We start from the raw sequence: 143,184 nt of genomic DNA, 5'->3' as shown, positions 1-143,184 counted from the left end.
ATTTATCGCAGGTCCGGTAACAATGGGCTAGCCCAACAATTACAAATGGCCATTCTTGAGGGAAATAAACCCTTTTTTTAAATGACAGTGAAAAATGCTTTCCCTGTGGAACACTTTCAAAATTCAAAAATCATTTTCTCATACTTCTCATTTGATTGGCTCATTCCCTATTCAAAGGCAGCTTACAAAGCCTATTTGTTGTCAAAAACAAAAGAAAGAAAACAGGGAGACAGGCACAGAGAAATGCTCCTTCATACAAGTAAGATTTAAATCCCTTTAATAAAAGACATGAAAGGTAGTGTAAACAAAGGAAAAATGAAATAAACCAACAAAATGCAAGTCGACACCATTTACAATCACAAAAAGAAAACTGTACATCACTTATCGCCTAAAGCCGCTGCTTTTCTCACATCCTGGCATTTCAGTTTCACAGCATACAGGCAGAGGGGCCTGGAAACCTCCGTTCTTTCTCCCCCTCCCAATTTTAAATTCCAAACTGCCGCTTTTTCGTACAGGGAGCGAGTACCTCGTAACCCGTGAGCGACGTTAGCATTGCGGCGTGGGGCGAGGCGGGGGGCTATTTGTACAAGATGTCGTAGTGGCCCGGTCTGTAGAGCAGGAAGAGGCGGGGCTCGCCCCCCTCTGGAAAGACGTGATGGTTGACCGTACCCCCTTCGCCCCGGTCCATATACTCCACCAGTATGGAGGTGTTCAAGACCTGGGCCAGGGCGATGATGTGAATGTGGTCGCTTTCCTTGGACATGGGCTCCACCTCCTAAGGGGGAATGGGGAAGAGCAGCTTTGGGTGGCACTGGAATGGCTCAGACACGTGATCTCAGTCTCCTCCAACCGCTCGCAGTCAACAGCCGCAGCCATTCAAACTACTGCCCAACATGTGTCCACAGCCAAACGATGGCCAAAACAAGAATACCTAAACCGCAATTCACTTTTTAAAAAATCAATAAATAAAATGATATCTTGAAAAAAATCAAGCTGTTATCTCAGGAAAACAACATTTGTTATTTCCTGCAAATGACATAAATAACTTGAGATCTAGTGACAACAAAGAAAATTAACTTTTAATTTAACAAATAAACTGTATGAATCCATGGGCTTTTAGGGCTCAGTACAAACCTATACACTACACTTTTCATGCACTAACTGTAACAGTGGACCCCATCGTTTTAGGCGCTGATTAATTACATATGTCATTACAGAAAGTCTACAGTACACATCAGTTGAGTTAAATTACATAGCACTCACTGTGCTGTGAACCTGTGACGAGCCCCATAAATCCAAACCTGTTCTTTGCTGAAATAAGCTGAGTAAAAGTGCATGTCTGTGTTATCGTGGACAAACCGCGGCACACGGCCACAGATAGGCGGGGGAACGGAGAGCGGCCCGCTAAAGCTCACCTGCTGGCAGAACTCCTTGACAGAGCGGCCTGCTAAAGCTCACCTGCTGGCAGAACTCCTTGACAGAGCGGCCTGCTAAAGCTCACCTGCTGGCAGAACTCCTTGACGGAGCGCCCTGCTAAAGCTCACCTGCTGGCAGAACTCCTTGACGGAGCGCCCTGCTAAAGCTCACCTGCTGGCAGAACTCCTTGACGGAGCGCCCTGCTAAAGCTCACCTGCTGCAGAACTCCTTGACGGAGCGCCCTGCTAAAGCTCACCTGCTGGCAGAACTCCTTGACGGAGCGCCCTGCTAAAGCTCACCTGCTGGCAGAGCTCCTTGACGGAGCGCCCTGCTAAAGCTCACCTGCTGCAGAACTCCTTGACGGAGCGCCCTGCTAAAGCTCACCTGCTGGCAGAACTCCTTGACGGAGCGCCCTGCTAAAGCTCACCTGCTGGCAGAACTCCTTGACGGAGCGCCCTGCTAAAGCTCACCTGCTGGCAGAACTCCTTGACGGAGCGGCCTGCTAAAGCTCACCTGCTGCAGAACTCCTTGACGGAGCGCCCTGCTAAAACTCACCTGCTGCAGAGCTCCTTGACGGAGCAGCCTGCTAAAGCTCACCTGCTGCAGAACTCCTTGACGGAGCGCCCTGCTAAAGCTCACCTGCTGGCAGAACTCCTTGACGGAGCGCCCTGCTAAAGCTCACCTGCTGGCAGAACTCCTTGACGGAGCGCCCTGCTAAAGCTGACCTGCTAGCAGAACTCCTTGACGGAGCGCCCTGCTAAAGCTCACCTGCTGGCAGAACTCCTTGACGGAGCGGCCTGCTAAAGCTCACCTGCTGCAGAACTCCTTGACGGAGCGCCCTGCTAAAGCTCACCTGCTGGCAGAACTCCTTGACGGAGCGCCCTGCTAAAGCTCACCTGCTGGCAGAACTCCTTGACGGAGCGCCCTGCTAAAGCTCACCTGCTGCAGAACTCCTTGACAGAGCGGCCTGCTAAAGCTCACCTGCTGCAGAACTCCTTGACAGAGCGCCCTGCTAAAGCTCACCTGCTGGCAGAACTCCTTGACAGAGCGCCCTGCTAAAGCTCACCTGCTGCAGAACTCCTTGACGAAGCGGCCTGCTAAAGCTCACCTGCTGCAGAGCTCCTTGACGGAGCGCCCTGCTAAAGCTCACCTGCTGCAGAACTCCTTGACGGAGCGCCCTGCTAAAGCTCACCTGCTGGCAGAACTCCTTGACAGAGCGGCCTGCTAAAGCTCACCTGCTGGCAGAACTCCTTGACGGAGCGCCCTGCTAAAGCTCACCTGCTGGCAGAACTCCTTGACGGAGCGCCCTGCTAAAGCTCACCTGCTGGCAGAACTCCTTGACGGAGCGCCCTGCTAAAGCTCACCTGCTGCAGAACTTGACGGAGCGCCCTGCTAAAGCTCACCTGCTGGCAGAACTCCTTGACGGAGCGCCCTGCTAAAGCTCACCTGCTGGCAGAACTCCTTGACGGAGCGCCCTGCTAAAGCTCACCTGCTGGCAGAACTCCTTGACGGAGCGCCCTGCTAAAGCTCACCTGCTGGCAGAACTCTTTGACGGAGCGCCCTGCTAAAGCTCACCTGCTGGCAGAACTCCTTGACGGAGCGCCCTGCTAAAGCTCACCTGCTGGCAGAACTCCTTGACGGAGCGGCCGCCCTCGATGAAGTGCTGGAAGAAGGCGTGCTGGCGCTGCAGGTAGCCGGACGTCAGCAGCCGCAGGTACACCACCACGTAGTCCGACATGCTCTGCTCGTTAAAGCAGCCCAGCAGCTCGGCCAGAGTCGGCTGCTTCTCACACAGCTCTATCAGGTCCATGAACTGCAGGAGGGGCCAAGGGAGAGAGGGGGAGGTGGGGGGACCCCGGGCAAAAAGGGAGGGGGGATGATTAATCTTTCATTTTTACTCGAGCAAAAACAAACAAAAAAAAGTCTAAACTTATATTTGGGAGGGCTTAATATGTACACTAAACCCATTTATTTTATGTCTCGGGCAATTCCCTTTGTTCATAAACAATTTATTCATTGTTTCAATTGAGTAATTAAGAAACAACATGTCTAGACTTGCCATTTAAACTGTACAATTAGCTCCACAAACTTTTGAGCTGGAAACTTCTATTTCTTCTATTATTTTTCCACATTTTAAGTTAGCTTATTTTAGTTATGTTTTCATGTCCTAAATTCCCAAATAAAAATGTGGCTAGTAACATGCATATTTAACTGTGTTGTGCCTGGGTCTTTCATTTCTTACAAGCTGCATTTTTATTTCATGGACTTCGGCACTTAAGGAAGGAAACTAAACCCATATATGCAGACACTGCAGAGCAGGCTAGTTTATTATTAAACTCATATATGCTCAAGTCCCTAAAAAAGCAGTGAGTTTTCCTGTCAGAATCAGAACAATTATGTGAAAATGGTGTTATTTACGTGCAAAGGTCCGCGTGACTCACTGTGTTGTGGAAGTCTTCGATGGTGAACTCGGTAAAGCCCTGGTTCACCAGATCAAGTTTGCTTTTAGCAGCCACTGCTTTGAACCTGCGGAGCCACCGTACAAAGACAGAGACAGGTGCAATGAGCAATATCCCTCTGTCTGCACTGCAACGCCAATTACTCAATAAGTATTTAAACATTGTATTGTACACAGTGCATTAAAGAGGGCCCCATATGAAAAAAAAATCATGTATATGTAATAGAAAATAATAATACAACAGTGTGGAGTCTGTACACTCAAGTACACTCCAAGGACATGACAGAAGCACCTCACAAGGTCTTTATCCACCATTTATCTACAAATAAGTACTCAAGTCAGAAGCAGAAAGTGCCATTTTTAAAGGAACACCAACATTTGATAAGTGGCGCAATGTGGTAAAATGTTTCAGAGCAAGTGCACATATATTTGACGATGACTGAATGCTTGAATGCGTGGTACGACACACTAAAAACAATGCAGAGCTGTGCTGGTTATGTAAGGCAGGAAACATACTTGATAGAAATTACATGAACGCGCACGCAAGATTGCTGTCACGTGTATCCTGTGGTTGTTCAGAGCATTCTTTGTGCAAGTCCTCAAAAATTAACACCAAGTGTCAGCATGGTGCAATACCCGCGTACACCACAGGGGCAGTATATGTTTTATGCCTAGTGGCAGATCGTAAGAAGCCAGGAAGGATGGCGGAATCATCTGAACAGAAGCCCTGATCTGCCCCCAAGTGGACATACCTTTTAAACCTCCAGTCATACAAAAGGTAAGCAGACGAGTATGTGAATAATGTCACTCAGGACACAACCACTTCATGCACATGTAGTGCAATAAAATTCAAGTATGCTTCCAGCCTAACAGGGGGTAGGGCTTTTGTGTAATTTGAGCTGCAGCTTTTCTTCTCCACAGGACAAAACAGGAGGTATGTCTTGCTTGCAAGATCAAGGCCCCTTGCTGAGGTTCCTAATCAAACTCCATGTCTTCATTTTTTAAATCAAGGTCATTCTTTATTTCTTGCAGTGTAATGATCTTGTGATCCAGATAAGAGCCGTTTCTCCCAAAGCAAACACAGATACACAGATGTTTGCTGAGGCTAAATAAATATCTGTTATTAGCAGATTTATCTGAATGGCCGCAGGACATTTTGCCCATACAATGACATATTAAGCAGGGAAATATATAAGTTCATATTATTTTATGTCGTGTTATATTTTCTGTTTTATCCAGGTTTTCTTGCTTTATTATACCGTTTTTGCCGCCTCCGTTTTACCTAACATAATCTCTTTGATACGAAAATTATTCCTGGTCTGTTCTGCGCTTTATTTTCTCATCATGCTGTGGTTAGTTTTCAACATATATAATACAGGAGTATACGAATGTTGGGAGATTTTGAAAGAATACCTCCAAATGTTCCTTTCGAATACCTACAATGGCTCTACGTTTACCAAGAGTGCTACTTCTAAATAACTTTAAAACAAAAATAAGTTGACCCTCTGCAGAACACATGAAGGAGACTGACTGAACTGCCAGATTTGGGGATGCAGTTATGTCAGTGCATTAAGAGACTTTCACCTCTGCAGCTCCTTGCTGTCATCCAGCAATGACTCCAGATGTGAGAAGCCGAAGGCCCTATAGAAACAGTTCCCATCTGGCCTTGTCTTACGGATATACGAGTATTTTTTCTGCAGGTCCTAGGAGAGAAGTAGATAAGTAGGTGTACACATGTTAAATGTGAACCATTTCCTTACACTTTATGTCACCATACATTTCTCACACAAACAAATAAATAAATAAATAAATAAATAAATAAATAGTACACTGAAGCACTATGCAGGGCACAGTTTACCAGGAAAAGGTCCAATAATAAATGTTGAGTCAGGTAAAGTTATTGCTACTTTATGTATGTGTGTGCGTGAGTGGGGGGGGGGTTCTTACCTTTATTTTTTGCTGATATACAGTATCATCTTGTGCATACTCTCTCTTCAGTATAGAAATGTCCTGCCTGACTGACACTAAGGGAATGGAGGTGGCTATCTGAACACAGGCACAAAGGCAAACAAGCATGGATACATTCAGCATCTTAATACTGAACAACAATGGTAGAACAAACAGAAAAACCGACATCAATTCAGATTAATAATCGGAAGCATCAAACTGATGTTACAGAACACACAGATATAAGCATATTGGGGTAACACGTATGCCACTTTAGGCAATTGTGGGACACTGCAGCACGAACTGAGTACATCTCAATCAAGCCTCTAAGGTAGATGATACCTGAACATGCCAGAGTGAGGATCACACTTAGTTAAACAATCAAACTCTGGAAAGATGAAACTGTACTGTGTCCATGCTGATGTGACTGGTGTTCAGGGCACTCAGGAACTGGGAGCACTAGCCGTTACCTCCTGCTGGATCCTGTCCTGCTGTGCCAAGATAGCTTCATCGTATGCGAGGCAGTTCACCCCTAAAAAAGCAGGAAGGGTTTTACCACAGCAAGAGGTCATATTTATACAACATGGCAATGAAAGTAGAAACAGGTATTACACTAAAAAGGGGTAACTGCCTACCTACGTCGATGGAGAAACAGAGCTGCCCTGGCCGAGAGAAACCTAACAATCAAGTTGACCATGTAAGCCTAGCCAGTCCAGTTATGCATAGTGGTCAGTGGAAAAGTTAACATTACATCAGCTAGACTATTCTATGCGGGGCGAGGCAATCATTCACAAAACGAGTGTATTCTGTACTTCACATTTGTACATTTAAATGGGTTCCCGTTCATTTCTTGAACGTAGCGATATAACTAGTGTACGTTTCAATATAGCTGTGTAATAATACTAGATTTAGCTACATTGTCATCTTGCAAACTTGCTATCCTCATAACCTCGGATGCTTTTTAATGTAGCAGCCTCGCATTTTCTATCTGGGGTTGCAGAAGGCACTTGACGTTAGCCAAGTTACCTACAGTTAATGATCCTACCTCAATGTAAAAACCTACTTAATAACTCGAATGGAATCTTAAGATGAAACTAATGGCAAAATTAGCTAAAATTGACTGGACACATTGGCAAAATAAGTGTGGGAGGCTTTGTTTTCTGATTTCGTAAGAATCCCCTAGAGCTATTCGAACTATGGTCGCTAACTAGGCAGTGCTAGACGTTTTAGCAAAATTACAAACATGGGAACGTTGGCAAAATTGAATGTTGCTAGCGAACTTGGCTAGCTAGCGAGTCAGTTATCCATAGATAACATTAGCTAGATCCATTTCATTTTAGCTAACGTTAGCTGGCCAGTAACATTACAGGAGCTTGTTGTATGGGTGCTGTGTTGTCCATGATCAGCTACCTAGAGATGCTTTGCCAGTATCTGAGCATCAAACATGATGACATTAAACAAGGTAGGTGCCTGGCTATATGACCTATTACTCTTGGCCCCCCAGTTGTAGTTCAAAGGAACCATTTAGCCGCTTCACTCACCCTCCATATCTCGCTGTGTTATTTCCTGCTGTTTCTCCTCCGCCATCTTACTCTCTTCCCCGTTCCCCAACCCAACTGTACTACTACATTTATGAAAGCTTCCGGGTCAAGCACAGATTTGACTAATTTTTCAAAAATTTTGAATGATTCTGGACAGAATCTTTCGGCTAGGTCCGCGTACTAACGTTAAGTATTACGTATTAAAATACGTTAAATACGTTGAGACTGTCCTCCGAACCTTAGAACACCCGACGTCATGACAGCGTAAATACTGCTATCTGCACAGAACCTGAATATTTCTGTGCATGGATGGAATAGGAGAGCACTTTTCCCTGACGACATGGTGTCTTTCGGCATCTTTTAACCTCATTGGTTTCGGCTTTCCATTTAACTGTAGCAGGCTCAGCAATTCGTATTATATACGGTATATTTGCTGGTATTTGTTTTGTTGAGTTATCAGCTAGTAGCTTAGCTAGTATTCCAAGTTATCAAATGCGCTAATTTCACTAATAATTATTCAACAATATTTACACACTATCTAGTAAAACTAAAAGGCATTCAAAGCATCATACAAGAGGGTTGGCGATTTAGATCTATTAAGATTATGATTAATCAGTGTACTAAGCTGCTTGAGCTACAGCCCTACATAGGGAATAAAGTCAATAAATGCTCATTGTTAGCTGATGACAGGCTACTCTGTTATTCAATGAACGAAAATTCAAAATCTTCCTACAAAGTTAGCTTCTAACACATGCAGTGTAATCGAAATACAACAGAAAAATAACCATGGCCTATGCCTGAGCATTACCAAACAGGTCACATTTGAACCACCTAGTATTTCTGGAGCAAGGCTGGATTCAGATAAAGCTTACAGGAAGACAAACAAAATGTAAAGTTTTAAAAACGTTTTTATTGTAACAGAGGGAACAGAATGCTCACCACACAGCTAAGAACTTAGTGATCATCTGTATATCCACAGTTGAGGTTTCATAGAATGGACCAGGGATAAGTAAACAGTTGATGGAGAGGTAGCTAGATGGCTAAAGGGGGAAATTAAGATTTGTTCCACTGGGAGTCCGGAAGCTGAATGGGGTGATGGTCCCAAATAGGGAATGACAGTTAAGACGTCAAGTCTGTGTGCGGCTGCAGGTCGGGTAAAACGTAAGTTCTCATTCTTTCTTCTTGTAGGATTCTATGTGGGCCAGGATCCAACCTGAAGGCCCCAGGATGGCCAGGGAAAACATCGCCAGGCCCATCACCGTCTCCTGAGTATGAAATGTGTAGGAAAATGTACCATCAGCAACAAATTAGCGCGGCACTATGCATCATAACATAAATTCAGCACACAAACTGGCGTCTACACTGTACGTGGTCCAGGTTACTTTTCCATATGTTTTTCACGTTAGGTAATCACTGTCAGTCATCTTTAAAGCAGAAAAGCGGTGTATCCTCAAGGATCAGTTTACGCCACTTCTATATAATAGCAGCCTACCTACAATGGAAAAACAAAGTAAAAAATGAAAATGATGTCTTGTTGGACTGCAATACTGAACGAGGGGTTGTGCGATAAATGAGTACATAGACAGACATAGACTAACGTATTATCCACTGCTATCGAGTCTGCCGACGACAAAAAACCGAACAGTGTAAATATTTCACAAAATGTGTCAAGCTAGCAACACAATCCATCGATAAGGTAACTTACGCAAATACTCATAATCGGTTGTTAGCCATATATATAACCCATCACAAAGGCACATGCATGTAGCCAAGACTGTAAAATTAAAGTTCTCAAGACTGATAACACTGTCAGGGTTATTCTTGCTCAGCTAAGGCCTCCCACCAAGTTCTTTTTCCAATACTAAGTAGCTAACCCGTGTGTCAGCAACATAAATTGCGTTAGACTATAGCTAGAATACAGTTATCATAACTAAATGACCATTACATTGTTCAATGTTAGCTGAAGTATTCATTTACAATCAATGTTAATTTTAGTGAAGGATGCTAGACTAAGGTTACCAAAATTTCCCCGAACTTAGCTAGTTATTTTATAATTTGCAAGTTAGCCAGCAAACTAATGTTCAATTTTATTGACTGGCTAACATTATTCACAGTTATAAAGACTGATAAGATTGTTAGCTAACCAATATTCATAATGTGCCTAGCGAATAACAATATTATCACTGTACACAGTAAACAACTAGTCTAGTTAGCTGGCTTCAATGCATGTAGAGCTAACGACCTCCATTACGAAACAGTGACCTTCCTGAAATGAGCATATCGTTTTTTAACTAGCTAGCTACAAACTGAGAACCATATTCGGTTTTTTATCAGTATGGTGACATTAACGAACCCGATAACTAAACTAGTTTCTTAGCGAAAACTTTAATTGAGGATTTTGTCTAGCTGCCAGCTAGACGCGTTGGCTAGCTATCTAGGCCTAGCTGAACATGCCCGAGCCAGGATTTCCAGAACACAAAGCAACTAACGAAGCACTCCTTTTTCTCACGAATGACTTACGAATGAGCCGAGGGGCTGCTTGGCCGGTCTCGTGGACAGGGTGGCGCGCTGAGTAATGGTAGGTCCACGCAAGGCCAGAGCCGAGCGTGCTGTAGCGATTCCACGCAGGACACCGGACATGTCTGGTTTTCAGTCTTAAATGAATGTATCCCAATGTCCGCGATTGGTAAAAGGCAATGAGCGCTTGGGTCATCACATGTGGCGTTGTTGTTCGACTCATTTACAGAATCCATTCTTCTCATTGGTTCTCATTTCTAATCCCATGAATCACAACCAATCGTAAAAGACCGCGCTTTCCGTGAATATGAACCTCACCGCCTGGAGATGTCGTTTACGAATACGGGATCATGGGATATACGGATTGTGGGAATTGTGGTTCAAGGTAAGAACATCGACGAGACAAAAAAAAAAAAACATTTAACCACATTGTTTCTTTACATATTTGGTGTGTACAAAACACAAGCACTCTATAGCTCATTATTAAGACAAGCTATACAGTCAGATCCAGAATAATTGGAGAAAACGAGGCTGTATAAAATCCTGAATAACTGAGGAGCTGCGCAAAAGGGTCTATGATAAATGCAAGCAAATAAGCTCGCAAGCTTTACTTGCATTTATATTTCTCTGCAAATCCAGATTGAAAAACTAACATTGCTGTGTCAGAAAAATCATCACGTTTTGTTAAAACTCATAAATTATCTAAAATTGCAAAGGTGGTTTATCTAATTAGAAAATGCAGAAAATAATAATTAACTGAAAAGTATATATATGGATATATGCAGAAACAAGCAAGTCATTTTCAGTTCATTATTATTTTGAGCATGTACTAATTAGAGGAAACTAAATAATACATAAAATTGGTCAGTCTAACATGTCACTTGAATGTCAAGTGTCTTTAATGAGAAAATCATGTTGTAGTGATAATATTTTCAAATATATACATTTTATTTTTATTGAAAGTAGACCTGGCGTCAGCTGGAGTTGAAGAAGGGGACACTTGAAAATGGAAAAGTGGCACAACTTTTTGTGTTCACCATAGCAAAACACATCCCGTTCAATCATAGCCTACTCATCTGCACAAGCCAGTGGTCACGTTAACACAGGATTCAGTATTTTTGCAAAGAAAAAGAGCCAAAATGCAGGGGGATAGTCCTAGCTAATTTTTTTTAAAAATTACAACGGACAATGACAGACTTGTGTCATTTTTTCACTTGAAATAGGGGTGAGGAATCTAGGTATTCTGCAGAAATCTATCATAGCTTATTTACTTCCATAAATGTCATTTTTATCTGGATTTGATAACACACGTCCATTAAAAAAAACAACAGACATACTGCAAGAAAAAATAATTAGCACTTTGTCATATTAAAATCAAAAACACTTTATTTTACTCCACTCACACCTATTACAGACACATAGTCATAATAATAACAAATAATTCTCCAAAAGGTCATAGTGAAAATGCAATTAAATACATATCCCAAGTGGATCCAGCTTAAAATATGTTACAAAAGGTGCATTCTACAAACTCAACCATTGACAAAATTACTAATACAACATCTCATTTGTATCACAGACTTTTATAAGTAATTAATTGTTGTGTGCAAATATTCTCCTAATCAAACTATACATAGACATAATCTTGTGTGATTGTAGATGCATTCATATCTCCTGTACATTGCAGATAGAAACAGTAACTTTTATGGTGACTTCAGACGGTTTCCTTCAGTAAAGAATTGTTAGCTTCCTTCAGTACAATATCCCCCTTTTTTAGAGATTTCGAGGATTTCTCGCTGAGCGATCTGTGAAAGGCAAGGCACATTCATGTTTAAAAAACCGTTCAATTCCAGCACATTCACAGCAAGCAAGATCAAAATCTTACTAAAGTGCATGTCCTCACTGTGTAGGCGTTTTAAAAAAGTGACTACATAACAGGCAGGTGTGTTTATGGACCCCGTTCCCACCCTGTAAACAGAACAGAGAGTGCCAAGCCATCTCACCGTTCTTCTGCATCCTGAATGGTGTCAGGGAGGGGCATTGCCAGGGTTTCAGGCAGGAAGAGGGCAACCCCCCCAGCCAAGATGGGCACCCCCCCGTAGATGAGCCCCGGAAGCCAGGCCAGCGCCTCTCCAGGGATTAGTATGAGGGGGGCCACCATTGCCCCCAGACGAGCCATCATGGACACCCAGCCCATGCCGTTTTGCCTGGTGGAGGAGAGAGGCAGGGGAGTAACATTAATCTCTTCGTATTATTAGTTTATTATGAAAATGTAACTTTTTTCTATTATTCCTATTGGGAATTGCCATTGCTATTCATGGGCTCTGCAAATTATGCCTTGTGCTGCTCTGGCAGGGTAGTAATGTGATACCAGTCTGTGGGGCTCATCACTAGTTTCAGCCCTAGTTCTTATACAGAGCAACTAAAAATCATGACATCACAAAGCACAATTTAAACAAGCAATGAAAACACAGAACACTTATAGAAAACAGCAAGCAACACAACAGAGAACACTACCTCAACAGCATATTACCACAGCTTAATAATGATCCTGGGGAGCAACGTAACCTCATGTCACACCAATGCACACAAAGGGCCTCGTACACGTATAATTTTCCGGAAACTCAGTTCACCATGCGCAAGCCGTAGCGTAGGGATGTTGTTTAGAATTAGAATTTAAAGGAGAGAGTTGGGTGACAGGGGAAGCATGTTGTCCATCCATCCATCTATTATCTATTACCGCTTATTCCTGGTCAGGGTCGTGGGGGGGTGCATTGGGCGAGAGGCAGGATTACACCCTGGACAGGTCGCCAATCTATCGCAAGGCACACACACCATTCGCTCACCATCCACACACATACCTATGGACAATTTAGAGTTGGAATATTTGAAAATGGATGATTTGAAGGTGGGAGGAAGAGGTAGAAAGAAGCTGCAGATGAAGATGGAGAGGCTTACCGGATAATGGTGGGAAAAAGCTCTCCGGAGTACAGATAGCAGCAGCTGAAAGATGCGGCCAAGCAGCCCTTTCCCAGCACTGCAAGAGTGGTGCGCACCACCTGCATGTCTGTAAACACACAGGAAACAGATTGCCCTCAATGCAACGCAGTAACTCCACTGCTTACAGTATTCTCTCATGCACACGCTCTCTCTCTCACACACACACACATGTGCACATGCTCTTTCTCTCTCTCTCTCATACACACACACACACACATTCTCACATGCACACGCTCTCTCTCTCACACACATACATGTGCACATGCTCTTTCTCTCTCTCTCACACACACACACACACATTCTCACATGCACATGCTCTCTCTCTCACACACACACATGCAAAGCTCACCGTATGGCACTAATAAGTTGGCCAGTATCATGAAGCCAGCCAGTATGATGGCAGCACTTTGGGAAGGTCGTCTGCCAATCATGCTCATGGACACGGTGATGACCACTTTGGCAGGGATGTCCACAGCTCCGAAGATCACCTGAATCAGGTAGATATCCACACCAAACTTCTGCAGGTCCATGGACAGCCCATAATAGGCAAAGCTGGTGGCGAACCTGTTTATAAAACAAGTGTCCTTTTTGTCATTAATGAACTTGAGCCACCATGCCCCCTGGTGGTTCAGGAGAGGATTGTTGCAAGTTCAAGTCCTGAGAGGGGCAAGGCTGTTTTATCTGTACATAGTGTGTTTTCACATGTAATCATTACATCTGCAATGCAAAAAAGAAGATTTAGGTCAATGCAGATTTTATAACCAAGGCCTGCAGCTAAGGCCTAAAAGTCTGATGTTCCATTTTTGTACCCTTCCTGTTAGCCGGTAGTATTTCGCAAATATGTACTGATTTACCGTATAATAAATAACCTTGGTACACTTGCATGTCCCATGGAACGCACAGAGCATGTGTGGCCAAAGGCAGCGATGGGATGGATGAAAATTTGAACAGATGAACGAAGGGGGAAGCGTGGGAGCACTGACCAGACAAAGCAGAGGGAGATGGTGATGGTTCTCATGGCGGGGGTACGCAGCAGGTCAAGGGCAGAGTGTGTGCCCTGTGAACAGGACATCTCCTTCTTCATTGACTCCTGTAGCAGCTGTAGACCGACCGCACACCACTGAGCACGCACGGTACAGAGAACCCGCACAGTAGGCACATTGAGCACATGCAGGACAGACGCCACGTGCTGGGCATGTGCGCTGCGCAGACCATACACTGAGAATGTGCAGTGCATATTTGCACACAGATGACACACTGAACATACACTACCGGTCAAAAGTTTTAGAACACCTCCATTTTTCCAGTTTTTATTGAAATTTATGCAGTTATCTCAATGTACTCTGAAATTAAAGCATAGAACAAATAAACAATTGGAGATAATTTAAAAAATCATGGAATCATTCTGTTTAACACAATTTATTCAAATTTTTTGACTCATCAAAGTAGCAGATATAGAGGGTACGCACATGACGTCACAGTAGGTGGAAGTCACTGCGGTTACACCCACTGAGTGGCAGAAAGACTACTGAGTGATAGCGTTAGCGTTCAGCTTGAATGCCATGAAAACACAAAAAACATATCTAAAATGGGAAAGAGCTGTTGTGCGATTGACTGTACAAATAGATTCAACAAGAAATCAGAGCTATCTTTTTTACAGACTGCCGAAAGCTAAAGAAAAGAGAAGCAAATGGATCGCTGCAATTCGCAGAAACAACTGGAATCCAGGCACCGAAACGTGGATTTGCGGTTGTCATTTTGTGTCAGGTATGTTGGATTTTTGGGTAAAATCATACCTTAAGTTATGTAAGCTACTGTATCGACTACTCATCAATTAAATATTTAGCATCTTTCATTTATATTCTGTGTAACTGTAAAGTTTTTGTCAGCATTTATTAAAAAACATCCATGATGATGAGCCTTGTGTTCTACAAAAAAATAGTATTAGCTAGCCAAGCATATAAATTATTAAGGTATGATTTTATCCAAAAATCCAACATACCTGACACAAAATGACAACCGCAAATCCACGTTTCGGTGCCTGGATTCCAGTTGTTTCTGCGAATTGCAGCGATGAATTTGCTTCTCTTTTCTTTAGCTTCCGGCAGTCTGTAGAAAGATAGCTCCGATTTCTTGTTGAATGTCCATGGACCACTGGTTCTTTGGTAAGTTGTAAGTATCACTGTCGAGTCCAACTGCTTTTAATTTAAGCAGATAATCGTTTGTTTTACTCCCGGTTTTGCAGTTTCCTATACTAAAGGCAGCCATGTGGCAGCATGTTTTGCCACTCAGTCCCGACTGAGGGGGCGTATTCCGGTGGGAAGTGACGTCAATGCATACCCTCTATAATAGCTGAACACACTCGTGGCATTCGTTCTACAATAGAAATCAAATATTGCTTGGAAAGATCTTCCCAACACTGTCTCAGAAGTTCCCACAAATGTGTTGTACTTGTATGTTGCTTTGCTTTCACCCTTCTGTCTAGTTCAACCCAAGTCAGCTCGATGGGGTTTAAGTCCAGAGACTGTGCTGGCTATTCCATGATTTGTTCTTTTCTTCTAAGATAGTTCTGATATAGCCTGGAGGTATGTTCTGGGTCATTATCTTGCTGTAGGATGAACTCCTGACCAACTAGATGTTGACCAGAGGGTATTGCATGGCGCCGCAAAATGCTGTGGTAGCCCTTTGGTTCATGGTGCCAGTCACTCTGTGCAAGTCGCCAACTCTGGATCCAGCAAAAGAGCCCCAGACCATCACGCTTCCTCCTCCATGTTTGACAGTTGGTGTCACACACTGAGGAACTATCCTTTCACCTACTTGACAGCATACAAAAACCCTGCGTGATGAACCGAACATTTCAAATTTTGATTCATCGGTCCATAAGACCTTCTTACAGTCTTCAGTAGCCCACTGCCGGTGCTTCATGGCCCAGGCAAGCCTCTTTTTCTTATTTCACCATTTTAGCAATGGCTTTCGTACTGCCACTCAACCTGTCAAATCTGCAGCTTGAAGTCTTCTCTTCTTGTTGAAACTGAGTCTTGCTTACTTCGACCACTGTTAAGATGTACTTGAAGCTGTTGTCCTGTGAGTCGCCTATCACGCAAGCTGTTGACTCTCAGAAACTTGTCTTCTGATTCTGTTGTGGATTTGGATCTTCCTGTCAGAGTTTTCTCCAGTTTCCAAGTGCCTTTCGATGGTGTAGGAAACTGTACTCACTGTACCTTGGCTTTCTTTGCAAGTTCTCAAAAGGCTTTTGGTATGTGAGTAAGCCGCACCTGCAATGGTATTGTCCCTCCCTCACTTCTAAACCATTCTACTAGGGCAGTACCAATATTCATACAGACGATTGAAAAAGGCAATGCACTAAAACCACACTCTCTTCTGATGAGGTGCTATTCTTGGTTTGGTGTGAATATCTCCACACACACCAAGTGACATAGACGCAGATAAGCATACAAACACAATATTCCAACCCAGGCACCAAACCCAAGCCCGCCTAGTAGGTTTCCATGGGGATACCGACCTCAGTGTTGATTTTTTCCCCTTCTGCCCTCCTCCCATTGATGCGAGCCACAGTCCGCAGGTTCTTGACCGCTTCTTCTGACTTCCCGTTCAGAATCAGCCACCGCGAGCTCTCCAAGAACCACCTGCATGGGGTCACCACAATTAAGGCCTTCTTCACCGCTGTCAAATTCAATGTCTGTACATCTGATATACATGCATTCGCTTGTTCACATACAACTGATCGTATGTGGTTGACAGGAGACAACTCATGACGGAATGCTGACACTCCATGACCCCTGACCCCCCACAAACATTTCGCGAGTCTCACCAGGAGTAGAGGAAAGCGATGTAGTAGGGTAAGGAGACCGCGAGCGTCAGCCAGCGCCAGTCTCTGATGAAGTACGCCATCCCCGCCAAAATCAGCTGACCCATGGTGTAGCAGTACCCAGACCCAGTGCCAACCACCGTCCTCACGTGCGTGGGAATCCACTCCACAACTGGGGGAGGGGAGAGACGACATTTAAATTTAGCCTGCCCTTATCCTTCCAAAACTCTCTCGTATCACCCTGGAATACCCCTAAAATGCAACTTCAGTTCTTTCATTTGAGACCACCATGTAGAAAGCAAAGCTTTTAATGTGAAAAGCTTCTGATTTAGCAGCAATAATTGCATACAACAATCAAATCTCATGGTCGAAAATCAGCAGCCACATATCTGAACAAAGTATATAGTTGTAGAAATGAATAACGCACATGACACAAATACTGCGAGTCACCTCTGCCCAGCAAATATGATAAGAAATGACTGCTTTATGGCTAAAGAACTGCACTTGTTACTCAGAAGCTATAAGGTCAGATGTATTGTGGGGCACTGCTGTTGTAAACTTGAGCAAGAAAGCTAACCTGATCTGCTTCAGTAAAGTATCCAGCCCTATAAATGGATAGCTATTAAAGTATCTGTGGATGCCTGCTAAAGGTGCCTGCTAAGTGGACATATGATGCAAGGCAATCCACGCTGGAGCGGGGCTCACTTAAGGAGAAGCTGTTGAGGACCAGTCCCGAAAGCGCCATGCCGCACAGGAAACGGAAGAAGCAGAAGAGGTGGAAGGTGGGGGAGAACGCAGCACACGTGCCCCCCACCGCCATCAGCAGGTAGGAGATGAGCAGCAGGATCCGGCGCCCAAACCTGGGGGGGCGGGAAAGGGGGGGGGGGGGGAAGAGGAGAGGAGAGAGGGATGAGCAAGGTAACGATGACCATGCCCTGGGAGGTCAATGCCCTCGCATGCATCCTCGAACCAAAGCTCGTTAGCCTGTGTCGATAAAACAGCTTATCATTTAGGTCAGAGTTTGCTGATAAAGATATTCACAAGGCACACCTTTCTCTTGCTGAAAAGAGCAAAGACTGGTGTTGCACAACCGACTCTGAATCTCAAGTGCGAAAAGTGTAACACAGTCCAGCTATGCTCGTAGTAGCTCAATAGCACTGGCACAAACTTCAGACTAATCATTGCTTTCAACTACCAATTACCTAAAATGTTTGTGGGAAGGGATCTAGGGAAGGAGGCCTACGTCTCGTGTCAGGGGCTGTGCTGTGGGTTGTGAGGTATGCAGATTCCTGCACCAAAGTAGTAACTGCTCTTTGTGTGACCAGTCAGTGGACATACACAGTGCAGTGCGTAAGTATTTTGACTGTGAAATTTTTTGTTGTTTTGGCTCTGTACTCCAGCACACTGGATTTGAAATAAAAAAGATTTTTCCTTATCTTCTGCAAGCGTCCACAGACTCATCTTAAGGGCTTTTAGCACCCACACTCATCACAATTAATAAAGATCTGTGACATTTTATCGATGACATATTGTGACATGAAAATAGCAAATTTAACAGAGCAAACTGATAATCACTTGACTGGAGAATAAAATCTGCCCGTCCAATCAGCAGACAGCAAAGGAGTGGGTGGTAAACAAAGCAGAAGTGTGTGAGTGGGTTTCAAGTGAAGTGAGGTCTCACCTGTCCGAGAGCCCCCCAAAGACCACTGCTCCCACTAGCACCCCTCCCATGTAAATGCTCTGTCCCATCTGTTTAAGCGACCGAGAACTGCATACCAAATTCCACTAAGAAAGTGAGTGTGTGAGAGAGAGAGAGAGAGAGAGAGAGGATTTTTTAGTAAAAGGCATAAACGGCAACCACAACCAGACAAGATTTTCAGAGACTGTAAGACGCACATAGATACTACTTTATGTATATATTTTACATGCTGAAGCAAATGCGTGTCATTTGTGTCATGTGCCATGCTTTTGTCAAGCTATTCAAGGCAAAATATATGAAATATGAATATTTTGCTAATAATTGCTAATATTTACTTGCCTGGAAGACACCTTTATGATAGCAAATTTCATATTCCACCTTTCATGGCAATAATGTCAAAGTGCTGAACAGAATCATTACAATTACAACAATGCCTAGCAACAAAAATAAAATCGACAAGCAGACTAACAACAGCACAGAGGGGAGAAACACAATTGGGGGAGGTAGTTTAAGGGGAGGTTAAAGAGTGTTTGAAGTTTTCAACGCAGGATGCAGAGAAGGCATGAATGGCTTTGTAGGTAAGCAGACTAAATTTACACCCTGTGCAACCACTGCTTCTTGCTTTGAAAGTGTCCATTCTGGTTCTTTAAAAGGGAACCAGTGCATTCTCTTTATGATTATTCATATATACTGTATATACTGCATAATTCAAACCTGCAACATTACTATGCAGTCCGTTCCTTAACCACTGAGCCATACTGGCACCACTAATGAACACACTAATCCTGCAGTATATCCCCTGGGTGCCCTTACCTCAGATATGATAGTGGAGCTCATTTCAGTCCTGTCGTACTCCCATCCCTCCTCGCAGCCTTGCAGATCTGCACTGAGCGGGTCCAGGGTGCTGGAGACAGTGCCCCCTGCCTCCACGGAGGTGCCATTGCCGGCCAGCAGGTGCCACTGAGGCACGGAGTAACGCTGGCACTTCGACGGCTTTCCCGCCGAGTCGAGCGGCACGGTGAGCAGCAGCGCCACCTGGGGGTCCAGGTGGGCAACGGAGGAGTTCTTTGGGGCGCGGCAGAAATGGGGGGGCACAGCGGCCACAAAGTTCTGGAGCAGGTTGTGGCTGGCCATCATGAGGATGGGGGCGCACAGCAGGGTTACATGCACCACCTGGAACCTCCCCGTGCTGCCTACCTGCTCCAGGATATCGCCGAAGGCCATGACCAAGTGCACTGGCAACCCCGCTCTACAGCAACTTCCAACTCCACTCCGTATGGGATACAATGGGAAAAAAAGCTAACAGCTCCAGCTGTTGAAGAATATCCGGGGGGGGGGGTGGTGGAAGAAACAAATTATTCAACAGTTTTTTTTTTTTTTACCTCAAATATGTACCCTCAAATTTGGAATTGCCCATTGTACCTCTCCATTCACCTCTGATCTTACACACTCCACATCAGGTCCCCTACAGCTGAAGTGTGTGCACTTCTGCAACTCACTCGCCCCAAAGTCAGGGTCTATTTTCCACATTATGGCCCACATAGTGCTGAAAGACAGCTTGTGCTGATCAGTCAAGTAGGAGAAGCTTTTTTCACAAATAAATCATTAAGATGTCTGACAGAAAGGTCCTGCAGGTTCCTGTCGGTGGTATTTTCAGATGTAAGATAACATGGCATAATGCATAACTGAGTGCATAAACAAGTGCATGCGTAAACATGCAAACCACATGCTTTTACTCAATATTTTGTACAACTTATGATTTTTATTAATAAAATACAACCAGAGAATACACTGGCAATGGTAATTTCATTTTATATGTCACTCATGCAAAATGCTCATGCAATGCTAAAATTTTTGGACATATTTTATTTTATATAAAATATCAATTATAATATATAAAATATAACAAGATAATATTTGCACTGCATGAGTGACATATAAAATAAAATACTGAGACCTGATCTACTGTGATTTTGGCTTTTTAAGAGCTAGACCCTGGATTATAAATACGACACAGAAAATACTTACACTCTGTATCTCCGTGGAAGAAATATATGTTATCTTAGTGATGGAAAAATAACTACTTTATCAATAAAATTTACAATGTCTTGAGTTTAACAATTAATAGAGGGGATTAATTTCCAACAAAAGAACTCCCCACAAAGATGTCCTTTAGTAGCTTTCAGGTGCAAAAAAGTCACCCTAAAGAGCCAATGGAAAAAAAGGCTTTAAGAACTTATGATATAACTCCCCTTCAGCTGCAGTTTGTGCCCTGCTCAGGAGCTGTGGAATTCCGTCTCTACCAGCTCTGGATTAGAATTAGCAAAGTGAAATTAATCCTCTTGGAGTTCTTGTTTTCTTTTTTCTTTTTCTTTTTTGTAATAAATTTTTTGTCCTTGCGAGATACAGTCCTTCTTCTGATTGCCAAGGTTACTGCTGGACAGCAAATTAGTCCCTGGGCATGAGTGTTGGGATTAAGCCTCTGTGCTTTTTGTGCAGCTGGTTGTAAAATTTGGGGTTGTTATAGTTTCACTGTGAAGGGGAGGTGTGTGTATGCGTGTGTGGGGGGGGGGGGGGGGGGAGGAGCCTGGGAGGGTGGAGCAGGCCATTCAAGGGATTATCACGGTTAAATGAAGGAAATTAAAAAGTGAATAAGAAGAAACTCATGCTGAGGAGGGGCAGGAAATGGATCAAATTGGTTTTGGTGGCAGCCAGTGCACATAACAACAGAGTGAGAGAGAGAGTAGTAGAGAGAGAGAATAACACAGTTTTGATGGAGAACAGTAACTGCTGTAGCCCTATGAGCCTTCACTCTCCTACCTCTAGACACATTGCAAAGTCCACTTAGCCGGTTGGCCGATACGGACACATGCGCTCTCACATTGCAGGTGGCCCGTTACACAAGTTTTAACACCGGCAGTAAATCAAATAAAATATTGCATCAATGTTCCGTCTATGTTTTGGTTCAAGGAATTATTCACGTCAAACAAAAACAATTTAGGTGCGACATAAAACGTTAATTAAATACATCATCATCTGCATTAAAGATCTGTCGTTTTCTTTCAGTCACTGTTGTTAGAATTTTTAAGTTTTCACCAAGGTTTCAACTGTGTCATTTAGCCACATTATGGACTTCTCTTATCCAGGCTACCCAAACAGACAGGACTGATAGACTACAACGCTCTCTCCTCCAAACATCTGGCAATCAATTTTGCCCCCTATAGAGGACATGAGTGTCTGGTCTTAATATCAAGAACCGTATAGGCCTGTTATACTATGCCAAAACCTCTTGCTCTGTGCAAATAATAAATGAATAATAATAAAGATGTTTTCACTGCAACATGTTTTTATCACCCAATACACGTGTGTTATGTGAAAAACAATGGTTTTTTGCCGGGTCTCCGGAGGATGAACACCACTGATTCCATGAAAGCAGAAATTAATTAAAGATTACTGGACCCATTTTCATAATCGAGGAGAAAGCGCCGAGCTCTATCGGTAACGCAAAGTGCTGGTTAATGAAGGCATGTCCGTATTAATTTCTATAAATTTGTGACCAGAGGTGGTATAGCGCAACTGTTACAAACGGGCTTGTGTTAAAAGGAACAAATAACCTATTGGTGTGGTGGAGGTTTGGTTTTATTACTTCTTTCCCTTTATCTCACACACTTTTCAGTAAGCTGCAGCGTCACGTGCAATTAAAGTACTTAAAAAAAAAAAAAAAAAAACATCCCTTCAAAAGTTTTCTGGATGAGGAAATGTGTAAGTAATCACATTCCTGGCAGTTGTGAGTACCTTTTCCCCTTGTCTTATGTAGCTGGGCTAATGCTCGTAGGGCTTCTTTCCTTCTTTGTAAGCGTCAGGGGCGCCTGCTGATTTTTATCTCACGGTAAGCACGGGGGGTGGGGGGCATTGCTGCCGAGCCGAAACCAGTCGCGAGACATGTGGCGTGGGGGGGTCCAGTCCGGGCCACTACTAGCTACTGTTGTTTAAATGAGATCAGTGATTCTAGTCTAACGGGTGCTTTCTAAATCCATAAATGACCTCCCTACGCTTCCTAGCTATTCCTAGCCAGCACGACCCTTATCTCAAGCAAAATGTACCGCTGTGAAAAGCGATTGCGGACAGGAACAGCTCGGTAATATAATTCACTTGATTTTTCTGCTTGCTTTGTCTTGAATGCCTGTGCAGTGCATGAGAGAAAGCACAAGATTTTAGCAATATTATGTGTTATTTATTATTCAAATCGAAACATGCAACGCTTTATATTTTTGGCTATGTATATAATTGGCTATGTATATAATTTTATTTTTATTGTGTAGCAATAAAAATAAAATAAGAGCTTGTCACCTACTGCAATATTGGTTCATCTGCATTGTTTACAGGAAAAAGTACAATATGGGAAAAGAACCTTTAGATACAATTTGCTGTACTGTTGCTAGTCCTGCTGTCCTGAATTCTGGCACTGACATAATCTAAGCAGTATGATGGGTTTCAGGCAACATTAAGGGCATAGGTTGTTTGTGTACAACACAAATGTCATTAGGGAACAAAGAGACAGGCCCTCGCAGATAGGGTGGACATGCATTCCCAGTGAAGGCCCCAGAGAGTATTTAAACCAGGCTAGAAGACCAGTGTGGGGTGGGTTGCTGTACCCCAAACTTGTGTTGTGTTTCAGTGATCTTCCCGCTGTCCAGTGTGATTACAATAAACTTTTACTTTCTTCAGTATAGTGTTTGTTGTCTTGGTGAGTTCCTGCATCATCCTGACTTTGACTCCTCGGGAAGAAGCTGGGTCCTAACATGGTGGAAATGATTCAAGATGTCATTGCCTAGTGCTGATAAAACTATCCCATCACATAAAAACCGTCCAGGTCAATTGTGCTTTATGTCTGTGTTTTTTAAAATCATGACATCCACTAATAGATGACGAAACCACTTAAAAATGAACATTCGTATCCTTAATCAGCACCATAGCATCATTTGAAACGTAATTTAAGAGCATATTAAATATCATTCCCCTCCTTCCCTATTCTTCACCACTTTTCAGCTCTCCCTCTCTCTCCCTCCCCCTTACAAAATACCCAAGGTGGCGTAGTCTATGGTAACAGTTATATTCCCTGCAAGTCATCCTCTTGGCAAGCCCTCTCTCCGAGCCTGGATGCAATAGGATAGATGCCTCATAACACTTTAGCTGAAAGCCTTGGGGTAACCCAAGATGGCCAACTTCTCTCCTCCAACTTTGCAGACATGCAGATTCTTTCGAAACAACATCTGGGGAATCAGCCTTTCCTCATCACCCTTTATTCTCAGATCCTAGTTCAGGCTGTCATTTACTTTCTTCAATGCATCCCACTTAAATTGTATCTAAATTAAATTGGATCAATACAGTAAATATACATTTTTTTTCTCTACAAATTTTTTTAAAAATGAACATTTTTGTAGTCCTTTTTCACAACACAATAGGAATTCTAACTATATCTGCTCTGTCTAATCCCCTCCTCTAACAGTTTAATCTTGTTTCCATGTGACTGACTCAGCACACATAATGACAGCTTTGACGCTAACACATGGGTACAAGCTAATGATTGAATTATATGACTGGGGAGACATCGCTCCCATCAGCAAGAGAGAGAGAGAAGGGGGGGAGAGAGACTGAGCGAGAGAAAAAGAGAGAGAGTGAGAGAGAGAGAGTGAGAGAGATTTCCTCATATTTCCGCACAGCACAACAGATGAGAGCGAGGTGAGCTGGCGGACACAGCTGGAGATTGACTGTTAAATTAATGAGCCAAAATGGCTGGTACACACTTCCTCACGCGGAGAGCAAGGTGTTTCATTATACAAGACAAACAAGGCCTGTTCTGGCCGTGCTGGTATCTGTGTTTTTATTCTTTTTTAGAAGAGAACAGAAGATGATGAGCATGTAGTCCTTAATGAGTAACCAAAGTTTAAACCAATGTTTTCAGCTCATTACTTTTCAGTTGTTACCATGACTTGTGCTTTTTGCAAGCAGTTAAAATGCCAGGGCGCTGAATGGGTCCCTGCCATAACCCCGTTTTTTATTCTCTCTTCCAAAGTACCCCATAAAATTGTCCCAAAAATATAGATGCATAATTGTGAAAGTAGAAAGAAATTGTCAATAGATTACTATGACTATTGCACCTACTATGAACAAAATTGCCACACTGATGGTCGTAAGATGTACTTAGTTTTCCAGGACCTATCCTGGACCTATTTTCTAGAAAATAAGCAGGAAACCCTGGATGATTTCACTTAAGGAATTTATTTATTTTATTTTAATCACATGCGCGCACACAAGCACACACAAGTCCACATGCACGTGCACATGCGCACACACACACACACACACAAACACCTTATTTTATCCCGTCCCAGTAACACAGAGTTAAAAGCCATGGGTTAGCTAGTCATATAGTGCATCTCTCAATAAGATAATATTCACCAGGAACAGGTAACTTATCCCTTGCGTTTGTCCTCAATGGCTTACAAAGCAGATTGTGTGGATCACAGAGTAAAACCCAGAAATTCAGTTATTGACTAGTTACTTTCCTGTCTGAAAATGTCATAAAACACGCTATCCAATTATTACTGATTACCTCCACAGATCCAGGTGAAAGGGAGGCAGAAAAAAGTGATGCCATACTGGCTGGTTATTGTTCCAGATTAAAAGGTATCTTGAGGCTGCACCAGTGATTTGTTATATCTGATGTGTAGATTGTAGTGGTGTGCCACCTTTCATATCTAACAAATATATACAAATATAAAAAGAAGAGGAAGCAAGGACTGCATATCATTATACGCAAAGCTCTCCTCACAAAACTCTTTTAATTTCTTTTCGAAAAACTATTGCACAAACTAAGATCTTAAGTTTGGGTTATGCTAAAAGCACTACGATTCACAACGGATGTAGGAAGAACTGCTTCTAACGTGTATGCAGCACACATGTGGAATGAATGTCCGGAGTCACTTCAACTAGATGCCTCGGTGTCCCTAGGTAGTTTAAGGTCTTGGTGGCTAATTTTAGCTTTGAAGAAAGTGCAACTGCTTGGTATACTCCATTTGTGTTAGTTGTATTGTGTGTTTATGTGTATATATGTGTGTTCATGTGCACAAACTTTTCTATATTTTAAATGTATGCTATTCTTCCTATGTGTATTTCTCCTATATATATATATGTATATATATATATATATATATATATATATATATATATATATATATATATATATATTCTATTCTGACACTTAATATGCATAAAGTGTTTGTACAAGGCTTGTCTGAAATTGTATGGTTTGCAGGGCTCCTCTGCAATAGAGACCCCTGGTTTAATTAGGACACCCTGTAAAGAGTAAGTTGATTAATAAAAAGTTACCCAAGGCTATGCAATAACTGTTCAGTGATAGTGTTTACCCATAGGGGTTAATGCAAAATCTTCAATGTAATATTGTGAACCAGGTGGCTCCGACTAACACCCTTCCTTTATGTACTCTTGCTGAATCAATAAAATTGATACTTTTTTGTATATGGTGTTTATGTTCTTGATTAGAACCCAGTTCCTTAAGTCTCTATTATAAATTAATCTGAACTACTTGTCTTGTCGTTATAGAGCATTTAGCAAATATTGTGCTTCGTGCATTTACACCTAAAAAAAAAAAGCCCTGTCACTGTCCTTGGTAGGCTGAGGCTCCACCCCATTTAGCACAGCCATTGTTTGCATATGCAAATTAGAGCGCTACCCACAGCTGGTTCCCCCTCCATCCCCTTCTCCTGATAACAGAGCACAAGTAAGGCCAGATGTACAGTAAGGCAACAGTGAGTATTTAGATTCTAAGTGAATTTTGTGATAAGGTACCATTATGAACAGATTTTGTGCATAGTAGCTCTCCAAAAGCTCTCTTTTTGATGGAAATACAGGGCTTAGCAAAAAAGACAGAATTAGTAAATAATATGGAATTTGGGTCCAAACAATGCAGGTTCTGAAAAACTACTGTTCTTGCAAATATTTTCCTTTGAGGTGAAATGTGGTACAAATGTTCCTTTGCTCCCACTGAAAGAGAAGGTGGTGGTTCAAGAGTTAAAATGTGGTATTTGTGTACATGTTAGTGTGTGTGTGTGTGTGTGTGTGTATGTGCTCGCGCATTCTCTTTGAAGTCTTACAGTGGTGTTATGAGGGATCCAGTTATGTGACCGTTTGAATCAGGTTTGAGAGGATAGAATTCCAAAGAACATATTATTCTTCATTTTGGCAGTTTTCAGATATATAAATGCCTTGATGCATGAACATGTGCATGTATATGAACATATTCTGGGTTTAGATGCCATAATTTGCATTGCAGCTGTATTCATATATTATTTCAGGAAGATTATCAATTTTGTCAGACACCTATTTTGCGATTATGATTAAAATATGTTTAGATACTGATTATTTGTTCAGGGTCTGTACAATGCTACAATTTCACAAAGTGGTCTGTTCTGTTTGCCCTAATGATCAGACCTTCTCTCTCCACTGCCCAAACATTATTTCGGAGTCCACTGTTGGATATTCTCTCGGGTTATCTTTCAGAACCCTGTTAAAACTGAAAAGTTAAGATTATTAATAGTAAACAGATTACCACTCTGTAAAAATACTTGTCTGACAGTTTTATGGCTGTTTACCATTGGCTGTTCCATTTTTGTTGCGTTTATATGTTAAGTTAACATAGCATGCCATATTAGCCTGCATCTAGATAGAATAACTGTCAAATAAGTAAACAATTGAAACCAAAAATAAATGAAAGAGCGAAATCATTCACACACCGAGTGAACATAAGACAAAAGACTCATTCTCTCAGCTGTTTTATCTTTATTTTTTTTTGTTTGTTTTTTTAAATTTTTTGGACTGACGAGCTCTGTCACTGAGGCACCAGGATTTGTGGGCAAAGCTGAGGGCTCTTCATCCCTCTCTCTGTCTGTTTCTAGGACAGTAGGACAGTCAACCCAACATCTGCCCCCCACCCAGCCACCCAATCACAGAGGAATGGCAAGAGGCAGACACAGACACACAGTGCGAGTAAAAACATGCGCACAATCAGACACACACACACACACGCACACACACAGAATGTCCCCGGACCCATTCCTGGACAATGTTGGACAATTTGCTTTTTGGAGATAAAGTTGTCATGTTTGCCATTTAGAACAGCCAACAGTGTACGGAAAAAGTGATGATATTCACCTACTCTGAGGAAAACATACTTGGGCATAAGACATAACTAATTAACATGGGTATGGGGGTAAAAAACAAGACCCTGGAGGTTTCACACTTCGTGCTTTTATGTCAAAGAAGCTAAAATTTGAAAACACCCGCAGCGTATCATCATGGTAAAAGCCACCGGTCCTGACTACAATTCCCAGCAGCCCACTCTCCGCACTGGCCAACCAAAACTCAAGATTCCTTCAGACGGAAGAGTATGAATTCAGGAGGCACCAGCTTTGTGTGATAACTAGAAGGCAGGCTAGCCTGAGCAATGATAGTAACTGCTTCCCTGACCAAACGCATCACGTGTGCTCTGAGCTCATTGCACATGCTCTCACACTGCAGCCCTATTTCAGTGAAGGGCTAGCAACACAACGGGCATTCGGCAGAACTGAGAGTGAACCTGGTGACCAGCATGAAACTCAGAACCGAGGGTCTGGCCTCTGACAGACACGATCACAAAAGAGCAGTCAGGCATCTCACCCAGATTCACGCCCCGCGTGCTCTTAAACAGGACGTTGCCGTAAGTGTCCCAGGTTGGGTTTTCTTTCCACAGTCACGGATTGGCGGACTGCTTCCAGAGGTACCCATAAGGGAGCCAGGTGGAAGAGGCAGAGGGCCAAGGGAAATTAGGCTGTCACCTCAGGCTTCTGGTGACGTACATTTAGAGAGAAATCTGAGGGAGGCGTGACATCAGAAGTTGATTATTGGTGAAAGGACACAGACTCCAGACGGTGAATGCGCCAGACTGTCCGTTGGGCAACTATGGGAGCTTATACATTGACAGGGCACATGGGTCGGAAAGATTAATTGAGGCACACCTCCATGGAAGACTAATCTAAGTCAGGGGTCACTATTTTCACATACAGGCCTAGGGAAATGTGGTCAGGTTTCTCGCAAGCAAAATCTACATCAACATCAGGGGTGTGCTTTTATATCTTTTTTTATTTGTTTTTGAAAATTTTTTTTTTTATTTTACTTTAGTTGCTTTATTTAAAGTTGAATTTCCAGGACTCTGTTAAGCAGATCGGGTGGTGTTAAGGCGGAGCCAGGGCAGGCTAATGCACTTCATCGGGGGCGGCGAGCTTCTCCAGACTGGGCTCCACGCCCCAGATTTCTCGGGCATACTCGGCGATGGTGCGGTCGCTGGAGAACTTGCCACAGCCGGCAATGTTATGGATCACCATCTTGGTCCATTCCTTGGGGTTCTATAGGGCAGGGAGAGGATGAAAGATGGAGGACATCAGGAATTTAGAAAATTCTTTTGATCCAGTAAAACGTAAATATCTGAGTATTCATGTTATGTTGCATTCCAGTTTTTGACCTCACATTTTTAAATATGCCCTTGATGTTATAAGCTGTTGAGATCTGTTTTATTCACTTAAAACAACAGAAAAAGCGAAACCATATCAGCATAACTGATTACATCACGATTAATTCGTACGACCTCTCAATGACATTTCAACCTTTGACCTCACACTGACCTTGTACAGCGCATTGACTTTCTCCTGGCATTTGATGTAGTCTTCGTAATCAGCAAACACCTTGAACCTGCACAGGACATAGAGTGGCATTTAATCACCTACACACACTCAGGCAGGCAGCCAGCCACGTGCAGTACAGCACAACGCGGACCGAAAGAGCCAATCCGGCACTTACTGAGATGATGTGAGTCTTTATAGCTGTGTAGGTATACCACATATGTAAGTAAACAGTGCATGCAGGTATGTGCGTATGCATTTAGGTGTAGTTGTATGCCAGTAGGCACAGTTGTCTGTGCATGGACGTAGGTCTCAGATATGGGTGTAGGTACTGGATGTGTGTATGGGTTTGGGAACTAGTATGCAAGTATATGTCCTGTATGTTACGGGTGTAGCCGTGTAGATGTGTATGTGAGTAAGCAGAAAGCTTTCAGCGCTCATACCTGTCATGGTGCATCAGCAGGCTGACGATGTCCTTGAAGAGGTCGGGCTGTTTGGGGCTGAAGAAGCCCCCCGCGATCTGGTCGATGGCCTGCTTCAGCTCAGGGATGCTGTTGTAATACTCGTTAGCATTGTACCTGTGAAAGAGGAAGAGAGAGAGAGAGACAGAGAGACAGAGAGAGAGAGAGAGAGAGAACACCCATATCATTCGCCAGTCTCTTTCAGTTCGTGAAATGTCCATTCCCCTTGCCCCAAACGCCACTGTCCAGTCACCCCATGTCCTAGAACTCCTTGTGCCGCCCCCTCAGTACCCCTACCCTTTCGCGTCCATAGCGTCCACGTCCTCCACCCTCATGCCGAAGATGAAGAGGTTCTCCTCGCCGGCCTCCTCCGCCATTTCCACGTTGGCGCCGTCCATGGTGCCGATGGTGAGGGCGCCGTTCAGCATGAACTTCATGTTGCCGGTGCCAGAGGCCTCCGTGCCGGCGGTGGAGATCTGCTCCGACAGGTCAGCCGCGGGGATGGCTGCCGGGGGGAAGGGGGGGCGGGGGGGGCAGAGAGAGAGAGTGGGACAGGTGAGGGTTTGGCGAACCAGGCTATTGACCGGAGGTCCCATACGCTGTCAGACTCACACGACCCAACCAAAAACCAGTGTTCTCCGTATCAATGCACCATGACTACAGAGTTGACGATGATCTGGGACATGAGACACATTTGAGGTTCATGTTTCAGAAATCATGGCTAGCTGAAGACAGACACTTGAGCCCCCCTCATCTTGCAGTAGTTTTAAGGAACCCTTCTCAACGTGTTGAGACACAGATGGGACACGATTGGCTGGTAGCTATTCTCTTCTTCATCTAAGCTCAGAGTGCGAGAAAGTAGAGGTAAAGTTCCTGGTTCAGATCAGTGCATCGCTGATAGCACATGGTCTCTCTGCCTGTTTTGGTGTTCATTATACCCCCTCTCATTAAGAATGGGAAAAGTCATTGAGATGGCGAAAGCACATGCCCATCTGCATGCAATGTAAAGTGTAACACTGATGCATCATGGGATGAACAACCAAATTTTCCAGCTCTCAGGCCCATAGTACCGTACTTGAAAAAGGAAATATTTCAGCTTCATAACATTTAAAATTACACATCTGGAAAACACAGTACAGCGCTACTGAGCTAATAATCTTAGTTGCTGTGGGTTTTGAATTCAAGCTGGGGCTTTTCCCCAGCAATGAGCTTTACTTGAATGGCTAGAGGCATATATTAAGCCGAGTGAACGGAGGACATCTGCTTTGTGATTCCGGAGAAGCACGTCTGTAACGATAAAAAAAAGACAAAGACAACCGCACCTTTCTCTGCCAGCGTCACCCTGTAGTTCTCCAGGAAGATGACTTTGAGGCGGTCGCCCACCACGGGGTCGTTATTGACGATTTCGCCGATGGCGGTGATCAACCTGATGATCATCTTGGCGGTGTGGTAGCCTGGGGCGGCCTGGGGGTGGGGGCATGGGGGGTGGGGTGGGGGGAAAGTGAGGTCAGGGCAAACATCAGGGCCACTCGATTCTTTCAGATCGAAACATCCCCTTCGAACGACTCACAAAGAAGATGTAGGTTTACTCAACAGACAGAAATGAGAGACACATTTACTATAGAACAAATAGCAGCAGCGATGTTGACATTCATGCTCAACGTGAGGCTTGAACCGGTAACCTTAGGGGCACGGGGTTTATCACTAAACTGCAGCAAACATAAAATAGCAGTGTCCTTAAATACCCCAACGCAGTGTGGGGGGAGTTAAATGGTAATGAAAAGACTTGCTTTCAAGATTTTGAGGACATTTATGATTGCAAGCTCATATTGCATGCTGAGAGTGTATGTAACTTTACTAATAAAGCTTGAACATGATTGACCATCCACAATTAAATGTTCACTGCAATGACAAAACAATTTATATTAAAATATTAACCACTGTAAATCTATTAGAATATAAAATGTTAACATGAAACATGTCTTTTTTCCAAGTTGGCAGCGCGTCTATTGGGGCAAAAGTGCAAAGACAACTCGGCTGATCTATCGTCGTTGTGTAATGTGTGATCAGTGATGGGCTAGCTAAACAAATACTGCTGTGTCTAACAAACAAAGAGTCACAAAGTGAGACTGTTTGTGTCCATCTGTATGGGCTCTGTTCTATGCATGTGTGTGAGTTGTGTGAGTGTGCATGTGTATATGTGTGTGCACGTGTGTGTGTGTGCGCATGTACGTGTGTGTGTGCGCAGGGACCTTACCTTTCCACCGATCATGATGGTTCTGGGGGTCCACTGCTTGTTGGGCTCCTTCTTGATTCCTGAGGAGAAAACAAACAAACACAATCCGTCTCTGTCTTCATCAGCTCTTTCATTCTTTACTCGTTTTTACATTCGGTCTTTATTTGGCCAAGTTTCTGTCTTTTCAAAAGACAGCATGACAGTTTGCTGCTTCCAAAGACATTTGGGCAGTAGGAACCCTCGTACAATGAGTGCTTATGGCTAAAGGGAAGCTGAACTATGAGCTTGCTGTTTTTAAATGGCCTTGAGAAGACATTCCTGGGGTTCAATATTGTGATAAGGCATATTGTGTAAGTAAGTGTAATCACTAAATAGTTAATTAAGGAGAACACTTAGGTACTTACAGTTTAGAGAGAGTAAAGACAGTACTGGGGATTTACAGAGTAAAGACTGTGACTCAAATTTAGAGAGAGTAAGGACAGGATGAAGGCTTTAGAGAGTAAAGATTGTGCTTAAAATTGAAATACAGTAAGGACATAACAGTAAAGTTTGGGTTTTGGAGTAAAGACGAAACTCACTGTTGTAGTAGGTGATTATGTGAAGGCAGTTGAGCAGCTGTCTCTTGTATTCATGAATTCTCTTGACTTGGAAGTCAAACATGGAGTTGGGGTTGATCGCCACCTTGTAGTGCTCTTGTAGGTGCACAGCGAATTTCAGCTTGTTCTCCTAAAGACGGGGAGGAGGGTGCAACATAAACTGGTGTGAACCATTATTACTGTACCATATTAGGATGGAGGGGAGGCAACACAAGCCTGTGTTAATCAACAGGACCCAACACAAGACTCAGGTCTGTACCATATTCAAGTGTGGGGGAGCCAAACCCAAGCTGGTAATTGCCATCACTACTCAGGTCTGCACCATATTAGAAGGTCTGGGGAGCCAAATGCAAGCTGATGATAACCACTGTTACTGAGGTCTATATCATATAAAAGGCTGACAGGTCTGGGGCTGCTTTCAGTTTAATTATTTTTTCTTTATATTGGTTTCACTTAGGCCTAGCAGCCAAGAAGAGCTGTGTGGTCCAAGTGACCGTTAGCTACCCTGGAGTTTCCAATGTTAACTCTGTCAAGCAGTATGCGCTCATCTCTCTGCATATCCCAACATGGCAGGGCTAAATCTCACAGTGAAACACAGGGAAATTACACAGGGAAACATTTAGTGCCAGTTCAGTTCAGTGCTAGCACTTGTGCTAGTATCAAGTGGTCTGAAATGTATGTTCTCAGAGCTGATTTTACACTGAGCATTTTGCTGTGTTTGCATAATGTTCTGGGAGCCAATGACCTCACTTGGCTCAGGCATGAAGTCACGGAGATAAGCTGTGATGAACGGCTAGAGGTGTCAGTACGCCCCCCCGTGGAGATTCCTCACCTGTTTGACATTGGCGACGTCCCGGATGAAAGCGTCATCATTGATGAACTTCAGCAGTTTCTTCAGCTGGTCCAGGTCACGGACAAATTCTTCTCCGATTCTCTACACACACACACACACAAACACACACACAGTTACATTTAGACACAAATGAACATGCACACACAAAAGTAATGGCAAAAATGGCAACGTGTGTACGCTACTAAAACTCCTAATGCTTCAACATCATTAAAACATCCGACAAAATCAAAATTGAAATGACAATGGAAAATTTACGGCTCGGTTCCATGTACAGTCATAGCTTTGCTAATATTCGTACCTCTGCGATGACTTCGGCCAGTCCAGGATTGCACATCACCAGCCAGCGGCGTGGGGTGATGCCATTGGTCTTGTTCTGGAACTTGTCGGGGTCCATCTCGTAGAAGTCCTTAAATCTAAAAACAAAGCCCCAGGTAAGCGGCAAACTCCCAAAACCCATGTTAGAGGGGCACTTGCACCTGTTGTAATTGTGCCAGAAATGAAGAGTGTGTCACGGCTGAGGGGTGGTGACTCAAAACCAGGTGGTTGCTGGTTCAAGTAAGGATGGGACCAGGGGCTGGGGGGGGCAGGTAAGGATGGGACTACGGGCTGGGGGGTCCAGGTAAGGATGGGACTACGGGCTGGGGGGTCCAGGTAAGGATGGGACCAGGGGCTGGGGGGTCCAGGTAAGGGTGGGACCAGGGGGTGGGGGGGGGCAGGTAAGGATGGGACTACGGGCTGGGGGGTCCAGGTAAGGATGGGACCAGGGGCTGGGGGGTCCAGGTAAGGATGGGACCAGGGGCTGGGGGGTCCAGGTAAGGGTGGGACCAGGGCTGGGGGGTCCAGGTAAGGATGGGACCAGGGGCTGGGGGGTCCAGGTAAGGGTGGGACCAGGGGTGGGGGGGCAGGTAAGGATGGGACTACGGGCTGGGGGGTCCAGGTAAGGATGGGACTACGGGCTGGGGGTCCAGGTAAGAATGGGACCAGGGCTGGGGATCAGGTAGGGTGGACCAGGGTGGGCGGGCAGGTAAGGATGGGACCAGGGGCTGGGATCAGGTAAGGTGGACCAGGGGGGTGGGGGCAGGTAGGATGGGACTACGGGCTGGGGGTCCAGGTAAGGATGGGACCAGGGGCTGGGGTCCAGGTAGGATGGGACCAGGGCTGGGGGTCAGGTAAGGGTGGGACCAGGGGGTGGGGGGGGCAGGTAAGGATGGGACTACGGGCTGGGGGGTCCAGGTAAGGATGGGATTACGGGCTGGGGGGTCCAGGTAAGAATGGGACCAGGAGCTGGGTGGGGCCAGGTGGGCCCAGGTAGGGGTGGGCCCAGGGGTTGGGCGGGGCCAGGTGGGGCTAGGAAGGGCCACGTAGGGGTGGGACCAGGGGTTGGGTGGAGCCAGGTGGAGCGAGGTACGGGCACTCACACAGTAGCCTTGAGGATCTCAGAGTGGATGCGAGCGACACCGTTGACGGCGTGGGAGCCCACGATGCACAGATGCGCCATGTTGACCGTCTTGTGAGGGCCCTCCTCGATCAGGGACATGCGACGCATACGGTCAAAATCGCCGGGGTACAGAGCAGCGACACGCTGGACACAACAGACAAGGCAGTTTAGGGTGGGGGAGGGGTTGGTGTAGGGAGTAATCAGAGACAGCAATGGTAGAGAGAGATTCAGCTTGGGAACAAATCGTTTAAGGTGTAAGATCACAAATATGTGATTAGAACTTTATTAACTTAACATTCTAATGCTGATGTCACAATCACTGCAGGTAATTGGAAGCAACAGAGTTACAGAAAACTGACTTCTAATTTTGAAAAAGAATTTTTAAAAGCAGAACAGGAAGCAGCCACATTTTTACAGCAAACAAAGGTTAAAACATGATATTAACAAATGTGAAATTATTACACAGTCTTCAATTAGACATTTGGGATAAATTATTGTAATTGATTCATTTTTTTTTTAATTGAATGAATTGTGAATTTACCATCTGCTCACAATCTGTTTATGAAATTGCTTTTTAAAAAATTAAAAAGAAAAAAAGAAAAAACAGAACCATGTTTGATTAACAGGTTAAAATATTCTTCATGTAGTGTTTTCAGGCGCTATAACTGTAGGACTAAAGTAAAGCTGAGGCATCCTAGGGTTGGCCCGAAGTGCTGGCAGCTTTGCGTTCAGCGGTCCTCCTCACCTCCATGTGGCGTCTGTTGATCTCGTAGATGATCTCCAGGTGCCGGGGCAGCAGGTGCTGGAAGAGGTCGATGGGCCAGCGCTCCAGCGCCTCGGGCAGGACAGTGTGGTTGGTGTAGGCGCAGGTGCGATTGCAGATGTCCCAGGCCTGACCACAAAGAGAACGAGGGGTCACGGGGTCACGGCTTGGCCAGTTACTCAAGGGAACGGAAGGTTCTAGTTTTAATAGGCCAGGGTCCTGGCGCACAATAATGAAAATGTTGTTGTGACAAGTGGTTACAGGTTCAAGCTCTATTTTGACACTGTTGCTGTGTACTAGGAACAAAGTGTCCTGGCTGAACTATCATGTCATAACAATGCCTATCGTGCCAGCTATGAAACACTTGGACCTGCTTGGGAAGAACTGCTATGAGACTAGAGAGAACATAAGTATTCCAATCAGCTGATGATCGCTTAGAGAAAGCCTTGCAATAAAATCATTGCAGCATCGCAAACCTCACACAGATGCACTTCTTAGGATGAATGTTTCTCTCATAACCCTTCGTTTTTATGTGATCACAGAGCAGAGATCAGAATAGAACATTATTCTGAGATGATATCTGTTCACTCCAAGCGATCAGTTGATACCATGAAATGTAGGAGTGTTTCTAAGGCTTAAAGGAATATCAGACCAGGTGCAGATCACTCTACAGCACAGGTATCAGATGGCATATTAAACTAGTATGCAAACCCTGTATTTAAACTATTCATATACATAACATGTAATATAGAACAGGCAAACACGTCAGTTGGTAAACACATATCAGTTACTGTATATACAGTGCGAACAAGTTAAATATGGATCAACAATTCTGATTAGCTAAGCAGTGAACCACAGGGCGGGGGGGGGAGGGGGTATTGATATTGACAACCAATGTCTTGCTGTGGCAATCTGGCGCCCTCTAGTGTTGCAGAGAAAATACAACATTCCAAAACTGGGAGTCCAGGTGACCCCTGTACAGGCTGGCTTTGGCCCAGCTGAAATAGATATTTCCAGTATCAATTGACCTGTTAATTGATTTGTAGTCTGTAAATGGAGCTGTATTATGTGTGAAGGATTGACTGACATATTAATTAAATGATGGCGCGGGGCCACTGGTCCCCAGAGCTCACCTTATCCCAGGGCAGCTTCTCCTCGTCGACCAGGATCCTCATCAGCTCGGGGATCGCCATGGCGGGGTGGGTGTCGTTCAGCTGGATGGCAACCTGCACACAAGAGCGTCACCACAGGGTCGTGAGAGAAAGCCTGACTGCACCAAAGGCATGCTCTTATGTACAGTATGCATTTACCCATTAAGGGATTATTTATCAGGTGAAAGCAATAACATTTGTGGTGATTGAACAGAGAAGTGGTGGTATTATTATTAATTTTGATAGTAATAATAGTAATAATAATAATAATAATAATACTATTATTATTATTATAAGATTAATATTAATTGTCACATAGTACACATTACATTACATTACATTACAGGCATTTAGCAGACGCTCTTATCCAGAGCGACTTACACAACTTTTTACATAGCACTTTATGTATCCATTTATACAGCTGGATATATACTGAGCATGCAGGTTAAGTACCTTGCTCAAGGGTAAACGGCAGTGTCTACGATCGAACTGCACCTTCGTTACAAGCGCAGTTCTTTACCCACTGTGCCACACTCCGTCCCACACATGCTCTTGTAATGAGTGAGACAGAAGCAGTAACAATAAAAAGGTGTAAATGAAGGCTAATTTTGATCAGCGTCAGCATTACAGACTCAGCCTCCAGCTCTCCTCTGTAGCACTGCAGTTCTGCGGGGGAGGGGGGGCACCGCTCACCTTGTCGGGCAGGGCAGTGAAGTCCGTACGCACGACTTCCTTGGAGCCAAACTTGGAGGCCTTGAAGCGGCGGATGATGTCCTGAAGGGTGGCGGCCACCACAAAGTACTCCTGCTTCAGACGCAGCTCCTTACCCTCGAAGAACTGTGGTCAAATGCAGAGGCGGCCATGTTGACTCACATGCCACCACAGCCTCAGTACTCACACATGAATCAGGCTTGGCATAATCACCTCTTAATAAAAAGGTTTTTTTTTTTATTTATTATTTTTATTCACAAAGTGATGTAATCATTATGAGGCAAGCAAACAAATTCACAACTGTACCATTGCTCCTACATGCAACATATGATCACGTGTACCAACTAAAAATGTTCTTCTAAGACGTAAAAGTTCTACATTTTTAATTTATTTATTTTTGCTATGGAAAGAACCCCCTAAGGATATTGATATCTCCTGCCCCGATGGTGGTGTCTATATGGGGGTCACTCACGTTGTCATTGGGGTACAGCACACGGGAGATGTTCTCAGCCAGGTTTCTGTCCAGCACAGCCTGGATATAGCCGCCGATGTTAACTGCCCAACAGAATGCATCGACAGTAAGCGTGAAGCCCTTAGGTCTCTTCACACGCAGCACTTTTACCACAAAATGCAGCAGAAACGGAAAGCTGTGTGGTAAACTCCCTGATAAGGACAATGGGAAGACCGAATCCGTAAAGAAAGGTCTAAATATCAGCACCTCAGAAAAGAAAATTGCACAAAAGACTTTCTTCTTAATTTTTAAGTATTAAAATCACAGATGTGTATGGTCGGACAGGAATCTGCCATCACTTACCAGATGTTAAAATCATTAAAATAAATGAATACTTTTTTCAGATGTACTCAGAACTTAACCCCACGTACACCATGGCACCGACCTGTTTCCAAATTCAGAAGAAGGTGGTGCACTTCCTCCATGCCTACCCCTCTAAATCCATTCCTAACCCCCTCCACCCATCTCCAACCCTCATATACCCATTCCTGCTCATCCCTTTTGGGGACTGGACTCACAGTCTTTCAGGTTGAACTCGCAGGGTGCCTTGGCAGACCACAGCCTCATGGTGTTGACCACGTTGTTCCTGTACCCGGGGACGGGGGTGTCGTAAGGCAGGGCCAAGACTACCTGTGAGCGGGAGGCGAGTCATTTAAGAACAGCTGGTTCAGCCACAGCATCCGCACCCGATTCTCTCTCTCTCTCTATGTAGTTTAGTGCAGATTTGCTTGCAAGATCTTTTAGATTACGTTTTATTGAAGAATGTTAGAAGACTCTCTCTCTCATTCTCTCTCCGCCCCTCTTTTTGTCTCTCTCTCCCTTCCCCCTCTCTGTCTGTCCACCCCTCTCTCGCCCTCTCTCTGCAGAAACAGCTGCAGCTATCAATTATCCCACAGTAACAGTGAGAGCGGTGTGGAAAACATCGTTGACTACGTTGACTGTGAGCTGTTGGGTTTTTATTTTTTAAAATATTTAAACAGCATGCCAAATAATGCCAAATCCACATTAAGGTTTTTCCTCACCTGAGTGTCAACCCATTTGACCCCATCTGGGTGGTGCTCCACTCTGCCATAGAAGTGGACGGGGCGCATGTACTCGGGGCGCGCCTTCTCCCAGGGGTTGCCGTAGCGCAGCCAATCGTCTGCCTCCTCCACCTGTCAATCACCCATTGAGCGTCAAACCTTAAACATCACGCAATCCCCTCACTGCAGTCTAAAAATGAGCAGCTCAAGAATTGATCATTCAAAAATAAATAAATAAAATAAAAATAAATAATCAAAATAAATCTAAATAAAGGAAGTTCAGCAGACCTGCCAGCCGTTGCAGATTTTCTGGTTGAAGATGCCAAACTCATAGCGGATGCCATAGCCGTAGGCTGCCAGCCCCAGTGATGCCATGGAGTCCAGAAAACAGGCTGAGAAAGAGAGAGATGACGTGATGAACCACAGGAACCATCACCACTCATTCACACCACTTACCACTCTGCCGTCCTGATTATACACCACTGGGGCAGACAGAGCGAGCGCGTCCCATCTCTCCACAATTTCAGCTGTATTTGATGAAGCAAAAACGACTGCCTGAAATTGACCTGGCTGGTCCAAACACACTGCTCGGTGCTGATCTGAGCGTGAGCGTTCGTTCCTGCTTCACCAAGTTTTCTGCAACGTTTCTTTATGGTTCCTGCCTTTGTGAAGGTTGTCAAGTGGCCTGCAGCTACCCTACTTTGATTGTACTTTCCACTAAAAATCCCTTCTAAAACATTCCCACTGTAAAAGGCTCTGTAGATATGAAGGACATAATGCACAAAATAAGATTGCGTGATTGGCTTACTGATGGATCACTGTAACCTTCAGCCAGAAAGATTGTGATGAGCATGGCTGTGATAAAAACATTTTTTTTCCTTTATAATCACTGTGCATGTCCTTCGTCCTTCTTCTCCTAGGCATTGAGCTCAAGGAAAATTTCCATTTTCTCAATTTAAGGTATGATGAATTATTCTATTCTATTCCCATTCTGTCTGATCTAGAGAGCTCCACCTTCAATCCAAAACTTTCTGTAGGCACTTTCTTAGTGTAGAATATCTGTATGTAGCTTGAAAGCACTGAGAAAAGATTCCAGGCACTACACCACCCTCATCCACCTGGGTACACCGCAAGAATACAAACAGCTACCATATAGCACCCGTCATGCATATATTCCAGAGTGTTTTACAAGAAAATTTAAAGTCAACTAAATGTCCAAACCAAGAGGAATAAGCACACAAAACAAACAGGTAAGTCAGAAGACCTGATTAAAAGGAGTAAATAGAAGCTACACCTCTGATATGGCTTGGATTACTGAATTCCAGGGACAGAGTGCTGAACAGCTAAAAACTGAACCCCAAACTGTTATCAAGTCAACTGTGAGAAACCACAGAGAAATTCGCAGTTGTGGCTCGGAATATACGTTTCAGACAGATCATCCAGTTATGGAGGCCCAAGGCCATTAAGTGCTCTACATTTTGTAAGCAACACTTTAAATTCAATCCTGGATTTAACAGGGAGGTAATGCAATAGCCAAAGGATATGAGCGATACGCTCTAAGCAGTGTGTGTGGGTATGCTGTACTCTGTACTAACTGAAGCCACTGCGATGCAGTCTGGTAAACATTATAAGCATTATAATAATCTAGTCTAGTCTTCATGAAGGCACGTACCAGCATTTCAGCATCTTCCTTAGGAAAAACTGGTATCAATTTCACACCATATCACCTGCAAAAACAGGATGTCCTAGCCACAAAGTCAATGTGCACCAATGCACAGATCAGGATCCATTATCCACAAAACCTCAACAAAAATGTTTTCCTTACAGGCTTTGACTGTTTCAGAAAATGGATATCAAATGGAATCACCGTGCAGCCACGCTGCACCTCGAGCCGACAAATTACATTTTGGTTGAGGCAGGTCGCTGTCATCCATGCTTATATTTCACTGAGATAGAACAGCCGGTGCCATATCCATTAATGGAAAAGGGCAGTACAAACAGTGAAATTCAAGCTTGAACTGTGCAGTGATGGCAGATGGCAGGGGGAGCATGTACAGACTGAACAACTGTGGGCTCAAGCACGGAACCTTGCGGAACACCAAACTCGACCTGGGCGATATCCCGCAATGATTATTATCAATATTAAAATAATATATTATAATACATCCCAGTTTGCCAAATCTGGCTAAAGAATTACCCTTCCCACTTCAGTGTCAACGTAGTGAAATAAGGTAGAAAGCAAGGAAAGCCACCAAAAACAAAAAATAAAAGTTTTTACAGCTCCAAACTGTAAGTCAGAACTACAAAGCTAAACTGACTAACCAGCTACTCAGCAGAAATAAACATTTCTGAGGACTGAGGATGTTGACTCTTGAGTTGAAATGCTGAACAAGAGGCAGAGTTCATTTTTGGGAAGGACCAGCCTATCCAAGAATTTACAAAATGACTATTGGTAACAGTAACCCTAAGTTGTAAAAAGCAGAATTAGTCACCATAATATTATAATAAAAATGTTGCTTTAGCCTCTTTTATAGAGACCAAACACAAATCAGTTCAGGGGTAATTCAGCTTAGCAACAAGATATCTTAAATGGCAAATTCACTCCTGCTCTTGACAATAAAGGTGATGGCTGTAAATAAAAGTTGTTAAGTCCACCAAGATATGAAATCCCCTCTCACAGGCTAATAGCAACAACCATTATCTTCTACTGGCCACTGAAACTTTAAATTAAATAACCATTCCGGGTCCTTGTGTGACCACATAGGACCATGAACAATCAACCTGTATCAAATCAAGCTGTCCCTTAATTTAATTTGATGCTGTATTTTAAAGAATCTGCGTCCGGCAGCCTGTCAGAGTATATGTGTGTGCGCACACTACAGAGACATGCGTAATACCCAGGGAAAGAGTGTTTGATAACAAACAGGAGATGGAAAGGCAGGCTCACCCGCCAGACGTCCCAAGCCTCCATTTCCCAAGCCAGCATCCTCCTCCATGTCCTCCAGCTCCTCCATGTCAAGGCCGAGCTGGGGAGAGACAGGGCTGCATGACTGAGACGGACAGGCAAAGGGACAACGGGACAGACAGGTGGACGCATGTGGTCCCTTGGCAGCATGGTAACCCTCCCGCCCCCCCCACCTGGTACGTGGCCTCGTCGCAGGCATTCTCCAGCGCCAGGTTTACCATGGTGTTCTGCAGGGTTCGGCCCATGTAGAACTCCAAGGAAATGTAGTAAACACGCTGGGGAGAGAGAGGGGGAGAGAGAGAGAGAGAGAGAGGGAGACAGAGAGAGAGAGATTCATATTTCAGCACTATTAATGCAAACTGCATTTCTCCTTTAAAAATTCCTCTCGCATGGCACTCTGGACTTCATGACCAGCCTCCCTGCAGCCTCTGGGCCTGGGGAAAAACAGAGCAAGACGTGTGGTTGACTCTGGAGCCATGTATGACCACCTGCACCCCGCACCCCCCCAACCCCCAGGTGGGGGTTTCACCCTAATTAATAAATAAATGCAAAAAGAGAGAATGCTGTCCACTCTCTTTAAAAATATTTTTAAAAGACGTAAAAATCTAGGACAACATTGAGATTCACATTCAGGACAACCTGAGGGCAACCAGAGAGACACCAGAGGCCTCCTGAGACCCAGGACAAGCTTCTGCGTCAGCTTGAGTCACGTGAGAGAGTGACTGACCACGCTGCCTCCAGACCAACCTGGATTTACAGGAATTCAATTCATTAAATACTCCCAGAACGCTACGGCCATTTCTGGAATTGATGGAATTGAAATGGCCTTAATCCTAGCCCTGATTCACACAGAGCTCAGTGACACTCTAACACACAACCAGCAGATGGAACTGCCAGAATGCCATTCTTCACCAGTGAACTCAGACATTTCAAGTTCATGCACTCAGATACATTAAGCCTGAGATATTTCAGGCAGGGAGTGCCATGCTGTACACTTACTGAATTAAAATAAGCTTATTAATTCTGGCAGTGGTGAATAGGAAGCTGGGATTGTAATCACAAGTTTGCAGCTTTGAACCCCATTGGGGGACACCGCTGATGGACCCATGAGCAAAGTACTCGCTCCATTTGACATGCCTGTTCTGACCCTGATGTTTGCACAGTGGTTGAAGTGTATGGATAAAACTTTGTAGAGCACTTTTGAAACATGGAAGGAAATGTTTACATTTTCAGAAAAAAGTGTACAAAATAAAAACCAAGTGAGATGAAAATCACTGAACAAATTGGAACAAACTATAAGCACCTTCAAACCTGGCCTAAGATTGTGGTTCTGAGGTGTTCTGGCGGAGGAAAGCTAAACCAGCTGTTGAATAGAATGAACCCCCGGTAAAGCCCACCTAGCCCAATGCGCCTCTTCCACCTTCCCAACCAGGGTCTAATCTGACTGTCTATTCTTAGAGCTACCAATTACCAGTGACTTCTTCCAAAACTTTATAATGAACTCACAATTTGCTCCAAGCAATACTGACAATTTATTCTGACACAGTATATAGTTCTGACACCGTTCCAAAATGGACGACTCCTTCTCCAGTGCTGCATACCACGCAGGCATCTTGTTCTAAAAACCATACACTATCGACTCCTCATTCCATTCCTGCACACTGCTGACAAACCAATCCAATGAGACACAGCTATGAAAACTCATTCCAACATCATCCAGCATTTTGCTGCATGGAGTGCAGTCATTAAAACAATGAAAAAACTCAAAAACTGGTGATACACGATATTGAAAAAATGGTTAATACTGTAAAGGAATGCATTTCAGTCTGTTTTTTTTTATTTTATTTCAGTCAATTTGGGGGGGCGGCGGTAGCAACACGACACTTGAGCCTTGGTTTAGCCTTTGACATTTCTGGTTTTCTTCCCTCGAAGTTGAAGGCAGGCACAAGGGGTCGGGGGTGAGGGGAGTGCAAGGGATTGCATAACACTGGCATTTCGGCTTGGGTATTAATAGCCGCCATAGGGGTTGCTTGCAAAGGTTAGGCCGTCTGCACGGACAGGCACAGTCAAGGCGTCTCCTGCCTTCAAGACAGGCACAAGAATATAGCCAAGCAGCAGCCAGTTAAAGAGAAGTGTTAGGAGGCCCACAATTTTACATACGTGAGCTTGGGGTCTGCTCCTTTTCAAGGGACACGGTGTCTTTACACTGACATTAACTGGCAGGGTGCAAGGCGTCAGCTTTACATTTTAGAAAACGGTGAACTGCATCAATAAAAATAAAATAAAATAATAATTTGAAAAAAATAAAATTTGTGTTGTTAATGTGCAGCCTATTGGATCAACAAACATTATACGGCAAGAACTACTATAATGTACAAGATCTCATCTGTTCTTCCTCACAGGGCATTTCAAATATTTTTTGCAAACATACATTTGCTAGCATCTGTCTACACTGTATTTCCAAGTACAGCACTCATTACAGTACATGAAGGACATTTAATTGACTAAAAGGGGATTCACAAATGCATAAAGTGCCTGACACAGATAAGGAAGCACCAATTAGAACCGAGCTGACCAGGCACTTTTTTGGAACACATTCCTAGTAAAAGATAGAGGCCTGTCCTTACATGATCTCTATATACAAGAGCTTAGCATGAAGTCTCGCTCCTCACTTACAGTAACAGACTGTTAAATAACCATAAATAACCAACTGAACTATGAAAAACTTTAAGCCTCAGAACAGCGCCAGAGAACAGCAGTCGACGCAGTGGTTGATGTGGGGAAGGGGGCCAGGGGTAAGTGTGAAGATCTTACTATCCTCATCCTCAGCTTATTTCATATCAGATTGAATAACCTGGCTCCCTCGTAGCCCGTATCGATTTCCGACTTGACCTTTAACAGAGGATAACTTCTAACCTTTCCTGTTACCCTCAGCAACTGATGCCAACTGATCCCAGCCCCTCCCCTCCCCTCCCTTTAGGCACTTCACCTCTTTGCACCAGCTGCAATGAATGGTGAATATAGTGGTCACATCTGGCTGTTTCCCAAAAAGGTTAGAATAAACCCTCTTTGCTGTACATTCAAACTTTTAATCACAGAAACTGTCTGACCTTTTACCCTGTACCAGAAACCCCAAGAAACCCCGTGCCCCCTCCACCCAATTAACCCACAGAATGCATAATTTCGCACTCTTAAAATAATACAAATCTACATTCACAATATTAACCTTGGTAGAAATTATGGAATATAACGACCTAAATAATGAGAGCCTGTATTTTAACAAATTATTGAAAGAAGTATAGTTTTACATCCTTGTATTGATATGTTAAAAATAATTCAAATATAAATACAATACATACATATTCCCAAGGAGTATATGGACGTTAATACAATTATCAGATCACATTTTGAAACATGAAACCGCACTTGAAACCAACCTGGGTATTTAAAGGGTTAAAAGGATTGTGGCTAAATGGATATGCATCGGTGTTCTTAACTGGATTTATATATCTGCCATAGATAAATCCGTTTATTTTTGTACTTTACGACCGCCCACTCAATTCGTTAGTGGCGCCTGATTTATTGACTCATTGGTGTCCCTCACTCCCGTTTGAAAGCACATCAAATACTGCCCATGCTGCACACATTTTATACACGTAATTCAGCGACCACATATAACAGCCGTTATTTTTGCGATAAAATTTAAAATAATATAAAAAACTTAATTTCGCCTGTCATATGCTTACTTCCTCCGACCCAACGTCCCCAGGTGAAATCGCTGGAGGTGAGATCGGATTCTTAACCGCCTGGTAGAAATTCACCCCGGACCAAGAGAAGGTCAGATATTTTTAAGATTCTCTCACCTCGACGGATTAACAAATTGACCCAGTCGGCCAGTGCACGACATTAACAATCAAATTCAAAACATTAGGCCTAAACCTAATTAAGTGCGAGGAATGTTGCCCCCTCTTTTCAATATGGTATACCAAGAAATAAAAGTTTTTTGGTCCTCAGCAACTGTAAAATGGCATAAACTGCTGTTTGTGAACCGATTTTTTGTACATTATCTGCAGGTTTTTTTTTTTTTTTTTGCCATCCAACTCATACGAATTAACAACTTCGGGCCCATTAATGCCTCTGCTTGTTTGACATTTACATGAGCGCGGGCGCGCAAGTGCATGTGAAATTATTTAATCCAGATTAACTCGACTCTGATTTGAAAATGCAATACATTAGCCGTGTATAACCAATCCCATCTCACCGAAATGTTGCTATAATTTATTGATATCAGTTTGTCGTCAAAGTTCTTCTCGTCTCGCGCAATTCCGGAACATTATTTCATCGACTGCGTTTATATACACCTTGCTGAAAATTGAAGACTTTATGTGCTGCATAATATGTGTGTATAGCACCTGTCGGCGCGATGATGTCAGGGATTCAGAGCGCCACTGCTTACTTTGGGATCTTTTTCGTAGTAGTGCTGCTGTGTTCGGATCCACCTTCCAATTAGGTGATCACGGACGGTGTGGGCAAGAGCGAAGTAATAATCCCGTTTCATCGCCACATTTCGGTCCTTCACCATTGTGAAGTGCAGATGCCGGTTAAAATTTGTCTTGAGGTCCGCCACATTTTCCACGCCCGCGAGCCCTCGCACCGAAATCTGCTTCCTCCTGTCGTGGTCTGACAGTGGTTTAGACATCTTCCCGATCGGTTTGCAAATAATCTGATTACACAAAAACAAACAAAAAAGTAACCAGTTAACCGGCAGCCGCGCGTCACTCTTACCCACACAAGGACTATGCCGGCCCACAGGGTTTTAAAGGAAGCATCATTTATATTTATCAAAAGGCGGAGTCTCACCAAAGCTCCGGACCAATCGACAGTCTGTCAGTCATCTGTAAAAGTTTTACAGCCCCACCTTAATCCATAACCAGTTGTGGGAATTGAAAAAACACTCGAAACAATTTTGGCAGATCACTCCTACATATACGCTGGAAAAATGTTGGTTTTCACGTGGTCATAAAACGGTGAAAAGTGCATAATCATGCAAATTTTCTTGACATTTATACTAATGGGAGGTGTCCGATTCATTGACTTTTTAACTGGGACAACAAATTATCAAACACACGCGGGTTAAAAAGTCAATTTTATTTGAGGAAGGATAATTAACTTAAAATGACGCAGCACTACAAGTCCCAGCATGCCACTCTCGAATTGGTTTTGATCGACGCAACGTTAATGGGAAACATGGGTTGATGGTACAGGATACCAAGGACTATTAATAGTGGCTTACCACCTCCCAAAGGTCATGATATTTGAAAGGCATGTCAAAGTGAATGTCAAGTGAAGAAACTTGCCACAGCTAGCCACAGACGACACATACTGGCCACTCGCTGTCAGAAGTGCAGCTAAGTACAGCCATAACTGCTGAAAGATATTTAAAAATGCAAGTGGCACCCAAATCATACTGCACATATGGGATGAAAATAAATGAACAGTAGGCAATAAATATATTCTGTAATTATATTCCCCTTTATTACAGCTGAAAAAAATAAGGGATAACAGAACCAATGTGTACGTGACATATTCATGTGTACTATATACATACAAAAGTTATCCATGGGGCAACAACTTAATGATAGGTATACTGAAAACACGGCAGGCAAGATTTCTGGTGCAGAGATCACAAAGAAATATGACCAACAAGCCGTGCTGGTGGTGAAGTCAGATTGGGGTGAGGGTCACATGACCAGTTACCAGAAAACTTGTAGAATAGCTTATTTCCATGTTGAAATGATTACCTTTTTTCATCTCCTAAATAAAAAAAACTGGGCAGACAGAAATTCTGTATGGCAACTGGTCAGTGGACCTAAGATCTGACCAGGACAGAAGGGCTGGCTTGATTTGTAGAAAACTAGTTTTATATTACCACAAAGAAATGAGAGAGAACTGGGAAAAGCACTCAGCTGACAGCCCAATTCAGAAACACACACATTAAATTCATACATCTCATCTTTACTTTGTTTCGACACCAGCTGACAAAGGACAGAAGCAAGGTGGGAAACAAATGTGAAACGGGGGAAATCGCTCGGTACGAAGTGAGAAACGTGCCTGTGCCACATGGGTGAGCCACGTTGCACAGCAGATATCCAGTTTGGGGTGGGGTGGGGGAGAGAAGACAAAAAAAAAAAAAACACCTGCATTCCCAGGCCGACTCCATTGCTACAGAGGGAAACGGAGATCAAAATAAATGCTTAACTTACATAAAATGCTAATGATTACACAATAAAAAAGGCCAATGGTTCAGGTTTTACAGAGGCAGAAACATCTCATCCAATTGTAAAAATAAAACTTTTCTTGACTGTCAAAAAAAATAAAAATAAAGACATTTACAAACTCAAGCCCTGCATATTTATATAAGCAAAAAGCACTTGACTAGGGCAGACAAAAATCTAGCTCTAGTTCTTCTGAGCTACGAAACCAAATCTTAAATGTTATCCAACAACCAAGAGATAAATGTACAGCCATTAAAAATATCAACACGGTAGGGTGTTTGTTTATAAAACCAAAGATGCAGTTATTTGTGCCAAAGCATGGCAGGACTACTCTTCTTCAGTCAGCACCCAGACTCATATGGAGAGAGCAGCAGAGGCCTCCATTCAAGGCATGCAGCAGAATTACTCACTGTGCACAGAATCATCATTATTTCACATCTATTCACTCAAGCCAAATAAATAAAGGCTTAAGAGACCCCATTCACAAAGCTCCCTACATTGGGGGATTCTTAAATTAATTTGCCTCAACTCTAAACGGCCTGGCTAATGGCACGCATTAAAAATAACCTCGTTTTCTTTTCTGGTTCTCCGTTCTTTATTTCTCCACGACGCAGGAAAAACATGAACCCGATCCGCTTTAAGAAAGAATGACAAAGAAAAGCCTTCAATGTGCTGAAAAACAGCAAGTCCGATTCCAATGATGGCCCGCTGCAGACACTGCCTGGATGCTTCGTGCACCAAGAGCAAACTCATGAGGTTCTCACCTGGCCCTTTCCCCAAATCCAACACCAATGATCAAACTCCTGGATGAAGGCTTTTCTTCCCCCTCCCCTAATTTGAGCGCAAGGCCAGCATTCACGAGTCACAGCAAAGATCGTCTATTGCAATCAAGATGGTCAGCTCCCGCATTCCTCGCATGCTCTGCGTCCACGTGTAGGACGGGGATCTCAAACTGAAATGTTAGAGGGCCGCAGTGCCCGCTGGTTTTCCATGCATTTCAGCACTTAGGCGCTTAAATTTACATCATTGAATGACTAAGGTATACAAATCTTGTTTTCTAGGCCTGTTAGCAAACGAATGAATGGAAAAAGCCAAAAAGGTGGGGTTTCCATTTTAAGGAGGATGTGTTCGGTAACGTCAGTTCCAATGCTGCACTGGTTTAAGAATATACATTAAGCTTGCCCAGTGGAAAAAGAGAACCCACCACATCGACACCGGTGTTTTTCATGGTTCGAAACCATTCATAGGAAGCATAAAATGGCAACGTTTCAGATTCAAATGCAGAGTCAGAACCTGCAACGTTAATACAGACCTCACCATTAAATCGGCACAAAGTATCTGTGGTTATAGCTCAACCTTTTTCTTTTTTTGTTTGTTTGTTTACCCCTCAAGGGCCTCACTAATTATTCTAAATTGGAAACGTCCAAACAGACCAACCACAGCTTGAACTCCTGTTCTCCCCACACCCGTTTCAACAAAGTCATAAACATTTCTACATAAACTGATTAAAAACGGCTTGGTTTAATCACAGAAATGACAAGAAAAGCAAATAAGCAATTTGCTCAGGGAACAAACCACTGTACTGCAAGGCTTGAAGCTCTACACTCACTCATTTCAAAAGTGAACACACGCACGCAGAGTCTCTGATTTAAGAAAACCAGGTTATTTATTAAATTGCAGGGAGACCAGAGGAAATGGAGAGAAACAAAAAAAGATATCCACACTAACTGAAATCGACAGACCCCATCATCCTGTATTTGATCTGGGCGATCTGTGAAAATATAAAGTTTTAAACTCAAATTTGTTCAAATGAAACCCTGCACTACAGAGAACACTCCTCATTCTCAGGATATTCACTCAACAGCACTGTATGATGGGGGAAAAAAAGTTTTATCCCAGCAATAATGCCTAACCTTTTAAAACAGTCAATAAGTTAAGCAAAATGTATTCATTCAGTCACATTTATTTATTTTCTTGTTGTCAGAGCAGTTTTCTAAACTACCTACCTCTATAACAAAAGGGCTTATAGATTATGACAATCTAGACACAACAAGGGGGTATGTGTGTGGTGGTGGGGGGGTTGGTAAAGGATTTGTGGGCAGTAGGGTTACTAGGAAACTGTGTAAAAGTAGAAGGTCGTTGGTTCAGACCTCATTCAAGGATTTACCCGATATGAACAGCATTAGATAAACACCCAGGCCGCACAACTGGATAGCAGATTTTAGTTTTTTCTCGTTTTAAAAGCACGTCATAGATGTCCCCCTGAATAACGACGTCTGCTAAGCAAATACAGAACACTATTTAAAAAAAAAAAAAAAAAAAAAACGGAAACAAAACGGAGCTAAAGAGCTTACAGGTACTTTTTTTCTTTCCTTCTCTTTTAAAAATGAAGACCTTGGCATTGTGTAGATCAACAGCTGAACCCAAACAGCTTGTTCCGTTTCAAAGGTGGTCTCCTGTAAGGCAGTCCCAAGGGGTGTGTGTGTGTGTGTGTGTGCGAGCGCCTGCGTGTGTGTGTGTGTGTGTGTGGGTTCAGGGGTATGGGTGCTGCCGTGGCTGTAAGCCTAATATGACCGGGTGGTTGGATGGGTCAAAAGGGGTTTAATTCTGTGGGGGTGGTGGGGGCGGGGCCGGGGGCATCCCGAAGGGGGGCATGCCCGGAACCCCCATGCCCATCATGGTGACAAAGTTAGTGGGGTCCATGGGCGGAGGCGGGGGCGGGGGGGCGTACATCATGCCCGCTGACCCGGGCGGCGGGGGCGGAGGCGGGGGCGGTGCGCCGGGGGGCAGGGGCGGCTGGACCCCCGGGGGAGGGGGCACCATGGATGGGGTGCCCATGGGAGGCGGGGGCTGGGCGGAGCCTCCGGCGGCAGACTGCTGCTGCTGCCAGGGGGGCAGGTTCCCCGAGCCGGGGCTGGAGGTGGTGATGGTATCTGCAGGAGGGAGAGGAACCATGGTTACCCGCGTCATCTACGCATTCTGCTGCTGCAAAACACAAGCTCTGCAAGGCAGTCTAAGCCAGTCATACCAGCCCTGTTCCTGGAGATCTACCAGCCTGTAGGTTTTCACTCCGACCCTAACAAAGCACACCCAAGCGGCCAAAACCAGACTTCGTTTTTGAAGCTCATTTCCTGGTGTTGTAGTTCCTGGTTGCTCACTAGCGCCACTACGGATGGCTCCAGTATAGGTGTTTTCATATCCGGTTTCCATGTAAGTCTACGGTACAAATGCGATCAAAATACAAAGTCAATAATTTTTTCTCACAAGAACAAATAGTCATAATATGTGTATTTTATTTGTCTTATGACTGTCCATGGGTCGATTTCATGATTTATTGCGTCATTTGGGCACAGTGCCAATATTTGTTCTGGACCAATGAGGTACAGCTTGCGTCACTTCCGGATTACTTCGGAGGACTATGCTACAGTAGGGGCTACAGTCTATGGTCACTGGGGTGGGCGGTGGCGCTTCTTGGCCTTGCCATTGCGGCTCCGGCTACGGTCCGCCTGTGCTAAGTCTGAAAATGCAGGCATCCCATTTCGTGGTGATTTCATTATGGCGTGTGCTATTTACAGCTGCACTAGACGACCATAAAATAATCCTCCTCTTAAGTTTTTCGGTAGCCGAGTCATTTTTACTATTTCCTTTAGCCTACTTAACCAAATAATTACTTGGCAGAAAGCGTAATCAGCTTGCTATATTTGGTAGTCCAGTAGTAGCCTGTGCTAAAACAGTTCGCAACTTCGGCTACCAAGCCGTTTGACTAGCTAGCTAACCTTAACCGGCAAACATTCAATCTGTCAAACGTGTTTGGCGGCTTGTCAGTCGTGTACATTCCGTAAATGTCTACCTGGGCCATGCTTCACGCATGTGACAAAGCTATTATAATCCCGATTTTGGGATAAACACTTTTTCAGTTTCACGAAGCGAATTAAGAGTATAAGAATAATAATAAGAATATACAACACACGATGAAATCACACACACAGAATTTAACGAAATTAACCATCTTGGCATTTAGAAAGGAACATGTTTTTAGCATTTAAGAGACCGACAAGCTAGGCATTTAAGACAGTGGTTCTCAGAATCGGTTCTGGGGGCTCCTTGCGTATATTGGCTTTTCTCCATTGGTTTTGATGATTTACAAGAAAAAAATAATAGCCTAATAATAATTAGAAATTCAACGTAGGCTACATTATTTTTGTCTTCATGCACCAGGTGGAAAACTTGCCGTACAAAGTGCGTTGTCATATTTACACGCCTGCAGATCAGTTATTAAAATACTTGGTAGATTTGTTAATCACAGCTGAGTGTTAATTTTTATTCGGTAGAAAGTGATTTGCGAACGATCGGTCAGCTAGCGTCACTCAGCAAGTGAACACCACAAACGGCGATGGAGTAGCTAGTAGTAGCAGGCTCATTAACTGACTGGCGAAAACCTACGACGATAACTTGCTCGGTTAACAGCAGATCTACCAGACAGTTATACGAAAATTTGCCTAGTCAAATCACCAGTAGCCTACACATCTCCGATTGATTGACCATCAGTGTAGTCAATGTTCTTCCCCTGTGGTTCATATTGCTAACGCGTGAGCTAACCACGGATAGCCTACCTAGCTCACTGGCAAGCTGATATGCTAGCTAAGCATATTCGTTTTGCTGAGAAACATAAATTGAAGATAACTGAACATAGCCTAATTGTATTTTTAATGTCATACATATAACGTGATTACATGACACAGTACAGTCACGGATGGAAATTAAACTCCGTAAACATCTCATAATATATTTTAAACCATAACGGCAGACAGTCAGCTAGCCTCGTTCAGGTTGAGGGGCTTTTCCGCACCGGAATGTCAATCAAATTGTAAAAATCACAAGACCGCTTAACTCTATGGTTTTGGCTCCAAATCGAGAAAATGGCCGCGCCCGCCATTGAGCTTCAAAACGTGTTTTAGAGACCCACGGAGAGTCAGTGGGTGACGTCACAGTAGCTTTGTCCATATTTTTTACAGTCTCTGAGCACACCTCATTCAACAGCTAGAGACCTTGTAGAGACCCGCTCTGCAGCAGCAGGGCGTCTTGTAACCCCTCCCAAAGGGATCACAGAGCTTCTCCACCCTAGCTCCCCAGTGGTGGAACGAACTCCCCGTCCCTCTCCGAACCTCCCCCTCACTATCCATCTTCCGCCGTGGCCTGAAGACTCATCTCTTCAGACTATACCTAGAATAACCACCACCATGCTGTGTATATATATATATATACACATATTAAAAAAAAAAAAAAAAAAAAAAACCCCTTTTTTCCTTGTCACTTGTTACATGTTGCCCCATCCCTGCACTTCTTGGTAAATTGTATTTGTCCTAATACTCTAGCTTAATCTTCTGCCTAGTTTGGCTTTGCAGATGTTAGACCAGGATAGTGTTCATTGTTCTCAGCTAGAAATAGCTGTACAAAATAAGTAATTGTACCTTACTGAACCCGTGTCCAGCAGTTGTCTACGATCATGAAAATGCACTTCTTGTACGTCGCTTTGGATAAAAGCGTCTGCCAAATGAATGTAATGTAATATAATATGCCAATTAGTAGAGTAGCTGCACCAAATTAGGGTTGAACTGAAAACCAACAGGATGGTTGCACTCCAGGAACAGGATTGGTTCCCACTGATCTAAGCTTGAAATCTCACAACAACAAATTGAGAAACAAGGATAAAGAGACACAGTGAGGTAGAGAGAGAGACCGATAGCATTAGCATGCAAGTGGCACGCTCAATTTAAGCGTCTAATGTACACATCATCGGCTAAAGCAGGGAGACAAATACAATAGACACAGGTGTGTGCTTAAAATTGCTTTTTTAAACCAGATACAACCCCCAAAAAATTGAAGAAAATGTGGAGTATACTACTCACTCTGTTGCCAGGGCAACGGGGCACTCGTTCCCATGCTGCTGGCAGGGGGAGGTGGGGGTGCCTGCTGTTGCCATGGAGGCAGGGGAGCAGATGGAGGAGGGGGCGGCTGGCCGTTGGGGGGCGGCGGCGGTGGCGGCATCAGGCCCATAGGGGGCAGCAGACCTGGAGGAAGGGAGGGGAGGGGAGGAGAGGGAGAGGATTACCCAAAGAACACAGCTTCAGGAGCCAATCAGGGAACGTGTGACCGCTTCATATGAAAAAACAAACGTTAGTGCTCACACAGCCGAACCTCAGCCCCTCCTTAACTAAAGACCTGTCCGTTTCACCCGCTTGCCACACAGCACTGACGCCACTGCACAGCCACAGTCCCACAGCCCGCAGTTCCGCTCACCCATGGGCGGGGGTCCGTGGGGCCCGGGGCCCTGGTTCATCGGGGGAGGGGGCGGCTGCATCCACGGGGGAGGGGGCCCGTTGTGGCTGGGGGGCATGGGGTGCCCCCCCATGCTGGGCACGGGCGGCGGGAAGCTGTGATGGCCGCCGTGACTGCCGTGGCCGCCGTGGCCTCCGTGGCCTCCGTGGCCGCCGTGGCCGCCATGGCCGCCGTGGCCGCCATGGCCACTGTGCATGCTGGGATAATGCCTGCTCTCAGAGGGGCCGGACGACATCCAGGGCGGGCGGTTCTGTGGAGGGGGGAGGAGAGAGATTCGTCAGGACCCCGTTACAGCCCCGCCCCGTTTGTCCCCAACGTTGGGGGCTCCCAAAACGGGGGCCTGGTTCCCCCCCCCCCCAACAAAATCATAAAAACCATCCTGTTATGGATGTTTTTCTTATATTTCCATATTTCCAAAACATGTCTGGGTTATGCTACCTTCGGCAACACGGAGTAGCTATTAAACATATGTGCTGTTCCAAACGGCTACGTCCTGCAAGTTCAACCAGAACAGAATGAAGTGATAATTCAGTCTGCAGTTCAGCCTATAGTGTGCTGAATAAAGACAAACAGGTCCTTTCTTCCTTCAGTGAGGCAGCCATTTTAGAGGGCTGTGAGATGAGAGTTTGGTCAGAGGGCGGGGGAGGGGGGCGGAGCCACTCACCGGTGGGCCGCTGCTGTTGGGCCCCGATCCGCGGCCGCTGGAGGGGTTGTGGGAGTGGCCCCCAGAGGAGGAGGGGACGGGGGCCTCGCCCAGCTCGGCCATGAGGGAGAGGTACTCCTTATCCATACGCGCACGGTCCTGAGCAGACTGAGGCTCCCCTGTCCGCGGGGTAAAGGTACTGGACACACACACACACACACACACGTTAGCCAGGGATCCCCACACTGACACACCGCACATTCACGGTCCTTTCAGTTCTCCACTCTCCCTAAAAATCTAGGGTCCACAAAAAACCATACACGTGTGTGGTGCTGCTGACCGTCAACAAGGCAGTATAAAAATGGCACAGAATCAGCATTTGCGTCCCTATTCAAACCACAGCAAGAGATAAAGAAAATATGTTCGCCAAAACACATTAAAAAAAGCATTAAGAAACACATGCTTTAAAAGAACTAAGTATTTTTATCAGAATAAAATTAAACTTTTTTATAAACACGTGCTTGGGTTTGTTTCTAAATCTGAAGACCGTACAATAATCACTTACCTGGTGAACTTGCAGTCAGAAGAAATGTGGCCAGCGCCCCCACACTTGGTGCAGACGGTGGTGTTGGTGATGCTGCGGGGTTCTGAACTCTGCCAGGGCCTCAGGATCCTAAAGCAGACAAACAACATCCGTTACCCATTCAAAGAGCTACAAACAGTAACATCCATTACCCATTCAAAGAGCTACAAACAGTAACATCCATTACCCATTCAAAGGGCCACAAACAGTAACATCCGTTACCCATTCAAAGAGCTACAAACAGTAACATCCGTTACCCATTCAAAGAGCTACAAACAGTAACATCCGTTACCCATTCAAAGAGCTACAAACGGTAACATCCGTTACCCATTCAAAGAGCTACAAACGGTAACATCCATTACCCATTCCAATGGCCACAAACAGTAACATCCGTTACCCATTCAAAGAGCTACAAACAGTAACATCCATTACCCATTCCAATGGCCACAAACAGTAACATCCGTTACCCATTCAAAGAGCTACAAACAGTAACATCCATTACCCATTCCAATGGCCACAAACAGTAACATCCGTTACCCATTCAAAGGGCTACAAACGGTAACATCCATTACCCATTCAAAGAGCTACAAACAGTAACATCCATTACCCATTAAGAGGGCCACAAACAGTAACATCCGTTACTCATTCAAAGGGCTACAAACGGTAACATCCATTACCCATTAAGAGGGCCACAAACAGTAACATCCGTTACCCATTCAAATGGCCACAAACAGTAACATCCGTTACCCATTCAAAGGGCTACAAACAGTAACATCCGTTACCCATTCAAAGAGCTACAAACAGTAACATCCATTACCCATTCAAAGGGCTACAAACAGTAACATCCATTACCCATTCAAAGGGCTACAAACAGTAACATCCATTACCCATTCAAAGGGCTACAAACAGTAACATCCATTACCCATTCAAAGGGCTACAAACAGTAACATCCATTACCCATTCAAAGGGCTACAAACAGTAACATCCATTACCCATTCAAATGGCTATAAACAGTAACATCCGTTACCCATTCAAAGGGCTACAAACAGTAACATCCGTTACCCATCCAAATGGCCACAAACAGTAACATCCATTACCCATCCAAATGGCCACAAACAGTAACATCCATTACCCATTCAAATGGCCACAAACAGTAACATCCATTACCCATTCAAATGGCCACAAACGGTAACATCCGTTACCCATTCAAAGGGCTACAAACGGTAACATCCGTTACCCATTCAAAGGGCTACAAACGGTAACATCCGTTACCCATTCAAAGGGCTACAAACGGTAACATCCGTTACCCATTCAAATGGCCACAAACAATAACATCCATTACCCATTCAAATGGCCACAAACGGTAACATCCGTTACCCATTCAAATGGCCACAAACAGTAACATCCGTTACCCATTCAAAGGGCTACAAACGGTAACATCCGTTACCCATTCAAAGGGCTACAAACGGTAACATCCGTTACCCATTCAAAGGGCTACAAACGGTAACATCCGTTACCCATTCAAATGGCCACAAACAATAACATCCATTACCCATTCAAATGGCCACAAACGGTAACATCCGTTACCCATTCAAATGGCCACAAACAGTAACATCCGTTACCCATTCCAATGGCCACAAATGGTAACATCCATTACCCATTCCAATGGCTACAAATGGTAACATCCATTACCCATTCAAAGGGCCACAAACAGCACCATCCATTACCCATTCAAATGGCCACAAACGGTAACATCCACTACCCATTCAAATGGCCACAAACGGTAACATCCATTACCCATTCAAATGGCCACAAACAGTAACATCCATTATCCATTCCAATGGCTACAAACGGTAACATCCATTACCCATTAAAATGGCCACAAACACCCATTACACTCTGAACCTAGTAACTTCAATTACCTCACCAACTTAATAGATTGTAATTTTGATTTGCCAATCAACTGGACACACACAGTAACTTATATTAGCCTTGAGCCTAACACATATGGAGCTGCACAGCTGAGTGTGGTTTAGTCAGGCAACCCTGGGAGGGGCACTGCAATCTCAGGCATGTGAATAATATGCAAAAGTGCAAGTTAATACTCAAAGAGCCTCTATGGAGCAGAAACAGAATGCAGTATAATTTAATGACGTTTACCATACACACAGACTGCTACACAACGAGACTGGTGGGGACAGGGACAGAGAAACGGGGCGGGTCTCCGGGAAGGGGCGAGGCTAAGGGGCGGTACCTGTTGTCGTCCTCACGCAGGGTGCCATTCAGCCTGGCCAGCTCCCTCAACTGCATCTTGCGCAGGTCGTTCTGGTCCTCCGGTGTCTCGATGCCCTGCTTCAGAATGTTCCGGATCTGCAAGAGAAAGGCATAGGGTCATCTACACATCCATCACATAGCCATACATCACAACATTTCCCGCAGGTGCACGTGCCGATTTAGTTAAGATTCTTGTTCTTCATTAGCAAGCAACTTAACGACAGTAATCCCACTGGCAATTAAATCAGTCATAGGCCAGGACTGTATACATCTCTGGCACTCCCTCGACTCGTCCCGTTAGCTCTTAATGACCGTCTGACAGCCGCTTGTTCAAACAGCTACTGGCACCGTTAAAAGAACAGCCATTCATTTTGTGAACAAGAGAGGCCGCTAGCGCTGGAGAAGCTCGTACGCCGATGCGACGTGCTTGCGAGTGAAAGCAGGCGATGGCGTGCGGACTCTGCACGGACGCGTTAAGCGGGCCGAGAGGGGGATGCAGCGGGGTTCAGGGAGGCTGACCTGCTCCACAGCCTTCTTGACGTTCTCCATGGTGTTGGCGGTGACCAGGGCGTGCAGGGGCTCGTCCTCGCCCGACAGCATCTGCCCGTCCTTCCGGCCCACCTTGCCCTCCTTCACCGAGCCCTTCCCGCGGATCATGATCTTCGCGCAGCACTCCTTCTCGATGTTCTTCAGGGTGTTGCCGCTGTGAGACACGAGGCTGGGCGTTAGGCTAACCCACACTACACACTGCTTTATCAGGTCCTTTCTACGCATTCCCTCTAGGTCATTGGCCTCATTCATATTTAGCGTTTATACATTTACTTCCCGTTTATTTCAAGAAAGATGCAGCACTGCACTAGTCCACTGCACTAGTCCACAGCGGTCTTCCTGTGCCCCGACCCGTCCCCGTCTCACTCACCGTGGTCCAATCAGCAAGCCCACAAAGTTGATCTCCGGGTACTCATCTTGAGGGATCATCACCTTGTCATTGACTCTGGTGGCTGGAGGCCTAGGGCAGACAGACTCAATTCAGATGCCAGGATCAATTAACCTGCAGTATGGAGCTCCAATCCTATACTGGCCCCCTAGAGAAATGATGGCAAACTGCAGAGTTCTCATCCATTAATAAAAAAATGGTTCAATCAAGACCTGAGGTAGCATGACTTGAAGACACCTACTTAAATTTACCTCCATCAACATCCCAAATTCATGGTGAAGTTATAAATGTTTCTATTAGACGCATTTGCATTGCGCACAAGTGGAAAGTGCACGTGAAGCGACAGAGCAGAATGGATGATCATTTTTGAATTATTTTTTCAGCTCAAATTACAAAACTAGCAGTATTACGGTAAACAACATTCTGCTGAAGTTGCCACCAAAAATAGAGTACTATGGAGGTGAAAAAAAAATAACCCTTACAGTACAAGTGGGGACAACCTGTGCCATGTCCATGCCCAATGTGACAGGACACCTCAATCTTAAAGATTTTTTTGGGGGAATCGATCAATTCCTAAAATTGATTAGCAGAGCTGGGGGCCAAACACAAAAACCCCACTAACACCCACTGCCAAAATGCAGCCGTATCCGAGCGAAAGCAGAGTGCGGGGCGGAAAGAGGGGGGGGCATACTTGTAATCGGCGGGGGGCTTGAACTCGGGGTTCAGCCGGACCATCTCGGTGATGAGGGCGTGCCGCTCCTCCTCCAGCTTCTTGCGGGTGCGGTACTCACGGGTGTTGAGCCGCTTCCCCTCGCTGTTGTAGATGGGTTCTGGGGAGGGGGACCTGGAGGGTGCGGGGAGGGGCGGGGGAGAGAAAGGCGACAGAGACTTTGACATCGACACTAAAAACAGCCCCAAACACTGAAAAACAACCGCACCTTACCTAACTAACTCTGCAACGTGACACGCATGTAAACACAAGCAGATGGATTACTCTCACTCCAAGGGTCAGACTGAATTCCTAGGGACTATTTCTTTTTCTTGTCAACAGGGAGGTGGAAGGAGGGGAAAAAAAAAAGAGGTACAACACAGCTAAGGGGGCAGGGGGTTATTGGATGGCCCTGTGGAAGGTGTCAAAAAATTTGTGGCAACAAATTGGCAAGGAAACTTTAAAATTCCCCCCTTTTCATAACTGGGGGAATAGTGCCACCTACTGGACGCTGCAGAACACAACTGTAGGGCCAACAGACTGCACCATAGGGGGGGTATCTTAAGTTAATGAGGTCAAAACGATCCCCGCTGCCAGGGCAAACTCTAAATGCTGGTGTCCGTGTCACGCCGTCCTTCCCACAGTCCTCCGTGACTCAGAAAAACGGGTCTGCGGCGGCTTCTCTTCGCACTACGCTTGACGAGCTGGGAGGGGCGGTGCTGAAACGCGTTATCGGCGGTTGGGGGGGGGGGGGGGTAAAGTTTGAGTTTACAGAGAAGACCCAAGTCAACATTTCACACTCCACTCCCCCTCCCCGCTCCCCTTCCCCATCACATCAACTCACATCCTGTCTACAGGATCTCATCAAACAAAGTGAGGTCACTCAGAAACCGTTAAAACTGAGGGCTGTGGAGCTCGGGGAAGTACTGCGGTGTCGGCAGGTTGTGGGGTTAAGTCCTTGAGATGCTGTCGGAACCTGAACACACCTGTAACCGTGCGTGAAAACGCCTTGAGCTTGAAAAAGGTTAGAGTTTGTATGGGGGAGGGGAGGGAGGGTTAGCGTTAAAGTCCTTTTGTTATGGTTACATCTCCCAAGCCTGTCATGCTCAAAAAGGGCTTTTTTCTCCATTGAAAGCCCTTGAAAACCATATGGCAGTAAGCACAAAGAAGGAAAACGACCACCTCCAACGATCACTGAAAAACCCACCAGTGAGCAGCTGATCTGTGCCAATCGTTTAGTTTGGTCTGTGGTTATGTGTTCAGGAACAGGAGAAAAATCAGTGCTCCTGAAAGAAGCCCTGGAGAGCACATTTTCAGCACAGCTGTAAAATCCCATTACAGCACTGTTAAGACTATATTGGGAGGAGGGAAAAAATATTGTGAATTCAGAGGACCTATAGCAGTAATGACCCTTGAATGACCCTTAACTGCTCTCCTGCCCAGGATTACAACTGTAGGCCTGCAATGGTGCACAGCTTGCTAAAGTGCGTGCAGTTTCGAGAGCAGTCTTCCGTGAAGCAAGACGTCTCTTCTCCAGTCCAAAACCTGCTTTAATTTCTTCCAACATGGAAACCTGGAATTCCATCATCTTTAGAGGGCTATACCTTTGACCCTTATGTTATGGAGACGCTGAAGGAAACATACTAACCAACAAACAAACAAACTCAGGAGTTTATAAGCAGTCAAGTTTCAAAGATAAAGTCCAGAATTTTAAATCGAGGGGGTGGGGGAAGGGGGTGTTGGAGGAAGAACAACTGCTGGCAAACTGACGCTTCTCTTAGCATTTAGATAAAACAAGTCAGGAAACTGTAACACTCAAAGGCATGCATTCTAAAGTTTCTCAAACATACATCACAATTTAGCTTTTTTTACTCCTAAAAATGAATAATGTCATTTCCTTGTTATCAGAAAGAATAACAAGTATAAGGAACAAACCATCAGGTAAGATTCAAGAGCTATGGTTATACAGTGGATTGCTTCATCACAACTAGGCTGACTCTAAAAATGTTATTATTTTTTTAATTAAAAAAATTAAAATAACCAAACTGTTTTCGTTTCATTATTAAATCTCGAAGGTGCTCTGCATGACTCCTGAAAAGACTTATAATTGATTATAATTTATTAAAATATGAACTTGAAAATGAATGCCTATCGGATACGTTTGGCTATGAGAAAACAGCACGACAGCTGAATTATATGCAAAAAATTTTGGTTATTTAAATTCAAAATTCCAACTGCAAAACACCTTCAAGCTTATTTACTCAAAATTAAATTAAAATGAAAATCTAAGAGTCTAAACACGTAATGTCCTCATGCTCAAACTGACAGCAAATGAGACCTATCAACATTTGTCTTAAAAGTCAAGGGGCGGGTAAATTGAAGGACACAAGAAAATTAAAATGAATCTGCATAATGTCTGATGGCGAGTTGTCCGACAAAATGAATCTGACAGCACCACACCATTATTCAAACTCCGGGGTAGGGACGCTCAAATCTGGGGCTCGGGGCCCGTAGTGCTGCTGGTTCTCATTCCTCCCCTCTGATCAGGACTGATTTAAACCAGGGACACCAGCTGAGTGCAACCTCTAGCCAATCATTGACATCATCATACTATGGACTATCAGGAAGAAGAGAAAACCAGAAGTACTACTGACCTTGAGGGCCAGATTAAAATATCTCGACAACATTTTCCCCACTCCCCTTATCTGGTGCTAAACACAGTGGTGCCTGGAACCTGAAAATCTCTCGTGTGCGTAAGCTTTTTTGGGTTTTTTTTTTTTCTTTTTACAAGGAGAAAGTAAAGAAAGTGTTACGGTTGTTGGGGTTAAGAGCTTTTTTCCAGACCTTTCCTCGGGGTTAACGGGGATTTCCAGGTCTCCTGTACGCAGCTTACGGCTCAGGTCTTCGATCTGCAGTTGGACTGGGAGAAACCAGGTTAGGAAAGAAAAACAAGGACGGGAAAAAGATAAGGTTACCGGCAAACAGAAAAAACAAAAAAATTAAAACAAAAGAAGCACTCACAACACTGAATGAAAGCACTTTTCAGATAACAACTGCAAAAAGTGTTATATGAATGCATCAGACAAAAAAAATGAAAGGCAGGTAAATTTTTTTAAAACATTCTGAATTTCTGCAATTGTATATTTTCCAAGGACGTAAAAGTCCTCCCCCTGAACCAGGAAGCATGGAATGAGCACACAGTCATGAAAAATTAATGCATTTACAGAGGCATTCAGTCCAACCTGCAAGGCTTCCTTAATCTTGCAGTACAGGCCAAAACAAGAGCAATAATTCTGCAAGGAACTACAATGCAATAATGCATTTATATATATATAGATATATATATATATTATTTATTTTTTTACCTTCCACAATAAAATTGATGGTGTGTAACACTGAAACTTACTTGCACTTGAGACTGAATGCTCTGCACTTGACTTTGAATATTTAAAGACAGGTAAAAAAAAGTCACAGATTAGAGTTCCACTATCGATGGAACAGTTTTGCTTAAAATGACTTCTCTAAACACACAGGGTTGCTTAATAGCAAGACATTTCAGTTTAGCGAGACAACAAGAATCTTTTTTTAGAAATGCATCCCTGCTAGAAGGTACCTTAGAACATCATATCGTTCACATAACCCACACACCTGCTGTACTTGCTGCACAAACATAATTCTAGTCGACTAACTTGTAAATCAAAGCTCTTCCCGTACGTCACTCCCCCAATCACACTGAGAACTGTAACCATAACTACAACCATAAAACAGGCTGAAATTTAACAGCAGCCCCCACGTGCGTCAGTCAAACCCCTGCCAGTGCTCTTGCTCTGATAACCTTTAGATTATTATTATTATTATTTTTTTTTTTTTTAATAACACTGGTTGATTGGACAGTTCAAGTCATCCCTTTATACAAAACCCACAGCGTTCTGCCCCATCAAGGCGATCACAATGGGACTGTCAGCCTGAACTTGAGTGACATGCACATTTATACTGGCCTGAAGTTATGGTTAGCCCTTCCCAGTGCGACAGGGGGATTTAATGGGGGGAAAAACCACCGTTACATCACATGCAGGCCTCTCACTATTCACACAAGCCGTTAGCACACAGAGCTTCCCGAATGGCGTGTGCCGGACGTGGGAATCGGAAGGACGCAGGGGGACAGGGGGGAGGTTCCCCGCTGCAGCCCCTGCACTGCGTTATCAAACTGACTTAAACAGCCAGTTTGGGCAGCTCCCGCGACTGAGGAGAGGGTGCCTGCGGTGCCCTTGCAGTACGTGAGTGCGCTGCAAAGGCTTGTGGGAAATGGTTTGTGGCAGGTTATCTCAGCAGCAAAACTCTGGACAGTTGGCTTCTGACTGTACCTGCTCGGACCGGCTTATTCCCGGTGCTTTTAAAACTGACCAATGAAAACAGGCAATGAATAGCAACACTCACCCCCCAACGTGAATAAAGGACAAAAGGGTCATAAAATTAGACATGTTAATGTCAAAGTATGACTGGCTCTTAACTGACCTGACTGAGCAATAACAAAAATGTCATTTAATCAATTTTCTTTTTTTAAATTTATTTTTTTTAAACTGGCCCGACGACCTCTGATTAGTAAATTTAAGTGAGGTTTTAAGTAGCCATTCCCTACTGTTAATTGCACTTCAAGCTGCTAAGGTGAAGCATTCACAGAACAGAGCTCTGCCCATAAATGACGCACCATGACTGGAGCTCGTGTTCCGCATGCTAAAATCTGCAGAAAATTCTGCCTGGTTCCTCTGCTCTATTCTCTCCTCAGTCTCTCCTCTCTAAAGTTTTCTAGTGGACAACAGGCTTTCGTTGACCTTGAAGCCCTGGCCCATGAAGTTCCCATTATTTCCCAAAGCCACTTACCCCTGGCGTTTTGCTAAGCTGATCGTATATTGGCTGTTGTTAAGGCAACCAATGACATGCCAGGACATATGGACAGACACTTTGCATGCAAATTGACAGGATGGAACACAAAAATAACACAACCCACGGTGTAATAACCAGCGACTGTATCTAAAACACGTCAGTCAACACATTCTTAAGAGTCCCCACTTTCCTTCAGTGGATTAGGCCAGAGGTCTGCTAGCCTTTGATGCCTCAACAGCCTATCCTAGTGTACACAGTGCAAAATATTCCTGATCTCCTTGCGGGGGGAAAACAATTTCACTCTCTTCATTGACAAATGAGTGTTACTTCAGGAGCAGAGACCTGAATTTCATCAGTAAGCATTTTATAATATTCAGTTATGCAGCATTTGCATCCAGGCGAATGGAATGCAGCAAAGACTGAATCTCCCCCTTTCCAACAAACAATTCAAACTGATTGTAACTGACTACACTAAAAACTTGGGTGGGGGCAAGGCTGGATATGTTAATAAGCTAACAAGCAAGTTTGGTGGGTTTTTTCTTTTTTCTTTTTGACGGGAAAGGGGATCCCACGGCCCACCACCCACACCTCTGCTCTCACCGATGAAATTCAGACCAAACGAGAGGTACCAGACCGCTCTTAAAACGAGCACCGTGTAACAAAATCAAGGTTAAGAGAGCACTTCCCAGACAGACACGCACACAAAGTAACTGAGGCGGGGCAGAAAGGGGGATAAGGGAAATAAAGATGAAAGAGATGGATGGGTTATCCTGGCGCTGTCTGTGAGGCGTGGAGGGCGGGGCCGGTTACCTATGTAGGCCCGCTCCTGTTCGCGGGTGAGGCCCGGCGGGATGATGGTGGGCATGCCGGGGATCACCGTCTTCTGGTCCGGCGTCTCGCTGCTCCAGCGGCTCCTCTTCCGAGCCTTCTTCTGCGCAGAATCTACCGGCGGGAGATCATTCCTTGTTTAATATTTTAATAATATCCTTATTTGCAACCTAGATCTTGGCCAATTCATTAGTTAGCGACCAGGTTAATGCAGCACACTGCCCAGTACACACGAAATCCAGGCTTTCATATTGAAGCAGTGAGGACTAAAATTCTTTGAATCAGTGTGGATAGCAACAGTGGGCCCTAGATAGCCTAGCTAGCCGACTACTGAAGTTGCTGTAACACTGCCACGTTGCCTAGTAAGGACGTATGACAAATTTGGATCATTCAGCCTGGTTACCTGCTAGCTGGATACAATAAGATGTAAGCTGCAAGTGTATATAGAGAGGGTCGGGAACTGTGCAACCCATGTCTCTGGCACAACAGCACCCTCTACAGTTCAGGCTGTGTAATAAGTCTACTATTTGCATGTTCAAAATCATCTTCTGCTGCTTATAGCGACGCATATCAATGCACACACTAAAAATGGCACACCACAGGATTGGACAGTACTGAAAATAATAGCATGGGAAATGTAATATACCTCCACGGAGGTCTATAGCATATTGGCGCAATCCTGTCTGTGACAACACAGGTTCTCGATTTTACATCTGCTGCAAACCACGGGGCATTTTTTCCTCCCTTTCTTGTTCCAAGTGGTCAGAGCAAGCTGTGTATTGACACACTTCACCATAACCGCAATCCAAACAGAAATGCACCTTTTAAAAAATACAGAGCCATTGCGGTAAACACGCACTTCTCCTGTTCAATATGCACTTGCAAAAAGAATTTCTTCCTGGAGCTGAATGAGACAGACAGGACACAAGCTGGCTGGGCTCAAAGACAATATAACCAATAAAATCAATTCATTCATTTAGCAGAAAAGTCCACTGTCATCTGCCAAGGTTGCGCAAGGGGCAAAGCTGGTTAACAGCTCGATTCTCACACCCCTACTTCAACTTGTTTTCATCCATATACAATTCAGTATGGGTAAAAAATAATCTCCAAAGGGGGTAAAAATGTGAAAATTGTTTTTTTGGGTGTCGAAATGAGGCTGAAGGGAGTAGGGACTTATGGGATAACTCTTTGGTCAATGTGTGAGTATATACACACAGCAGTTAAATGGACCGTGGGAACTGTTTACATTGCAATGACAGGCTGTTGATAAAAAACCAAGTTCCCGTGCCACAGTTGTTGCTCATGTGGTGGGTTCTCAAATCAAACTTCGCCTTACCTGCTTTGGCAGTAAGATATTTATAATGTCAGCTCAGACAATAATCCACACGCATACAGTAGACAGACATCAACGTCTTTCTTTTTTGTGGAGGGCCTGTGGAAGAGCACCCATATCTGTATTGGCCACAATAGCTTCAAATGAAGTTACAGGCGTTGACCAGGTACCAAGATGATGGCCAATATGACAACAAAACAGACGTGGCCCAGATATGCAACACTGAAGCACTGTGGATGCTGTAAATTAAACGAAAGGGTCGTGTTCAAAACGTAGCCTAATCAGTCACTTTGCCTTTTTTAAGCTTTTTTCACCAGCCAAACTTATTAGGGTGGCAGTGTAGCATAATGGGTAAGGATATGGTCTTGTAACCTAAAGGTCATGGGTTTGATTCCTGAGCAAAACCCTGCAGTTGTACCCTTGAGTAAGGTACTAAACCTGCATTACTTCAGTATATATCCAACTGTATAAATGGATGCAATGTAAATGCTGTGTGTAAAAAACAAAAACAAAAGTTGTGTAAGTCGCTCTGGATAAGAGCGTCTGCTAAATGCCTGTAATGTAATAAGCAAAGCACAGACGCTGTAGCTCTCTAGACTCCTGCGTTTTTCAATAAACTAAGCCAGTTGAAATATTTTGTTAGGCTAAACAAAATGAGCTCTATTTTTAGACAATTGCTTGAAAAAGCATGCATAAATTATGCTACGAGAGGATAGAATATTGTAATATAGATTTTATGTTTGTACCCATCTATCCATACCTCGTACTTAATACTAAGATGTTCGAAAAATTATCCAAGTTAAAATTATCCTAAATAATTTTTATTTACGCGCATGCGCACATAAAACATTTAGCTGGACAGCCACATGTATTCACACGAATGGTTAACACTGGTCACTACTCCCTACGCAAATAAATATGCAACTTAGCCTCGATTACTCGCTGTTAAAAGTTAAGCTAGTGATAGAAAACTATCTGGCGTTAGTGTAAGCTAAAGGAAAATGGTTAGATCGCTCAAAACTTGAGCCCCCATCGCAGAGCTAAACATGCACGCCAGAAACGAGAACAGCAATTAACTGCAACTACCTTAACGCTCAACTCACGGACGCCGATGGAAGAAACCTAACTTGCTATTAGCTAACTGACAAGATTCACGCAAAAGATTAATTTACACATTGAACGTAGACGACCTGCATTTCAAGTATAGCTAAAGCGTAATCGTTTCATGAAGAGCGAATGGACAGCTTGCTAACATAGATTTAGCTAGCAAGGATTCAACCAACAAATTCTCGCAATAGGCCCATCTGGTCAGCTAGCTAGCCCACCTATATTGCGTAGCTAGCACGCGATTTAGCCTACCTCCACCTGACGGTGATTGCATCCCGCCCTGTTGCGGCTGCTGTGGCTGAACAAAAGCAGCCGTCGAAGCGAACTGGTGTGATGGTGCGGCGAAAGAAGTCGGCGGTGGCGGCTGGAAGTTGGGCGGTGGAAAAGGTACCGGAAGGCCGGGGGAAGCCATTAACCCAGCACCAGGCCCGGCTTCGAAACCTCGTTTGGCGCCGATACTCGGGTGCAGCTTCCCCAGAGGGGTCGCATTAGCTCCCGTTGCCATTTCAAAAGGAAATGTTTTATTTCGTAACCAAGTTATAAGTTTTAAAATTTGTCTAGTTGCAGTTATTAAACTCTATCGCTTCTAACGAAAAGATGATGAACGACAGCACTTCTTCCCACAGTTAGCGAAGTTAGTGTGGCGTCTACGAGTCACACAAAGAAGGACCGCCTACTACACTGCGTCGTTCTATTGGTCGAATCACACGTCGATCAAACATTTAAACGTTTTTATAGGATGCATCGAAACGCCCTCGACCTACGTATGTTCCTTTTTACTTGAAGACGATTGGACTCGAAGATTGTTTATCAGCGGCAAAAAGATGTCGGCCTCAATGAAGCCATTTTTTTTTACAATCGCTGAGCCAAGGCCAGAAAATATAACCGGAACTTCTTCGCCGAATCAGGAAGCAGTGCCTCGTTTCAAACAAAACTGCCATTTATCTGCTTTTGCCAAAAACTTTCTTGGCGCATGTATGTCAGACAAATGCAGTTGTTTGATTTTAAGAAGTGCACCGCATTTGTGACGGTACCGTTCCACTAAATCGCCAACAAAAGTCACCTTCAGAGCACATCTTTTGTGGATTGACGGCGGCCATTACAGTTCAACAGGAAGTGGTATTTCAGTGACTTCAACTATTTGTTAATCCCAATGAACTGTATCCTATTTCAGAGCACGACCATACAATCTGCCTTGGTAGCATAGCGACTGTTGGTTAAAAACACAGATGGTCAGAATTCCAGGATATACTAGAATCTTATATCACAACGAAGAAACCATTTTAATTGTTGTTTGTCCATTTTTAGTCTTGCCTCCCAGTGAAACGCACCTATTATCAATATCATTGACCTCAAATGATCTATTATGGTTAAAGAACAGACCTTGTGCCTTTGTAGATGTGATTGCCATTGCTGTTGTTTATCAAGGAGCTTCAACTGAACTGCTTCTGCAAAATACCCACCTGTACACAATTACAAAAACTGTTTAATATTGGGAATAGGGAGTATACCACCATAATGTTTGGGACAAAGATGTATTTTTTTTTTCTTCTTCTTGATTTGGTTCTGTACTGTACAAAATTTTAGATTAGTAACAGTTAAATCAAAAATCATCGTTTTACCAAACTGAAACATTTTTGTACTTAGTTCCCCCCACCCATTTCAGGCCACTGTCGCAAATCTGGGGCTATATGTATTAGCCCCTTTTCCACCGTAGGGCCGAACGGTTCTGAGCACGGAGAGGAACGGTTCCAATGGTGTTTCCACCTGGAAACAGTTTGGCGCGGAACACTTACAAACCATGTCCAGCACGACATTTTCGGCACGGTTAGACAACCGTGCTCAGTGCAGCAGAACCGTTCTGGTGGGTGGGCTTAATGACGTAGGTATTCACTTGGTTTCACATTACGTCAGTTTTGTGACGCCACATACGGTCTCTTCACGTCCTCTTCCGTAAGCTAGGTCGGTAGAGAAGCTAATATAAATAAAAATGCCACTCAAAAATTGTATTCCGTCATAGCAACAAGATAAACCCGACAACAGTAGCCCTAAGATATGCCAATACAGCAGTGAAAACGCTGCTCACTGAGTAACGAAATAAACGAGACGTTTAAAAAAATGATACCATGTCATTCTACAGTCAGTATCTGGGACTAAATATTGAATAAATAGCTACATAACCTTACCATTGGTTTTATGCGTAAATATGTCCCTTTTGAGACTGTGTGGTCATATATTGTCTTGGACAATCCGTTTGTGAAATATACGCGCGTTTGTGATGCCTGGGTACCTTCGTTTACGGCGTTGTCCCCCTTTTTTAGTACAGTCTGGCTTGATTGACAATTCATTTATTCAGTAGGTGAGTAAGCTTTCTAACAATGTATAACATGTCTAATTTTTCTTTTGGAATAGCGTTTTATAGGTCAGCGTAACCTAAATTTTTTTTTATCGTCGCATTCACTTACATATTCACTCTGTGGTATCGTAGCAGTAAAAGACGCTGCACTTAACGAAACGTTAACGATTTTTCGTAATTTCTTGGAAAATACTATTATTATTGAGGACTTCTGGGCATAGCCAAGCTATATATTTGCTGATAGACATATCTGACATTGTTTTCTGGAGCAAAACAGAAGCGGGTTGAACTATATTGTTGATTTACTACTGAACACAGATAAAATTTCATCATTGCTATGTAAGTATTACTACTCAGAATATTTTGGTTATACACGTTATAGGTTAGTGGTATTATATAGCCTAATGTGGATATTTTACACTGTAATGTAAGCATTAGTTAGTAGGCTAGTGTAATAGTTTTTGTGATACATGCAACAGTGATGGTCAGTGGAAGATACGCTAAAAAGAAAAACCAAAAACAGACCAAAATACACAGAATCCTCGTCCGTATAGTCAGCCAACGAAACATAACATAACAAAAATGAAACAGAATGGGAAGCGACGACAACTGGCGTATATTTACATATATGTACACAACGGGACGCCGTCACTGATCCACTGTGTCACTTGCTGTGGTCACTAGTTTTTCTCAGATGCTTCCTAGTCCTGGTTTTAGCAGCCCGACAGATGGAAACAGAAACGGTAACCGTTCCCACGAGTCATGGGCAGCGCGGAACGGTATGGAGCGGCCCTGGTAACGGTTCAGCCCTATGGTGGAAAAGCGCCTGTTTTCTCTTCAGCATATGAAACACAAGTTAAATTGGATTCAGATCAGTCAGTGACTTGGCCGGTAAAGAATTTTCCTGTTTTTGGCTTTGAAAAACTATTATGTTCCTTCAGTAGTATGTTTGGGATCAGAGCGTTGCTGTAGGATGAAGTTCCATCCAATGAGTTTGGAGGCATTTACTTGAACTTGAGCAGATATGCTTCTGTACACTCCGGAATTCATTCTGCTATTGCTATCAGCAGTTACATCATCAGCGAAGTAGTATACAACTTGTATACTCAATAGTAGGCAAGTAAGCCAGTTCACTTCAGACACAGCCCAAGTGTTGTTCTTTTATATATATTTGTGGTCCTGGCCTTGGCAGTCCAAGGGTACTATTCTCTAAAGCAGGGGTGCACAACTCTAGTCCCGGAGGGCTGGTGTTTGTGCTGGTTTTTGTTCCAACCAATTACCTTAGGTTTAGTTTTCTGACACCTCTATAAAGTACGCTAGTTCACTTCTGTACTTCAGCACAGTAAAATCTTAAGGATACATTTCCAGTCTGTGGCTGCAACTGGTGCTTATACGAATGTCGGATCAAGATATGATTGAGCTAATTAAATAATTAAGAGCGGAAGTTGGCATGATATCATGAAACGGAGCGGCCCTTGTTGTGCACCCCAGCTATAAAGGATCAGGCACAGCACAATTCTGTTCACCTCCAGTTTGAATGTGGGAAAGTAGCAGGCCTAGTTAAGTATGATGGTAATTAATGAATCCACCTAGCAGTTACTAAATTAAAAATGGTAAAGTAGTAGTCAGCAGTTTACCAACAACGTTACACACACATAACCTAAGTTAAAAATACAACACTGTGGTTGATTTCAATGTTATAACATGACAAGGTAGCCTTAAATCATAACTCACAGGAATCAGTTTTTCTTCTGTGACTGCAGCGAGGCACCCCTGAAAATTTTAATATTCCTCATTTACTTAATTACCAAATGAGCAGCTGCTGCAGTAACAGATGCACAAAGAGAAAACTAATAAAGATATCCAATTATTATTTTTCACTTAAAATGTAATTAACATAGTAACATGCACTTATCATAAAAACAACTTTATCAAAGCATCATGTTATGCTGATTTGCACTTATATACATGGAATAGTAATTGTGTACCAATAAATTAAATTGAGCAGCGTATTCAGGATTTGCTGACTAGCCAAGTGGCACGTATGGTGTGCAATTCTGCATGTCATATGACCAAAGTTTTCAGAACAAGCCCACTGACTGACCCATCCATTTTCAATTATGGATTGAAAAAATTAAGGGAAATAATTTATTAGAAGTAAAACATTATGACCATGTAGGAATCACACACAAACAATTTTACTCCAGTCAAGATTCTGGATACATAAAACGCAAGTCATTATTTTATTCAAATCCACTGTAGTGTTACAAGACAGATTTATACAAAGACTTTCAAAGCATACTACTGCATTTGCCTGTCACAGTCTCAATGCAAGGGGAAAAATATGTATTTTGGCTTACTATAAAATGGGGAAATAACATGATTTTGGGTAAAATATTTTTAAAAATCACAGTTTCATAAATTTGAAACTCTAAACAAAAAAAAATCATTTAAAACATGATATTTGGGGCATTTCCAAAGTTTTCACAACCTAATATGATTGTTAATTGTCGTAATGCAATGTATTTTTGGACAGAACAATCTTGGGGGGAAAAAACTAAACTCAATAGCTGTATCCATGATTAACTGACAGAAACTGAATGTGTGCTTTTTTCAGCCAAACTGGAATAAACAAGACCAGGTTAAAACCTAGTATAATGCTGGACCTAACACGTGATCCGGCCGACCAATGGTGCCACTTCATAACTCGGCCGACCAACGGTGTAACTTCATCACTCACTCGGTCACAGACATTCGCGTTTGTAGGGCTGGCCCCGCTGTTGCGGTCCAGCCAAAAATTAAGAACAAACTACAGAGCACCTCAAAGCCTGCACAAGGTCCGTCTTGGGTGGGTTAAGCTAAGGCACGCGTGTCAGAATCCAGTCCTGAAGAGCAGTAGTGTCTGCTGATTTTCAGCATTTCAGCACCAGTGATTAATCCAAGTCACTGATTGGCTAATGAGTCCACACATGACTCTCAAGTCACTGATTGGCTAATGAGTCCACACATGGCTCTCAAGTCACTGATTGGCTAATGAGTCCAGACACGGCTCTCAAGGCGTTGACTGGCTGATGATGGAAACCGCAAAAACCTGCAGGCACTGTGGCCCCCCCAGGGCTAGAGATTGACACCCCCGTGTTCAATGACACCTGGTGGTCAGTGGAGGAAATGTCCCAATGCTGTAGTGCAGGAGCGAAGTCCTGCATGCTCCACCAAGGAGCAAGTATTCAAGTGCTGATACAGCAGATAGATTCTTTTAGTTTCTATTTTAGAACATTAATCTGATTCAACAGGCATCTCCTTTATGATGACTTCTGCTTTTCGCTTCCTTGTGCAACCCAGCTAGAAAAAAAATAAATGTTTAAAATGTTTGTAAAACACATTTATTAAAATACAATTTATCATGTGAACGCACGCACGCACACACACACACACACACACAATGTTAGTGTAGTGTATTTAGATTGATTGTTCAGAACATACACACCTTGTGGTAGTTGGTGCCTCCGGGGTGGTTGGGTGCATTGCGCAGGACTCCAGCGATCTCATACATGATGTCACTATCTCTGCAGTCTCCATTCGACGACTTGCGGACGGCCTCTAAAACACAAAGGATTCAGTCATAATGCCGCAGTCATTTCAATTAACCTTAGCAGTGTGACGTCCTATTATGCAAAAACACTCAAGAATCCTTATGCGCAGGTATACCATTTATACAGTGTACACACCATTTTGTAGCATAGTATTCAATTAGTGCAGCAGTGTAGTATAAATATAAGGGAACTGGGCCTGTAGCTTTTGAAGGTTAGATTCCCAGGCTGGGGAAATAGCCTGAACAAGGTGCTTAGCCTTATCTGCTTGAATTTTAGAAAAATTCAACTGTAAAATAAGGACCGGTTTCACAGCTGCAGAAATGTAGGCTGTGCAGTGTCACTCAGCTCAGTTAAATGTAAAATGCAAGCTGATATGATGTAAGCCGTATTACTATTATAATGAGAGTATACCAGCCTAATCCTCTTTGCTATCATATTGAAATGTAGGCTTATGGAAATGCGTAATAATCCAAGCTTCAACAAAGTAATCCCACGAGACGACAATACCATCAGAGCGAGTTTAAAATGAAAGATGAATTGAATATGCGTAATCCAGCGTTCGCAGGGTTTATTCAGACAAGCTGAAAGTGCTCGCTTAAGAAGAGTGGACCAATCAGAGTGTTGGAGTACTCACTCAAGATGACGTCGCATAAGAGGCGGTCTTTGAAGGCGAGCTTCCCCTTCTGGCCCCGCGCGCTGAACTGGCTCATAAGGCCGTTGGTCATCAGGGCTCTCATGAGGGCTCGGCAGATCTTTCCCACGTTCTCTCCTCCCTCCATGGTCGACAGCACCTGCACCTGCGTTCCAGGATATGGAGAGACAGATCCTGAGCTCCTGATCCCAACAAAAAAAATGTTCTTATCAGTTTTACAATGAAACCCACGTACATTAAAATGTGATTTTTTTGTAAAAATACATCGGGCATTGTAACTCTGAGAAAAACGCAGGCTGGTTTCTTTAGTCTGGTCTGCATGGAGTCAAAGGCTACAGGAGTTTTAATGTCTGCTACATCAAGGCTGCACCAGTGCAATCTGCTGTCAAAGCAGAAAAGCGTTTTCATTACAGATCTGTCAATGGTAATTCAATAGAAACGAAAGGTGTTGAGCATCAACCACAGGGTAGCTGGTCACATGCAATGGGTATCCAGTATAACACTGAGATGATTTTTATCATCTAAGAGGAATTCTGTGGTAGTATGGTGAGATCCAGGGTAAAAAATGTGGTGTCAATTAACTGCTTTTCAATCAACAAGAGGCTTCACGTCATTCTGAGACAATATTCAGAAACCGCAGGCTCTGCGCTCAATTCCAGTATCCGATTCTTGATACTGGAAAGCCTTACATATCGTGAGATATTGAAATGAACAATTTGCACTCAACGGGATCAAAACAAATACGCGAAAACACAAAAGTACAGAACCTACCATTCGTTCCCAAGTGGTATTCAAAGGCAGACCAAATACCAGGATACTTCTTATTTAATTATGCAGTCTGTTTGGGGGAAAATATATTTAAGTCAACTTGAGAAGAAACTAAGATGGCCTTACCCAGTGAAATGGTACCATCTCGTTATCTCAGTGCCTTTGGCCTCATATGGCTGCTCTCACCTATCGTAACGGCTGTTGCTTGGCTTACATGTCTTTTGCCCAAGGTGGAGTTTTCAGAGAGCCTTTTCCCCACTGGGAAAATTTTCACCGGCTCTTGGTTTTACTTTTCGAAAATTCAAATAGAGATTAAATATGCGGCATGACAATGGTGAGCGCTGAACAGCAATGCCAAAGGATCCCATCCCTGTTCCAGTTGGCCTAGAGTCAAACTGCCTCGCTTACTACCACTGTCATCACCCATGGCTTTCCCTCTCATAATCATTTAAACGTCTCAGCGAAGACACACCGTGTAACCATGGAGACTGGTGAAGAGCACTGCCAGGTTCCAATTCCCATATCTTTAAGCCTGGAGTCAAACTGCCTGATGATGTCACCTGAACTTAGACAGCATAGAAACATTATTCTCAGTCCTAGGTAATGTTTTACATATATTTTGAAATGGCTCATATTGAGTGACGTTAATGTATTTCTTTTATTGTGCACATTTTCCTGTAATGCCTTATAGAAGGGGGTTGCCAAACCTGTTCTTGCTGCTTTAAACCAGAAGACTGTGGGTTTTCTAGAAACTCTGAGTCACAGCATCTGTGTTAAAAATGGGGACCCCTACATTACTGTATCAGTGTCACTGTTATCAACTTTCACCCACACTGTAATCCACATATAACACAAGCACCAAATGCCTCCTCTCTAAACAAACCCTCCATTTTGTTTCCTCACCAGTCTCCTTTTGTGCTCCTCGACCTGCAGCATTTTCTCCAGCTCGATCAGCTCCTCCATGGACTCCAGCTTCCCGCCGTGGGGCAGGAACAGCTCCAGGCCGTCCAGGGCGTCGTCCTGCTGCGGCCGCTTCTGAGCCAGAAGCAGGGCTTTGATCTCCCTCACCGACTTCTCCAGGCTGCTCAGCTTCGACAAGACTGGAGGATAGGGGAGAAGCAAACAGCTCAGACGAGTGAAATTAAAAATGCATTTTGCGTAAACGTATCAGAACACGGTCAAATAAAGAGTAAAGAATCTGGCGCACATTTATCCTTGATGCCACACTTTCAGAGCTCAGTTGTGATAAAAAGCTGGAAAAGCTTCCAACTGTCGGTCAGACAGCAGGAAGAGACATGATTTTTCTGTTGGGATATCATTTCAGATCACTTTGCGCTGGAATCTTTAATTTGTCAGCTTCATCTTTTATGGAAGAATGTGGAGCACAAATCTATTGTGAAGCTAAAGACTAAACCCTCACTGCAGCTCTGTTTTTACGTGAGAGGCTGAAATTAAAGAATGGCCTATGCTTGCACAGGACCATTGAGGCGTATGTCATTACTAATCCTATCACCTGTGTGGCAGTATAACCAAGGCCAGTGAGCATTCGGCCAGGCTTCTGTGGAGGTTTCATTTCAGGCGAGCGTTTAAGCACAGCATCTTCAAACCGCAAAGCCTGTCGCAGAGAGCTGATCATCTCGGCTTCCACTGCAGGAAAGGTAGCAGTTGTATAACCCACCGATCGATCCGGAAATACTGGCGCGAATGTTCTCACACACCCTACACATGCAAAACACACTGCGGGATTATGCATACTGCAGAACCACAGGACTAAAACGCAAGGAACTGTGCCGCTGCAGAGAGACACCATGGATCAATAAAGCGAAGGCCTGCACATACTGGCCTTCTTAGATGGAAAATAAAGTGAAGGACAGAATTCCGGGTAACTATACCTTGAAGGTACACTGAACAAGTAGAGCTGGCCGTTTGTGAATGAACGGCGCTGTCTTTAGAGTCCAGAGAGCAGGAGCACTTGCAATTACAGCCTACGGAAGAAAACGCATGTTATGCAATGATAACATTTTTAAAAGGAGTCTGGTTTTTCCACACATAATTGAAATGAAGTCATTTGAACAGAGGCCCCTAACCTGTGTATTGTGAATCTGGAAGCCCATTTCGCAGCGGGGAATGATCCTGTGTCCCTAAATAAGAAAGCATATGCTTAATGCAGGTAACAACAGGAGTCTGTTCTTTTCAGGGACAATTTCAATTCAAGATGGGAATGGATCACTCAGATATACAAAAGTGCAGGGATTTTTTTCATAAAAGAAAAGTTAATTAGCCTGTCTGATATAAACAATCCCTCAAACAGTATTTGGGGAATCCTATTTTGGCAACAGTCCCAGGTATATGACACCAACTTACAGAGCTTAGTGTGTCCTTCACATCATTGGATTCCAGAGGTCTGCAAATTGCTACAGCCTATCCAGAACATTCATTTGGTCTTCTCATAAACGTCCAGTGCTTTCTCCAGCCCGTTATCTTGCAGGAAACTGGTCTTCTCAGAACGCTGGTTTTTAAGTCAGCAACATTCTGGTGCACACCCAACACCACCTCTCCCTCAGCTCTGGCCAGAGCACGAGGCCCAAATGGCGAACGGCAAAACGGACCCGCCTCCACGGTTTACTGAGAGGACAGCCCCTCACCTCTTCAGCCCAAACGTGCTGCTGAAAAAGCCCAATTCTGGTTCCACTGCGCAGGATACACGCCATGACACGATAAATACGAGCCTGTCTGTCTCTCTCCCCCACCCACCCCTTTTCCAATCGCGATACTGCCAAAGTCACCAAATTGACACCGTATCTGAAAGGCGCTGACCGTTCCCAAGGACTGGGGCTCTCCCGGCTCTATTTCCGTTTGGGAGAGGGGGCGTAAATAATATTCTGCTGTGACGTTGCATGAAAAAATGAAAAGAATGCAAGAATGCAAGAACTTTGGGCAGTACGGAAAAGAAATTAAAGTTTAAAAAATGTCCATTAAATCTTATGAAGTCAACATTTCATTACATTACATTACAGGCATTTAGCAGACGCTCTTATCCAGAGCGACGTACACAACTTTTTACATTGTATTCATTTATACAGCTGGATATATACTGAAGCAATTTCGGTTAAGTACCTTGCTCAAGGGTACAACGGCAGTGCCCTACCCAGGAATCGAACCTGCGACCTTTCGGTTACAAGCCCAGTTCCTTACCCACTGTGCTACACTCTGTCCGTATTTCCCCCCCTCTAACCATCCACCTGGGCAACATTAAGCCACACGCGCCTGACAATTAAGCAGTTTGGAACTGATTCCTGGGAATTCAGTCCTTGCATGTTGAGGACAATGGCAAAGTGACAATCTTTCATGTGTCACTGTCTGAATGTGCTTGTGGTAGACAAGAAAAAAGTGCCCCCATCTCTGGTTAGTAGCATGCTCTCCAGGACCCTCCAGTTTACCTTAAGATGAATTCTGAACGGCTAAATATGCTTAAAAAACCTTCAACTGAAGATGAGGAATATGACTAATGTACATAATTAAGCAAGTGCTCCTGGACCATCACCATTAATAAATGTGTTGGTCATATGATATAGTACAAGACTTTGATCTCCGCACCATCCAGCTCATTTTCCCAAAAGAACCTGCTATATGTGTCACCAGCAGTTCATCTGAGATTTAATCCAGGCACTTGCCAATAAATACAGGTTTAACAGGCAATGGACTAAAAGGCACCGTGTACTAGCAAAAACCAGGGTTCCCACTCCACTTAGCTACATTAAGGCCAGTTCCTACACTTTATGGATAAATCTGAGGATTTGTATTGCAGCAATAGTCTAATTACTGGGCAGCTTATTAGTTGCAGGGATATGGTTTACTATCATTTGAGCTAGCCAGTGTGTTATACTTAATGTTGTCAATATCAGCAAAATGATATTGGCAGGAAAAGACAGATGATTAACTGATAAAGGTATTTTTTCCTCACTGTTAAAAGTAAACATATTTTTTGTTTTGCGCTACTTTGTAAAGCAAGCAGGATGTGATCTCCTTTCAAGGATAAAAATATTTTCAAGCACCTTATGAACCCTGGGGGGAGAGAAAGCACTTGCAGCGAGACAGAGCACACGGATTCAGCTTCATTTTTAGTGAGTTTTATTGAGAAAGGGTAATGTTCACAGAAACACTGCTCAAAGTTTAGCCTCCATGTCCTTGCGACTAAAGAAAAAGATCTTTAAAAAAAAAAAAACACGACAACCCGTCCCACTGTGGAGGCAGTTTAACCTGAATGCACACTCCTGCGAGGTGACAAAGCACACAGACAGCTCCGCCCCTCCCGCCCCACCACCAGCCCCTGCCCACTCCACCTCCAACTTCTGCTGCGAAACAAGGTTGCATCAGGTTCCTGACTGAATGTAAAAGACCACATTCAAACTGCCCACAGTCGCCGCGGTTACCCACTCTAAACAAACTAAGGGAGAAGTTCTTAAGCACATATTCATTTCGCCCGAGCTGCGAAACAGCCGAGGTCAGGTGTTCAAAACACAAACATTTAGTGATAAAAGGCGGCCGATCTTCGAAACCAACGAGCTTCTAATAGCGATACTTTAAGATTGGGTAAACTACCATGCCAGACAGCTCAACTACCGTGTGTCTGTACGTTTGAAACTTGGCCTAATCAGAAGGGGGGGGAGGGACAGACAAAGCAATAGTGAGCATGCACACGTACAGCTATTTAAAATACAGAAGAGGCACACCACTGAGATTTTGGTAATATGGTGCAGACCGGTACACAGCGGGCATCAGGGGCCAATTTCCGCTCCGAGGGGTTTCAATCCGAACGCGATGACACCGTGTCCCGGTTCCCACGCTGCCTGCGTACCGGAATCACTGCTCAGCTGATAAACATCCCCCATATGTCCCCGTTCAACTTTGCCGAGGGCTCGTGCAGTTTATTACAATGCCAACCGTGGCGGTGCCCGCAGAACGTCCAGATGTGAATGCAGAAACTGGTGTTGCCGCCATTTTGTTACGGGCATAAACAGTATGGCTGTGGTCGCCATTTTGTTATGGGCATAAACAGTATGGCTGTGGCCGCCATTTTGTTATGGGCATAAACAGTATGGTGGTCTTCTATAAGCAGTGGTAATGTCCACTCGGCTGAAATTGGGGGGAAGTGTCTTACCAGCAAGTTCTTTGCCACTTGTTTGCTGTTCATTTGCCACCAATTAGGTGGATACACGCCTGTCAGATCCCCTCACTAACTGAAAGAAGCAGCACGCTATTAAAATGGAATTTATGGCAAAGGATTTTTTCCTACAACTGTGTGACCAAAGGCTCGAGAGCCCTTGCCCTGTCGACACCTATTTTACTCCACGACCCGTTTTTCTTCATGCAGAGAACCATACCTTGTATGCAAGAAACACAAACATTTTCATCACAATTTGGCTCAACGCTTAAAGAGTAAAGAGCTGGAATTACAGAAAACGTGCTGCTTCCAAAGTGTATCGGCTTTTCACCGCAATGGGTGGATTCTACAGCCATCCAACTTCTTATTTTGGAAGCGGAAGCTTCCAGAATCTTGCTCAGTCTCACACACACGCGCACACACACACAGGTTGAGCATTCCCACCACAAAATGAATCGGTAGATAGCACTAAAATGCAGTGAAATAATTCCCTCAGTGTATGCAATTCTTCTGAAAGGAGATACAGAATACACACGTTAGTGATAGAATGAGCAGACTACAGAAACTGCAAAGCTCACACCGACGTCTACTTCTGCAGCGATACTTAAAATAACAGCTGTGCATTTCTGTGTAAAAGGTTTCAAGACAGCAAGAATCGCTACACTCGTTTAAAAAGAAAAAAAAATTATATCTATGCAATAGTTCTGCATCACAGGAGGAAAAATTTGGTACAAGAAAGAGACAAAAACTGAAAATAAAATTGGTAGAAGGAACGAGAGTCCACCGCAATACCACCGTCCCCACGATCGCGGCACAGGCGGAAACGCGGTGCGAGCCGAACCGAGCGACCGTGACCGAACGCGCGTCTGTCGAAGGTGCGTCACGGCGCGGACACCTGCAGGGAGAGAGACCAGACCACCGTTAAAACCGCTGGCAGTTTCCATGGCGACCATCTCGGGGCGGGGGGAGAGCCTCGCGCACGGCTTTCCGCCGATGTCGGCAGGCCTGCGGACGCTCGCTACAGCTGCTCAACACACACCACACTTCTGATGCAGAATCTATTACCCCATACTTACACCGAGACGGTTTCACAGCAACGTAACTCTGAAACATCGGGAAAGGACAGCCAAGAACTCCCGATTTACCCGAGTCTCTGTTCACCCCAAAACACCACTACTTATGCTTCCAATTACCCGTCACAATCTACCTGCTTTCTGCACCACTCCTGTATTTTACAAATATCTTAAATAGTCTGCTATGCGCTACATACTAACCCTTTAAGATAAAAAATACAGGATTAGTATGTTCTTAACTGAACAGTCCAATGCTGATGTAACAATCACTACTGGTCACTGTAACTGAAAGCATTCCGAAAAGCCTAATCTTAAAAAGGTTAATTAGTCAGGCTCATCATCATGACAATATTCAACCATCAATACAATTACTGTCAATTAAGAAGTACTTTGGATGAGGATCTGAGAGGTAAATGTGTCACCAACTAGATTTGGCAAGCAAGTGAATATGGCCTTCGCCCTGTCCATAGCCAAGCCAGCTCTCACCTGGTGGTGCCGGGGTTAAAACGCGTACCGCGCCCGATCGGCGTAGGGGTCCCTGGCCCGCATCCCGTCGAACGCCGCGCCCCGGGACATGGAGGTGGGCGAGAGGCGCGAGCGGTCAAACGCGTAGCCCTGTGCCGCGGACGGCCCGCGCCGGACGGGGCTCCGGTCTCGGGTGTAGTACGAGGAGACGGCCGGGGCCGGCGTGGGGAGGGCCCGCCGATCGTAGGGGTCGAGGGCGGCCCCGGCGGGCGCGAGCGTAGGGGGAGGGGCTAGGGCGGCCGCGCGCTGCTGCTCCTCGTAGAAGCCGGCGCCGTACGGGCGCGCCCGGTACTTCTCGTAGAAGTCCACCACGCTGTACGGGTCCCGCTCCTCGAAGCCGGCGCGCCGCGGCGGGTAGGCCGGGGCCGCCGCGAAGCCCGCGCCGCCGGATCCGTACGCCGCCTCGCCGCCGTACACCCGGGCCGCGCTAGTGTCGCCTCCCGCACCGTAGGCCGCCGGCGCCCGGTACGCCATGGCGCCGTCGTAACCGGCCACCCTGCCGTACCCGGGTCCGCCGCCGAAGCCGGGCCCCCTGGCGAACGCGGGCGCGGGGCCGTGGCTCCCGGCGAAGCCCAGGTCTCCGCCCAGCCCCCGGGGGAAACCGCGGCCGCGACCGCCGCCGAACCTGGACGGGCCGAAGCCGTTGGCCCCCGCGTCGAATGAGCCGTTCTGGTCCATCGGGCACTCTTTGGACCAGTGGCCGTCCTGCCCGCACCGATAACACCCCGTCCTGTCGCCCATCCCCGGAGCGGTACGCAGGCGGCTAGTGGAAAGCTTCACGCTCATCAGCTTGCCTTGGGGAAGAGAGAAAGACGCAAAGACAACTTTGGTACCTCCTGCGCTGCCGGGAACATCAGCTGAGTGAGCAGGAGACCCCTTCTGCAAACATGAAGAATGGTGAAGCCCTCCACAACAGACCAATCCCACGCCAGTTACTATCTATTCAAATTGATAGCTCCACCCCTTAGCCAAATTCCACAATCTCTGCAACGTGTCATCAGGGTTTAAGGCATATCTCTACAACAAAACAACTACCAGCCTGTGTGTGAAAGGCGGGCTGCGAAACAAATGAAGCTTTGTAAGTGGACTATATCTTTCATTACCGATCTCACCCATCGTTTCCAGTAGTTTGCTTCTCGCTCTGTGACGCCACGCTGGAATTTAACGATTGCTCTCGCACCAGTGCGCATTTAACAAGACTAAGATCGGAATAGGCCTCCTGGCCGACACTGAATGCCCTCCATTTTCAGCCTCACCAAAAAGTTTCATCTGAACACTCCCACTTCGTCTCATTCCTCCATTTCCACACTAGTTCAAGAGCCCGTTTAAAAGGCTGGCACTACAACGAGTCATGAACTACGACTTATTTCTCAGAACAAGGCGTTAAAACAAACCGTAGGTTTTCTGAATTTGGGTTATTTTGTACATCTCTTAAAAGCTACGTAAATGAACCGAAACCAAAAGTATTGAACAATCTTGACCGCTTTGATGTTACTTAAGGATCGGAATGTCCGAAAAGTGGCCCACATCAAATAAGTACGATCCAAATAGCACGGTTTCAAAGTCACGATTCAAAATGGAGACCTTCACCGTCACTGCAGTGCCTGTTCAACAGCCGTACACACCGGTCAGAAGCCTAGGGACTTGACTCAGCAGGCAAAAAGGTACCACGGAGGAGAAACAGATGGAGGGAATCTATGCAGCCGAGTTCTTCTACGTTTTCTGAAGTGAATCTATGGGACCTGCTGTTCTCATGCACCGCTTATGCAACCAAACTACCAGGAGGATTGCTAGGATTGTCAGCTGCACACTATCCTTGTCCAGACTGGAATCACACACCCTGCCATGGCCTGTGCGCGCACACGAAAAAAAAGCAGCTACATTCGGTCATGGACATCAACGCAGGCCTAACAATAAAACAGGTTTGAGCCCCATTTCCATCCAGTTTAATGCCCCCCCACCCCCACCTCCCTCGCCTGGGGTGTCACCTTGAAAGGCGGTGTTGTCCAGCCCGTTGATGGCCTCCATGGCGTCCTCCACACGTTCCATGTGCACGAAGGCGTAGTCCTTGACGATGTCGCACTCCACCACGGGGCCGTACTCCTCGAACTTGGCGCGCAGCTCCTGGTTGGTGCAGCTGTTGCTGATGTTGCCCACGTGCAGCTTGGTGGAGTTCTTGGTCTTGCCGCGGCTCATCTCCACGTTGATGGTCTGCCCGTTGAGCTGGTGGTGGTGGAGGCGGCGGATGGCCTCGTCCGCCTCCGCCTTGTCGTCCATGTGCACGAAGCCGTACTTCTTCAGCACGTCGCACTCGGAGATGGTGCCATACTGGGAGAAGAGTGCCCGGAGCTGCTCGGCCGTAGTGTCCTCGGACAGGTTACCCACGAAAATCTTCACCATTGTGCTACTCTGAACGCCAAGAGAGACAGACAGACATAAATATGCGCCAGGAAAACGTTAGCCAGTCCGTGTTTATTAGTGGCAGAGATATAAACACGAGGCAAACATGTAGAATGATCATTCAAAGAGTCATCCGCATTACTAGGCAAAATAGGAATTTTCTAGTCCCTCTAGTGTATTGATTTGGGCTGCATTAGCCGACATACTGTGGTGGTCACGGAAAGGGAAATTGGGAGACCACCCTATGCCTGAGAATGAAACTTTAGTTACGCGTTGGAAGCTGCAAAAGCTGGAGACAACCAGTTCAAATTCGTCACGCGGACTAAACACCCTAACAGCGAAGGAACAGAAAAAGTTTTGGTCTCACAGTAATGTTACCATGTCCTTTATCTCCACTTTGCCGCCCCACCCCCCACTCACAGTCAAACCAGATACCAAAAATGCGGCCCAAAGCGCTTAACGAATGACAACAAAAACATTTCAATTTAAATGCGAAAATGATCTCAATTTCTATGAATACAGGGAAAACTATCGAAATGCAATATAAAAACGTTGCATAGTCAAAATATGCTAAAGTAACTGACGAAACAGTAACGTTGCATTGAACAAAAAAGGAAGGCCTTCGAAGCACGCGCACAAGGGGAAACGTGCAAAATAAAACAAAACAAGCATTAATACAATTGTAAACCATGGCAGACATCACCGACCAACAAGGCAGTTGGTGGCCAAGTTACCAAAGTTTAGCTAGGAACAACAGAATTGTACATAAAAATTATTTAGCGAGTATCTATAATGAAGTAGTTCAGCCGCGAAATCGAACGTTGGCTTCTGCTCATTGTTCAGCAGGAAAGACAAATGTGCTTTGCTGGTATTTAGCGGAATGCTTACCGCATTTTCGGACAATATATACACGCGCTTGTATATTACGCCTATTCATTTAGAACCAATATTTGCAATCTAGAACATTAAAACGAATAAAACACTTTCATACCTTTTCGCTGTAGCAACTTCCACCCGCTGTGTTACGAAATGGCGTCACAAAGTGATATCATCCAACTGTTAGGAGGTGTGGCTTGAACGGATAAGCGATTGGAGGAAGCTCAACATTTCTAAAATGTAATTGGTTATAATTGTTGTCATTCAAATTTCAAGCGTAATTATTGGCGTGCTGCTTTTGTCCGTGACCACCATGCGCAGCCTCGACTTTGATTGGTCCAAATGCCCCATGTGATACATTCGAGGCAATAAGGGATCATTCTGCAGTTCACGCGAAATGAAAATGTTAATGTTTCGTTTTAAGCCTTTTTTGTCGATTGACTATGTACTAAGCAGTAGTTGCAAGCGCGGAGGATATTTAATACAGGGTGTTGTAGCTGTAGCTTTTGTAGCTTTTTTTTTTTTTTTTAACGATGTGTTAAAAATAGCTGTTTCACATTTCTGTTAAAGCCCTCTTTTCTAAAGTGCCGCCTTTGTGGGAGGAAGACAGCTCTGAATAGTTCGTATACAGCAAGATTCAGAACGACTGGTTCTGGACAGGTGGACTCAACAGGTTTCTGGTTTTCTACCAGTTGTGCTCTACGGCACCTCGAGGGACCAAAGATAAAAGAATCCGTTGCCAATAAACTGAATAGCATTTATTGTATAACTTAAACACAAAAAAGCAACAAACAAAAAAAACAAAAAGGTGATTACGAGAAAAGAAAGTTAATTATGTTAATTTAAAAAATGTATGTATAATAAAATCACATGTCGTTATCAAAGAAGTTCTAGAGCAAACATACGATAATGGCTAAAATAACTGACTTGACGTAATTAAAACAAAAGCGTGGAACAGTCATGTAGACCGAACCAAAGCAGTTTGCACCGAAATGGTGTTTGTTACTTTACAATTTTCTTCATTGATCAGATACTGTTTTCGAGAGCGGCTTTCAGTGTAACGTTTACCAATAATACTACTTCCTATTAGAACAGCCATGTCAAATACGTGCCCTAGATGGCACCGCTGTCTAGGTTTTTGTGGTTCCCTTCAATCAACAGCCAATTTAGGCCTCACATCCAGAAAAAATAACAATAAGCCAAAGCTACATTGTATTACTTAAAGTCAAAGGGGGAAAATATATATTCAAACTTAACTCTTATGTTGTCTTCATATTTTGCAGGCACCCTGTGTGCATATAATCAAAATGACCTCTTGTTTGACCTGTGATAAAGCCTCTTCATTGAATTTTAAACCCTGAAACAATTTTTCCCGTAGAAACAACCTGTCATTCATCAATAAATCAGTGAATAATTGGCTGCTGACTTCAAAGTCCAGTGACACCATATTTCTTCAGTCTGCACAACTTCTTTTTACTACAGAACACACAACATAATTGATTTTAGTTTGCTGTAATAGATATGTAGCACTTGATTTCTGATTTCATACCAACAGGGTTAAAGAACACTAAGAGGATCTTTGTATGCAGATAGTATGCCTTTTGTAAAAATATAAAAAGGGCAATGTTTAACTTTGTATAATGTCAGGGTCATTCCAGGAAGGGTCATCAAATTGCATGCTGAAAAAATAATAACTTTTATTAGTGCTGTTGAAATCATTTTTGACTCGGAGAACACCAGGAGGCTTCAACACATGCTTTCAACAACTTTAATTGATCAAGAGTTCGGTTGTTAGAAAAATCAGCAGGCAGTTCAAGTAAAGCCCACTGTTTTGCAATTAAGTCTTGTAGTACAACAATTAGCTTCCCATAGAGGGCGCTATTTGAAGCATTTTAATTATAAAAACAAATTGTATGTCTTGTCACATTTTGTCTGTCTATTCACCCTGTATAAAACAATGTATTTGTTGCTAGACAAACAAGCATTTTGAGACACTGAACAGCACTTCATGTCAGGAGAGATGGTATAATGTGTTGTGACATACATTTAGGCTACATTTTTGTGAACAAAATGGCTGCATGATAGAATACATATAGGCAGGGGTGCACAACTATGGTTCTGGAGTGCTGGATTGTGTGATGGTATTTCTTCCAGCAGTAACTGTAGTTCTAGTTTTCTGACGACTCTACAAACTACCCTGGTTTACTCTTGTACTTGACCACAGAAAAAAATCTTTAGGATGCACTTGCTCTTGGGACCTTTGGTGCCAAATCTGTATTGTTTCAGTATACAAGAAAAATGGAAATTGATTAAGTATGGTGTTCTCTTGGCAACTAAATGATGTCATTTGAAATAAGAAATAATTATTCTGCACAGCTTTTTGTGCCATAAAGTTTTTTTGTTTGTTTGTTTGTTTGTTTTAAATAACACATAGGAAGAAAGTATTTTCTTGGACATATTTAGTTTCATATTGCATAAAATAGCTTTCCATGCTACACACACCATTTTGAGCTTATGAATGGGAAATTGCATATCTTACATTTGCTTAACAGACTTAAAAATATATTTTTTCACAGTGCATTCATGCACTGAAGCTGGATATTTACTGAAGTCAAACATAGTTCAATACATGACATTTAAACACAGGCAATAGATTACGTAACGGATTGTTCAAATAAAATACATTGCTGAGAGATCAAGGAATGCATGATCCGTTGTCAATAAACTGAATAGCATTTATTGTATAACTTAAACACAAAAAATCAACAAAAAAGGCGATTACCAGAAAAGAAAGTTAATTATGTTCATTTAAAAATGTATGTATAATTAAATCACATGTCGTTATTAAAGAAGTTCAAGAGCAAACATACGATAATGGCTAAAATAACTGACTTGACGTAACTGAAACAAAAGCGAGGAACAGTCATGTAGATTTGCGTGACGAACACGAGACAACAACAAGGGACACATTGTACTGAAGATGATGAGGCGGAGTAGTGGAGAGAACAGAGACTGTTGAGAGAATCAACACGGGTGCAAGCCTGTAAGCACGTGCTTCCTGAAACTGAACTCCTCTGCCCGCTCACCTATAACTCAAAGGCTATGCCTGAAGTTCTTTTGTGCAAACACTGAGATTAGCACGTTTCTTTAAATACACATGCACATACATCAAATGAACTGTAACCAAGTAAACTTTTTTTATTTTTTATTCTTTACATTACATAGCTATTATTAAGAATGAATTAGCCTCAGTAATGAGAAATGTGACTGATGTACTATCGCAACGGCAGGATTGAGAAAGCGCGGTTTAAGACTGAAAGACACTAGAGGCAAATGACAGGGGAAGTGGGACAGCTTTAACATTGCTCAACAGACACAAAAAAAAAAAAAAAAAAAAAAAAGACGCATCTGAACCCGTGAATTTACTATTGCCCTGTGAACAAGCTGGAGTCGCTGAACAGTGGAATTATCTTCCGGAGCTGATCAAGGCTGACGGAAGGCAGACACATTTGTCTTTTGCAACCAGGGACGTCTGACTGAATATCCCAGCATCCTCAATGAATACTCCACGGATTAGTCCATAATAGTTTAAAATTCAGTTTCATCGTTTTGAACCTGGGATGGTACTTATACTTTGAGGTAAGTCATTCTGTGATATTTGTAAGTGCATCGTGAATACGCAGCTACCCTGCTTATTATTATTATTATTATTATTATTATTATTATGCGTGTTGTTAAACTTTCCCCGCAATTTAACTTTAAATGAACATTGTGTGTAACCAAAGTGGTTTATGTTAACGTTCTAATAAAACACAAGTCATTTTCGAGAAAAGTAAAGGCCATTTAAAATAATGTAATTACGTTTTTACGCAAGAAGATGACTAGCGTGTGAGCTTGGACAATTTGTTTACCTTAATAAAGTTTGTTGGTAGATTACATGATGGCAACAACTATGTGCGCTAACACTTTAACTGATTGTGCGTAAACGGGATGCGTTCACAAGTGAGTGTATGGCGCGCAGGTGTTTTGATAAATAATTTAGTTTTCACTGAAGGAAAATAACAAAACGGTCCCTGTATGCAAATAGAGGGAGTTTCTGGGAGTTGCCCAAACAGCTTTTGAGCGATCACCAGGTCATATGTGGGTGCTTCAGCGAACTCGAAATGAAAACGGAGCAAACACCAATTAACACATGTAAATTATACGTTTTTCTTTGTTGAACATTTCAAGAAAATCTGACACATTTTGCGTCCAAATTCAACAGAATATCCCTATTGTAAAGATCAATGAAAAGGCAATGAAAGGCACACGCCACAGTGAGTCTAGAGAGGGGGATCACTGAAAATACAAAAAATGAGTGAAATAACCGCTTATTATGCAAATAGTGTCACTGACCTACAGTGCTGCGAGAAAGAAGTTGCACCATTGCGGATTTCCTCTATTATTGAATATTTGTCACATTGAATGGTCTTAGATCTTTAGACAAAATGTAATATGTAATACAGTGGGAAACTGAGTAAACACAAAATATTCATTTATTTATTTTTGCCCAAAAGACCAATTGGTGACCCAGTTTTAGCACTGTTACCAGGAAGCACAAGTTATCCAGGAAAAATTTCAGTTCAGCCTCCTGTACAGCCAACATATCTACTCATAGTTACACATTTTTATATTTATACTTTTTTTAGCACATAAATTGTAAAGAGCAGTAGTTCACATCAGGGCCAGTTATATCAGAAGAGCAACTTGAGTCATACCAATGATAAAAACAAAGGATTGGGTGGGGTCCACAAACTGCATCAGACAGGAAGTTTACAGTTACTCCCAAAAGTTGAAAATAAGTTAAATATGCCACTGCTTTTCAATCACTTTCTTTCTTTCTCTATGTTTTTGATTCCACAAATAATGGATAGTAATGAATAATGAATTAATTGGAATGGTTTCTTATTGTGCTACTTGGAAGGCAGAGCTTTTATCCAAGTGGCAGCCCACCAATGTTTACATCAACATCAAACCATGTGTATGTGGAGACAGTTATTAACTTGAGTTGTTTTTAATTTATTTTTAAAACACATTTGTCAATGCCATACATGTGGATGTGAATACACAGTTATTAGGCCTAACTGGAGTGTTGTAAGAGCATATTAGCATTATTTGTAATCTGTGTCTACAGAATTTATTTGGAGCTCTTTATGATGACCTGGAAGTAGATAGACACTAGATCAGGGATGCACAACTCTGGTCCTGGAGGGCCAATCTGCATGCTGGTTTTTGTTCCAACCGATTACCATAGATAGTTTTCTGACTGCTCTATAAACTACGCCACTTCACTCCTGTACTTGGGCACAGTAAAATCTCTAGGATACACTTGCAGCCTGCAGCTGTAGCTGGTGCTTACACACATCAGATCAAGATATGATTGGGCTAATTAAATAAATGTTGGCAAATGTTGGCACAAAATCCTGAAATGGATTGGCCCTTGTTGTGCACCCCTGCACTAGATCATCCCCACATGGGAGAGGGTGGAGGGTGAGGGGGTCAAAAAGCACCATATTTAAAAAGAGCTTTTATACCTCACATGCATTTCCAATATAAATGTTTTCAGAATATAAACGTGTAACTGATTAGATGAAAGCGTTCCAGTCATTCATACCTTGGAATAGTTCACTTGAGGTTTCTGTGCAAGAATGTCACAATGCAGAGTGAATGGATAATAAAGATTTTAACCATTCAATCTTACCAGCATCTTTGAACTGCTTTGGGAAGATTTTATTTCCCTGAATATGTAAGAATGCTTACAATTTCCCTCACCATCTTCATTCATTATTTATCATTTTCTGAGGGGACTCATTTTCTGGTAATATTTGCCCTTTGTGAAACTCTTTGTTATTGGCACAACTGAAAACAACAGGAAACAACAACTTAAAATAATTTGCACTCATATCTTCTTGTTGGGCGTGGCAAGGTGCAATTGCAGGCCTGATAGAAAAGTAGTCCCCAACTCATAGTGGTAAGCTTAATAGCAATATTTCTTCCACAGGCTTTGAGTCACAGAGGCAGAAATTTAATGTTAAATAAAAGATGCAGTGGAGCGAGCAACTGAGATTCAGTTCACTGGACTGGCAAAGCTAGTTGTGGGCTCTGGAATGGCTCTGCTCATTAAAAGCAATGTCTATGGATGTAGCCTTGGTCATATGCTCTAGGCATGGCTGGTCTGAGTCTGGGCAATGCCCACAGTGATATGGCATCAAGTCAGCCTGTTTTCCTTTGGTTACCCCTTTGCTCCTCCCATTGATGTGCCAGGCAACTCTAAGGGCTCCAGGAGTGCAGAGTGTTCAAAAAGCTGAGCATGGCAACATGTTTCAGGGAGCATAGTGGGAGCTGGGAGGTGAAGTTTTAAGGCTGTAGTTTTATAGTGTGACACACCCGCAGTCTTGTGCTTTGCAGTGCTCCTGGTCTGTTTGGCACAGTCGTGTCTTCCGAGGTTAAGTTGGGGTGGAAGAAATGGTTGAAAAAATGTGGGGACATTATGTGATATAAATACTATATTCTTAGATGTTGTCTTGAAGGGAAGGTTAACATTCAGGTTTTTAAAAAATATATTAATTCAGTTTTGATTGTATGTGTTCGACTGGCTCAGATTTCTTTGTGTGCAATGAAGAATATTTTACATATCCAGAGTTTCTGACAAAGGCAGGCACAGGGCCTTCATGGTCTGCCTGGAAACATGCAACCAAACCTAACATCTCTGTCCAAGCTTCCTTAGTATTACTTGACACTATATTTTCTTACTTTACCTCTGAGGAAAAAAGAAAAAAAATGACACGAGTTCAGTTGTGAGTGGGATTAACAAGCATATCTTACGTGTTGTGGTACATAGATATGTGCAGTGCCGCAAAAGCACAGCACTTCTTACTGAGTATGCAGACAAACCAGCACCCCCATTGGCCTTGACGCCCACTGTTGAGTCTGTCCACCCACCAGCAATGTGGAGAAAGGAGGGAGCGTCTTTCTTGCTGTTCTCTCCTCCCACGCGAGGGAAGGAGGAGGCTGGCAGTTGAAAGGAGAAAAAAAGAAGGTGGAAAAAAAAATGCTGGAATCTGATCTTGATGAAGAGCGCAGTTTCATTCCAGTAACAGACAGCGGCAAACAATGCATTCAATTTGCACTTTCCAGTCAAGAAGTGGCTAAAGATGAAAGCATTTCAGGGTGCTTCCCTGTTCAGTGAACTGGCGTTATATGTGCTGATTGCAATTCTGTGAACCCAACTCTAACATGTCGCCACAGGTTGACAAGTTAATTAGAGAGGAACTGGCAATCAGATGCTCTATTTTCAGATGGGCTACTAATGAGTACTGAACTAGTGACAGCAGTGGCAGAGTAAATGATGGTTTGGTGACAAGAGCCATTTAAAACACAATGAGCACTCTGGATAGATCTTGCTGAGTTCTTCTGAACCACCGACTAAACCTGCTCTTATGTCTTTGTGTAGCACTAGCGTTTTATTCCCTTTGCTATCTGATTGTGTCAGAGTTTAGCTGAATAATTTTCTTTTCTCTTTTTTGTTATTTTCTTGTTATGAGTGTAACTTAAGTTTGGATTTTGCACATCTTTTAGAACCAAGAAAGCAGCTGGTCTTACCAGTACATTATAAATTGTTGGAAACCTCTCTGAAAATGGGGAATGGGGGGTGGGGGGCAGGTCCTCAATTGATCTGCAGTCTATGTTTCTGATCATGGAAAGGGGGAATTTTCATCACATGACTCTTATCCAGAGTGAATTGCAGGAATCCAGTGGAACATGTTAATAAGAGCTACAGTCATACAGAAAGAGATCATTAACACTCAGTATTATGTCCTGCTGTGTGTATGGTTGGCAAGTTTAACGTTATGGAATGCCCATAGCAGTGGTATAGCTAGATTGGCTCTTTGGGATTGGTCCGCTGATGTGTCTGAGGCAGGGGTCAATGCAGTGATTGGAGAAAGATTAAGAAACTGATTCATTTAATGAAGGTGCTCATCGCATGTGTTGGCTGGGCTTTGAAGTCACAGATTCAACCTGAGCTTTGTCATTGACCAGGGCTACAGGCTAGCCTACTGCTGCTGTAGGTCTTCCCAACAGTGTGCCTGTTTCCCACTGGCTAAAAGTTGTCAAATGTGTCTCTTCAGTGTTTTAAAATAAGGAATTGTCTTGAGAAGGCTTAGCAATGTTGGATAAACAATCGAGAGGCCCCACTTCCCAAATGTTTTCAGTCTGGTGACAAGGGTAGAGAGAAGGGCATTATTTAGAGAACTAATGCAAAAACTGACAAGTCTTGAGCATTAATTCAGTGCTTTCATCTCCAATTCTTGCCCACAGAGAACAAAGGGAAGTGTGAGAAGACAGGGCAGCCAGTTAGACAGACGAAGATGAAGAGTGGAAGGAGGGAAGAACAGAGGGTGACGGAAGAGAAGATGGAGTCGGAGCAGTCGGCTACGGTGGAGGAGCTGGTGGAGGCCTGTCTCAATGCCTTCGGTCAGTGCTTTCAGTGAGACTGCTGTCCCTGTAGAGCTACCGCTCAATGCGATGGCACCCAGGCTGGGGCAGAGAGCGCATTTGAAACGGGTGGGAGTGAAACGGGCTGGTGGCGCGGTGGTGTGTTCAGTGGGACGTGGGGGTGATGATGACGGTTACGTTCTGTTTGCAGATGACGAAGGCTCCCTGAAGGACGCGTCTCTGGTGCGCATGTTCCTCATGATGCACCCCTGGTACCTCCCTTCCTCTGACCTGGCCATGAAGCTCCTGCACATGTATCCTTCAGTTCCTCCCCGTGCTGGGCATGCTCACTGGTGCCCTTCTGGAGCCAAGATGGTTCCCTTTATTATGTCCCTGGGGCTTAAATTGTTACGGAAAGGTTTCATCAGCTTTAGCTTTGCTCGATCGTGTCCAAGCTTTGATCCAGTTTCTGCTTCTCAAGTTCTTAATTAGTCAAACAGATTACTTGGTCTGTCTGTTTTAAATAAGGTAAAAGATTTACACTAAGACTGTACATGTTCTCTATGGTCAGCTCAGGTGATTTATTACATTGTATTTTGTGATATGCATAAAGGTAACAAACCAATGGCTGAGCCAGGGTATTTGGGTTAAATAAAAGCCACCATGCCCTCCCCAGCTCTCTAGGAACTAGCTTTTCTGTATCTTCAGTAAAACAGAAGGTCATATTCCTTAACACTGCAACAGGTCCCAGGCGGACAATTGCTCTACCAAACTCAGGATGCAGATCTGCCATCTGGTCAAGTATGCAGTGATTACACAAAATCGTTAATCCTTAAAAAACCCTATTCTTATTTATTCATCCATTGTTTTATTTAAATTTTTAAAAAATATTTAAGAGTAACTGTGTACAAATGCTGTGAACATGGTTGCTGTGTCTGTGTAGTTTCATATGAAGTAAAAGGAACTTAAAAAAGCATGTATAGCAGTCACACAGGGTGGAAAAGTGAAAAACCGCAGACTGTGAAACAGGCCTTGATTAGACAGCATGAAAATATTCAGGCCATAAACTTCTTGCTGTGTGCCCGCTGTGTTCCTGTTCCTCAATTGCATATTAAGTGCACTGCATGGTCACAATGACCATATAGCTCAGCTGGCTGACTGTGGAAATAAAGGAGTGTTTGGCTGAATGTGCTTCGGAGCAGAGCATTCTCGCGTGTGCGGATTTTCCCGAACTGTCAGAGGACGTCGCGGCGAGGCGACAGACCTACAAATGCAATCGGGTGGCCACACGGGCTTGAAGGCTGTGTGTGGGTCCAGCTCCAGGTTAATGTGTGTAAGCCCGCCTCCAGGCTGCTCCTCTATCCCGCTCTGCAGGTATTGGATCTCCGAATTTCCTGCTGAGTTCGATTTGAACCCGGACCTGGCGGATAAGATCCGAGGCCTGAGGGACCTTCTTTCCCAGGGAGGCGATGAGAACCCAAGCTGCCTTATCGATATTGAGAGCTTGTGAGTGCTGCCCCCCCCCCCCCCCTCCACAGTGTACCCCGGCACCCAGACACAACAGCCCCTTCCCCCAGCGTACCCCAGCACCCAGACACAAACCCCCCCCACCCCCACCCCTCGCTGCCTGGTAGCTGAAACTGGAGTGGCATCTGGTGGTTTGGACACAGTACATACAGAACAGTGTTAACAGGTAGCGGTCTGCTGCTGGTTCAAACTGCGGCTTTGCGGAGAGCACAAGACATACGGTATGATTAGATCGCCAATGTAAACAGCAGCGGTCCAGACTGAGGGAACTAATTGCTCTCTTATTCAGGCTCCAGGGGGTGATGTCATCTTTGCATGCTTCTGAAAGGAATGGCGAAGGTTCATTCGCTCTGTTGTTTGTTGTGGTTTTTTTATTAATGTCTTCATGAAAAATAGGAATAAGGATATTTCAACTTAACCACATTCACGTATGTGTAACCTTGAATGTGCGGTATAACCACAATTGAACTTTTCCCTTTGAGTGTCACATTGAAACAAGTAGTACTTTCTCATTCTTTGACTTGACCTTGAGTTTAGCAGCAATATGAATGAATGAAAAATTCTTTTTTTGAGTTGTGGTATTGAGAAGTATAACGCTTGCCTGAAGTCACTCAGGTTAGTGAAAAGTACCATGGCAATCGATTGAGTGAAGGTTTTCTGGGGTTCTCCTCAGGCCGTCTTATGAGTGGAAACGGCAGGTTACCCAGAGAAATCCTTCGGTCCTCAAAAAGAGGAAGGTGTCCCTGCTGTTTGATCACCTGGACTCCTGTGAGTTGGCAGAACATCTCACCTACCTGGAGTACAAGTCTTTTTGCAAGATCCTGGTGAGTCTGCCGACATTTGCTAAAAAGATGCTGAGCTCCATTTGCATAACATTTAAATTTGTGTGCTTGCCATCGTTGAATTTAAAATTATGAATCATTCTGAAGTGCACAGCCAATTACAGAGCATCTGCTGGCATTGGAAAATGTAAAGAACCTTGATCCTACTTCCTTCATGTAGCGGTGCAGAGGCATCGTCTTTGGCACTTTTGAATTTCAAATTAGGGATAGTTATGATATGCACAACAAATTTTAGAGCATCTGCTAGCATGGGAAAACAGAAAGAACCTTGATCCTACAGTTAGAAGAGAGAACTTCCTTGATGTGGTGGTACAGAGGACAAAAGAAAGAATCCTACTTATTAGTACAGATTCCATATAGCAACCGGATGGTAAGCTCATGCCTTCCTTCTGTTCTCTCTGCTTCCTTAGTCTAAGAGGTTCTGATTGGTAACATAAGGTTCCAGTTATTTATTGTACTCATGAAGGTGTGCCTGAGGACAGAATGTCCTTTGCCAGTAGTATTGTCCTTGGTCACCCCCACTACAAATTTTCAGAAGATGCATTTTTTGGAATATTTTCAACAGTACAGAACAAAAACTTTCAAGGCTGATAATATAGAGCTGACCATCTGTTTAGTCTAGAGAATCTCTGCTCTTGCATGTATGTCAGGACCCCCTGACCCTGTCTGCTGGGTCCTCAGTTCCAGGACTACCACAGTTTTGTGATGCACGGCTGCACGGTGGACAACCCTGTCCTGGAGCGGTTCATCACCCTTTTTAACAGCGTGTCGCAGTGGATCCAGATCATGGTCCTTAGCAAGCCCACGGCGCCCCAGAGGGCAGCAGTTATATCGCACTTCATCAGGGTGGCCCAGGTCAGTGCCAGGGGTGGGGAGCTGGGGAGCTGGGGGGGCTAGGTGGAGGGGTGTGCACGGTCAAGGAGAGCATGGCTTCGTTAGGGTGAGGTCACACATTCTTCAAACGAGAAACGGATTTCTCGAGTGATGACATCGCCTCCATTTTCAATGAGAGGCGATTCTTTGCTTCTGCAAGGCATGTTGGGATAGCTGGTGAGGCGAGGTGAGCTGGCGAAGCGACCAGAAATGATGGGGAATATGGCATGATAACCAATCATATTAAAGATCTGACATTTAAATCGTCCCCCCATTTCAAATTTTATATTCCCGTTCCATAATTCTGTCAAGGAGGACTTGTTAATTATTACTACATTGGGATTTCCAATATATATGATTGATGTACATTTTAAGAACACTGTGTGTCAAAAATATAAAACATGCCCACGAGAGACCCATTGTGAGAGGTAAGACCGATGTCAGGTGGTCAGGAGGATGTGTGGCTTCACCTTTAGTAGCTCCACCCAAGAATGGGCGGAGCTACTACATGCTATCAGTGAATCTTTGTGTTTTGCAATAAAGAGCAATCTATTTTGATTGGTTTAGCCAGTGATTAGCAGCACGTGACAGGTGCAGTCTGCCAGAATTTGTTCTGGTCACAAGCCCAGTTTCTGAAAATGCAGTGAGTCACTCCTAAATTTGGTTTCACTTTAGCTAATTCCCAACTGCCATTTTTGTCAGATCTTGGCAATTTTCTGCTATGGCATTTGACAAAACAGACCCTTAGTCACTGTGGTCATTAAAGAGCCAGTACAATCTATTTCTGGTGTGAGGGTGTTAGCTTCTGTTTTGCAATCAACCTTCTCTTTTTCAGATGTTTGACTGTGCAATCAATTGATCTCCTGCCAGCATTCTTCTCCCCAAATTCTCATTGTGAAAGAGAAATGAGTACTCAGTTAACCTTCTAGATGAAAAAAAACAGCATTAAATTAGGCCTTTTTAACTAATAGCCATCGTTCTCTCTCTCTCTCTCTCTCTCTCTCTCTCTCTCTCTCTCTCTCTCACTCTCTTTCTCTGTCCCTCCCTCTCCTTCTCTCCCTCCCTCTCACTCCCCCCCCCTGCAGAAACTGCTGCAGCTGCAGAACTTTAACACACTGATGGCTGTGGTGGGGGGTTTGAGCAACAGCTCCATCGCCAGACTGAAGGACACGCAAGAGCACATTAGCAGCGAAACCCGCAAGGTTCTCTATCCCAGCGGTGCTGCCCTGACACCATACATTACATTAACCCTCCTATTATGTTTGGGGTCAAATTGACCCCATTCAATGTTTACTGTCTCTAAAAAATATGGTTACCATATTTTATTCAGCTAGATATTTCATGACTTTTCCTAACTTTATGGGGAAAACATGGCAAACATGAAATTAACTGAAAAAATTATTTTCACTGTCCTTTACACATGTTGTACGCATCGGTGTTGTTGGGGTCATTTTGACCCCAAACTCTATTGATATATAAAACCATCATTTTGATCTTGTTTTTGTTGTGTTGGCTGAGGGTGCTTTCACATGAATTTGTGTGTGTGTGTGTGTGTGTGTATGAGAGAGAGAGAGAGAGAGAGAGAGAGAGAGAGAGAGAGAGAGCATGCTTGTGTGTGAGGAGAAAACATAGTTCCCACGAGATCTCTGATCATTCTCGCAACATGGGGGCGGGGGCAAACTTATAATAAGGGCTGCACACACAGCCCTCTAAACCATTTCTATTTGCATTTGTGCCTCAACTAAAGATTTTGACAATGACCACCAGACAGAGTTGTATATTTTCTGCTACTGAGGTTCTGTCACAGATCTTGGAGGGTGAAAGTGATTTAGATGAGGATATGTCTGAGACTGAGGATAATGTTGAGGAGGACCCTGACTATGTGGCATCCTCCTCTGATGATGAGAATGAAGCCTTTGAGATACCACATTCTGACCCTCCTTTTGTTTCTCAACCACCAATAAACCGTCCTGTCATCTCTCAACCCCCAAGAAACACCCCTGTCATCTGTCAACCACCAAAAGATCCTCCTGTCATCTCTCAACCACCAAGAAACCCTCCTGTCATCTCTCAACCCCCAAGAAACACCCCTGTCATCTGTCAACCACCAAGAACTGACATGTTCACTTCCAAAAATGGAGAACTACTATGGTTCGGATCCCCAGTTGAAAGACAGGGTAGACTAATGTCATCAAAATGGTTCCAGGCCCCACCAGATATGCTAGCAGTCATGTACAAGACATAAAGTCTGCATTTGAACTCTTCATAACACCATCAATGCAAAAGGATATTCTTGAGATGACAAACTTGGAGGGGAGGCATGTGTATGGTGACAATTGGAAAGAGCTGGATGTGACCCACTAGCAATCCTATATTGGGTTGCTTATTTTGGCAAGAGTGTACTAGTCAAAACGTTAAGCAACAGCAAGCCGTTGGAATGCTGAAACTGGTAGGGCAATTTTTCCAGCCACAATGTCTCTGGAGACATTTCATGTTTTCTCCCACATTATATGCTTTGATGACAGGGAAACAAGGCAGGGTCGACAGGAGCGTGACAAACTTGCACCGATCTCGTCTGAATGAAGAATTGATACCCACGGGTACCTAGTTGAGCTGTTATGTTCATTTTTTATCAAAACTCAATTCTGGTGATTAATTTACTTTTTATTGGTGTTTCTTCATTATCGAATAACTGTCATATGTTACTTTTTCCTGGCGTCAAATTGACCCCCAACATAAAATGTTACTATGCTTGAGAATAAAAGGTGTTTCTTTCCAAATGTTATTTTTCATTTTTAATGAGCACTTAATGCCAACATAAAGCCCTGCAAACACCAAAACATAGTTTGTTTTCCATTTTAGGTCAATGAATGAGATTGTATCATTTGAATATTTCGCAATAGTCATATAAAATCAATACTTGATGTATAAGGGGAGGATGGGGGGAGTCATGTTTTATTTACTGGGGTATTAAGATGGTCAGTAGAAAGGACTAAAATAGCTGAGAGAGAAACTTTGGTGACACTTTCAGTTACAATTATTTTCTGCAGGTTTATATTGCTGGGGTCAAATTGACCCCAAACATAAAAGTTGTTAGTTAATTTGAACATAATAGGAGGGTTAATTACTTTCTCCATTATTTATTTATCATTCAGTTCTTCAGCAGCTATTAATTTCTGGCTTAATTTACGGGGATTATTTTCTGTTTGTTTATGCACCGTGCATTCACATAGAAACCCCTCCTTGGGGATTCTGACCTGAAACCCTCTCTCTATGAGCCCAACCCAAAACCACATAAGCTGTTTGTGTCTTCCTGTTATTTTTATGACTCACTATACAAGCCAAATGCGATTTCACTTGAGATGATGAATTAGCCATTTGAAGAGTAGGTTTTTTGAATGGGGTTTTCCATGTCTTAGAACACTGCATTCAATTATATTAGTGATTGTTACATCAGCATTATAATGTTCAGTTAAGAACATTCTAATCATTTGTGATCTTACTCCTGAATGAACGAATGTGGGTTACCTATCGGTCCGGTGGGAAAATAACTTGATTGTCAAAAGCAACTGGTCTCTCTCTCTCTCTCTCTTTCCTCCCCGCTCCCTCCGGATCCCTCCCTGTGTCAGGCATTCAGGGACCTGACGGAACTGGTGACGTCCTGCGGGAACTACAGCAAGTACCGGCGGCGCTTCTCGGAGAGCGTGGGGTTCCGCTTCCCCATCCTCGGGGTCCACCTCAAGGATCTGATCGCCGTGCACGTGGCGCTGCCCGACTGGGTGGACCCGGAGCGCACGCGGGTCAACCTGGCCAAGACCCAGCAGCTCTACGCCATCCTGCAGGAGCTGGGTCAGATCCAGGCTGCGCCCCCCAACGTCGACGCCAACACAGACCTCCTCAATCTGCTCACGGTCTCTGCCCGTTCTGCGTTGGGTCACACGGTCATGTTACACTTTTGTGGTTATATAAATATATTTTTAAAGCAAATGCATAACATGCCCTTACAATTTGAGCCATTGCAAGGCGTGAGAATTTCAAGTGTGAGAAAGAAATAACAGGATGTGGTTAGTGTTCTGTGATATATCACAGTTAGTATCATGGTCCATTTATGCAGATATTCTACATCATCTGTATTGCTGTTGGGGACATCTTGCTCAGACTTCCAACAAAAGTCCCCCACCTGGGATTCAAACTTGCAACACACAGTTGCAAACCACACAGGATAGCTGCCAAATTCTGCAACAACCCATGCACAGGCCAGTTCTGTTAAAGCTACAATGCCCTGCCACCTAGTCCTGTGTGAAGACTAGGGCACTCAACTCTGGCTGTGCGTCTGTCTCTCCAGGTTTCCCTGGACCAATTCCACACAGAGGAGGAGATCTATCAGCTGTCCCTGCAAAGAGAACCCCGCGTTATCCAGCCCGTTGTGAGTACTGATGGGAGTCTGCCATCAGGGGGCGACAGAGAGCTGAATCATCTTTTTTTTCTTGTGCTGGAGAGGAATCCCAAAAGTGCCAAGTGCCACATCATGACTTTCTCCAGAGCAAGGCGAAGGCAGACATTATGCAGAGTTGACAAAAATGCACATGCTTAAGGGCAGCATTTTTTTAGCCACATAAGGGAGGAACCCCACAATCACAAGCATGCAGGCTTCCCAGATGCAACGGGAGCAGCCATATTTAGATATAACGGGACCTGTTGATCACCCCTCTAGCTCCACAGACCACTGGCAAAGTCAGTCCAACCCTTCTTATTTTAGCTGTTTTCACAAATTTTCCCTTTGAAGCAAAATTTCTATCTAAATGATATAAATTATGAAATATTTAGACTATCAAATATTTGAAAGTTGTTTTGGCACTGCTATTTCAAACCCTTCAGCAGAAGTTCAGTTTAAAAGTCATTGGTATGGTTCAGTGTTAGTTCTATATCTGTGCAACTGTGGATATTATAGCTGTTTTGTAAACTTCAGGCATAACCTTTTGGATTTTTCATTTCACAAACTCGTCAGGCTTCCAGCTCCCCCCCAGGCCCTGGGCCCCCTCCCTCGGTGATGGGTGAATGGGCATCTTCTGTGAAGCCTAAGGCAGATCCCACCATCATCAGCAAACACATTGAAACCATGGTGGAGGTACGGACTGTTTGTTTGATAGACTCCATATCAGTTCTACCCCGGCCCTCTCTGACCCATTCAACTGATCCTTGTGGTATTTCTTCTCATATAAAGCATTCTGAGGCTAGACCAGCTGATTACTGACTGTGATCATGACCATCATGACCTGAGGTGGTATGAATGATAGGGGCCATATTATCTTTTAAGAATTTTACCCATGTTCAGTTTGTCATTACATGGTGGAAGTTGGCCTGTAATGCACAGGAGCCCAAACTGTGGTTTAGCACCATCTGGGGGGGGGGGAGCCGGGTTGCAAAATTTGTCTGGAAAACACACACATTATATGTACTTGCTTACATCCATTCTGCCGACACACAGTAATCTCTTGCTGTGAATTCCATTGGACTCCCTTCCCCCGTGAGTCCTTATCCCCCTGTGTGGACCCCTGGTTACCCACACGTGGTGTTTTCCTGGTTGAGAGGTGGCGGGTGTGGACCGTATGTGGTTTTCAGGCTCCCATGAAACAAAACTGAATGAAAAAAAATTGTGTCTAGCTGGCGCTGATGTGGTTGTGTCTCTCACAGTCGGTGTTCAGAAACTTTGACACGGATGGAGACGGGCACATTTCCCAGGAAGAGTTTGAGAGCATCAGGAACAACTTCCCCTACCTCAGCAAGTTCGGGGAATTGGACAAAAATCAGTGAGTTACCGAGAGAGCCGGAGGCCCCTGACTCAGCTGTCCCTGTCTGCCTCTTCCTGCATCACAGGAACTTACATGCATTTAGACAGGATCCTGTTCTATTGAATAGGAACTGTCTAAACTCGGGGTGTCCAATCGTATCTTGAAAGATCCGTGGGTGTAGGTTTTTGTTTCAGATTCAACTAATAAACTAATATTGGACACCGCTGGTCTAAACCTTAGAAGCCACCTGCATTTATGTATGTGATTATGACTGATATTAATCATCATCATCATTAAGATTTTAGTTAAATGATTATATTTCAAAACTGGTAATAATGATGACCACAATGTATGTATTAATCGAGATATTAATATGACTACTGACATGCTAGCTACAACCATAGTGCTGTTGAAGTTACTACTAGAATTACTGCTGCTGTTGCTGCTATTACTATTACTAGTAATAATAATATAGATGATGATAATGATGATAATAATAATAATGGCAGCATATGGATCATCCTCTCCATCTCTCTCTCTCTCTGGTTTTCTCTCTCTCTCTCACAGGGATGGCCAAATCAGTCGAGAGGAGATGATTGATTATTTTACTAAAGCCAGTTCCGTGCTTAACTGCAAAATGGGTTTCATCCACACTTTTGCTGAGAGTAACAATGTCAAACCCACCTTCTGCCAACACTGTGCTGGCGTTGTGAGTATGAACGCCCCCACTACCCCTCCAACAGCTCCACTTTCCTTATTTTCAAAAATCATATGACAATCTTTTCAAATCCCATCACAGAACTGGCGCTGAGCTTTTTTCAGCATGTGCAAAACCTTTTAGTACATGCAAAGCTAGTAACACAACCAGCGATTGGTGCAAAACAAATACCATGACCAATCATTGGTCATGATATTGGTTTTGCATGTGCTAAAGGTCTCGGTAAAACAGGCCCATAGACTTCATTTTCCCATACAGCTGTGCAGCCTTGCTCTTTCAGGATCAGACTTGTTGTTTTTGCAACTCACTGACGGGAAGGGGCACCCCCAGCAAAGATGAGAGTAAGACCAGTAACGGCCTCTTCCTGCTTTCATTTTGCCACTTCCTGCTTTGATTCTGTTTGAGAAAGTCATCCCCACTGCAGAGCACTGGCCCCCCGCACCCCACAAAGGAAATGGGTGGGGGTGAGGTCACTTGAGCACAACATGAAACTCAGTACTACGGTCATGAAATAAGACAGTGTCCAGCATAGAATAATGGTGCTAATGAACAGACAGAACAGGTCCCATGTTCCTAGTGTCTACGTCTGCTATTCTGGCCTCTAGTGGTGAAATGACATTACTGCAAGGGCCATCTCGCTCGGCCATGCGTGTACAGGTAAATTAAAACGTTATCACCGGTGGAGCAGTCAGCCCAGTGTACTGCTGTGATTGAGGGGGCACTCAGCCACAGTCAGAAGCAGCATGGGAACTTTTGGAGGCATGTGGTTAAAAAAAGATGTACAAAAACAACAGAAGCAGCGGTACTTCCCCTTTTTTCGTCAGGCCCCACGCACGAACACATCTTCTGCCCTTCCTCCATGCCTGAAACCTCACCACAAAAACAGTGCCGCGCCCTGTTCCCCACCAGTCCCTGCAACTGCTTCGGTTTCACAGTGTCTCTCAGCCCTTCCTGCTCGAGCCGTGCAGCTTCAAAAACAGTTCAAAAGGGGAACTTAACCCCCCAAATACATTTTTGATCACGAGGCAAAGGTTAAAGATGAGTGCTTCAGCTGCAGGAGGCAGCAAGTAAGATTTCCAGACCACCAAAACTTATAAAAATGGGATTTTTTCCCCCACAGTGGGATCAATAAAATACATGAATACTGAATTAGGGAGACATTCCCATTTAAATGCTGGGATCAGCACCCTGTTTAATCCAATTTTTCTTGAAAATCCAGAAGCCATATTTAATAGTTAATTTTAACAGTAAATTGCATAAAGGAATCAAATATGCTATTTTGTTAATTGAATATAGGTCCACACAAGCCATTTTAAACAGTAATTTTTTTTTTTACAATGCAATGTAATAGGGTAAGGAGAATGCACAAGACCAACAGCAATGACCTTTTATTGCAACATTTCACATAGCCCATTATCACATAGCCCATATATAACACGAACTATACTTTTTTTTTCTAAAGGTTACATTTATATCAATTTGACAAATTTGAAGTTTAAAATCAAGAAAATGGAAGCTTTCTGCTTAGGGACTATCAAATGTAAACTACTTACTACCCACGCATTGTAAATAGGCAAAACCACCTTCTTTGAAGAAAAAGAGAGGCAAAACAACCTTCTTTGAAGAAAATAAGCAGCAAAACAGCCTTCTTTGAAGAACATTGTTTTGTCAGGGCGTGTGGGTAGTTAACAGCCTGCTTTTGATTGTCACTGACGTAAGAGCCCTATGTTCTGATGCTATTCTCATCCAGTGCGGGTCTGTCAGGTTAATAAGGGCTTTTTAAACATACAACTACCTCGAAAAACACAGAATGGCAGGATTGGGCTACTGTAGCGTCATTCAACAGTATGCTACAATGTGAACAAAATGTTTACTGTGAATTTAACTTATTTTGCTGAAAATTGATGCATCAAACTGCCTTGCTCGCATTACTTTGTTTGGCAGAGAGGATTATCCCCTTATAGTGACCAGGCAAAGAAGGTATAAACATAGCAAATTCAACAAGGTGAATGATTGGCTATTTCTAACAGGTATCATGAATACTGAATAAGCACAAAACCACCTGTAACTGTATCCACCATTCTGTGGGTCTACAAAAACATGCCCTAAATCGGGAACCAGCATTTAGTCTTTATCCAAATTATCATGCTTTGGGGTATTCTAGGGAACATGGCGTCAGACACTGTTCCTCCTTGGTATTGCGGGAAGGGGGGTATCAAAGGAAGGTACAAGTTAATCCATTTGGACTCCTGAGAACGAATGTGAGAGAGGGAAAACACCCACCCACACACACACACACACACACACACACTCAGATATGTATCCTGACCCACAAAACACCTCATTGTTGCTCTTGGAAAGCTCAGAGCCTAGATAGCCAGAGGGCCCCATGGAAGGCCTGATAATTTTATACAGAACATACTTTAGTCAAAATAAATTATTCTCCACCCTTCAACATAGCTGCATATGTGAAGTACACCATTCGGAAAGTAGCTAAGGCTGTTACTGTATTATCGAGTATGACATACCCAGATATATTTTGCTTCTTTTACATCAAGTTCATCTTGGGGTAATATCCTTTGAGTTTGGCCTTTCCTTCCACTTCTTCAGCACAGCTAACACAGCTATCCAATAACTATCCACAAATGGAGAGTGGCATTTCTGCTGCTCCCAATCCCTTGGAGTGGTTGACCTTAGGTAATCACTCTTGGCAGTAGCGTTTAAAGGAAACCCACTGCAGCTTCAACTCTGAAAGGATTTTTAAAAGCGATTTCACTGGCTCTAGGTATTGTCCTTTAAATCTGCCTGTCTCCCTTCTGGGTCCTTCATTTCCCTGGTTGTTAATGGATGGCTGTATGCATAGGTATCAAGTGGTGGAACCAGCTGCATATTTTTATCTTTAACCACAGATTCTTGCGTTGTTCTCGCAAATTGTACATGAAGTTGCGAAATGTCCTAGAAACTGTACAAAGCTGAGACAGTGTGAAAGAACTGTTGACTTGTCCACATTATGTTGCACCTGGGCATTTTGTAATTCATAATTATATTTATGAGGCAAAATACCAGTTTCTTATGTGTTTTTGGGTAACCAGAAGTCCTGGGATCCCGGTTACTGTCCTGAAACTGTCATTATTGTACATACACTGTAACAATAAGGTTTTGGTAAGAATCAGTGTTGATGATTTTTACTTCTTACCCCCCCCAAATCGCAACTTTCCAGCTATGTTGTAAAAGAGACCAGATCGCACACGTTATTCTGCAGACAGTTTACGATGTTGGCAACCTGGCAAAGTCTCACAAACACAATGTTTTCACAACTTTCCACAACATAAAAAAGCTTTAAAAAAGTTATTTGTCTTGATGAATCACCCATCCAGTACATCCAGTTGGCAGGGCATTTGGAAATGGGGTCACAGGCACCTCAATCAGGAACCTCCATCTTGTGTCTCAGTTGTGCGCTACACCCCACTGACCCGTCTCCACCACCTTCCATCTCTCTAAAGTTCTGACTGTGACAGGAACTTATGTTACCAAAGCATAGAATCCTAGGAATATTTATCCCAATTTGAAATGTGAAATTGTGGTTGATTTGATACCGAATCCATATACTGTAGTAGAATAATTCAGATCCGTTATGCTTAAGTAAGAATACATTCCTTAAAAAAGCTAAAAAGGATTGCACTCCACAAATCAGCATGGACAACCACCAACATTGAAGCAGATTACAGCTACCACTCCCTGGGTAGCCACCTTGGTTCATAACTCGCCTGAAACATCAATACACAGACAATATACAGTAAAAGTCAACAGAGACTTCACCTGCTATGAAAGCTTAGGAAATACAATGTCAAGAGCAACATCCCTCATCTGTTTTATCAGACCTTTATTGAGAGAATAATAACCTTGGGTGTCCTAGCTGGGTGTAATTCATTCGCTCTTGTTAACAAAAATAAGATAACAAAGATATCCAACACAGCCCGTAAAATATGTAGAATTAAGTGCAAAGATATCCCATCCTTATTCAAATCGAGAGAAATCAAAAAGACAAACTGTATTATCAATGATCTATCCCACCCACCAAACAAGAGTTATGTAGTCCTCCCCTCTGGTCACAGATTAGCATTACCACTACAAAGAACAACAAGAGCAAACAAGATGTTCATGCCTAAAACTACAGAGCTACTGAACAACACCCTCCAGTCACCCAACTGTGTTTTAATGTTGGCAAGTGTTTTGTGTTGATGTGCATTATCGTGTTGTGTTGTATCTGTCTTGTCTTGATCTTGCATTTTGCTGGATGTTGATGTTGTAGAAGTAAAATTACCTGTACGGATCAATAAACGCCAATTGAAATTCCTTAAATATATCTCTGCAAACTGCTCTCTTTTCAGATCTGGGGATTTTACAAACGGGGATACAAGTGCAAAGGTAAGAGGGGCTGTCAAAAATGTGCTTAAAGCAGCAGTCTGTGTGTATCCATTTAAAATAGAAAAGAATGTTTGTTTATTTCTTGATCAGAGTTTATTTCCTAAGGGCAGGGTTGGAGGATTGCTGTAAGCTGTAGAGTGCTGAGTCGGCACAAGTTTGATGTGCCTTTATACAGTATATTACACTACATTTTATTCTGCATTTTATATCCATTACTGTTATTAGCTGACAAGAACATTTTGCATGTGTATGTCTCCCTGTCTGCATGTGTGTGTGTGTGTGTGTATGTGAGAGAGAGAGAGGGAGATCACTGAGATTCTCAGTGTACTCTTGTCTTTAAAATTTATATAAAGAAAGTTGCTACACATAAAAATATGATCACAGTAAACCAATTGCACCTTTAGTGGCCGTGGCTTATAATGAAAGTGCTAATAACTCCAAACTGATATGTCATAAAGTGCTATATTGACTTTGAACCCGAAGCATTGATGCAAACAAAACATGGGTATTGGCCCATTCAAAACATACAGTGCTGCTGTAGGGCTCTATATTTTTTAGCTCCACATATTTTCCACAGTCACTAAACTTTACTTTACTGCCCTAAAGGTTGCTGCCTTCTTGACTTGGCCATTAGATCATCATTCAATCAAATGTTTAGCTATTTTCAGAACCGACGGGCTGATGGGGTTCTTTTGTGGGCCTCGCTTTTGGGTTTGGAATGCCTGAAGTTGCACTCCAAAATGCATCAAGTGCATCCAGAATGCCCCTGCCCTGCACTGATTGGTTGATGCTTTTAATTGTACTTTTGACATTTTTGACAGAATCCTCCCTGCACTTTCTATTGAATGCGTGTCCTGTGTAGTAGTCTTGCTGTATTCACCTATAAGGACATGTTGCGTATTTTCCAAATAGTGCCGAAAAGAATTTTGGCCCAGATTTTTTTATGAGGATGTCTGTTTTGCAGAAATATCTTTTAGATTTTATGATCGCATAGAAATCGAAAAAGGTTATCTCTATTATTGCATTCACTGACGGACTAAAGTTCTCCAAAACACTGATTTTCAGGCCATGTTAGTCTTAATTTAGCTTGTCCTCTCGGGCATGTGTCTGAAGAGTCAAAATGAAAGAGATGTGAAGAGATGTCTTTTCAGACTTCTTCTTTGCCCGCGCAGAGATTGTAATTTTTGTCTTTTTTGAGATGAACTGCCGCCGCCCGGTTCTGACAGCATTGCTCTGGGGGTGACAGCAGCATGCACGAAGCAGAAATTCAGTTTTAACTGTGGCATTCAGGGTGAGGCCAGGACATGCCGATTGTTCCAGTAACACTGCTAATTCGTTGCTATAAATAACATTCAACATTAGCTGCAGCCCTGCCTCATCATGCCCTCTGTAGTAAAGTATTACTGCATGTTCTTTTTTTGAACAACTTGCGACTCGCACGTTTCGTATAGTTCTACAAAAGATAAAGCTTTAATACAGGACAGTTAACATTTCGGCCAGCAGGCCTTCATCGGAACAGTAAGTGGGTGCTCTTCACTAACCTGTTTAAAAAGACTAGGCCCGAAGACCATAGGTGCATGTAGTCTAACAGGTGTTATGTACGACCTGCCCATAGGCTATATTCGCTATGGGTAGCTCCTCTCAAAAAAGTTTTAAAATTGACGTCAGTGGAATATTTCATCATTTAGTTCTGGAGGTATGGTTACAGTAACTGTGCTGGTATGGATGAGGTGGCCTGGGAAGGGGGGGGGGTTGCAATGTGGACCCACACAACCACCTACCCCCCCCACACACTGTTATTGCTCCATTAAAGCAGAACTGCATCATTTTAGGAGGTTTGTGTGATTCGTTTACAAATAAATAAATAAATATTGGTAATGTAAAACATTGCAGCCATTAGAAATGCAAGAAAATTAGCTGAAAGTGAACTTGGTTTGAAATCTCCTGAAATGGAACTAGCCCTCAGCTGTGTTCTTTGGTGTCGTTTGAAGATGTCAGAGGGATGGTTCTGTCGCCACTCTTGTCTTTCGTTTGCATGCTGTCAGCTGGCTGCGGCATCAGAACTGCCTGTAAAGAGCCAGAAATATGGACCGTATCATTGTGTTGTCCCTGGTCACGGCTTGGACAGCAGCAAGACATCAACTTTCATAAACTTCCCACAACTTCTTTTTTTTGTACAGGCCATCTATTTTATGATTGTAACAGCATGCTTTAGGTTATTATAATGACTGTTAGCTATGCAAATCTGACTTATTTAGTATGGTTCTATATTGCTATAACTTGGATAATTGTGAATTACAAGTTATCTTTCAGGGAGCCAACTAGCATGTTTAGCAAGTGAGATGAAAACACTATGGTGAGAAGTCATTTGGCATTAGCTGTTAAATGTTGTGTCGCTTTTCCAAGCCTTGATGAGTCTGTAGACTATTGGTCTAAAAGCAATTAATTTACTGAAATGTACAGAAAAAGTTTGTGCCTTTCACAGGCTCTTCTGACACTTCTTAGGGATGGAAATTATTATTATTGTGGATATTGTGACCGTTTGTCATAATTTTTTTAAGATCCATGATTTTTGTCATCTGAGGTCTTGCATGTTTTCTGGTAGATGGTGACATTACGTGTAATTTAAAAAAAAATGCTGCCTGTGTCCTTGTGATCTAATAATTAGTGAATGAAAAAGGCAGCCATTTTGATGGCTGTTCTCGCATCGTCACCTCTCTCCGCTTCCGGGGCGATGAAGCAGTTGATGTGACTAGCAGAGGTGACATTGGCAAAATCCCTATTGCAGAGGGAACTGTACTGGATCCACATTTTGGACAACTGCAATATGGGGTTTAAATGTACAATCTGACATGTGAGTAATGTTGTAATTCTCTACAACCTTATGCTCCGTTTTTCTTCCCGGTTGTATAGGTCTTATTGCAAACTTGTTTTTTTATTATGGTACTCCCTCACATTCCCTGTATTAGGTAATTTTCTATCATTGATGTTGATGTACATAACATCTTGATTGAACCCAGGAGTACCTTTTAAAAGTCTCTTTCACGCAATGCATTTTTTTAAAAAGCCGGTCTGACGAAGGTTGACTGGCCGAAAGCGTAGCACTATTAAAAGTGAATTTCGATCTTTCCCTGTGTAGCAGTGTTGTTACCCATTAATATACTGTTTTATCTTTGTTACACCTGGGCATAGTCGAGTGTCGGTTGAGCGGTTTCTCAGTTTTGCTATTGTAATTTTTAAAAATCACTTTCTTAAATGTTGCGGTTCTGCTTTGAGGTCAAAGGGAGCCATGTCTTAGCATGTCTCCATCTTGAGTGTCTTGCAAGCTTGAATGGCTCACTTTGGCATCTCAGTCACCTGGCAAGTTAAAGTTTTTGTTGGCATTAAGAATTCATTTCCAGACTCCTCAAACTTGCAAGATCGTGGATAATTCCTTTGTGTTTATGAGCGATGGGGCCTATTCTGTACACTGATTAAATCCCAGTAAGTCAATGGGCATTCCATTTGGGACCAAATCATTAATTTCTATTTCTGTTGTTACCTGAGATTGGGAAGGGAAGGAGGGGGAGGACAGAGGTAATTGAAACTAACTGCTTGTCATGGTGCCTAATTTGGCAAATGTATCACTGAGCAGAGTTGGTGTGAGCCCAGGCTGGAATTCAAGTTCGTTAAGGCTTATTAAGGCTTGGAAAGAGAGAGAGAGAGAGAGAGAGAGAGAGAGAGAGAACGGGCAGGAGGGAGAGAGAGAGAGAGAGAGAGAGAGGGAGAGCAGGCCGAACTGGATGGTAGTGCAGGTAGCCTTGTGAATGTGTTTGTGTATGTGGTGGTGTTTCTGTCTCTCAGATTCTTTATTTCTCATCAAAATTTATTCTCATGCGTGGGGGCGAAGGTTGGGTGATTCAATCTAACTGCAGTTGCCATATTATTTAAGTCTTTCTTTTCTTTCAGTATTTATGCATTGCTCCAAAGTGATTCATACCCTTGATAAAAAGGTGATGAGCTATACTTTATGAGCAAAAAATAGAAACTTGTATTATTTATTTACTAATAAATATTTGAATATAAATTCCAACAAAAAATTTAAGTTCATACCAGGGAACTGTATTGTGGCCTCACATGGCTTCCTGTTTCCCTGGGGAATAAAATGAGGTAACACATATGTAAAATCCATGTGTCAGCCATTAACGTGGGGAAAGGCATAGAACTAGTGGAAGAAACAGGATAAAGGGTTCTTGACCTTCACAAGTCAGTAGATGGCTACAAAGATAAATAAAAACTAAAATTTCAACTAAATACAGATACACCAGTTACTGGTCAATAATAATCAAGTTTAAAACCACTGAAACGGTAGTAAACCTGTTTTTGTAGAGGAAATACCTCTTGCCCCCCCAAGTTTCTGTTGCCATTGTGCTTGGATCGAACACACCCCTCTGGGTACATAAATTCATTTCTGTTATTTCCAGAAGTTCTATTCTGCCGTTAAAACGTTTGGCACATAAGGACACAACTGTGTATGTTTCAATGTCACTGACAAAAATAGCATATAAATAAAAAACAACACTGGAGTTAAAGTGCTAAAGAAAACAAAACATCTCCCTCTCTCTCTCTCTCTCTAGCATGTGGCGTGAGCTGTCACAAGGCTTGTCGGAGTCATCTGTCCGTCGAGTGCCGCAAGCGAACCAAGAGCACGAGCTACGAAACCCCCCGCCCCAGCCACGCCCGCTCCTACAGCTTCCCACCCCCAGACATGCCCCCCTCCGGTCTGCAGAACACAGGTACCAGTACAGCCCCCCCCCCCCAAATTAAAAAATAAAAATCACTGCTTCCAAAAACTGTGCTGAACTTGGTGTAACAACACAACACTGGGTATAATTTGTTATAAAATAAAAAAAGTCACATAAGATACAATGAATCTTCATTATATGAATCCATATAATGTTGAATCCTTATTATACATTTAATGAAAACATCGTGGATTCTAACATTGAAAAGTATGACAAACACAGTGAGGGATATTTATATGTATGGGTGCTGTTGTTAACAGCTTTATTTTGTACACACCGCAGTCAGTAGGCTCAGATGCACTCGTTGCTAAATACATTTCTTTGTCTGCACATACAGTTGAGATAATTCAAATTTGTCTTTCTTTAAAAGTATCTCTGTGAAAGGTCTGATGACTGATTTGAGGTTTAATTAGTGCTTTCCATGAAGGCACTCCATGTTCTCTTTCTGCTACGTTTTGCAAAGGCAGTACCAGGTGCTTTACAGTCTCAAGTACCCCTCTTAACTCATGCTTCCAGACTTCCAGACAGGATTAATTTGGTGAAAAGAACCATGAGTACTCCACATGAATGAAATTCCCAAAAGGGTTTAAAGAAAGCACATAAATGTGCTTAGCAAGTAGCAGTGAACAAGTAGTCCTGTCTGAAAGGTTTCTGGGATTAGACACGCCTCCATTCTGTTCAGAATGTTTAATAGATAACTGCATCTGTGAAGATGTAGTATTTTCTTTTTGCACTTTTCACATGGAGTTGAGAATGCCCTGTTCTTGTTGAGGGAACTTAGGTTCTCTAAAAAGTTCATTATGCAGTTTGACTTAAATATATATATATATATTGTAAAAGCTCAGATTATAGTATTGTTGAATAATTTTAGTGTTTGGTTCTTTTTGTGAAGCCATCATGGAGGAAGATGCTGACTTTGAGGAGGATGAAGTGTTTGATGTGCACCTCTGATTAGGTAAGGAGCAATCCTGACCAGGCTGTGAAGGGGGCCACATTTGTTACTGACTGAAGTAGACTCTTTAGTCTAGACTCTTACTCTCGCAACCCTGCTGGAGTGCATTAAAAGCAGTGTTACGGACTACAGACGTGCATCAGTCATGCCCTGTTATTGTTCTATCACAGCGGTTTTCGAAACCTTTGTAAATTGCCCCGTACAAGCCGAATTGGCAGAAAATGTCTTCGGCAGGATGATTCACTGTGATCATTAAAAGGAGAGTTCACTGTCTGGGGCTTTTTCCAGATTCTTTTGATGTTGGGCTATGTTTATGCTTGGCCCAGACAGTTTTTTTGTGTGTGATGAGACGTCTATGACAACTTGCCAGCTTTTCATTGACGAGCATAGGGCATTTCGGTGGTTTGTGGTCTAAAGCAAGAAAATACAATTCAAGTAACTGCAAAATAGCTTGGACAGAGATATAATGCCTCACATAGGTTGTGAATATGTATATTACATAGTTTTTCTTCAAAAAATGATGTTAAATTACTTTAGTACAGTATTATTAAAATTAAAAAACTGACATCAAAATCTCCCAGAAAGTATCTCTTTTAAGATAGCATAGTACCTGTTGAAAGGGTAGGAGTGCTAACCCCAGTTTGCTGGTAATTTCTCACACAAATCATCTTGAATTTGCTACCCAAATTGATTGCCAGTTCATCAATACACAAGAGGATTGAGTGCTCAGTTAAGAACATCCTGGTTAAATAAAGGTGACACTGAATTAATGAAATAAAGAAATCTACTCAAGTTAAGAAGCAGTTAGATTAGGTATCTTGCTCAAGGGTACAATGGCAATGTCCTACCCAGGACTGGAACTGTTATGTTATAAGACCTTCTCCTTACCCATTATACTGTACTGCTGCCCAGTCTAGTACCTAGGCCTATTGTGTTTGTACCCCTACTGTTAATTGGTGGATTTACTGATCTAGATATTATTTATATGAACTATATAAATAATACAAATCATTTTCTCTCACATACATCACTGTGGTGCTGGTGTACTGCGGGAATTACATTCATCCTCTAATCTTCTCTCTCTGTCTCTCTCTCAGTGCAGAATGAAATCCTGCTTGTAGGATGAATGAAATCTTGCAGTGTGTAGTGCTGTTCTGTAAATCTGCAGCTCAATGTGTTATTATATCAGGGGGGTCAAAATGAGAGCAGTAAACCAGGGAAAGGGTCTGTAATGCACTGCAGTGCCCTGTGAAGCCAGATGAGGGCGATGTTTGGAAAACAGTGTGGAATTTTACAAATTTTTGTGAAAATTTCTATGGTTTTTTTTTTTAACTGCATCTGTATATCAATATAAAAATGAGAAACGAATAAAATATGACAAGAACAAACATGGCAACACAGGGACATAAGGAAACATAACCACAATTAAATATGGGGGGGGGGGGGGGGAATAAAACACACCCACAATGCACACATATACAGCTATGTTATACAAAGCTTACGCAGTTAGGTGTGAAAACCATGTTCTAATCAGAAATCAGAAAGACCCATCATTGCGATTGTTTTCATTTTTAGCCTTGCACACTTGCCATTTTGTTCCTCAGACCACACTGTTTTCTAAATGATGATTCCTGCATGATTCTGTCTGCTTAAAAAAAAGAAGAAAAACATGCCCCACTTCCTGCGTTCCAGCCTGATTGACCTCTGACCTCTGATCTCGTCTGAACCCAACGGCTATGCGCTTGAACCCAGCATGAGTCAGCATCTTCACCAGCTAAGCTGTTTGGGCAAATGATATACCGTGCTAACCTCCTTTATCTCAATACAGACTATATTTCTGAGAATACTGTGTTGTGTAACAACCTGCGGTTTACATCTGTGAAGGACATCTTTTCTTGCTTTCAACTACATAAAAAGAAACCATGTTCCAATATGTTGAGTGTGCGTGCCTTATTTCTAACCATATCAGTGTCAGTGAAAAGTGAAAAATAGTTCAGCAAAGTTGGGGAAAAAAAAATATTGTATTTGCGTTTATACTAATAATACTTACTCATTATAAAATAATAATTCATGTAGAAATTATAATTAATGTGGTGATGTTTTTAAAGACAATTTTCTGCTGGATTACTCAGACGTGTGATATGCTTTAACACTGATTCAATTACACACAGATTCATACATTTCAATTCAGTTTTACTAGGAGTGATAAATGTGCATTTTTTTCTATTATTTCAACCGTGTAATCAAAGACAAAAAAACATATGGTTACCTTTGCTCTAAACCTCATATCTGCAATCAGGACTATGAATTTGAGGTTCATATGATTGTGGTACTAAACCTATAGACTCTTAAAAGCTGCTTTCAAAATACAGCAAATAAAAACTCTCCAAAAACCACCCAAAACAGGGTCCATTTTCAAACAGTTGGTGGTAAAGATTCATGAAATTTCCTTGGTAGCTTCCACTTCTCTTCCTGAGGCCCACCAGAACCATAACCAGACTCAACCTGGACCTAAAGCCAACCAAACAGGAAGCTGAGATGGAGTCACGAAACACCGCAAACCAGCTGGTGCATACAGATCCTCACAAAACCATGTATTCAATACATGTGTTCTTAAGAACATAACAACAGGTGTTCATGGACCATTTCCACCCCAAAAAAGTTATTTTACAGTAACGGAACCATGATGAAAACTCCATAAGTAATGTGAGACAGTATTACAGTTCAACGAGCAGCTATTTAAATGGGAAAAATCTAAATCACTGATCTAAATCAATTCATCTTTAGCCAGCTTCTCAGTGCCATGGAGAAGTGGCTTGAAATATCCTTGTGACAGCAACTGGAGATCAACTGTTCATATTTAGATTGGAGCAGTTTCCATTATGTTGGCTATCAATATTTACCAAAGCTATGCTAGATTTGCGTTATACCACTTGGTCTGAGTCATGATATTTTAGAGATTTAGAAAGGTTCCTGATGATCTGCTAGCTTTATGATGGCAAGTATAAAGCATTTGGGCCTATTTGATTCAAAGCAGTAACTCCAAAGTGGCTTGTACAGTGATACTATGCCTCTGGATGTTATGCTTATATGCAATATCTGATTTCTCTTAAGAAAAGTACATATTTTTTATGATATCATCATACATCGTCATATTTTAAAACATATGGATATAATTTGTGGATAAGTGCAATAAAATTAATCTGCTGATATGTACAGCCACTGAAAACAAAGAGTTGTTGTAGAAGCTGCTTTGCAGTTACTTGAAGGGTATTTTATTTCTTTAGATCACAAAAGCTTGACTGCCTAACACTTGCCATTGTAAAGCCAGCTGGTCTTCTCTAAATACCTAAAATACCATTCAGCATGTGCTCAAAAACTGCTTGAACCAATTAAATACATACCCTAAACTTAAATAATATTTTAGAAACCTTGAAACTATCTAGCACTTTAAAGAAAGAAATTATCCCTTTAAGGTCTTTCTTGATACATTTACCCAGTAAACCAGAACTAACATCCCTTGGAAATGAGAAGATGGATTTTAAACCCCATTTTAAACCCCTTTCTGTCCATTATAACATTAGTTATGGTTTCTGGAATTCCCCCTGAACATTCGGGGAATGTTAACTTTTTTTTAAATGCAATGGGTATCATAATTTCAATCATTTCGAAAATGACTTGTAAAACATATTAGCGCAGATTACCAGACTGTTCTTTTTTTCGAGATGTGATAATTTGAGGGTGTAAATGAATATCTCTGAATCCGTTTTTGTAATAATGTTACAGGCATCATTAGGCGCGTCAAACATGCCCACCTCCTCGGAATGCAAAATGGTTTTCAATATCTCATCCTCCACTAGGTGGAGCTGTTGATATGTCCGAATGTGTAGTGAATAGGCAGACGGTCGCAGTTTTCTGTGTACCGCGCTGGGTCAGTGAAGCTGGTCGAAGCACATGGTGCTAAACTGCTTTGGTAGACTTCTCATTGCTCTCTGATCTTCTGAGTGGTATAATTGAGATGTGCATGCATTCTCCCAGCACGTGGTTCTCTCCCCTCTACCCCGTGTATAATAAATCTTCGCAGCAAAAGGCCTGGTGGAAATTGAGATGTCCTTTAATGATGACAAGAACAAGAGAACATTGTGATGAGAAATGGTTGCTCAGCCTGCCTTGGCGAGTCATTTTGCTGTTAGTTAAAATAACAGAATGTCTTATTTATGCGGCGCTTGTCATGCTTGAAGAACGCAGCATGAGCAACAATAAATATTCCAAAAACAATGTGCTGAAAGCAATGAAACCATAAATATGAATAATAATTGAATAAAATTCGCTGAAATGACCTCTTTGGAGATACAGTCTCACATTGGCCAGTCCAATCTTGATCGATCCTAGTATTTCAGGTCCCATGTTTTAAGTCGATTTCTGAGGAAATTCTGTACGTGAAATGGCTTTCCAGCTACTTGTGTTTTACTTGTACTGTCTATACAGTACTTGTACTGCCTATCTTAACAGAAATGAGCTTGAAACAGCTTCCATGGTAGAGCTTAGGAGGCACTCAACTGTTCCCCAGTGATTAGGAGCGAGGAGGTCGTGAGACCTGAATCCCAAGTGAAGCACTTCTGCTGAATGCTCCATCAAAGTCCTTAACCTGAACGACTTCAGCATCTGTAGCACTGTATAAATTCATAAAATTATCGGGCTTTTCCAGGAGGACGATGCCATTGCATAAGGCTTGGGCTCTGTGTGACAGGCTGGATCATTTTTTGATGTGGTAATGTTTTAGCACTGTGACTCAGCAGGCCAGGTTCTGGTCCCAAACTTGAGCGAGCCCCTCCTTTCTTAAAGGAGCCCCTGTTCACACAAATCCTGACTACTGGCACCATGAGTGAAGGTTCCAGGCCTCACTTTATTACAACAGCTCTCTCTTTCTTTCTGGCAACCAAGATCTTTTGTTTTTTGTTTTTTGTTTTTTTATTGAAAAATGCTTTTTTTGAAAATGAGATTTTCCAAGAAATCCCAGATGGTGTAATATCCAATGTGACTGACTTCTGATGTATAAATGACTAATGTGAGCACAAATGTTTTTGTTCTTTGAACGCTCTTCTTAAAAATGAGATCACAGATTTGTTTGGGTATTACCATGAATGCAATCAAGCATGTTCAGGTCATTTCCATTACGCTATGGTGCTTAGCCCCTTGAATTGCTGGTCCCAAGTGTGTGTGTATGTTGGGGAGGGTGTGTGTGTGTGTGGGGGGGGGCAGGGAGAGAGAGAGAGAGAGAGATGCAATTCCCCTTGGTGCATCAGCACCACATTGATGGATGGGCAGAGGAATGAACAGTCTGCGTTTTGCTTTAACATGTTCGCGGCTCAGCCTCACCCCGGTACATTTTCTGTGGCATGGTTTTCATGAGAGCGCCAGGATTAATGCCCATGGCTACCAACCAATAGTGCAACAGCTGACCAATAACACCCTAAATCATGCCGTAATGGAATAAAACGTTCTCGCCAATTATGACTTTTGCGGCCGCTATTTATAGCGCATCTGACCACGAGACGAGTCACCTTGGCAAATACACTTCGATGTTAAATTTGTTTTCACTACAGGTAATATAATTATTCATGAATTATAAATTGCTTTTTTTTCTTTTATTAAAATTTTTATTTCCACCCATATTATATTTGTCAGAGTATATATATAGGGTCCACTTTCTGCGCTTAAGCCCTTCGCTTGTTTCATATTGAAATAATGTAATAATAAATAATAAATAAATGCGCAAGCAATTACAGTACTTATTGATGACTTCTTCGCAAGGATCACGCTCTGTCTTTGTAAGTTGCCGCAGGGTGAATTTTCTAAGCTTTACAATTTGCCTTCTTTGATGATGTTTGGCTATCTGGTCGATAGCGTGTTCTAACAGTCTCATATTTTCTCCCTGAAAGACCGTTCATGTGAAACTGGAGGATTAGCTTTGGCAAATGATCCATTTGTCTAGTCATATAATATCCCGTTTCATGTGTGATAGATGATTTCCCACGGATGTGAAAGACTCCTGGTAGATGTTTCATCATGTGTGATACCAAAGTATTGTTTCGAGATAATGGTATTAGCCTACTTAAGCACTCTTCATCAATATACTGTGATTACCACAGAAGCCCAGTTATGACAATGTAGGTCAAAAGCACCCAGAGTATCTGATTTCGACTGAAAATAAACAACTGTGCAAGAAAAGAAAAGAATAAAAAACTTTTCCACATTATGGAAAGATTTAGTCCTCAGCTCCTTATTTTTGTGAAAATATGTCAGATTACGCTTGAGTTTGAAATATTGCATGCGTGATTGTGGATTGGATGTATCTTGGTCCCTTATCTTACATTCAATTTATCAGTCATACATTTGCAGGGATAGCTAATTGTCAACCAAATAAAAAATAATAATTCTAAAGAAAAACAAAAGCATTACAAATATAAATGCATGCACTGCCATTTATTGTGAGTTAGCGGCAGAGCATGACAGATTAAGCAGGAACTAGTGACGTAAAACAAACAGTTCCTGTCAACACTGCAACGACTGGAAACACGTTTCAACAACGCCTTCTCTCCTTCTTGTCATCTTTCTTCTTCTTTCCCCCTCCATCGCAATCGCTTTTATTGCGACACATTGCCTTCCTACATGCCTTCCCTCAGGCCCCTCTCTTCCTCCTCCCCTTCTTCTTCTCTGTCGTTATCTTTCACCACATTCAGTCTCTTCTTCGTCTCCGCGGGAGATCCACTGAAACGTGCTCTGTGTGACTCAGTCAGATCCTGTGGTCATGAAATGCTCATTGTGTTGTGCATAGCTATTTTTGAATGGCCTTTATTTGATCAAAAAGAAACAGAAGTGAAAAATATGTGTAGAAATCTGTGTTTTATATAGAAGAAAAATAAAACAACAAAAAATAAATACTGCTACTACTACCACTACGACCACTACTACTACTACTACTACTACTACTACTACTACTACTAATAATAATAATAATAATAATAATAACAACAAAAAATGACAATAATAATAATAATAATAATAATAATAATAATAATTTTCCTGAATTTATTTTAATTTATCGTTTTGCATGATTACAAAGCATGGCAGCGTATAACAGAATAACTATACAACAGCTGGTTCCTTTTCACCTCACTGAGTCTGATGTGCTGCAGTGTATTTCCCAGTCTCCGCCTGTGGCCTGTGAATCTAGCAAGTCCCAGACCGGTACAGAAATTAGTAACAAGTTTTTTAATTACAAAGTGGGGTGGGGTGGGGGGTGGGGGGGGGGGGGCGACACAAGTAAAATGTTTTTTTGTTTTTTTTTGCAACAGACTCATGCACGTTACATGTTGTCTTGCCCATTGCACGCTGGGATAGGCTCCAGCACCCCCCGTGACCCTGCTCAGGATAAGCTGGTATAGATAATGGATGGATGCATTAGGGCTGGTGGAAGGGTCCAGTTTCCATCTTGCTAAGACTGGAATCCTGAACACGGCATCCAACCTGGGATCAAAACTGGGATCAAAAGCACACAGCGAACCCCATTACAACTTCATGAGCTTCTCCCCACCAACAAAAGTCATAATTATGCAGCTAGATATGCAGTTTCTGGATGAAACTTTGAATTTACCAAAGACAAAAACAAACTGCGGAAAGAGAACATTTATACATGGTGCTGTAAAGCTGTGGCAGGACTGCACATTTTCAAAAGACAAGTCAAGATATAAATGCAGCCAATACTATTCTCTTTCTTTGAACTCGGGTTAAAATTCTTTACATTTTTTTCCCTTTTTTATATTTGTATTGTACCTTTATGTAATTATTATGTGTTAGGTAGATTGTTTTTATCTCTAGTGTAGTTGCATGAACCCAGGAAGAATAGTTCAGTTGAACTAATGGGTTTCTAAATACAGGAAATAAATGAAATGCTTAGGGAGAGATAATTGGTGGGAATCACTTTTGCACTTTGTCTACATTCCTTTATTTAATGTGATTTTTATCCCTGTCATTTGTTGCGTAATTTGAAGAATTAAGCCAGAGCTAGAAGTTAATGAGGAAAAAAAGCTGTGTGTAAAGGGCAATGTTTGGACCTTATTCTAGTGAGAAATGTGTCGATTTAGCCTTGGGCGAAACTGCCCCTGTTCACACATGCACTCAAACTGAATTAGAACAGGGGAAGGGATCTTTCATTACACACCATATCACCTCTTCCAGACATTTATTCACCTGGGGGGGGGGTCTATTGACTCCTTAACAGGGTCAGGCAAACTCAGGGGGGAAAAAAAGAAAACATCCTTTTTTTTTTAACAATGAGCAGTTGGAGCCTGCGGTCCATATCACATGACCCCTTGTCACTCTGTTGATTGGCTGGAGGGTGAGAATGACCTATGGCATCCTCAGCTTTAGTAGTAGAGGGCAGGTGAAGGACCGCAGAGAGCACAAGCGCCTCACACATATCCGAGGAAGCTGTGCTTGCCCCTCCTATCAGTCTCCAGTGGTCACTGAGCACAAAGATTTCATTGGTGACTCAGTGCCTGAGATGGCTGAATGACGTTTGTTCGCTGGACTGCGTCCGGGGTGAGGAATGCACGTGACCGAGAGAGAAAAAGAGAGATATTGTACGGATCGAAAAACTGGATCGAACCCAGGACTTGGTCGCCTGGGTCTGCAGGACAGATCAGTGGAGTGTTTCTCACTGGAAGATATCCCATCAATCCTGATAATGGCACACTACTGTAGCATCCAATCGCCATCATTCCATATTACCAGGTGGGCCTGTTTAGACAAGGGGGGGGGGGGGGGATGGGACAGGATTGAGGTAATCAACAAACTGCATGTGTTTCACTTCATAAACAGACAGGGCAGAAAGCTGATGAAATACCATAATTCATCTCCATATTTATGTGAAGCAGATCCAAGAACTCAGGCAGAGTTCTGCTATTCTACCACAAAGTCACCTTGCTCCAGAATATTGAGACATTTGCTTTTCTTGTACCCTTATGTTGCTCACATTTTAAAGCCATTTTATACCTTGTTTCTCCTGCTGGATATTTTACACGGAAGTTCAGACTGGGTACCTCGCTCAAGGCTACAATGGTGGTGTCACATCTAGGATTTGACCCTGTCACCTCCTGTTTAATAAGCCCTGCTGTATAAACCCTATGTCAAAATGCAGCTTGGTGAAATGTGTTTAAATGGACCAGAGAATATTTAAGCACCGTAAGTCACCTTGAAAATACTGAAATACGGTGGCAGTAATGTTGTAATATCATCACATATACAAGCTGCGGATAATTGGCTCTGGGAGATTTTCTTTTAGCAGTTTTGCACTGTGTGTTAAATTGCATAAATCAATCCAGGAAGTCATCTGCTCCGATTTTACACAGAGATAGAGGCGCTCATAACTGCATCCAGTAAAAAATTAATAAATAAATAAATTACGTGCAATATCTTCACAGTTTGCGGTTTTACTACCGCTATCCAGTTCCACTGGAGTAAACAAAACTTCAAAGGAGGGTATTTAGAGACCTGCAACACCGTGTCAACCAATCCAGCTGCCAGCAATTTAAGGGTTTTTAATTCACCTGTATGTTACCGAATTTAAACAGCATGCAGATGATATTAAAATAATCCGCTGGGGTCTTGAAATGCCACTGACAGCTCATCCCGTCAAAATGTCATTTTTGGTAAATACATGTGATCGCATGTGTGATTATAAACCCAATAAATATACATGCTGAATGCGTTTGTCAAGTGCATTCAAATATGAGCCTTTTTCCCAGAATGCAACGGGGTAATTAATGCAGTGTGCCCTTTTATAGACCTTTGAAATTTGCCTCTGTGAGTCATACTACACATTGCATCACAGTTCTCTAATTTGACAAGTCTACACAAACAGATTTAGGTTACATTCATATACAGATTTTGCTGCGCATTACACAAGAGCATATAAGATTTACCAGCATAATGCCTTCACGACAGTTACCCACAATTGATTCCTTTCAGAAATGTTGCCATCGCAATTCAAAGTGAAAACCTGCAGTCCGCGCTAGCAAGTGAATTTATTTTACTGGTCCCGTTGAAATTTCTCAAAGATATTATTTCCAGATGACATGCCCCACTAATCATCTGTGTGCATCATTTCCCCGCATTCAGCGGCAGTATCTTCCACTTTAGCTACAGCACTTGTAAAACCCATGAGAAACATACTATTGAAAGAGTGCAATTTGTTTTGATAAAAACGAAAGAGACGTTATGTAATAGTTGTGGCAGCCTTCACAGGAATGACAATGTGTCGCATGTTCATTGCACTCAGTCACTTGTTCAGGGAAGCCAAACCACTGGCTCTGACTAAGTAACCTTAAAAAAACTGTCCCTCACTCTCTCTCCCCTCACTCATTGGCAAGCCCCTGCCCCCCTTCTCCCCATCTCATAGTACCATGACCCCATTGCCCATGCTCCTAATTTAGCCCCTCCCCATATGTCTCCAGCCCCATTTCTGGGGCACTGTCTCATTCCACTCTCATAGTCCTGCCCAACCCCTTAAAGCAGGGCAGCCCAACCCTGTTCCTGGAGCTCTACCGTCCTGTAGCTTTTCAGCCCAACCCTAACAAAGGCACGCCTCACTCCTCTTAAGCAGCTAATTCGTAGAATGAGGTGTGCCAAAATGGGGTTGAAATGAAAACTGACAGGACGGTGGATCTGCAGGAACAGGGGATGGGCAGCATTAACCTAAAGTCTTGCTTAGATGGTCCTGGTCAGGAAGAAGGGTCAGCGGCGCTCGATCGACTGGCTGTGGCTGGAGGTTTGACACATAATCAATGGGGCTGAGCAGGGAGCGGCAGGGCGGTCTGCATAATTAATATTTCTCCAGCGGCAGAGCAGGGCGGGGCACAGCCGCAAGGCGGGAAGCGTGATTGACGGGTCTGCAGATTGCATCTCCCCCTGGGCGGGAGTCACCAATACTGCTCTCGGACTGATCTATTTCCAACCCCCACTTCAGGCACTGTGTCTCCGTTTTTTTTTTTTTTTTACTTTTTTTTTTTTAAAACCCTATCTCGGTATATGCCTCGTCCCTCCATCTTGTTTTCTCCCCTTCGGCTGTGTCTGTTGTTTCAGTCTCCTCAGTCAAATCGGAGGTGGTGCCACTTTGTCAAGTGTTGTTCAATTTGCCCGCCTTTCCCTGCATGGTTCTGAGTGAAAACACAATTAGTTGAAAATCTGCTTTTGTTCTGGATGCTTGCTGTCCTTGTCATTAACACTGAACTGTCGACCTGAGTGCACTGAACACCGTTTTCATAAGCTTCTCTTCGATGAGTGGAGAGCTGTGGTAAATTGACGGCCTCTTTTGAAATCATTATTTTTAGCCACAATAGCAATATTGTCAGCCAACACATCACTATACCCCCTCCCAAGTCTGTTCTCTTCCCTGTGTGTGTGTGTGAATGTGACTGCACATATAATAAATATGTGTATATGCCCATATGGGTATGTTTTCGCTGTGTGTATTTGCAGGTATATACACACACATGCAGTTAAATGTTACATGTTTTCTTCTGAAACGTGGTGCCAGCCAGCTGCTTCTTTTCACACCGCAGCCACAAGCTGTTCATGCAGAGCAGGGTTGGAGGAGACACAATCACACGCATATGTAGAGAGCAAGCCACCGGCGCGTGGTTGGCCAGCAGGAGTCTCTCCAGCAATGAATGCAGCTGTCCCTTCCCACTTAATCCGTCCCATATATCCCTTGGGTGATGAAAAGCCAATTGTGTGTCATCTCTGCAGGGTTGCCGGTCACAGTCACATTGGTACGGGCACTTTTAACAAGTGAACTACGCAGCAGCCTCTGTATGCAGGTGTGAGTGTGTTTGCATAAGAGAAAAAGTATTGAGGGTGTGTATGTATACAGGTCCTGTCAACCAAAAGATTTCTGGTTCAGAACCCAAATTCAGTTAGGAAGAAAGCTCATTTTCAGATACAGAAAGCGCAACATAGTACATCGCATTGCTTCAGTGGAGCATCCTTACATAATTTTTCACCAGAATCTCTCAGCTCAGCCCCTTATTTTGAAATTTCCATCAGATTACAGTGGAAGACAGAGAAAAGGAACACAATCTTCACTTGTAGCTCCACACCCTCCTGGTGACTGTGCGTGTGTGTGTGCATGTGTGTATCTGTACATGTGCATGTATGTGTGTATGTGTGCATGCATATGCATAATTGGTCTTGAGGCAGCATCAATCACTTTCACATAATAGTTACAGAACCCACATAATATGTAGCTGTGAGATACAGTTAAGATGCACATACCTTTGAAGAATAGTTTTTTTTTTTAGAATTGTAAGTCAGTGTTCTGGAACTCCATTTCAATTACTAATAGGGATTGTCACACCAGCATTAGAATGTTCAATAAAGAATATTCAAATTACATACCCGTGACCTTGCACCTTAAAGGGTTTTTATGTTTTCACCATGTTGAGATATATTTTACTGTAAGAGGCAGAGTGAATCACAGAAGGCACGACATGGCTGGAGTGTTTATCTATCCAAGGGAGGCAGGCCTTGAGTTCAGCCTGCAAAGCCACGCGATGGCATGAACCAGCTCACACAATCATTTAAGCCCAGGGCTGCCGTGAACCTGAAACCCAGTGTGTGCAAACCGGCCGGTCATGGGTTCAGGTCCCCGGGTGAGGGGACAGATGCTGGGGAGCCAGGCGCTTAAACCCGAACGGCTATTGGGTCAATATCCGGCTGCCGGGTGATAAAATAACCGTGTAGACCGGTTCTCACTCCTGCCCCTGGGATCTCAGTGGCAGGACTGTAACAGATGTTGCAGGAGCTGCGCTGAGTTCCTGGATCAGAGCAGAGCCGTTTCCAGCCCAGCTGGACACAGTGGCAGCCTGAGCCTGGAGGGAACTGAATTGAGAATGAATGGAGAGAAAGGCATCGATTCCACACCGCTCCCTGTAACCCCCCCCCCCCCCCACACAAAATCGTTACTGTGCACAGCTGGACATTTCCCACCAGTTGTACAGTTGCTACATATTTACCATAATCTCCACTAAAAAACTGCAAAAGATTGACCCTCCATTTTGAACACCCATTCATTTTATTCATTTTATCTGATCTGAGTTATTCAGCAAATTCCCTTCCCCAGATCTGCTTAGCGCACCATTAATAATTTATTCTTATTCTATTAAAATACTCACAGAAGTATTCCATGTGCCATACCTTGCCCACTGCCGTAAAACTGTAATGACCCATCTGGGGTAAGAACCTGCAAACCTTCTGATTCACCCCTCTGTTACCACTCCACAATAAATGTGTGCTGTATAGCAACAAGACAGGCTCTTTGATCAACCAGCCACCAGCCCAAGATGCAAGGACAAACACCACCCCTCATCCAGCCCCAAAGGCTATGTTTCCAAAGCCGTTTGCATCAATAAGAACATGGGAGCACTTCTAGGGTGATGCACATAGCGCATTTATTTGCCATAGTTCAGCATCAGACACACTGGCGTCATGTTCAGAAACACTTTTTGGCAAATTTGCTTTTATTATGACCGAACTCATCAAACTGTGTTTGTGAAGAGAAGAAAAAAAAAACACACGGAATTAAGCGCAATCAAAGTTAAGCATGGATGGTGGCTGAAACCGGAGCTGTGCATCCGTGGAGTTCAGCCGTGAAGGTTCGAAGGGTTTCCCTCCACTAGCCAGTCTTTCCGTGCGTTGGGTTGGGTTCGTGAGGCGGGCCCGGAACTGGCTGAACCCGCCCATGTCGCAGCGCTTTCTTCAATAGTAAGCGCTGTACTGACTGTTGGCTCCAGCGGGGGCGGTCACGGTGAGGGGGTCGCCATTGTCTTATGTCACTGCCCTGATTCTCTCTCCCCGTTCAAAAGAGAGCCGTTATTTATGAAACCCGCTATCTGGCGTGTGGCACGATCGATTCCTCTGTCCTTTAGGTACCAATCAATCTCACACTACTTTCACATCCAAGCCCTGCTCCCCCATCACCCTTCAATTTAATTTGCTCCATTATTAGGTCTTACCAATGAGCCCTACAGGCTGTACAACTCATTCTAATGAAACCACACAAGCCGCAAGCATAAAATGATCCATTTTTCCATTGTTTACACATTATGAAATATGGTCGCTGTGCTGGTTGACAAGCATTTATTACGATAATGACAATGATTCTTCTCTTCTTCTTCTTCTCATTATTTTTATTGTTTTATTGTTATTATTATTATCATTATTATTATTATGCTGCATTTTCTGTTTTATTTTTTTCAATCATCTAAATTCAGCAAATAAAAAGTAATTATGCATTGAGTATTACAGAGATATGTTTAATTTGTTCCCTGCAGAGGTTGTGTTAACTTCTTTTCACTTAGGAAATCAGAAAAACATGCAATTTGACCAGGGGTACCCATATGTTTGAATACCACTGTATGTCAGAAGTAGTTATGGGTTTTGAGATCTGTCCATTAAATATGAAAATATGACATAAAAGGTGTATTCAGCATCAGTTAAAACACAAAGAGTATTTATTGTAAATCAGGAAAAACTTTTTTTTATTCAATTTTAAATTTGGCACTCCATGCTACTATGAAAATCTACTCGGCCCGAACTTCTACTCACAAGCCATTCATATTAGCTGGATATTGACACGTCATTTGGTTAGAAAACCCTGTTCAAGAGTTTGACAGTTGCAGCCCACCTGGGATTTGAACCTATTACTCACCTGCATGAGTAATAGCTTCAATTCATCAGAGGTAGGCATGCTGCTGATATATATATAAAAAGTGGCCCTCACCATCTGCATGGTTTGCCAAGAGTTGCCATTTGTTTGACCTGCAAAAAAAAGGACCCAGGTCCCTCCACTAAGGGAACCATTTGTCATGCTCTTGTTCTGTCTCTCGGGGGCTCAGTCATGCTGCTGGAATCTGCCGCGCTGCAGCAGCATGGAGACGTTGCCCCAGCCCTGGTCTGCGAGGCTCAGAGTCGGGAGCCGTCCCTTCACAATTTGTTGCGCAGCACAAGGCCGCCGGCTTTTACATCTTACGTCTCTGTTACATCAGTTTCTTATTTCAGCGCTGGCTTTATTCTTCTGTCAGCCGGGTTTTGCGCTCACACGTTTCACTTTGGTCTCCATTAGGTGCCCTGTGTTACACTCTCTCAGGAGCCAGCCTGTCAGCCATGTCCTTTCTCTCCACATCGCTGAGACAGAAGAGCAATTGTGCTGTCCTGGGCCACTGTACAACAGTGATACCACGGTCCGCAACATGTAAATAAGATCAAATAAAAGTTCAAAAGATGTTTTTTTTTTCTCAGAAACACAAAAACAAAATGAAGTTTATTTAGTCTTTAGAAAAAAGGAAGGCATTTTAAATGCAAATTTTACATAACAGATGAAAAAAAAGTCAATTTCGCTCCGTACAGGGTAATTTCAGGTTAGCTCAAGTAAGGTCAGGCTTGGCATAGCAGGTTTGTTTCCCACAAGTGGCAGTTTGAACCTCTTTGGTTTCTTGTCCTTGCCAGCTTGTTGAGGGGCAGATTTATTGGCGGTTGCTTGGTTACGTGTTCTCCACCTGGATTCTTTTCATCTGGATGATTAATTAGGTAATCGGCGGGGTGGGGGTCCCTGTAATGGGGGAGGTGGGGCCGGCCGAGCAGCGGGCTCGTCCTCCTGTGCATCTTCATTCGGCTGTTTGCTCAGGAAGCCAGCGGGAAGCTGATGTTTGTGAGTACAGGAGGAAGGAAGTGGGGAGGGAGAGGCTGTGTAAAATGAAAGATGGCTCAGCACTGAGGCGGCCATTAGAGGTCCAGCACGCGGGTCGTAACAGTGAAGCAGATGCAAAATGTTTGAGGTGAAAGCTAAATAAAATAAATTCAAGATACAAGATACTTTTTCAATTTACTGAATGTTATTCTTTTTTTTTTTACATATTGCTAAACTGAAACATGCTGATTTTCCATTTAACCAGGACAACTCACTTATTTAGATTACATATATTAATGAATATGCAACGTGACAAGTTTTGCCTGTCTTGTCAAGTCTGTGCATTTCATGCGTGTCATTCATTTAAAAAAAAAAAGGTTTTGAATGTCATCAGCCCTTCCACAGGAGATCTGGCCCCAGGTTGCCCTCCAGTGTACCAGAGTTAACTCCTGAAAGTCAGCGTGTGGGAGAATATATGTGAGGGATGTGGCTCACATTTAATACTGATAGTGTCCACTCCCTATCAAGCTAAGAGGAGAAAAAGTTTAAGAGATCGAAGGCTGTAGTCAGCAGCTGTAGCGGTCTCTCATGTGTCATGTGTCCCATGTGCCACCCTGTAGCGGTCTCATGTTAAACCGCTAAAGCAAGGGTTAGGCTTGAATAATGCTTAGAATGGTGGTCTCCTGGGAAAACAAAGACACTGCCGAAAAAGGTCCCAGTGGACAAGGAGGGGGCAGTCTTCCTACTGGACAAAATGAAAATGCAATGTGCTGTGCGCATATTTTTGTTTTCTGTGAATTCAGTATGGTGATTTTGGAGATGACCGAAATCAACTCGCCAATCTGTGTTTGCTTCAAAAAAGAAGAAATGCTGGAATTTGATTGTTCCGGACAAAAGTGGATTGAATACAGGTACAGGTGTTATGTTGTTGAAGGTGCTGTCCCTCAGATAAGATATTAAACTGGGGTGCTCAATGTAGCCATTCAAGGTGTCGTGACAGGCTTTGAAAGGGAGTGGATTGCATTAATATAATGTTGTTTTTTTATGATTATCATTACAGATTTAGAATGAGGAAGAGGCCACTAATGTGTAGCTCTTACTCGCAATATTCACAGGAGCCATTTTGCAGGAGATCACTCACCACACATTAGCTGAAGTGGGGGAGGGGGGGGGATTATAGGGCCAATTGAACTGTGGGGATGGTTAGGTGAGAGTTTTTCCAGGTCCTGCACTCTATGCGATGAGTGTCATGGGATCTTAAATGACCACAGTGATTCAGGCCATTGGGTCCCCACTCACACCACTTCCAATATCAACTTAATTCATCCCAGGAGGTCCCCCCCCCCCTCCATCCAAGCACTACCCAGGCCCATGCCTGCTTAGCTTTAACAATTCAGCAAGAGCAGGGAGGGAGAGATTGCTGCAGGCTTAGAGAACGAGGCAGTTAACCCCCGGTGTCCGGGTCAAATTCCCACAAAAAACCGCCTCTCTGTATCTGACCACCTAATCATCCTCCCCTACATCTGATTGAAACAAAATTCCTTGCATTTCCTCGCTACCCACTTTGATTCCCAAGGTAGTCACTACAAATGAGAATAATGAAAAATGAGCCTTAGTTGCTACCTGGTGCTGCTGCAATATACTAGCCTGCGTAAGTGCCGTCATTTAATGGATAATGATCACCATCCACACAATCTGTTCCTCTTCATTTCATGTGTTATTGAGTTTCTGGGGGGAGGGAAAAATGTCAAGGTGCAGCTGAGAAACTGGCTTTCTTTGGTGTTCTGTAAGCTGTTGTGAGCTGCCTTGCTGTCATAAACTGAACCTATAGTCTCTCTTTCTCTTCGCTCAGTGACTCTGTGTGAAAATTTATCCTCTGCAAAAACACGGTGTAGAACAATTTTGTTATTCTTACATTTCTATTTTCTCTTTGGAAAGCTGATCATGTTCATAGGTTCATCTCTTTACTGCTGTGTCCTTCATCAGATGATCTGTTCTGAAGCATGTGTCCACCAAAATATATGAATGTTGACTGCAACATTACTATTACCAATAGGTGTAACAATGGAAATGCTTTTATCCCCTGCCTGGTGTGTGTGTGTGTGTGTGTGTGTGTGCTTATGGGCATGTATGTGTGTGTGTCTGTGCTTATGGGCATGTGTGTGTGTGTGTGTGCTTATGGGCATGTGTGTGTGTGTGTCTGTGCTTATGGGCATGTGTATGTGTGTGTGTGTGTGTGTGTGTGTGTGTGTGTGTGTATGTCTCTGCTTATGGGCATGTGTATGTGTGTGTGTGTGTGTGTGTGCCTAAATGGCATGTATGTGCTTTTGCACAGGACTGCAGCCCTGGTATTGCTCACAGAGAGAACATCTTGCTCATTAATAACGAGTCCTGTAGCGGTGGTGAAAAGCCTGCATCAGCAGCAGGTTAATGCAGAGAGGAATATTATGAGCCGGGTATAGCGTCGCACAGCCGGTCTGGAGAAATGGTCTGCCATAAAACACCACTCTGCACACCTCTGTTACAATTTCATCCCCCTGCTTGTGCCAAGAGGAGAAAACTGGGACAAGGGTCTGTAGTAGAGGGCTGCCTGGCCTGGCTGTCCTCAACTGTTAGCCACTGGACCAGAACAGAACAAATCAGAGCTAAAGCTTGTTTCTCGACCAGTCCAACTCCAAGCCTCGTGTTGTTTACTTGAAGCTATATAACTCAACTTCTGTGGTGGAATTGTGGCTTGGCACACTGTAATCTGATTGGACGCAGCCTGAAGAAGGGGGCAACCAAGTGCTCAGTTTAATGGCACAGTTCTAACACCCAGCACTCGTCAACCAAAGTAAATCAGTGCAGTTCCTGTAAAAGCAAAGCTGTTGTGTGGAAGCATTACTGGACAGGTCACGGCGAAGGCTGGAGTATCAGGACTAGGGCAGGAAGAGCTCTGTCTGTTACGGTGGCAGGAGCATCCTGCCGTTCTGCTGGGATAGATGGACCTACGGCAGGCTGGCCCTGGTGCCTCTGGGAGGTGAGCATTTTCACTGCGAACACGTTTTTTGATAAAAGTGTTAGGATTGCTGACCCACTGGTGCTACTGAGGGAGAAGCCTGGACTGCTGAAGAGGATGAGGTTCGCTCGACGCTGGGATAAATAGTTGTGCACCAGCAGGTTGAGGGAGCACACATGTCAGTTTTAGCCTTTCCATAGCCACATAGGGAGGTCGAAGGTGAGTGGTGGAGCAGGTGATGGAAAACCTCATATATCCTCCTGACACCCGGCAGTCATGTTTAAGTATTTTCATTTTTCTCACATAATACAAGTGTCTTACGTGTTGCAGTGAAAATATTTTCTTATTAACAACACTATTTACACAGGGCAACAGAGATCAGAACAGTAGAATATATGGTTCCTCAGAACAAGACCAGAGACCCCTTCAGGGAACAAAAATGAATTGCCAGGTCTTGTGTTCCAATTCTTCAATGACATGGTAGCCCTTGTCTCAAGGAGCACGGGAATAGACCAACCCCCCCCAACTGAACTGTGCAGGTTTTCAAAGCAATTGTGGCTGAGCTGACATTGTGAGATATGTGTGGTGCAGGGGGGAACCGCACTGTTGAAAAATGATGGAGCTTACGGCGGTTCTTGTACATCTCCTCCCCGCGAGGTCTGGTAATGGTTTCCACAGAGCTCCTGTGGATGGTGAGCCAACTGCAATACAAGCTCCGCGTCGCCGTTAGCTGGGCTATTAGGGTGAAACAGCATCCTGCTCTGCAGTAGCCGGGGCCTGCTAGCACATTAGACGCTAGCTTCAAGTTGTGGCCGCCAGTTGCTTCATCCTGCGAGGCAATTTGGACAGCAGTTGCCAGCGATAAAACATCTGGTTCTAATAACAGTCTCACACACTTCATTGTTGTTGGTGTGTTCAGGAAGCCGATCACCAGTCCTTTAGGCTCGATGGGCACCAGATTTACATAGTTAGGCCCCTGAGGTGAGCTGCACACTGCTGTGCCCATTCCCTGGGCAGCTAATGGCGTTGTTCGAACACGAGCCACCACAGGAGAGCACTTTTTGTGGCGGCGAAGCATGTCTCCAAGAGCAGCACAGCTGCCAAGTCAATCTCTAACCGGAATCAGTCTCTAAGGTCCGGAAAATGCACTTAAACTTTTTGTCCCAAGACGCAGCAAGAGTGTGTTCTTCTGTGCAATGTTAACACCACTCAAGCCATACGGTAGGTAGCTCATCTAGGTAGCGTACAAATGACTGAATCCATTACATTACATTGCAGGCATTTAGCAGACGCTCTTATTCCGAATCCACCGCAGTGAGGTCTGTTACCGGAGCTCGGCATGGAGGAGATGGGAGAGAGAACTAAGGCATCCAACCATTAGGTCTAAAGAAAGGACTTGATCAGCAATTTCACCACAAATCCTTGAAACATACTCAATTAGTGTAATTATAATGCACAGCGCTCATCAACTGACGTAAAGCAGTACTGTTGCAGTAAAGCAATACTGCGCAGCATCGCAACATTACCACAGCATTGTTGTCGAGGCCAGTACCCAAACATAACAGACACTCCCCTTTCAGGTCATTTCCTGCTAATGGGTGTTACATAGCAAAACCTATTCACACGTAGTAAAGCAGAAAGATGATTATGTTCATGTTTTGAATGGGGAGATGTGTCGCTGATTGGGTGCACTGGCCAGCCAGGCTATCTCACTGGCTAGCAAATTTGCTGGTCTGGCTAACCAGCTACCTACCTGATGAGCTAATTTGCTCGCTACTTAGCTGACTGGGCACAACAATTGCAAATTTGCCAGAATGGATCCAGTTATAGAGTATTTGTTTAATCATTCTGTTCAGAGGTATAAAATACAAATTTTATAAATGAAAATGTACACAACAAACTTGTTGGAAAATGCTCATTTCAAACTGAGTGGTACTAGTACGTCTAGCTGTGGGAAATGTTCGATGATTAGTTATCTTGTGATTTTTAATTTCAAAATCAAATGCATCCAGTTAAATACATTCAGTATCCTGTAAATTTGTTCTTTTCTACACTTCACCATTTAAAAGTGTTCCCACATTCAGGCATACTTTAAGATGGCACTGCACAGTCATTCCTTAATCAAATATCGAGTTCTTATACACACATCCCTCCTCGTTTCTCCAATTATCGGCTGTGATGCCATTTTTTGTGGTTCTTAAAGTCTCGTGGGAAGGCAGAGAATGCCCTTTAAGATGCAGACAAAACTGGAGGCAGATGTGCCGAGGAAAGGTTGAGGACGTGTGTGCCGGGGCCTTTAGCGACCGTGCGCTAGCCTCGCTCAGCTCCCCCGCGCCTTTCATTAGCGCGCGGAAAAGGAAGAGACTCTGTCACCCAGGGGTAAGGGAGAAGGTGCAGAGGTAGCGTGTTCTTTCTTTTGTCTCAGCCCCCCCCCCCCCACCGCACCCGTCCTGGCCTTAATCAGACCGTTTCCATAATCCTGGCTTAGTCATCCTTCTGGCGGTGGTCTGCGGTCTGCGGAGGGCAGACAATTATAACCGTGTCTCGCCGAGCACCGACGCTCCCGCTCCGGCGTCTGCCAGAGGGAGGGGGAGAGAGAGGGAGAGGGAGAGAGAGATAGAGAGAGAGAGAGGGAGGGAGAGAGAGAGAGAGAGAAGTGAGGGAGAGAGAAGGAGATTAAGAGCGAACGAGGGAGCGGTATGGAGAAGGCGGGAAGAATATTTATGCTGCAACCTTAAAAGTCACAAATTAAATGAAGGCTTCTCAGCACAGTCGTAAAGCTGTGTATCTGTCACACGGTCGAGAGGTTTTTAGATTCTGCTAAGAACAGCGAAGATGCAATAACCACTCCACTCCACTCCACGCCCTACGACCAAATGGGCTACGATGCCCTTTCCTTAAAATCTCATTAAAACCCTGCACATCCTTTGAAAAACAGCCTCTCTACTGTGTTATGAGGACAGCTGTGTCCTCACTTATGCTGGGTTGGGAAGCCTGCCATTTCTGCTTGTGTGTTAACCCTTGTGTTCAATTTGGGTGAAACTGACCCAATTTAATTAAACTTTTAATAAAAGAGGGACACTTTTGAAAGATGTATTTCATTAACAGTTTGTTGTTCATCATCCATATTTGTATTTTTTTATTATTATTATTTTTGCCTTCATGGTTTCTTTGAATATAATAAGTTAAAGATGAAAAGTAATAGAGAATGAAAAAATGAGATATAAATTTGTGTTTTCACAGACAAACATGATTTATGATCCTGTGCCTTCATAGTAGAGCCTTTTTATATAAATTACATCTTCATAAAAAAATGAATGAAACTTTCATTGCTAAATGCGATCTAGCAGAGGAAAGTGGTAGCCATTAACCATATATATTATTTATATTGTTTGCAGTTGAGATAAAGATAATATATATATATACACACACACATGCACACACACTCACATGCGCGAGTGCATACATACACTCTCACACGCACACGAGTGCACGTGCACATACACACACACGCACTCACACATGCATGTACACACACACACACACACACACACACACACACACAAACACATGCACCACGCACACGCATGCACATACATACATGAACATACACACACACACACACACACATACACTGATGCCAGTTCTGCTGGAATTTAACAGTGGGCAGAACAATAATATAAATGGCATATTGTGTGCAAATGAATGAGAGCATCATTTGCATTTATCATAAGAGAGAGAGAGAGAAACAGCTGAAGTCTCTCCCACATCCTCTTTGTGGCTATGAGCTGGTGTCATGCTCAGCTTCTGTAATTATCTTTTCATTCTTATCAGATTGTTGAATGGGAATAAAATTTAAGAAGATTAGCTCCAAATGGTAGTTCATTTGTAATTTATAATTTTGGGATTGCTTTCCGATGGCAGGATAAAGAAGATGGCACAATGGTCAGAAAATGTAAAAATAGCTGAAAAAATTGTACTGGATAAATGGGAATCAGAAATCCAACTGAACAAACGTATTTCCAAGGTTATTACTTGTTTCCAAAAGTATCATTCTCAAGCATGTGCCACACCTGGGAATCAACCCAGCAACCAATCAGGTGTTCTGGGAGGGACTGAAATGTCTACCATTTTATTTTTGACGCTCTGCTACTTTGAAATACATGGGGGACTCTACACATGCTCAGAAACATGCGGTGAGTAGCATGTAGTGTCGCAGGCCAGATCGGACTCATAAACCACATTACACAGCCTTTGGCAACTGCCCACGGAGTAAGAGTAGCTGCTCTTGAAATATGTGGCTTGAAATGTGTGGGTTGCATCATAAGAGAGGTTGCATGTTCCATTCCATGATGGGTCAGTACTATTTTACCCTTGGGCAAGAGGAATGGTATCAGTGCTCATCCAGCTTTATAAATGGATAATAGATAAACAGATATCCTGTATATTTCTTACGTCTAGCGCTGCTCCTAGGCTCATAAATAATGTAGAGAATGTGTTTTGTGTAACTTGATACTAGGACAGCAATGGCATGGTGCATATGGAGATGCATTCGTCTCCTCAGGCATCAGAGAGGCAAAGCCCTCTGATTTACCCCTGCACGGTCTGCCAAAGACAAATACTAACACAGGGAATGGTGAAGATAACTGAATTCTCTTAAGTGATATACCCATTCCTGACTTGGGCCAAATGTGATTCAGAGTTACAGACCCAGAGAAATACACAATGCTAGAGTTTACAATGATCTGTTATACCCAGGCATACATCAAATGTCACTATAAAGCAATAGTACTGTAGTACTGTAGAGAATAAGCCATAGATCCGACCTGAGCCAAAGCCATGTCTAATTCTTTGAAGAGTACGCTATTTGGAGTGTTTTTTTTTTTTTCAAAATTATAACTCAGTGTTCCAGAACTCCGTTATTTTTGGTTACCAGTAGTGATTGTTACATCAGCATTAGAATATTCAGCGTTCTAATCACGTTTCTGATCTTACACCTTAAAGGTTTAACTCTCTACAGTTCCCCAATAGGCAATCAGAACAGGCTTCTTACAGTAATGATTCAAAGCTCAAACAATTGTCTGTGTATTGCCATTGCATGGTTTATTCTCTACTGTAGCCTGCTGTGTCTCTTCCTCTCCTGGACACATTATATGAAATTCACATGTTCATTACAATTACCATCACTTAGCAGGTGCGTTTATCTTTTATTTTTTATGATTTGTACGTAAGTGGAGAACATCGGTGTCAAGTCTCAGGAATACAGAAGTGCGATATCACCAGGAAGGTGCAGAAGGGCCATTTATAATCAATGAGTGTAATGCTAACCTAACAAACAGCCGTTTGCGATAAAGGGTTGTCTGGAGTTCATGGATGCTCAGCTTTTATTGCAAACGGAATGCAAACCGACTAACGTTTCCACACAAAACAGTCAAAACAGTTTGCATTGTAACAAAAGAAAATACCCCGAGACAGATAATCTTTACACAGCTCTACCTAGACCCATGTATTATGTATTGTGCCTTCATGGCCTTGTAAGGTGCTGTGTCAGAAGCATATGCATTACATCACCGCCATTCAGCATGCTCTCTCATCCAGAGAAACTAACAATGAGACAGAAGAACAAATTGTATGCTCATGAATGAAACAGTATGAGTGACATTTATAGACCAGGCTATGACAGCCTTCGAGCTTGTGCGTACTGTGTGTCTCCCATTCACTGTTGGCTGTCCTTGTCAGATTGCTTATCCACAAAAATGACTAACATACCTACAAGCTAACAGTTATAACAATGCTGGCTGCTAGCAGTCTTCTGTGCTAGCTAGTGCTGATGAAGTCTGGTGTCTCTGTACCAATAACAGATTAACGATGACCAATAATCGGACTGGCCAGCAGTGGAGTCCTCCAGCCGTACAGCACACATCCCAGAGTTCTGGGTTTGGTAACAACTCCCAGAGAAAAGATCAGAAGCAGTGTAGAACGGCTTCCTAATTCATACTGTATTAGGCTGAAGATAGAGGCTTTGACACCAGCAGCTTCAGATTCAGTCTGTGGAGGCTTGCTTTAAGTGAAGCAATTTCCTCCTGCCACTGCTCCTGAGATCTTCACATCCCCCCCCCCCCCCTTCATCCAAATATTTTACTGCAGTAATTTTGGGAAATGCAATCAAATCAATGCATTTGGCTAATTAGCTAATTAGATTAATTCAGTCTTGATAATAGGCTGAATGAAAAAAACAGCCTTTTTGCTTTGGTTTTAATCATTACTTCATAAGTGCCTGTCATAGCATGTTTACAATGAGGTGCGGTGCAGTATTAAGACAGGCAGTGCAGGGTGCCAGCCATATTTTTGTAAGTAATCAGAGCAAATTCTGAAAAGATCAATTGGATTGCGTTGCCTTAATGGGAAACAAATCTAAGAGTGTAAGGCATCCTGCTGGTAAACATAATTGAACTGTAGAATTGAAGAAAAGTATTAACATACAGAATCCTGTAATGTTGAAATATCCATGTATTTTACTGATGTTGTGCATGGGCGTGTGTGCACATACTTCCATGCTTGTGTGGAACGCGTGTGCACATGCATGTGTATGAACGCGTGTGAGCGTGTACACATACACAGACCTGTAAAGCAGAATTGCCTTTTCATATTTTTTCAGTTTATAGTCTAGCCATTATCAGTTTTACTTGGATTGATAGTGTTTTCTTAATTAAAAAATGAGTTCATACCACTATTTGTGCCCCCTACTAATTCATATATGTTTTAGGCAATAAAGCAGGAGTGTGCGTATGTGCATGTGCTGCGTGTGTGTGTGTGTGTGTGCATATGTGTGTGTGCGTGTGTGTAAGTATGTGCACACAGATCACACCATACACAATGAAAAGAAAACAAACATATTTTACAAAGGTACACATAAGCAGTGCAAGATGGTCTGGACAGAATGACTGGTAAGCAAACAAAATGTAATGGAATCCATGAGATTAAAAGTATCAAGAAAACATCAGTTTTTACGAACACAGAAGTCTGATTGGGTCTGGTGGATGCGGTCGGAATGCCATCCCAACAAGCTGCCCTTGTTCACAATAATCTAATCTTGAATGAGAAGTGTAATTGGAGTATCACAATTGCATTATTCCTCGATAAATAATGAAAGCAACCAGGACTTGGTAGTGTCCACAGATATTTTTCTCCCCACTGTAAGTAAAGTCCCCATGGACTGCAGTTACGAGTAACTGACTGTGAAATGTTCACAGTGCAGTATGTTACAGTTGAAGTGGCGGTGCAAACTCACAGAACACAGCTTGAGCGGGTCTCTCTGTAACTCTCCGCAGGTTTGCGGAACAGAAAGGCAGTGAGGGGGGACTGCAGAAGACCGAGATCGGCGCATAATGCGCTGTATGCTGTCAGTGGCTTTGTGGTGATTTTCCGAAATGCTCATTAAAGCCCCACCCTCCCCCCACCCCCAATCCGCCCCCTCCCCCTCCTCAGACCGCTGTTAGCGCTGAGCGGATCTGCTCCCGGCCCACTCCAACACGGCGGCACGGTCGGTAGTAAACACGCTTAGGCTGCGCCGCGCTACGCCGAATGCCAAATCTGTGCAAGCAAACCGGACCGGACTGGAATGGGAAAATACCTAGTCTCTGTCAAAGAGCTTTACCTATGCTGTGGGCGGGTGGGGAGAGCTAAGGACGCAGGTCTGCCCATTTACTCATGATGGGGGCAAAGGGGGAAGGGGGGAGCTGGTCAGGGTAGCAATCAAGGCCAGTGCCACTCGATCTGATTGTCCACTGCACTAAACGTGCCCACAGAAACCTGCGGGCATAATCACAAAATTAATAAAGAGGTTGGCCTTTCCTACGCTCTCCTGATTGTATTGTGGAGTTACAGGCAAAAATCTACAGAAGCCAGAAGGCCCCTTAGTACAGCTCCAATATGCACTTTGTTGTAGTCTGTATTAGTATCTGTTTTGCTGTTAGTGTTTATTTTATGTTTTTGTAAGTTTATTATTTTTCACATCCTCCGTCCCAGTATTTTCATTCTCCCGGTCACTTGTCTCCCCAGTGCCGTCTCTGTGTCTGTGTTCCCTGAGCTGCTTCACTCCCCTGTATTTGCATGATTTCACTATTCGGGTGGTTCCGGGTTTTCGTGGTTTCCCCCCTTCTTTCCAGTATCGTTTTACTTACTTCCTGCTTATATCTAGTTTTTACTCATTTCTACTAATCCTTACTAAGTTATAGATTGTAAAGTACTAACCTCATTAATATACTAACATGTTAATATTACTAATGGATTAACAAACACTAGTTTTGGGTTTTTGATAGTTTAAATCACTATACTAATACATTAACCATTCTCCCCTTTTCCATGCTGCGCTGTAGCTCCGCCCCTTTTCTTTCTAGTCTGCCCTAACGCTGAGTTCTGCAATTGCCTGCACCTGTCTCTTGCTCTAACTGCACCTCTCTCTCTCTGCACGTGTTTTACCTGCTAAACCCAGGCCGTCTGTTATCATTGTTGTCTATGTGATTCCAGTCCGCGTTTTGTCAGTCCCCTGTCATTTAATTAGTTATCCTAATGTTCTTCACCTGGATGTTGTTTGTTACTCCGCCCTCACTCATGTAACCCCTCCTTGATTGTTAACTTCCCCAGTGTATAAATGTCAGTCTTTTCCACCAGCTCCCTGTCAGAATGTTGATTGTATTCACTGTGCTGATGTTTTGTAAGCCTTTGTTTATCGAGATTCATGAGACGCCTTCTCCGTACGACTTTGAGTTTGCCTGCCCCTTTTGTTTGATTGCTTTCTGGTTTGACCTTCGCTTTGTTTTGACTTCTCTTTTGCCTGTTCCTTTGTACCTTCGCCTATCTGATCTCCTGGCTTTTGATTTTTTGCCCGTTTACCACTATTCTTTTGGAAACTCGATTTTGTACCGTCCTATCTCTGATTACCTGGCTTTTAACTTTGGACTGAATAAAGACAAGGTTTTTTGGATTTCCCTGGCCTGCGTTTGGGTCCTTGAACAGAACATTACACACTTAGTTACAGGGTCACACTTGGAATGATCCTGTCAGAGGTCTTTAGAATCTGTGTTAACTCACAGGTGAAACACCTTTTGCAATCTATTACTACGGGTTTATAGAATAATCTGAGCAAAACATTCCAGTGGTCCTCGACAGAGCTGGTGTATCTCTATCTGTGTGTGTATGTTTGTGTATGTGTGTTGTGTGTGCAGATGTGTGTGTGTGTGTGTGTGTGTGCATGCGTGTGCGAGTTGTGTACTTGTGTATGTGTGGTATATTTCTGTGTTTGTGTGGGGTGGGGGGTCAGTGTAGTTAGGGGAATAACTTTATGTGCAGATTTGAAAGAGGGAGCCAATGTAGGCCCTGGCTTTGATGGGATTAAGTGTTCCACATCCAGTAAATCTGTCACCATGTCAGTTTTCAGACCCGCTCAGTGCACCCATCCAACCCTATGCTCGGTCATTCCTCTTCTCCCTGGCTCATCACTGGCTTCCCTCTCTCTCGCTCTCTCTTCCAGTCTCAGCTTGATTGACACACATTTCCTTGGCTCTTGTTCAACACTTGTTGATTACACTTGTTTATTGATAATGCTTTACCCATCATTTCTTTTGTGTGACATTTGGAAGAAAATAAATATTACTGAGTACAGTAGATTGAAGGGAGGGCATGACCTGATGTTGTTTTACTCAGAGAGGGAGGGATGAAATGATGAGTTGAGCATCATTCTTACATATTTTCATTGATGGCAAAGCTGCTGTTAAGCAAGACAAGGATCCCCACGGCCAACCTGAAGGTAATGTACAGTAAGGAGTTAATCATTTAAACCCTTTGAGTAGTCAGTGTTCTAGAATTGCTTTCATTTGCCAGTAGTGATTGTTCCATCAGCATTGGAATGTCCAGGAAAGAACATTCTAATCCTTCTAATCACATCACTCTTACACCTTAAATCCTTTGAAGAGCTGGCTTTTTTGGAATGTTTTTTTTTTCCAAAGTCCAAATAACTCCATTATTTTCAGTTGCCAGCAGTGATTGTTACATCAGCAGTAGATATTCAGAATATTCAGTTCATAACTTTTTCTAATCACATATTTGTGAGCATCACTGCCCAGCTGAAAAAGAAAATTCACCGCTCTTCATTTATTCGCCTGTTAGCAAAAAGGTTTCGGGTACAAAAGCCCAGAGTATCTCGATGTCAGAGCATTAATCAGGCGCGATTGGATTGAGACAAATGCACTCTGCCTCTTACTTACTCCAGGACTGGGAACCGAAAGCAGAACCTGTGTGTCAAACAGGATCAGCCTCAGTATCTCCTCTGCCTGAGTGAGAAAAGCGGCTGGCTCTGTCCCACAGAGCTCCGTCAGACCCATTCAGCGTTCTAATGTTTATGGGGGCAGCGGAGAGGAGAAATGAGATCGGGAGAGAGGTCGCGGAGATCGAGGCGGCCGCGCGTCGAACCCGTGTTTGTCTGTGAAGTCAACCCTTGTAGAAAGTAAAAGAGGCAATATAACGCTGGCTTACCGCAGGTGCGAGGTAGCAAAAATGAATAGCTGTGGGAAAAGGTTATCCACACACCGTGTCTCCAAAGACCACAGGCGTCCGAATGAATTTTTGAATTTTTACCTCTTATGAAATTAATCGCAGGGTCTAAATCATGGAAAAGGTTAAAAAAAAAAATGTCAAAAAGGAAGAGCAGAGAACTGATGGAAGCACTTTGCTGCTAGCTGAGTGCCTGCAGTGGGCCTGCACCAATGGCTGTGCAGCCCAACTGGAATGCACTCAGGAGGAAGGTGTGGTAATGAAGCAGGCCGTATGCAGCCGTGTTAAATCCAGAGAATAAAATTCAGTCTTATTTGCATAGTGCTT

The 143,184-nt window shown here is 43.4% G+C and overlaps 7 protein-coding genes across 17 annotated transcripts; 1 reads left to right on the top strand and 6 right to left on the bottom strand.

The window, feature by feature from the left end:
• Window positions 1-260: 260 nt before the first annotated feature.
• Window positions 261-7,565, bottom strand: LOC135263571 (ubiquitin thioesterase OTUB1-like). Its single transcript, XM_064351770.1, has 7 exons — window positions 7,363-7,565; window positions 6,292-6,353; window positions 5,822-5,920; window positions 5,459-5,577; window positions 3,858-3,942; window positions 3,035-3,229; window positions 261-775 (listed from the first exon to the last, which is right to left on the bottom strand). The coding sequence occupies exons 1-7, from the start codon at window positions 7,406-7,408 to the stop codon at window positions 578-580; spliced, it is 804 nt and encodes a 267-aa protein (XP_064207840.1). The 5' UTR covers window positions 7,409-7,565; the 3' UTR covers window positions 261-577.
• A 687-nt stretch (window positions 7,566-8,252) lies between these two features.
• Window positions 8,253-10,070, bottom strand: LOC135263574 (cytochrome c oxidase subunit 8B, mitochondrial). The gene is made up of 2 exons (XM_064351773.1): window positions 9,883-10,070; window positions 8,253-8,627 (listed from the first exon to the last, which is right to left on the bottom strand). The coding sequence occupies exons 1-2, from the start codon at window positions 10,000-10,002 to the stop codon at window positions 8,532-8,534; spliced, it is 216 nt and encodes a 71-aa protein (XP_064207843.1). The 5' UTR covers window positions 10,003-10,070; the 3' UTR covers window positions 8,253-8,531.
• A 1,177-nt stretch (window positions 10,071-11,247) lies between these two features.
• Window positions 11,248-20,928, bottom strand: slc22a6l (solute carrier family 22 member 6, like). Of its 2 annotated transcripts, none has more exons than XM_064351767.1 (11): window positions 20,436-20,928; window positions 19,221-19,719; window positions 18,390-18,493; window positions 17,414-17,568; window positions 16,712-16,880; window positions 16,403-16,526; window positions 13,863-13,978; window positions 13,229-13,443; window positions 12,838-12,946; window positions 11,883-12,086; window positions 11,248-11,684 (listed from the first exon to the last, which is right to left on the bottom strand). In XM_064351767.1, the coding sequence occupies exons 2-11, from the start codon at window positions 19,629-19,631 to the stop codon at window positions 11,594-11,596; spliced, it is 1,698 nt and encodes a 565-aa protein (XP_064207837.1). In that variant the 5' UTR covers window positions 19,632-19,719; window positions 20,436-20,928; the 3' UTR covers window positions 11,248-11,593. The 2 variants fall into 2 exon arrangements, with proteins under 2 accessions (XP_064207837.1, XP_064207839.1); XM_064351769.1 differs by having other exon boundaries at window positions 19,221-19,672.
• Window positions 20,929-28,601: 7,673 nt separating this feature from the next.
• On the bottom strand, window positions 28,602-46,667 carry LOC135263567 (glycogen phosphorylase, muscle form-like). The gene is made up of 20 exons (XM_064351764.1): window positions 46,307-46,667; window positions 42,024-42,125; window positions 41,833-41,911; window positions 39,174-39,277; window positions 38,886-39,017; window positions 38,382-38,493; window positions 37,825-37,907; window positions 37,335-37,478; window positions 36,624-36,716; window positions 35,473-35,619; window positions 34,708-34,871; window positions 33,588-33,702; window positions 33,269-33,370; window positions 32,419-32,566; window positions 31,862-31,920; window positions 30,927-31,068; window positions 29,902-30,109; window positions 29,587-29,721; window positions 29,147-29,213; window positions 28,602-28,870 (listed from the first exon to the last, which is right to left on the bottom strand). The coding sequence occupies exons 1-20, from the start codon at window positions 46,547-46,549 to the stop codon at window positions 28,721-28,723; spliced, it is 2,529 nt and encodes an 842-aa protein (XP_064207834.1). The 5' UTR covers window positions 46,550-46,667; the 3' UTR covers window positions 28,602-28,720.
• A 692-nt stretch (window positions 46,668-47,359) lies between these two features.
• sf1 (splicing factor 1) lies at window positions 47,360-68,455 on the bottom strand. Of its 2 annotated transcripts, XM_064351765.1 has the most exons (12): window positions 68,015-68,455; window positions 65,305-65,436; window positions 62,455-62,530; window positions 59,593-59,745; window positions 58,884-58,973; window positions 58,484-58,667; window positions 57,945-58,060; window positions 55,673-55,780; window positions 55,129-55,306; window positions 54,426-54,714; window positions 54,035-54,196; window positions 47,360-51,058 (listed from the first exon to the last, which is right to left on the bottom strand). In XM_064351765.1, exons 1-12 carry the CDS (start codon window positions 68,265-68,267, stop codon window positions 50,727-50,729), a joined length of 2,073 nt encoding a protein of 690 aa, XP_064207835.1. In that variant the 5' UTR covers window positions 68,268-68,455; the 3' UTR covers window positions 47,360-50,726. The 2 variants fall into 2 exon arrangements, with proteins under 2 accessions (XP_064207835.1, XP_064207836.1); XM_064351766.1 differs by lacking the exon at window positions 62,455-62,530 and having other exon boundaries at window positions 68,015-68,242.
• A 3,876-nt stretch (window positions 68,456-72,331) lies between these two features.
• LOC135263566 (RNA-binding protein 4.1-like) lies at window positions 72,332-86,543 on the bottom strand. 6 transcript variants are annotated; one of them, XR_010332493.1, is made up of 8 exons: window positions 85,285-85,492; window positions 83,882-84,302; window positions 77,219-77,272; window positions 77,024-77,116; window positions 76,035-76,231; window positions 74,346-74,545; window positions 73,606-73,718; window positions 72,332-73,460 (listed from the first exon to the last, which is right to left on the bottom strand). XR_010332493.1 is itself a non-coding variant. In XM_064351762.1 (8 exons), the coding sequence occupies exons 2-8, from the start codon at window positions 84,291-84,293 to the stop codon at window positions 73,395-73,397; spliced, it is 1,098 nt and encodes a 365-aa protein (XP_064207832.1). In that variant the 5' UTR covers window positions 84,294-84,302; window positions 85,285-85,483; the 3' UTR covers window positions 72,332-73,394. The 6 variants fall into 6 exon arrangements, 5 of the variants coding, with proteins under 5 accessions (XP_064207832.1, XP_064207833.1, XP_064207830.1 ...); XM_064351762.1 differs by having other exon boundaries at window positions 74,346-74,508; window positions 85,285-85,483; XM_064351763.1 differs by lacking the exons at window positions 72,332-73,460; window positions 73,606-73,718; window positions 74,346-74,545 and adding an exon at window positions 75,876-75,899 and having other exon boundaries at window positions 85,285-85,461.
• Window positions 86,544-88,251: 1,708 nt separating this feature from the next.
• Window positions 88,252-115,491, top strand: LOC135263565 (RAS guanyl-releasing protein 2-like). Of its 4 annotated transcripts, none has more exons than XM_064351758.1 (17): window positions 88,252-88,808; window positions 93,528-93,683; window positions 93,856-93,958; window positions 94,389-94,445; window positions 95,019-95,150; window positions 95,845-95,995; window positions 96,695-96,868; window positions 97,972-98,088; window positions 100,516-100,797; window positions 101,232-101,312; window positions 101,895-102,014; window positions 102,581-102,696; window positions 103,246-103,387; window positions 107,788-107,824; window positions 112,441-112,599; window positions 113,501-113,563; window positions 115,253-115,491. In XM_064351758.1, the coding sequence occupies exons 2-16, from the start codon at window positions 93,578-93,580 to the stop codon at window positions 113,557-113,559; spliced, it is 1,836 nt and encodes a 611-aa protein (XP_064207828.1). In that variant the 5' UTR covers window positions 88,252-88,808; window positions 93,528-93,577; the 3' UTR covers window positions 113,560-113,563; window positions 115,253-115,491. The 4 variants fall into 4 exon arrangements, with proteins under 4 accessions (XP_064207828.1, XP_064207827.1, XP_064207826.1 ...); XM_064351757.1 differs by lacking the exon at window positions 115,253-115,491 and adding an exon at window positions 114,663-115,005; XM_064351756.1 differs by lacking the exon at window positions 115,253-115,491 and adding an exon at window positions 114,658-115,005.
• The last annotated feature ends 27,693 nt before the right edge of the window (window positions 115,492-143,184 follow it).

Source organism: Anguilla rostrata, chromosome 9 (genome assembly GCF_018555375.3).
Source record: "Anguilla rostrata isolate EN2019 chromosome 9, ASM1855537v3, whole genome shotgun sequence".
NCBI lineage: Eukaryota > Metazoa > Chordata > Actinopteri > Anguilliformes > Anguillidae > Anguilla > Anguilla rostrata.
Note: the sequence above shows the minus strand (reverse complement) of the source record. Positions and strands in the feature narration are given on the sequence as shown.

Coding starts and splice junctions, on each gene's coding strand:
- LOC135263574 (XM_064351773.1), bottom strand. CDS start 10,002: ATGTCCGGTGTCCTGCGTGGAATCGCTACAGCACGCTCGGCTCTGGCC. Junction 8,628..9,882: donor AGCAGCCCCTCGGCTCATTC/GTAAGTCATTCG, acceptor TTTCATACTCAG/GAGACGGTGATGGGCCTGGC.
- LOC135263567 (XM_064351764.1), bottom strand. CDS start 46,549: ATGTCTAAACCACTGTCAGACCACGACAGGAGGAAGCAGATTTCGGTG. Junction 31,069..31,861: donor CCATCATGATCGGTGGAAAG/GTAAGGTCCCTG, acceptor CCCCACCCCCAG/GCCGCCCCAGGCTACCACAC. Junction 29,722..29,901: donor GACGCTATGGACGCGAAAGG/GTAGGGGTACTG, acceptor CCTCTTTCACAG/GTACAATGCTAACGAGTATT.
- sf1 (XM_064351765.1), bottom strand. CDS start 68,267: ATGGCAACGGGAGCTAATGCGACCCCTCTGGGGAAGCTGCACCCGAGT. Junction 58,061..58,483: donor TCAAGAAGGCTGTGGAGCAG/GTCAGCCTCCCT, acceptor TTTCTCTTGCAG/ATCCGGAACATTCTGAAGCA. Junction 55,781..57,944: donor CTGCGTGAGGACGACAACAG/GTACCGCCCCTT, acceptor TGTCTGCTTTAG/GATCCTGAGGCCCTGGCAGA.
- slc22a6l (XM_064351767.1), bottom strand. CDS start 19,631: ATGGCCTTCGGCGATATCCTGGAGCAGGTAGGCAGCACGGGGAGGTTC. Junction 16,527..16,711: donor ATCGCTTTCCTCTACTCCTG/GTGAGACTCGCG, acceptor GACCCCATGCAG/GTGGTTCTTGGAGAGCTCGC. Junction 11,685..11,882: donor ATTCAGGATGCAGAAGAACG/GTGAGATGGCTT, acceptor TGCCTTTCACAG/ATCGCTCAGCGAGAAATCCT.
- LOC135263565 (XM_064351758.1), top strand. CDS start 93,578: ATGAAGAGTGGAAGGAGGGAAGAACAGAGGGTGACGGAAGAGAAGATG. Junction 93,684..93,855: donor GGCCTGTCTCAATGCCTTCG/GTCAGTGCTTTC, acceptor TTCTGTTTGCAG/ATGACGAAGGCTCCCTGAAG. Junction 101,313..101,894: donor CCCGCGTTATCCAGCCCGTT/GTGAGTACTGAT, acceptor CAAACTCGTCAG/GCTTCCAGCTCCCCCCCAGG.
- LOC135263566 (XM_064351760.1), bottom strand. CDS start 84,293: ATGGTGAAGATTTTCGTGGGTAACCTGTCCGAGGACACTACGGCCGAG. Junction 82,688..83,881: donor GGACAACACCGCCTTTCAAG/GTGACACCCCAG, acceptor CTCTTCCCCAAG/GCAAGCTGATGAGCGTGAAG.
- LOC135263571 (XM_064351770.1), bottom strand. CDS start 7,408: ATGGCGGAGGAGAAACAGCAGGAAATAACACAGCGAGATATGGAGG. Junction 5,578..5,821: donor TATATCAGCAAAAAATAAAG/GTAAGAACCCCC, acceptor CTTCTCTCCTAG/GACCTGCAGAAAAAATACTC. Junction 3,230..3,857: donor TCGAAGACTTCCACAACACA/GTGAGTCACGCG, acceptor CCCCTCCTGCAG/TTCATGGACCTGATAGAGCT.